We start from the raw sequence: 144,179 nt of genomic DNA, 5'->3' as shown, positions 1-144,179 counted from the left end.
TCACAGAAACGTGGTGGGATGACTCATATAACTGGAGTGCAGCTATGGTGGGGTAGAAACTCTTCAGGCGGGATAGGAAGGGTAGGAGAGGAGGCGGGGTAGCCCTCTTTGTAAGGGAGGACTTGGACACTGCTGAGATGGATTGTGGTGATGAGGAGATTGAGTGCCTGTGGGTTGAAATCAGAGGAACCCACAAGAAGGTAGATTTTGTGATGGGAGTCTGTTACAGACCACCCAGCCAAGGAGAAGCAGCTGATGAGCTCTTCTACAAACAGCTGGGGTTAATCTCTAGATCAACGCCTCTTGTTCTTGTGGGAGACTTCAATCTGCCTGATACCTGCTGGAAGTACAATAGAGCAGAAAGGAAGCAGTCTAGGAGGCTCCTGGAGTGCGTGGAAGACAACTTCCTTGCACAGCTGGTGAATGAACCAACAAGGGAGGGTGCCCTCCTGGACCTGCTGTTTGTGAACAGAGAAGGCCTTGTGGGGGATATGGCAGTAGGAGGATGCCTAGGACAAAGTGATCATGAGATGATAGGGTTTTCTGTTCTAGGTGAAGTGAAGAGGGTGGTTAGTAGGACAGTAGCATTAGATTTCCAGAGGGCAGACTTTGAACTCTTCAGAAGGCTGGTTGGCAAAGTCTCATGGGAGACAGTACTTAAGGGCAAGGGAGCCCATGAGGGCTGGGAGTTCTTCAAAAAGGAAATCCTAGCAGCTCAGGAGAAAGCCATCCCCATGTTCTGGAAAAAAAAAAACTGGCAGTGGAGAAAACCAGCTTGGTTGAACAGAGATATCTTGAGTAATATCAAGAAGAAGAGAAATGTTTATGGGCTCTGGAAGAGGGGACAGGCCTCTTGGGTGGAATTCAGGAGGGAAGTGAGATTGTGTAGAGAAAAAATCAGAAGGGCTAAAGCTCAGCTAGAAATCAGATTGGCAAAGTCTATGAAAGATAACAAAAAATCCTTCTATAAATATATAAATAATAAAAGGAGGACTAGGGAGACCATACAGTCCCTATTGGACGCAGAAGGAGCAACAGTGACAGGGTATGAGGAAAAGGCTGAGGTACTTAATGCCTTGAAGATTACTTTTATTCACAGACAAATTAGCATGAGAATTTTGTTGCCTAACTTTAAACATCTAAAACATTATTAGGTATAGACATTAATACTAAGCTGCCTTTAGAGTCTGGAAAATAAAATTATGACATAATTAATTCATTGACATATGTTAAACATCTGTATTAGCATGAGATGAAGTATTCTGGAAGTTCCTGTTTCTCTAATATTTGAACTCACTTTGTACAAGAAACAGCACAATTTCCACAACTTCAATTCCCTTCCTGCAAATCTGGAAATGTTTGCATTCCTGTTTGAACACATATATGCCCTGTTTTACGTACCCACCTTTCTATTTTTACGACATGTCACTGCATACTGCTATCAACGTTTGCAGATCACTACCTACGTTGAGTCCTGGCACGACAGCTAAGAGAAATTATGTGTTAATAGACTAGAAGAATGTCTTTCACTCTGAGGAACACAGAAACACATTATCTTAATTTTCTCACTGTATTCATTGCAACTAGGCTATAATATCTTCCAGAATCGAAGATCCCTGTTCCTTTCAGATGGTCTCTATTCTAACTTGTTCAGTCAATCTGTTCAGCACGGATGTCCCATAAAATCTGTATCATACCTCAAAGCACCATGTGGGTGCTTTGAATAACTTTGGGTATCTTAACACAAGAATACTACACATGCATCTTAAATGTAGGGATTCAAACTAGACCCAAGTTTCATCCTCAGTGTCCAGAACAGTAGTATCAATAAAAGTATATTACTTTGACATGTACTATGTAAAAGTAAATGCCCATCACACATAAAGATTATGCATTATGATTATTCAGGTAAAGTCCAGTTCACTAGGAAAGAGCTGATTAATTAAGAACAGGGGTTTGTACCACTTTTTTTTCTTTTATAATATCTCCAATGAAAACCTCTTCAAGTCTCTTTGTGTTACAACTATTTTATTTGTTGTGAAGTGGGAAGTTAAACTAAGTCTTTCATCCATATCTAATATCACTTCTGAACCCCTGAAATCAGCAGAAGTTTTTCTCTGCTGCATATATTTTCATATGAAAGTTTAAACATTAAAACATTACATTTTCTTCATAAGAAGAAAATAAAAGTGAGAAAAATTAATTCAAAATAAGATAGGAATTCAAATTTCTGAAGTGACAGCAAAGGAATTAAAACTAGAATTTTAAAAGTCTGTTTGAATAATATTCTAAACATGTTTATTTAAAAATAAAAAAAGAAACTAATTTCAGTTCAAGGAAAAGGACAAAACATCTTAAATGCTTCTGTCTTTCTGTTTGCTTGGTTTTTTTTCAGCAACAATGAAGCAGACTAAAATCAATACTGTTACCACGACAGTAGCTGAGAGACATAGAAAGCTGAAATTTACAGAATATAGTAGAAGTCAGCATCTAGGTATTATTTATGTTTCCAGGATGGATTTGCTATAATGTTAAGCAAATACATTATGGCCAGTCTGAACACTTATTGACCAAGCTGCTGTGCAGCTCTGAATATGCATCCAAACAGAGTTATACATGAAACCAAGAAAATGTCTCAGAGGCTCTGAAGGAATAATCATCAGCAGTATGTGTTCTTGCTGGAACAGAAAAGCTGAAGTGTATTTACTCCCTTCAGCATTTTTTCTTTTAAATATATTTTCATAACTCATACAATCGTGCTAAACATTCATTATTTTTTGTCTTCAGGTTTGAAAAGACCTGTAAGTGCCTAAAGTATATTTTAGGCAAGCCAAGAGATGGGATTTTATCAGGTCATTTTTATTGGCACAAACTATGTAAGCAGTCATACCTCGTTTGTATATTTTTACATTAAAATATATTTATGCAATTCTGTCCCAAAATACAATATAAGAAGGAGAGGGTTTTTCTTCCTTAGGTTTTCCACGATTTATCTCAAAAGAGAGTATATACAAAGAATTGGCCTTTGCTTCTACTAGTAAACATAATTGCTTTTTCTGCTTTCAAGTGTTTAATTTCATTTCACAATTCACTGTCTATCACAAATATATATTTCTTTATTCACAACTTTTTTCATGAAAACTGTTTTTGACCAAGTCTTTACTTGGTGATTATCCCAGGGTGTAATGCATTTGACAAATGTTTCCCATTTTCCTGTTTTACAATTCGTGAAAATATTTCTTCTATTCATCCCCAGAACTACCTGTTAACTGATCCATTACCTTGATCCACTTATGTGACTTATGGTAGCTATTAGCGCTTTCATTTAGGCATTTTCCACTGTAGTAGATCATAATGAAATGAAAAGGAAAATGTTCAGACAAAATATTTAGATGATATGTTTGGGGAAAATGGAACATGTCAGTGATTAGATCCATTACTTTTTTTTTTTCTTAAAAACAACTGATTTTGTTTTCTACCTCAACTTAAGCTCTCTTTCTTAGTAGCTAATGAGAAACACTGAAATAGATACCCTGTCTGTGGATTTCTCCATCAATGGTCAAAGTGCTTCTGCTGCCCATCCTGTCCCTACTCAATGCATATACAGAAGCAACTCCTTTGTTAGCTAACCTTACATAGATCTATAGGAAAAATCATGCTTGAATTTGTTGTCTTGTTGTTATTCCCTGGAGCACATTCTAAATGTTTTTACTATTTCACTCTGTACTCATAGCAGCTCTAGCGGAGATCTCCTCAGATCTACCAACTTTCACAACACCTGCATGTTTCAGCCATTGTGTAACAAAAACCTGGTGATCCATGAAGTAGTTTTGTTAATACAGCATTTGGCAATCTCTTCCAAATCAATATTCAAATATTTCTTAGTGTGATATTCCAGCTTTTTAACATTGTGATCATTTTAAGTGACATGTAAAAACAAGCTACAGACAAGTAACATCCATTTATGTTCCAATAACACATTTTTGTTATGAGGTAGCCCTTTTTATTTAGTAGATATAAATCAAAGAGTTTTGGTTGTTGTTTTGGTCTTTTTTTTTAATGCAGCATTTTGTAAAGTTTCAGTAGGAAGAAAAATTATTTACTTCAGTCCTAAAATGTTGGAAATTACTGTGTTGCAAAGAAGTTTAAGAATATCTTTAAGCAACTAGTCACTTAGTTTTGACTTGATTTGATATATGCCTTTATCGTGCTACAAAGCCACCATTACTACCATACTTACATGATGAATTATATTTAATTGTGAAATCACAGCATCTTAGCTTTTCCAACCACCTGGAAAGCTGTTCAAAAATTCTGGAGTCAAATACATATTTTGCCATTCTTTACCCAATTCAAACAGACTCAGTTCACGAGCATCACAACCTATGCATCTGTGCTCATGTCCCAGAATAATTTGTGACCATACAAATAAGTACTTCACCCTGGTGAAGTTCAGAATCCTTGTAGCTACCTTTTACATGTCTATCTATGGAACTGAAATTCATGTGTCTAAACTGGGAACTAAACTGAGCCTAGAGCAAGTGAGTTTACTCGGAACATGATTCACAACATCCAGTAGCTGTTGTGAGGAAATATCTAAAATCAAAATATTTTTTCCTTATTCCCTGGTTATTGGAAATAATCCATGATTACGTTCAGTGTTACATCTAAACAACAACAATAGAACTTCCCTTTGTCATAATCTCTCTTTCAATTCTAGTTCTCACAACCATATGAACTTAGTACAGCATAACATAGAAGTCATGTCAATGAGCAAAGCCATGCAGGTGTTTTATATGACCTATCACAATTATCCATTATCTATCCAAAAGATGGTTTTGCTTTAAACCAGATGGAGTCTTATATGAAATAAATAATCTGAATAGTCCTTCTATCATTTCCTAATAAAATATTTTAAGGTAGCTTTTAGTGGCTTTTGCTCCCTCATGCACTAACTTGAGAAATAAAAATAGTTTCTTCTTCTTTGATCAAAATAAAACTGCTTCTTGATTCCTAGCCAGAAAGTTTCTCTTCAGAACATAGCTTTCTTTTCAAAACACGTTTTCATGGATTACATGGATTTATTTCAGGGTGCACCTGATGTTTCTAGCACACAGATGAGTCTTCTTCCATTGAAGAAAAAGACATAAAAATAAAAAATAATGGATTTTTTAAAAAATACTTTAACGGGTTTTTGGTCCTCTATTGTTACGTTTATCCTTGAACACTTCTGTAACTGTAATACAGCTATGTATTTTAAGAATCACAGAATTGTTTAGGTTGGAAAAGACCTTTAAATTTATCAGGTTCAACCACAAATGTAACACTGCCAACTCCACCACTAAACCATGTCCCGAAGTGCCACATCTATATGTCATTTAAATTCTTCCAGGGATGGTAACTCCATAACTCTATTGGGTAGCATTTTCCAATGTTTCACAATATTTTCTGTGAAGAAATATCTCCTAATATCTAGTTCAAACTTCCACTGGCACAACTTTAGGCCATTTCCTCTCATCCTGTCCCTTGTGACTTCGGAAATGAGGCCAACACCTGTCTCATTACAACATCCTGGCACGTAGTTGTAAAGAGCAATATGATCTCCCCTCAGGCTCCTTTTCTCCAGACTGAACAACCCTAGTTCTCTAAGCAACCCTTGTAAGACTTGTGCTCCAGATGCTTCACCAGCTTAGTTGTCCTTTTCCGAGCACACTCCAGATACATAAAGTCTTTCTTCTAGTGAAGGGCCCAAAACTGAGCACAGTATTCAAGGTGTGGCCTCACCAATGCCGAGTACAGGGAGATATCACTTCTCTGCTCCTGTTGGTCACACTATTTTTGATGCAAGCCAGGATGCTACTGGCCTTCTTCGCCACCTGGGCACACTGCTGGTTCATATTCAGTTGGCTACTGATAAACAATCCCACGTTCTTTTCCTCTGGGCAGCATTCCAGCCATTCATCCCCAAGCCTTGAATGCTTCTATGCCTCTGGATTGTCAATGCAGCCTGTCCAAATCCCTCTGCAATTTATATGCATATTGAGAGAAGCTTCATGGAAGAAATAGGGAATGTTTCAGGGAAGTATAAAAAACTCTCCACAGAAGAAAAGCCATATTAAATTAGCTTGCTATCCATTAGATTACCATTAGATACCTTAACCAGGACAACATATTACACAGTGTTAAAAGCCTCATTTTGAAACTGCCCAAAGGCATGATTATGTCCATCTACAAAACTAAATGGTAGAAGAGACCAGATTTTTAATAGTGAAGTTTATTTTCCATGACTGGAATTACCTATCCTGGAATTGTTTCCACTGTTACATTCTCCTCCTTTCTCCCATTTATGATTCACTCAGAACATGCTTTGCATATATGAAAAACATTGATTCACAGTTTACTGTTTTCAAGGATGTTTGTAAACATATCACCCTCTAAAACTGTTGTTGAACACTATTTGAGGACACTATAAATCAAGGTGAGGAAATAATGAAAAAAGTCTGAGGTATTGATGTAGATCTGACAGCAATTTTCCCTCATCCTTTCATTTAATTTCTAGCTATCATATCAGATTTTGGTATGTTTCTTCTGCATTTTCTGTTTCAGTATTTTCCATTTTTTAGTCAAACATCAGTTTTTAGATTGTTATTGCAATGTCAAAAAAAAAATCTTTTCTCCAGAGATTTTAAGAACAAACTGATTTTTAATATTAAAATATGAAAAAAATCCATAATTATGAACAAATTCACTCTATCACCTCATCAGCCTTCTATTTCTGTATCACATTTTTAATTTCTTGGCAGTAATTCTCTCCGTCTTACCAACATAGTTTTAAAAATATAGAAACCTTCAATTGATACCGTAGTATTATTGTTTAATTTGGCATAGAGTAATTTCAAAGACATTTCCATTTTTTAAATGTCATACAGGAACAGAAAAGACCAGCAGATAGCCTTAGGAATCAACTTCAAAAGTAAATCAATCTTCTCTGAATCTTCCTTTTGTTTGTTTAAGCATTGGCAGCACAGTTGCATTTTTTGGCAAATTCGGGTATTTTTAATTGTCCTCTGTTTCTAAGAATGAGAAAACTGTAAAACTAGTTACAGATTTGATATTTTCCCCTTTCAGTATAAGCAATAAAGCTTAGAGATCTGTGAGATCTTGCTGCCTTCACTCCTTGTTTCTCATATTTTCTAAATGGTAAATTAGAGAATAGGAAGAAAAAGAAAATAAAATATTTTCAAGTAAAGAAAACCAGAAATAAGTACATCTAGCTGGTACAAACTATGGTTCTACATAGCTGAGCCAAGGAAAAATGAGAAAATAGAAAGAATTCAGCCTACATTTTTATCTACTGTCAAATGTAGTACATCTGCTGAAACCAATTGAACAACACCACCAGTGTAGGTCAGATCCCAAACCTGTAACTAGTAATTGTTTCCAGAATAAATTCTGGACTGGAATAGACTAAAAGTGGAATCTGAAACAGAAACTGAAGGTTCAAACAGCAATATCCTATAATTCCTGATTTTATATTCTGGGTGCTCACTTAACTTTTAATGGGACATCAGCATTCCTACATGCTGTGCAGCCCAATTCTACATCTGTCAAGTCCCTGCATGTATTCATGAACTATTTGAGGTTAGTGAGCTGAGGTATGAAAATGCAAATTTTTGAAGCAATATTTTCTGGAGGACAGAAGGATCTCTGGCAAAGCGTGTTTGTAAATGAGTTCATTATTACAAGCCCAATACCTCTTATTACCAGTCAGGCAAAAAAAAAAAATAATAGTAACACTGGAGCTAAAATAAATATGCATGATAAAAAATATCGTGTAATGAGCTAGGTCAAGTTCCCTTTGCAGTCAGGATTTAAAAAAGTAAACGGAACCAGGGTTTTAGGGGAAGACAGAAAACACCCTTCCAACATCTCTCTTGATACAATAATTAAATTTAATTCCAGATAATATCCAATAGAAGCAGCAGAACTTAGGGAAATACACACTTTTATGTATTGTGTTATTTTATTATGTTGGCTACCCAGGTCTGCTAATTTTATTTTGTTCATCTTTATAAATGAAATAAGAAATAACTTCCAAAAAAAACCCTCGGGTATTTCCTGTACAGACTCAGGAACATACTCCATCGTGCTTGGTTGTGACTCAACATGTTTTGAGGTACCTGTGAGGAGCAGTATGCATGGGGTGCTCCATGAGGACAAGGAATCTGGGAGCTGAGATCCGGCAGAACAGCCACAAACTTTGGTACCAGGGCAGGGATGGTAACGGTATTCAGTCAGCTGAATGCTCAGTGATCACGGGGTGAAGTCCATAGTAACCAGTCAGGTCTGAGGCCAAACTGGGGACTTGAGTCACCATAGTAAGGTTGAGGTCAGCAAGAAAAAAGACCCAGTATACCGTACATCCAATATAGCTCAGGCAATGCAATGCACAGGTTAACAGGCAGAAGATGCTGAGATATGGTCTCAGGGGAAGCATCTGACAGCTCTCCTGTACTATATTACTCTTTACTTCTCACTGCTATTTCCAAACCCTGAGGAAGAGATTATAGAGAATTGTGGATAAAGAAAGTTAGGCTGGTCAAGTAAGCTAGAGCCTCCTAGTGCACTCAAGACTCTGACAGATAACCTTCCTATTATCCAAAAAATAGAGGGTTATGTAGTTTTCCTTGACGTTGCCTCAAGTAGATCCTTAGACAAACATAAGGGAAAATCAACTGAAGTTTTGATTAATCATTTACTGCCGAAAATATTAGTCTCAATAAACTAATTCAAATCTGATTTTAAGATGTCTTGCATACCTAATTTCCCTACAGTTTTCATTATTTTAGTAGCAGAATGTTTCAGCACAAATATATTTCTCCAGGAATAGGATTTTTTTCTATCATTCACCTGGTTCTCAGGTTACCTCATTATTCTCATCTTGATCTGTATGTTGGATGTCTTCTTTATTACCAAGTCTCAGAGGTACATTCTGTGCTCATCTTGTCTGTCATCTCTGCAAAACCTATACATGATGTGCTTATCTAGAACATTTAACTCCTAGAGTACAGAGGAAATCTCACTGAATAGACAAGGAAAGTCATTATTTGTGTGGAGTAGGCAAAGATCAAAGGGTACAATGAGACTCATTTCCCTGAAGAAATCAAGCAAAACTGGCACTAGCAGTAAAATTGTATGTTGTATTATGTACCCCTAGGGGGTTACATAATTTTACTACATAACTATTAGTAATAATTCACTGAAAAATATTTCCAATAAAGCTGTTTACATGCTGTGTTCCACAGCTTCTCAAAGTCCTCGACCTATAAGCCTGCAACTAAGAATAACAAGAGTTATAAACCTTCTCTAACTTCGCTCCCTCTGACAGAAAATATAAGATTTGAAGCATTGCGGGATACATATACCATTACATCTACAAGGACAAGAGTTAATCTGTATGGAAGCTTTACATTCATCTCAATGTACATAACTTGATTTTCTGTTAAGAACAGATGAAAATTCTCAGATAAAACAAATTCTCCAAAGAAATAACTTTCCCAAGCTCAGATCTAATAAAACATTTGAAGTAATGATACACTTGAAGTACGTTTGAAGTAATGGTGGAAACAGGCTGCGAAGGAAGCTGGTTGCTGCTACCTTCATTGCTCAGCTTTCGATGTAAGGCAGAGGTCCATATTTATCAACTTCTCCATTTCTAAAAGGAAAAGAGATGCACCAAATATACTAAACTACCTTTTTTTCCTAAATTGCCTTTTCTATTTAACCATGACTGAAATGTTCTAGAAGTAATACATGTGAGTATTCTGTCTGAAAAGGATGTCCATTTACAGTACAGTGTAGTCATATCAAAGACTTCTCCAAGCACTGATGCTTCCAAAGGATGTGCATGTAGACAAATATTTTCCCTACATCTGTAATACTCTCTGTTTTATAATACAATTGCACTCACACAAAAACTGCAGGAGTGAAAAAAAAAAAGAAAAAATGTTCTGTTTAAAGAACAGTCCCAGAAATGTATGAATAAAATGTGACTGAAAAAATGAGGTCTGTGTGATTCAAATGACACTAGACAATAGATATTTAATATACTTAAAATAAGTGCTAATAATTCCAAGTAAATGAGCCTTACGTTACAAGAAGCTGTCTGTGTTGGTAAATATACCAACATAAGATGTTAATTATTAGAAATTTTTTCCCACAACTGTAATTAACAAAGGAAATTTGAGAAAGAAAAAGATGATATTTAGAAATTTAAAAGTCAAATATTGGAAATAGCGCTGGTAAGCCTTAATGAAGGAGCAAAAATAAGTTCTCCTTTGTGATCTACAGCTGTAGAATAATCAGAAGATTTGTTATGCAGAGGGGTTCAATATGCTGAGGCATACATATCCCTAAATTTTACTTTGAGATTCAGATGTGAACAGAAATGTGAAAATAAGATTGATTCAAGACCAGTGAGCTTGAACAAATGAATTTTTTTCATCAAAACCCAGGTAAAGCTGTTTAAAACTTAGAAATCACAAAGCACTCCTGAGTTGTTCAATAGTTCTTTGAAAGTAAATAAATGAAGACAAACCCTAGAGTTATGTAGGATCTTAATGTAACCCCAATACAAGAGAGATGTTGATACACATTGAGGTAAGTTCAGCAGAGGGCTGCTGGGATGATCTGAGCTATATCACTTGCTATGTTGGAAAAGCCTAAGGGACTAGAACTTCCATAGACTGGAGAAGAGACAAATTTGAGGGGACTTAACAACAGCTCCCCAGCGCCTCTGGGGAGCATATCAAGGAGACAGAGGCAGACCCGTCACAGCAGCATATAGTTGGAGGATGAGGCATAACGGGTATAAGTAGGCATAAGGCAGGCAGGGATTGAATTTAAAGAAAAGCTATTCCCCATAAGAGTAGTTAAGTAGTGGAAGACATTGCCTGGAGAGGTTGTACAGTCTTTGTCCTTGGAGTTTTTCCTGCCTTGACAGGACAGAGCCATAAACAACCTGGTCTGACTTCATAGCTACCCTGTCTTGAGAAGAATTAGAAAAGTTCTGACCTTCCCACCTGAATCATTCTACAGTCCTATTGCAAAGAACTACAGTTCCTTGGTAAATTTCTGTGAAAGCCGGAGGAAGATTTTATACCTCTATTGTCAGTTTTTGACTCGTGGAGGGTGATGTTATTTTTAGCTGTTAAACTAGTAGTCTGGATGGTAGAAGACTGTACATCTTATCATGATTCTTTTTCACTGGAGAGAATAAGAAGTTTTACAGCACAAATCTCTCACCTTTTCAGATTACTACATTAGGGTAAATTGAATTGCACAAAAGAAATTGTGCTTACTTATCTCCAACAGCTTTACAGAAATCAAGAAATAGCTTGGATATATATGCTTACACCTCAACATAATGTGTCAGTAAGTCCTCTCCCTAGAGAACATTAATATGCCAAGGAAAATTGATAGATGTACAGAGGCCTCAAAGATAAATTTGTTGATATATATTTTATGCAAGTAGATGGCCAAGTAGAGAACAGACATTATCACTGATTGCTGTATTCTGTCAAATGTGCAAGGTTTTCCTGTTGTCACGAAATTCTCAGTATGAGGAGATACGTTCTTCAAGCTGATAGCATTGCTTCTAATTTAATCAGTTCAAGAACACTAATCCAAAAGAAACTAGGCATCGTCAGTTGTGACATTCATGGAATGACTTCTCTGGCAGACCCTTTCTTTAATTTAGCTCTCAGAAGAGACTTTTCCCAAGAAAAGAAATTGCTGCTGAATTTCTAGGAGCTAAGTAAATTACCTTATTTCTTGAAAGTTACTTTTTTTAAAAAAATAAAAACTACAGAAAAATAAACTATTCAAAAATGAGATGACAGAAAATAAATGTCAGAAAATGCAGTATACTATTGGAGTTTAGGCAAGTGAATGCTGCAATAAAGAGCTGAATTTTAGCCATATTTCTACAATGGAGTCTTATGAAATTTGTTATGCTTGAAATCTTTCCATGGACAGAAGTGGAACACATTTGATGTAGAAAGTCAAGAATTTATTATTGACTTGATTAAAATTTTAACAGTCAAATTGTCCATGTTATTGTCCTGTCAGTAATATATACTCAAACCCATTTTATAAAAAAAGAAAATAAAACTTTATTAATAGTACGGTTAAAACTCTTATAAGGAAGAAAATCTTCATGCTATCTACCACTTTTCTGGTATTATGCTCAAATGTCCAGTGTTCCTCTGAATCATAAGGCTATTGATTTCAGTTAGAGAGAGACAAAGTCACTCATCTGTATCCTGTAATCTTCATCAGGTGTTGTTCATGTTGGAAGTTTCTTCCTCCTCTCCAGCAGGAAGAGGCTGCTGTTAATTTTTTCCTCCTCGGTCTAGAGACTGCATGGTTTTATTTTAACATTATCTAAAAACAGTATACACATGTGCTCTACCTTTTCATTGCTTCCCAATCTTCCATTTTTCTACTCTTTCTCATCTCTGAAACTCATTTTACCTGAACAATACAAGGGTGCACTTCTGTAGCCCGGGACCTCTGATAGCATTATATATTTCTGTTCTTCACATCACATTTTATTCTGGAGTCATACATCAGCCAACATAGAATAACTACTTGTTGTTTTTATAAGCTAAAATTAAAATAAAAGAAATTTAGAAAATACTTACCTGATTGCTAGAAAACTGTAATTACAGCTAAACAAGCTCAAACTATCACAGATCAGGGAAAGTCCAGACTAGAAAGTTAGTGCAAAACATCTGTCCTTTTCTTATGCCTTATTTTTTTACCAATTTTAAGCACACAATTAAGGGAAACCATAAGATGAGTAGATGTCATTTCCAAATGAGAAAATCTGATACACAATTTTCAGTAGAATGTGTAATCAAGTTTAAATATTGATCTCCTCTTCAACCAAGAAGTACAGCTATCGTGTCCATATGAAGTTGAACGCAGCATTAATAGCAGGGACTTTGTACTATGTTTGAATGAGATTGATTGAGTTTTCTCCATAGTAGGCCATTGGAGGGGGAGGGGGTGTATTTTGGATTTGTGACTTAAATAGTGTTGATACACCAGTGTTTTAACTGTTTCTTACCAGTGCTTGTACAGCATCATGGTCTTTTTTTTCCTACTCTGCCCCTCAGTTAGTTGTCTGGGAGGGTACACAGCTGGGACAGCTGACCCAAACTGACCAAAGGGTGATACTCCATATCACATGGCATTATGGTCAGCAATAAAATTGAGTGTATAGGTGGTGTTGCTGTTCAAGGCAATGGTTGCTTGGAGGCTGGCTAATCATCAATCTGCTTGTAGAAAGTTATGAATTACTATCTCAGCATCATTTGCTTAGTTTTGGGTTTTTGTTTTTTATTTTTCTTCTGATTTTGCCTTCCACTTATTAAACTGTCTTTATCTCAGCCTACAACTTGTTTTCACTTTTGCCCTTCTGACCCTGTCCCCCATTCTGCTGGAGTGGAGCAAGTGAGCAACTGGATGGGGGCTTATCTGCTGGCTAGGATCAACTCACCAGGTAAAGTTTTGGGATTTCTTTTAACACAGATTTGTGTGTGTGAACCAATGTATGTTTCTGCATTCATTTGAATAATTATGAATCAATAAAGTCACCAAACGTTATTGCTGCCAAATTACAGGACTTGATATTAACTTAGTATTAATTGATATGATCCAATTTAATAAGTAATTAAATTTGATAAGTCTCCAACATGTGTTGTCTGAAGGGAAAAGTTATTTAATTTCCTCATCATTGTTCATTTATTTTGACATTTTTTTTGTTTACTATGAAATTCCATTTTATTGACATGAAAGAGAGTTAACCTAAACAGTCCAGCTGAAAAACAGTCTTGTGAGTAACCCCACTGCAGTATCTTTTAACTGCAACTATATTTGCATGGTTTCATAATAATTTCTTATGTAATGTGTAATTAACATATATCAGTATAATTTAGTTAATCTAAAATACGACAAATGTTTTCATCTCATAAGATCCTCACTTGAAGAGAAATTTTCCATTTTGACATTTTTAATTTTTTTGCTTCATATTATAAAAAATAAAATTGTATGACATCTGTAACACTGTTATCCTAAAGAAAATGAAATCAGGAAAGGGTTTCCCATTCCAGAAAACAAAAAAGACAAATTGATATCACTCTTTCCTTGTTATGGGGTGCACTGATAGGTTTAAGCAACTTTATTATGGATGTAAATTCCACTTTCACTTTATAAAATTTTCAAGTATTAGAGATAGAACACAATGAATATTTAAGATGTCTGTAATAGATTTGAATTAAGTCTTCAGAACAGGCAATATCAACTGGGTTTGCAGAGAAGCTAGTCATGAAATTCTTCAGGTTAGACAGAGGAATTTATTTATTTATTTGTTTGATTGTTTGGGGCTTATTTTGTTTATTTGAGAGAAAGATAGATTACAAGTTAGGATATAAGGATCAGTACTTCAGTCTACAAGTCTCAGGAATAAAGACTTATTACATAAGAAAATGATAAGATACCATCTGAGGTTGATGTAAGGAGGGAAAAACTAAGATGTATAATATTAATTTTATAATTTTGTCTAATTGTTTTCTAAAACCAGTTACTATTACAAAATTTTTGCAACTCTTAAGGTCCAATGAAAACGGTAAGTATGTCGTAAGTGAGAAAAGAAAGAAGATCACTTTCTTAGATAGATTCTTTTGTAACTATGGCTGTTTCGTTTTGGCAGTTGTGATCACCTTTTTCATCTGTGACACTGAAATGCATCATTACCTACAATATAATGTAATTTTTTTTTCACTCCTGTACTGCAGGCTACTTTAGTAAAACTTGCATTAAACCTCCTTAAGGGTGGGATTTTTTGATTTATTTAGTTTTTCTTTTTTCTTTTTATTTTCTTCTTTATATCAGGAAGAGAACAAACTGTAGTTGCTGTTGTCTATTTTCTTTTTTTCTCACCCTGTTCTTTTCATCTGCTTTTTAAAAATCGGAGATTAACTTTTGAGTGGGCCGCTAGTATCGTATCTCACTGTCCAAGGTTTCTTTTAATTTTCCTTTTGTTTGTGAACAAGTTGATACCATACTGATATTGTGTTACCTATTAAATAGCTTTCTGTAAGCTTTTATACATGATGATGATGATTTTTAATATTATGCTTATCATGTCCCTCAAGGGTCTGTACAGGGACCAGTACTGTTTAATGTCTTCATCAATAATATAGGCAGTGGGATTGAGTATATTCACAGCAAGCTGAGTGATACAATTGATTCACTTGAGGGAAGGAATGCCATCTAGAGAGACCTTGACAAGCTTCAGAAATGAGCCTGTGTGAACCTCATGAGGTTTAACGAGGCCAAGTGCAAGGTCCTACTCCTGAGTCGGGGCAATTCCTCTTATCAGTACAGGCTAGGGGATGAATGGCTTGAGAACAGCCCTGTGTAGAAAGGCATGGGCACAGTGGTGGATGAAAAACTGAATATGAGCCAGCAATATGTTCTTGCAGCCAAGAAGGCCAACTGTATCCAGGACTGTATCAAAAGAAGCATAGCCAGCAGGTTGGAGGAAATGATTCTTCCCCTTTTCTGTCATAAGATCCCACATGAAGTATTGCATCCACTTCTGGACGCCACACAAGACAAGCAAGTCAAGAGGAGAGCCACAAAAAAATGTTAGAAAGGTAGAAGAAGAGAAGCTGAAAGAGTTGGGGTTGTTAAGACTGGAGAAGAGAAGGCTCCAGGGGGACCTGGTTGCAGCCTTTCAATACTTAAAAGGGGCTTATAAGAAAGGTGGAGAGAGATTTTTTACTGAGGAATGTAGTGGCAGGACAATGGGCTACAGTTTGAGACTGAAGGAAGGTAGATTAGACTGGACATAAGGAAAAACTTCTTCAGAGTGAAGGTGAGCTATTTTTTAAAGATGCGATCTTCAGAAAAGATGAAAATCATCAGAATAATTAAGAACTAATGAAGATCAGGTCAACATAGCTGTTGATAAAAGTAGGTAAGAAAATATTTGGAAAGTTTTAGCATACATAAATTAGCGGGTCAGTATGATATGAAACTCATTGTGTGAAGGGAGTTATTTAATAAGCCTGTCAAACCGTTTGCAATTATATAGCAGTCTTTACAGATCTATAAGAAAATACCAAAGGATTTTAGTAAAAAGGAGAAATAGCAGTGAAATCTCTAATTAGACTTTAGTTCATATCCTACACGGAATAGGGCTTTCTCTGCTTGTACAATTTAAATCTCAGTTAGAGAGAAATTGAAATTTTTAGTTAAAAGTGAATTACACTGAAGGTAGTGAGATGTGGGAAGCAGCTTATTTTGATTTCAGTAAGCTTGATATCAAGCCCATGTTGCAAAACTAGTGCTATATGTTAAGACAAGATGGAGAGAGAGATTGCTATGACCAGAGGTTCTTGCTCAGTTGTTCTCTAACTCTCAGAACAAAATGGAAGAGGGTGCAGAACTCCAGCAACTCTACTTTTCTCCAACAGATGCAGAACAAACACAGAAAAAATGCCCAGTTGTATGTTTACTAAGATTAATAGTCCAACTCTCAGTCAGAGGAAAGAACAGAATGAGCATTCCAAAACTGATTCATAGTGAAGATTGATACAGGGGCTTGAGATACCAGTTTCTTTTACATTATACTACTTTTAGAATAGTATTGATTCTCTTTCTCTCAGGAAATTTAACTGAAATGACTTCAAAATAGTTGGATTTCTAAAGGTCTTGGGTTCATTATGACTGCCAAGATTTATATCTGTCATTTGAGAACAGTAAAAGAGGAAAAAATGCAAGAAATCGGAATTAATGAGTTATGTGTTTATTAGTCATCTTAAAAGATACACAGAATCCCTCATACTGATGTTGAGGTGGATCTGATTGTCATACTTTGTCTCTGACAGTGAGGGCTTTTCTGCCAGAGTTCATTTTAAACCTCTTCCTGGAAAAGGATGCTTTTCTATTAACAGAAATATGAGGGAAAGAAAAAAATGTTTTGGACTAAATGGTCATTACCTGTTTATGTGAAGATATTAGTGCAGCAGGTGATAAAGAGACTTTTCAGTTGGAATAGACAAAAAATATTGAGGTAAAGGCATTTTAAAAAGCAGTAAAAATACAACAGGAAAAATTAAGCAGGGGTAGATAAAAACAACAAAAATGTAGAACTGGAAGACAGTTATTTAGCAGGAAATCTTAAGACAGCAAATTCATGGTTTGGGAATAATTACCTGAACTGCGTATGTTAGAGCAGGGTTAAAAAAAAGGAAAATTTTGGTAAATACCTTGAAAAAAAATAATCAAAAAGAATTTTATAAAAATCCCTACTTACTATAGATTATTAATTCTTCTAAGGAACAAAGGTGTTTTGTTTTGGTTTGTTTTCAGATTTCTTGAGAAATGCACATATGATTTTTAATAAGACCTTTTAAAGGGATATTTCTTTTTTTTTCTGTTTTCATTACAAGAAAATAGATTGAGAAATCCACTACTTCATTTTCAGAAGTATTAGTCCGAATCCCCAGAGTATTACTTCCCCTTCAGAACAGCATATAAATTTCCCTCAGTCTCTCAAATGTCAAGCTTGTTTCACCCTCTAGATCTCTCAGTAGACAAGCCAATTGAAAACCATGTTCCAGTTCTTCATCTGAAAAATGGCAATAAAGTTTTCCAACTCAAATTGTGCCTTTTTTCTTTTTTTTTTTTTTTGTAATTCTCTCATCCCAACCCTCAGCTTTGGAGGAGAAAGGATGATGTCTTATCTTTTACACAGACATGTTTAATCTCCTAAAAAGAAAGAAAAAAAATCAGTATGAAACACATCCACCTGTTTTGTCAGGAATATAAAAATTACACAATAAATTTAAATAATTTTTACTACACCGGTTTTGTAAATCATGCACCAAAAATACATCTAGACATCATAAATAATTTATTATTGTTAATATTTTTGTTGTTTAAGTATCTATGCTGAAAGTAATCTAGAAATCATAAGTCCCCATTGCTCTTAATTCAAATTATAGCAGAATATTTTTAAAGAAAACAGATGAAACTTTAACTTACATTTTTAGCGTCTATTTTTTAAACTTACATATACACGGATACATCTTCCTAGGTTCATGAACATATGCACTCTTAATCTGCAATGAGATTTCAACGCATACCTTAAAAATAGTCAAGAATACTGAAATTATATTTAGACAACACAAAAGCAGTTGTCTCTATCAGGTGAACGGGTTGTTCTCCCACACAGAAAAATTTCAAAGGTAGGATTTTATTTTCAATATGCGCTCCATGAGTGCTCAGGTTCACAATATAGAGGGTATCCATAGAGTAAAAAATAAATCCTCAGGCCCCAATAAATACTAGAGAAAGTTCTGTTAGAAATGAATGTCAATGCCTTTAAAATACTTTAAGAACAGTAGTTTTTCTATTTTAATAAATAATTTATTTTTTAAAAGTCTTTCATTACCTTTCTCTGGAAACGTGAGCTGGAACACAAATAGGAATATTTGAGATTTTGCTGTTTGCTTAGATACTGTTTCCTCATCCTGAAGTCAAAAGCCACAAGATACAAATCAGAAGGGTAGCAGGTAGACATAAGAGAGGCAGGTAGGTTTTCGGGCTGCAGGAGCAATAAAGCTGTTGAGAGTTAAGAGGTTCAGCTTTGACAATGTCTTCCTTTGCTTTTAAAAAAGTACATGCAGGTGATTTAGTTTTGTGCCCTAATTTAAAATTTGACCTAGAAGTCACAGTGTCTACTTTCTTGTGTGCTAAAAATATGTAAAAATATAGAGGCATATGTAATAATACATATCTGTGTCAATAGTACTGAGTAAATATGTAAATATGCATGATGTATTTGTGTTGGGGATTTTTTTTTACTAACACAGAAACAGCAATAGCAGATATTTTTTAAACGAAAAAGATCAGGAGCAAAATTATTCGAGTATGCTCAGAGCCCTCCAGAAGACTACTTTTCAAATTATTTAACTTCAAAAGAATAGAAGTAGTGTTTATTAAATTCACATGGATGAACCAATTACATTGAAATTAATTTATGTGTATGCTTTATAGCCCATGTTCACAAACATACATAAAACCAAAATAACACAGCTCAATTATCTAACATTAAATCATACTTTGGATTGATTGACATTAACTTTAAACAGGAAGATGTTGACTTGGGAGTTTGAGCCATACCTAGCATAGCTTTTACTAACTAGTCAGGGTTTTGTCAGTGATTACTTACTTGCAAAGAAAAGATCTATCTGCAATTAAATAATCGTAATTGGCTTATGTCTATAATGCTAAAACAATATGTTTCATACTACAAAGACATAGGTCTTTACAGCTGTGGACTAGTTGTAAATCCTACAGAAACTATTGTTTGGGATGTTAGGCTGGTTTAACAACTGTAGTTTATGAAGGAAGAATTCGCAGAGAAATCAAAACACAGAATGCAGCTATAGAAGAACCTGCACAACAAGACTCTCTGCAGCTTGCCAGCTTGTAACACAAGAGAGTGGTAGAAGTTCATGCCAATACAAGCTATGAAAATAAAGAAAAATGAGATAAACAATGCTATTTTCAAGAATACAGTATCTTAAGAACAAATTTCTAAGTTTCTCAAAAGTACTTTTTCCCATGACAATGTAAATTCTACATTGTAAAACAAAATATATTTTGTCTGGAAATTTTTAAAAGGAAAACCACTGTGAAATAATTATTATAACACTAAATATATTTTTATTCTGGTGATCCCCCTCGGGTGAAATTATTGCAGATTTTAAAGGTTAAGTAGGTAAAGACTGATTTTGGATTATGTATAAACTGATTTTAAAGGACTGCTTATAAGAACTTGAGCAGATGACTAATGTCAGGCAATAATTTTGTCCTTGAAAGAAAATTACTTTCAGGCAGCTCACCCTAATTTTCATAGATGTGACACACTAATACTTTCAGAATGACCATAATAGCTAAACAGCTTTAAAACCTTGATTATCTTGATTATTTAATTAAAAACTAACTACTCTTTGTTAATGAACTAAATAAAACCACATTTGGAATATAAAAAAGCTGTTGTTATATTCATTCATTGAGTAAAATCCAAGGATATGCGCTCCATCTACTGGAAAAGAAACAGCAGTTCTTTATTACATGAACTGACTGCTGAAGACAACTGGGACACACAAAATGTAATTAAACAGAATAATTTGTAGTACCTTGACTTTTGAACAAAGGGCAGGTGCACCAGAGTACACTCACAACACAGAAAAATCTTCACTAGTAAGAGAAGGAAGATGCTACTCTTAAGATGAGAATACAAAGTCTTTTCATAAAAACAGAGAATTACAAACCCCTTTCAGGTCACCTGGTGACCTAAAAACCTCTGCTCCTGGTATTCACAAATCCTTCACACATTTTGTGCAATGCTATTTTGTTCCTACACGTTAAATTTAAACATATATATGAGAGACAATTAGATAATTTTAGCACAATATTAGGAAAAATATTTATTAAAGACTGAAGAATATCTCTGAATACTGCTTTTACTCTACCAACAAGCATACACAAATGAGTGATGAATTCTCTGATGCTTTTGGGAAAGAGTGAAAAAGGGAAAAGAAGAAAAGTAGTACGGTCAGTCAAAAGGTGTATGATGCTACTGGCTCAGAACTCATTCAGTTCTACATCCTTTACTAAGTTTACAGTGAATAAAAGGCCCCTCAGAAATCAAATCAACTTAACCCTGATCATTGACAGGTCATATAGACAACAGAAGAGTAAGTGGAAGAAAAAAATAAACTAATTGTAGGGCATTTTGACTGTTGAGACATTTATCAGACAGAAAACCAGTACTCCATGAAAACTGCAAGTAATCCCAAATGTACTTCTTACTGACAATTTGGAATTGATTTCCTAATTTCTTTCATGAACATATTCATTAATCTGAAAGTAGTGCTAAAAGTGACTGATACAAAATAAAAACTTATGCCTGGATGTGAGAACAGCAATGAAACTGGGAAACCTAGAAAATAGTTGGTTTCCATGCTGCTGAGAACACACACACTCTCTCACACACACACAGAGACACACACAGATGCAAACAACCCAAACCAGTGATATTAGATACAGCTGTAGATCACTGACTATTCTCATGTTATATCCAAGTACAGCTGTCAGAAACAAGCCATTTATATATAAGACACCTTACTCTGAAATTGCATTTGCAATTAGGTTACAGATTCTGGAATTCCTTCTGTAGAATATCAGATGAGACAGTAACAATGATCTCTCTATATTTAAACCATAAATGTGTATCTTTATCTGACTCTGACAGGAAAGCACTATGGGCAAGGGATTCACAGATCTTTCTTCTGACATCACTATATCCTCAGGCTGGACTCCACTTTATATTTTGGTTTGAATTTCAAAAATTCTATTCAATAAAGCAAAGCTTTTTTACACAGCCCTTGTTACAAGACTCAGCCTTGATTTTCCCTAATGCTATCATTTCTCATTTTTTCTTCCGTAATAGTTTTAATAGGCTATTGAAACCTAAGAGAGGCTCATGGAATGCCATGCAAGGAAAATGTACAGACTTATAATTTTGTTTGTGTGATACAACTATTACCTCTGAATTACAGGTATCTCAGCATGCTTTGAAGATACTACGAATCTGTAAAATACATTTTAATTTGCTCTGTTTTCTTCACAGGTAGAAATTTGGGACAATATAGGTAACTTTCAGACACCACATGCTTGAAAATACACCTGTTCGAACAATATGGATAAATTTTCAGACACAACATGCTCAAAAATATACCTGCATCTAGGAATTACAGTAAAAAAATATACATTAGCATATATCTACAGACATACAACCTTATTATCCTATAAAGAAAGTTTTAAACATGGCAAACTCTAAATAAAACCATATCAGTCCGTAAATCTAAGAAGTGTCTCAACCAATGGCTTAAAAACCTTTTTGGCAATTGAAACTGAAACAGACAGCTTCTCTCTTTATTTCTGCTGTATTCTACTTCAACAAGGAACTTTCTCTTCTTTACAGGCATGGCTGGTGCTACATGAGGACGCGAAAAAAACATCAGCTCTTCCTCTCTGAAAGGCTGGATTTAACTTTTCAAAGGAGCCTGATGACAATTCACTATGAACACTATGGTCAACACAGGTGCTAGAAATAGCAATTGCCCTCTTACCACTGGCCTCTTTCAGTAATATGTAACCTGCAATAAAACATAACCTCTCAAAAGCTTTTCCTGGAACAGCCCCTATCAGCATCTAAAATCTAAAACAAATACTAATCACAATAACAACCATGAGCAGAGGTGCTTTTGATTCCTGTATTTGCAACTTTTCCCTACCATGTTCTCTGTTTAACTTGATTTTCAGAAATAATGAGAAAACGAGGTATGCTGATACAAAGCATGTAAGTTATGCACAGTTTCTCCTTGTATCCTATGGGATTTTACTGCTCTTGTCGGAAGGTAGGAGTTTCTGCTACAAGTACAGCAGCTTGAGGAAGGTTATTTGTTCACTTCTGTTCCTTTAAATTAATATTTATATTACTTTTCTAGTTACTTTATGTTCTCCAGTAAGGCTTTGTAGATGCATTTTGTTTCATTGAATTTTGTTCTTTCCTAAGTATGAAATCTCTACTTATCCTTTATTATCTTTAAAGCCAGCTCAAAACATTGCAATTCTATGCATAGATTTCCATTTAGTTTGTATGGAGATCTTATATAGACTATATCTATTAATATACAACAATGAAGTTTAACAATTTTTTTATATAAGTTTAGTTAAAATTCTATTTATAATGTGATAGCACAAAAGACTTGAGGCAGGAAGCTCAAGCAGATAAACTGGTCACCAGCTGGGCTAGTCTTTTTTGTTTAATCATTAATTAACATTAGCCTATTTATTTGATTTACTGGCATTTTAATAAACTCCACTGAGTAAAAAATGTGTGATCAGCCATAGATCCAATGCACCATGACTACAGCTCAATAACTTCTACAGATGTCATAATAGTTTATGTGTACACAGTTAATCTACTTCGTGATTTACTTCCAAAGATTTAGCATAAAAATGTGCAGAAGACATGGTTACCTTTAGATCATTAGGTTCATTATCTGACCTCTGATACTGTTTTTTTTTTATTTCACAGATTCACATCCTATCACATATTACTTGGGAGAAGAGAACACTCACCCCTGCAACTTCCTTTCAGGTAGTTGTAGAGAGCAATAAGGTCTCCCCTCATCCTCCTCTCCTCAAGACTAAACAACCCCAATTCCCTCAGCTTCTGCTCGTAAGACCTGTGCTCCAGACACTTCACCAGCTTTGTTGCCCTTCTTTGGACACACTCCAGCACCCAATGCCTTTCTTGTAGTGAGGGGCTCAAAACTGAACGCAGTATTCAAGTTGTGGCTTCACTAGCACTGAGTATAGGGGGCCAATCTCTACAATAGTCCTGCTGGCTACAACGTTTCTGATACAAGCCAGGACGCTGATGGCTTTCTTGGCCATCTGGGCACATTACTAACTCATAATGAACTGGCTGTTGAGAAATACCTCCAGGTCCTTTTCTGCTTGGCATTTTTCCAGTCACTCTTACCCAAGCCTGTAGTGTTGCATAAAGTTGTTGCATTCCAAGTGTAGGACCCAACACTTTGTAAGTACTGAAGTCCTTTCTCAGTTACCATAAGCATTTGTAACTCACTTTAACTTTCACTACTGTAATGCATTTATATATAATAATTAAGCAGAATACCAGCTTTGAAAAAAAGCTTGGGTTTGGAAGATTCTTAAAACAGTAAAGTTATTGTGACACGTTCCTGAACAGACATATTTATGTTTGTACAGCCATGCAGTGTTGTTATAATTTCTTTTATGGAAATAGCAATAAGCATAATAAGTTTCTAGAAGTCCAGTGAAGGTCTATGAAGATGATTAAGGTCCTGGGGCATTTCATGGGGAAAGGCTGAGAGAGTTGGGCTTCTTCAGTCTAAAGTAAAGTTGTCTCAGGCAGGATGTTATCAATGTCCATAAATATCTGAAAGGAGAGTGAAGAGTAGATGTATCCAGGCTGTTTTCAGTGGTGCTCAGTGATAAGGCACAAAATGAAACTGGAGTTTCCATCTGAACATAAAGAAAACTTTCTCTTACTGTGACAGTGACTGAGAATGCGGAGTTACCACCTTTTGAGAGTTTAAAAAATTGTCTGCATATGTTCCTGTGAAACCTGCTGTAGGTGAACTTATTGAGAATATTGAACCAAAACACCTCCAAATTGTCTTACAATTTTAACCATTCTGTAATTCTCTGAACAAAGCATACACTCTATCTTCAGTCTGAGCTTAACACTACTTACATCTATGAAAATCATTTTAACGGAACTTATAATTTATCCAGGAAAGACTCTGTAACCTTGAAGCTGTTTCTGCTTACTGTTTTGTACAAAAGTGAGACTGTGAAAATTGTTTTCTCCTGGCTTAACTTTTGGAGTTGTTCAAGCAGGGAATTAACTGGCCGAGAACAATTCTTTTGATAAGGACGTAGGGTACCTGGAAGACAAGAAGCTAGCCTTCAGTTAGCAACATACTTTGACAGCAAGGAAAGATAAAGCATACTTACCTGTATCAGTAAGAACATATCCTCTTGAGTAAGAGAATTGATCTACTCATAGCTTATTCCTTTTCATCAAAAATTCATTAGATAACATCTGGAATACATCCAGCTTGTGCCTCCCAAGTAAAAAAAAAGTATTGATAATCTTGAAGAAAGCCCCTCACAGGGCCAGAAGCATGCTCAGGGTCTGGAGTACTTCCCACATGAGGAGAGGTTGAGAAAACTGAGCTTGTTTAGCATGGGCAGTCTCTGGTGGGTATGGTAGAACACATAGTGGCCTCCAATACATAAGAGGAAATTACTGAAAATACAAAGGCAGTCTGTTTAAAGAGGTGCATGGAAAGAAGAAACAATGGTTATAAGGTGAAACAAGAGAGGTTCTGACCTGTTAATAGGAAAAAAATGCATCCACAATGAAAAGAGTTGAGCAATGGAATAGGTTGCTTGGAGGAGTTGTTGGTCTCTGTACAAGGTTTCCAAGACCCAAAAGCATAAAGCTTTGAACAACCTAGACTTAATTAATAGTCAGTGCTGCTTTGAGCAGGATGTTGGATTAGAGATCTCATGAGGTCTCTAACCTGAAGTACTCTATATAATCAGTGGTCTTTTGAATAAAGATAACTTGGATTAAAATTCATTAACTATGATGAATGAGACAAGAGCATGTACTGACAAATGAAGTTATTTTTAATTTACCACATGTTGATAGCAAAGTTGGATGAAGAGTACAACATATTCCTCGATGAGAATGTCATTAATCAATCCTTTATAGTTCTGGTAGTTAATTAAGAATTAATATCAGATTTCAGAATATAATGGTTCAACCACTTTCAACAGTGAATTAAAATAACTTCAGAAAAAGAAATTCACACCTCATAACCTGCAGACCATTGGTTTCTCTTTTCCTTTTCTTTAATTTTTCTTAAAGTATATCTAACCCTAGCTCAACTTTTCAGATCTTTCACACATAACTTTTTGAATGTCACCACAAAATATGTAGTTTTAGCTTATTTCAACAGACAATTCCATCTTTGGGAAGATTGGACTCTAAAGGCATGCATTTTCAAAATACAGATTACAGAAATATAAATAGTCATCAAGAGTTTCGAGGGTTTTTTTTTTTAGTTCTGAGGGCAAAAATAGGTCTCCTGGTTATGTACCAAAGCAAAGGTTTTTCAAATTGATATTACCATGTCTTTCTCTGTACTACTCTTCTATATACAAGTAGCTTGACTCTGGGTACCTACAGATATCCATTTTATGCATGTGTTTCTCTTGCTTTCCATTCTGTACAGAGAATAGCATAGGATTAATGACTCCTGAACAAATATAAACTTTGAATAATAGACTCAGAAATTTGGATTATTCTAGAAAGAAATTATGGTGGAGGAGTTCTCAGACCCAGTACCAGATCAATATGTTAGTTAAAATTTTCAGAGATCACTCTTTGGAAAGAAGGACAATCATTTGAGTAGATATTTGCTGATAAGTAAGTTTTTCAGCAGAATTTATAGAAAAATCTATAGATATCTATCATTCTGTAGTAAAAGGGGTTTGTTTTGTCTTGATTTCTCATACTGCATGACAAGAAAGTTGGAAAATCTATCCAAAATTAGGGAAAGAGTGGGAACGTGAGCATATATTAAAAGAAACGCAGCTCTCTCAGCCTATCCTTGTATGAGAGGTGCCCCAGCCCTCAGATCATCTTTGTGGTCCTCTTCTGGACCCATTCCAATGGTTCTATATCCTTCTTATGCTGGAGAATCCAGAACTGGACGCAATACTCCAGGTGGGATCTCATGAGGGAGGAGTAGAGGGGGAGAATCACCTCGCCCTGCTGGTCATGCTTCTTTTGATGCAGCCCAGGATATGCTTAGCTGGCTGAGCTGTAAGCACACATTGCTGGCTCATATCCAGCTTTTCATTCATCAGTACCCCTCAAGACCTTCTTGGCAGGGCTGCTCTCAGTCACATCACCCCCTTGTCCTGTATTGAAACCGTGGATTGCCCTGACCCAGGTGTAGGACTTTGCACTTGACCCTGTTGAACCTCATGAGGTTCTCACAGGCCCACTTCTCCAGCTTTTCCAGGTCCCTCTGGATGACATCCTGTCCTTCTGGTGTGACAACTGCACCATTCATCTTGTTGACATCTTCAAACTTGCTGAAGGTGCACTGAACCTCACTGTCTATATCATCAATAGCATTGGTCCCAGTATGGACCCCTGAGAGTCACCACTTGTCATGGATATCTGAATGGGACCATCCAACCATTTCCTGATCCACCAAATAGTCAAACCATCAAATTCATATCAAATTCATCTCTCTCCAATTTAGAGAGCAGGATGTTGTCGGGGAGCAGGTCAAAGACGTTAAAGAAGCCCAGACAGATTGCATCCACTGCTTTCCTTGTGTTCACTGATGTGGTTACCCCATCATAGAAAGACACTATGTTGGTTAGGCAGGATTTACCCTTGAGGAAGCCATGCTGGCTGTCTTGAATCACCTTTATGTGCACAGCTTCTAAGAGGATCTTTTCCATGATCTTCCCAGGCACCGAGGTAAGGCTGACAGCGTGGTAGTTCCCAGGGTCATCTTTTATACTCTTTTAAAACAGGGCACAAGTTTGTCTTTCTTCCAGTCACCAGGGACTTCACCCAACTGCCATGACTTTTCAGATATCATGGACAGTGGCTTGGCAACCGCATCAGCCAGTTCCCTCAGGACTCTGGGATGCATCTGATCAGGTCCCATAGATTTTTATATATGCAGTCATGTTCCTCAGGCAGTCACGAACCTGACCTTTCCCTACTGTGGGAGAGTCTGTACCCCCTTGGACCCCATCTTGTTGTCCATTGACCCAGGAAGGGTGAGCTAAGCTTAGCTAAGGGGTGAGCTAATTTCAGATAAGGTGTGAGCTAAGCTTAGCTAAGGGGTCTTGGCTAAGATAGTGTGGCAAAGGAATACTAAATAATCCTCTCTTAGGCAATGTATCTTCTGCTATTTTTCATATTTCTGCAGCTGCATTTACATACCAGATGTCCATGGACATCTTTCAGCAAATCACATAACAAAACAAAACAAGTTTCTCCCAAGAAACAATAAAGAGAGGCAGAAGAGAATCATCGTTACTTTATCTCATAGCATGCTATGGCTCTATAATGGATATGTAGAGACATTTTAATTTTCTGAAAAGCTGCTAACGTGGTTAACCTAAGGGATCTTAATCCTAGCTAAGACAGAAGTTTATGAATATTTGCAAGTATCATTCTGCTCATAATTTTTATACAAACAAAAGCTGTAGTACTCTCAGTACTGAATCAATTAAAGGGCTGCAGCTCTTGATCTGCAAGGAGAGACCGAGGGATTAGAGTGAGTTCATCCTTGAGAAGAGAAGTTTATTTTACAGAGTGAATTGAATGCTGTACCTCTATTACTAAAGCAAACTCTGCAAAGTACAAGCTTGAATACTGACTCACTGTTGTTCCTAATCTTCGCATATTCTTATTAACCTTATGGTTTCAGCCTGTACCAGCTAAGATTCTCCTGAGTAAACCTCAAAAGCTGTCCAGGAGCTATCACAGGACAGATCCTGGTGCACAGCATGGATTTGTCCACTTAATTGAGAACAGACAGGATAGATTTTTGCTGTAGAGACACGAGCCATCTAATGTCAGCAGTCCTCAGACAAAGAAACCCTATTTGTGTTTAAAGTTTATTTGCATGGACATAGAGACAGATCTATTTTCCTCCTTCATGAGCTCTTTCCTCTAATGTTTGCTAACTTACTTCATTAATAAGTCTTAAATAAAGCTGTCTTATAATTGTAATGTGTCTTTAATATACTTGTTTCATGTTTACTAGTACCTTATTTCTTATCATTACCTTATTTCTTATCATATTATAATAACAACAGAAGAAGTTCAGGGATTCCTGTACTAGAATTTCTTTTTTTCGGGGGGGGAGGGGGCAAGTGGAATTGTATTTTACTTATTTGCTTGTTTTTGCTTATAAAGAAGCATCTTGCCAAACTTATGACAGATCTATATTTTACATACACATTGAATTGATTTTACTTTTTAAGTTTTTTCCACATTGATGTATTTTTGGAGTAGTGTCTGAGAAAAATACAGTTTGAGGTGCTCTAATTCTATATAGAGTAAGCTCAAGAAAATAACAGAGTTCAGAATATGAGAAAATCACTGTAGAAAATGAAAAAAATAAAAAAAGTAGCAGTGGAATTACTCATTACTTCAGATACCTATTGATACTTGGTTATTGCTGTGAATATTTCCAACAAAATGTTTGGTAAGTTACTGCACTAGTGTTGGTTAGTTGGCAGACTCTCTCTCTCTCTCTCTCCTTCCCTAACAGGACACAGGGGAGAATATAAGATATAAAATCTCATGGGCTGAGGTAAAAGACAGGGACATCATTAAACAGTTGCTATCACAAGGAAAGCAGACTGAACTCAGGGAAAGTAAATTTTCTTTATTTTCAGTTAAAATGGAATAGGAAGGTGACAAGCAAAGACAAAATCTAAACCACTGCCTCTTTTCTCTCATCTCCTCCCAGGCTCAACATCACCCTTCCATTTGCAGCTTCTCTACCTTACCTCTGCCCAAACATCACAGGAGAATGGGGGGCTCTGGTTAATCCCATAACTTCTCCTCTCTGACTCTTCTTCCACTGCACCTTGTTACCCTGCTCCAGAGCTGGTTCTTCCACAGATCTTCTGTCTGCTCCAGATTGCATCCTCCATGTGCTGCAGCACTTGTCAGAAAAATCTACTTCAGCGTGCACTCTCCACAGGCCATGGTTCCTTCAGGAAATCTCCACCCACTTCAGTATGGTGAGGCTGCAATATTTATCTACTCTGGTGAGGTTTTCTCCATGGGCTGCCTGGGATGACATGCTTAACTATAGTCCTCTCCATAGGCTGCAGGGGAATCATACATAGTTCAACAGTGGTAGTGTTGTATTTTTTAAAAGATACAGCTATATTTGCATTGCTTTTTGTCAAATTCTTCAGACTTAGCTGCTGAGTTCAGATCCAGCTCTGTGAGTGTCTAAATACTTCTTAATAAAAACATCAGTTTCTTTTTTTTCATCAATATTTGCCTTAAATATTTCTTTTTTATCTATATATGCTTTTACTTTTTGTAATATTAAAAATTCAAATATAAATTTGTCAGGTTATTCTATAGAATTGTCAGTTAACTGTGTTTGGGAAGAAGAAACATACAGTTATGTATTCTGTTCTGCTCTACAAGAATTTGTGCACAAAAAAAAAATCATAGTATCATAGAATCATAGAATAACCAGGTTGGAAGTGACCCCCCAGATCATCGAGTCCAACCATTCCTATCAAACACTAAACCATGCCCCTTAGCACCTCATCCACCCGTGCCTTAAACACCTCCAGGGAAGGTGAATCAACCACCTCCCTGGGCAGCCTGTTCCAGTGCCCAATGATCATTTCTGTGAAAAATTTTTTCCTAATGTCCAGCCTAAATCTCGCCTGGCGGAGCTTGAGGCCATTCCCTCTTGTCCTGTCCGCTGTCACTTGGGAGAAGAGGCCAGCACTCTCTTCTCTACAACCTCCTTTCAGGTAGTTGTAGAGAGCAATGAGGTCTCCCCTCAGCCTCCCCTTCTCCAGGCTAAACAACCCCAGCTCTCTCAGTCGTTCCTCATGAGGCCTGTTCTCCAGCCCTTTCACCAGCTTTGTTGCTCTTCTCTGGACTCACTCCGGAGCCTCAAAAATAATGGCTCAAAAATAATGGCTAGGCATAGTAATTTCTATCTTACCCGCCTCTGACAAGAGAATTCTCTGTAGATCATTGCCAATGTCTGTGTGGGCAACAAAAGTACTTGTAAAAGACAGCTTGAGAAAAAACCCACAAACAATTCCTTTAGAAATAGTTTATTTGACTACATGTTATGACATGGTAACTTGCTTATAAAGAAATCGAAAGAGAAGTTTTTGAAAAATCCACTGGCCAAATTACCTCTGTAGTGTCTGATAATCGCACCTTTTTTTGTGAGAGATGATTATGTCCACAGTAGATAAAAATAGTACAGGTTTACTGCCATGCCCTAGCTTACAGTCATTGACCCATTCTGAAACACCTGAGTATGTTTAGTTTAGTCTCTAGACTTCCTGACAAGAAGGAAAAAAAGTTAGGTGAAATGACATCTACACATCATATATTGTCATTCTCGTTCCCTTGAACTTGAGATCAGCTACAGCTGTAGAGAATACAAGGTAACAAAAACCTGAATTATGCAACAAAATATTGCACTACTAGATGAGCAAAATAATACAACAGAAGAGATATTGAAATGCCTTCTACTATGTCATTTCTAGCATTTTATTCCACTGAATTACTTTAAATGGAAGTAAACGAGCAACTGAGGTGCTTGATAGCTGTTAACAGAATACAAAGCTTTCAATTTAGTTTTGTTACTATTTTATTATTGTTCCCTACATTTTTGTGGAAATTATCATATTTTATGAACTTATCATGCCAAAGGAAGAGCAATTATTACAAAAGATAGAATGTTAGTATAATTAATGGTATAATACTAAACAAATAAACTTCTTTGGCTCCTGCTCATTTAAAAGAGTTTTTCCTAAAAGGACATGTACATTGGTGCTAGCTGAACTCTGTATATGACCCCAGTACTGGAAACTGTAATCACTGTTGCCCATTTCTGGAAAGCATTTTTATCTGCTCCTAATGCTTGTGTCCATACTCTCACTGAATTAAAATGCTTAACAAGAATATATTTGGAGGAGTTCACCACACTGAAAAGGATCTCCTATTATAAATGTAAACTGAAACACCGTAATGTTTTTGACAACTTGCTTGGAGAACAGGAAAATCTATAATTTATAAAGAACTTAATTCAGCCTTCTTATTTTGGAAAGCAAAGGGCATCATTTGCACTACAAGTATTAGTTAGGTTTAACTAGGAGAAAGATCTGAGCAATTTACATTTTGAACTTTGCACAGTTTAAATACAATTGTCACTGATGGGTAATAAAAAGGATACATGTACTTATGTCCTGTGAAGAGTAAGCAAACTGTCACTTAAACAGAGAAACCTATGTTGAGATTTGAACAGAAATAAGGGCAAAATAAGCTGTGTGCTTTGCTTAGCCTAGAGCCCTAAAAAGCTCTTATCATCCTGGTGGATTATTAGATACTGTGGAGGTTCTGAACAATACATGGTGCTGTTTGAAGCGGTGGTTAGATGTCCTCTTCAAGCTACAGAGATAATTTGTGAAAATCTTCTTATGCTACATTGAATAATACTCTAACCAGTATATAAAAAATGTAAAGGGGAAGGAAGTTATCTGAGGAACTAGAGAAGAATCTAGTGGATTGTTTACATTTTTCATCCCCATTTAACAGACAGTGAATGAGGATGTTGCAGTATAGGAAAAGGAAGGCAAAAGGGTCTACCTGTATAGCTATGCACCAAGAATGAATCTTAATGATTGGAAGTAGAGAAAAAATATGATTGTGCTTGACTAAATATTTTGAATATATTACTACTGATTTTTTCTGGTTTATTCTCTGCACCAGTTTCTTTAAGAAAATGCACTTTTTGTTTTTTGCATTGAGGTGTGTATGGAAGGTATAGGGGTTGAAAACAGACACTGTGTTTTGAGAAGAAACTACATCCAGACCTTCTTACTGATAACTCACATCTCCATCCCTGCTCCAACCAGAAGTGGGAGTTGTGAAAAGGAGATTCAGTCAGCAAACTATTTCTGCAATTAAGGCCAAGTCCTGCAATATTTCTGAATTATTTTCATAATATTGTGGAACCTTGCTATTGATTTAATGACTGTGAAATAAGGTCTTAAGTTTCAGACTGAGCTGAAATTCAAAATCAGGGCACAAAGAAAATGAAAATCATATCTTCAATGAGCAGCTACCCGAAATGAAGAGAGAAGAGGAAAATCCAATGCTCTTGGTTCAGTTTTGTCTTATGGAAGAAAGAAACCAATTCAGTCTGTGGCCCCATCACAGAAGAGTACATCTGCAAGGTTAAATTATAAATTCTAAAAACCTTTTGTTAATGAGGTATAATACAGCATGTAAACATATACATCTTAATGTGATGTATATGTGTACATTGCCATAAACCTTTTGAAACTGTAGACCTTTTCAGGATACCATTAGTATAATTTAGGAGAATCAACACAATTATTTTGGATTATGTTATTGAAATTGACATGGTAAATAAACATTAGAAGGCTCTTGGGGATATGAAACTGTATTATTATTAAATTAGAACTTCAGCTGAAATGATAAGGTCTGGTGATTACATTTTCATTAGTTGTATATTTTGCAGTGTCAGTTAATAGCTTTGTTGATTGCACACAATCTACAATGCTTTCAAAATACAACACAATTCCATGTCTTTCTAAAATAATATTGTTACGCTGGAAAAAAAAAATGGATGGGTCTGGTTAAAGTGTTCTGAAGGTGGTAGGAATAACTGCAACTCTCATTTAGAATAAGCATATGAAACATATTCCACTTGAAACCTAATATTTCACCAAGAAAAATAGTTATCCAAAGTAAAAAATTCTTATAATGTTGAGGCAGATACCACTAGTATTTCTCTAGAAAAGAACTCAGTAAATTACTCCCAAAAAATGTCACAGTTTGGGTAAGTAGAGAAATGAGAAAGAAGAAGATAGAGAAGAACAGAAAATGAAACAAAAAGGCCTGGCACCATAATTATGAAAAACAAAGATAAGAGATGAATTTTTTATCTAACAAGTACAACATGAACTAAAAGACTATGTGTTTGGGTTGTTTAATTTTTTGAATCTCGTGTGTTTAGGGGACTACAGTTGTATTTTCTTATAGCACATCTTCAGGTTTCTTACGAATACTTTACTTCGTCACAAATATAACAAAAATAAAAATCTGGATGTCAAGTTAACTAAGCCAGACAAGAAAGTATCTGGTTTTTTTTAAACGAAGATAATTTTTTTTAAGAAAAGTGAAAAAAAAATATAGTACCCAGTTGATATTATGTATGAAACACTTCCATAACCTTCATTCATTAAAAAACATCAAAACATTGATTCTATTATTGTATTGATTTATAATTAAATGTATATTGTAAATTATACTTTATAACTTATAACTTTCTCTGACCAAAGTGGTGAATTTCTAAAATAATTTTAAACTTATTTTACTGAATATTATTTTAAATTCCCACTGTTAAGTATTGAGAAATATTTTCTCTTTCTAAGCACCTGATTCATCCCAGAATACATGATGATATCACTATAGTCAGCCTTAGGCCATTGTCTGCTCTGTTTTTTATTTTTCCTTGAATGTTTTTCTTCATCAGATTTTACTTATGTTTTTGTGTTAAACATCTGTACTTAGTGAAGAAAATAGGAAAAAAAAAACATACCAGGCATAACAGTTGTGGTTTAGACACTGTTATTATTTTATGCTTTCATTTGTTATTTGGTCCAGCAAAGTGATAGGTGTGAGCTCCAGAGTACTTCTTGCTTTCAATACTATAGAAAAATCCTGATCAGTATACAAGAGAAGACAATATCTAGAAAGTGTGATTTAGTGGCTCCATGGGAACCTTGAGGTCTTCCATTAGGGCTGTCAGGGCTTAGATGAGCACCTGGGCCCATCCCACTGTCCCAGCCAGGACCAGAGCAGTCAGAGGCAGCAGGGCACCCAGCCTGGGTATTGGTCACCTCCCTGAGGATGAGCATGAGTCAAGTTCAGGCCAGGATGTTGTCCTGTGGATAAGAGTCAGGACCATGCCTGGTGAGGGGAAGTAGGGTCAGACACAATCCTAGGATCTCCGGGTAGGACCAAGGGGACAGCACCTAATGAACCCAGATGCACTGTTTGGATAAGAGCTGCAGTCCACTGTGACCAGTGCACAACTTTGGCAGTGGGGAAAGTTCTTGGACCCAGGGGCTGGCATAGCACTTGTCCTGGTGTTGAATCCAAAGCGCAACCAGGCCTTAAGAACAGCCTGTCAGACTAAATACAAGTGGTGGAACATGTTCTCTTCTTTAATGATAATACGGTAATACTAATGTTTGTATCAATACAGAGAAATGAAGGGACTGATATTCATAGAATCATAAAATGGCAGCAGGGAAGAGAGTTCAAGGATCATCTGGTCCAACATTTTTAGGTGATATATAGCTTAAATGACATGACCCAGCACTTTGCCAAGCTAAGCCTTAAAAGTGTCCACTGTAGAGAAACATACCAGGTAACTGGGGAGATTATTTCAATATTTAACTGTTCTTATGGTGAAAAATTTTCTTCTGGAATTCTGTTAGAATCTCCCCAAGAGCCACTTACACCCATTACCCTTTGTTTTTCCTGTGTAACTTCTTGAAAAAAAGAGAGTCTCTCTCTTCTTGGTAGACACCTTTCTCGTGCTGGTACATGGCTATATTATTTCCCCTAAGCATTCTCCTCTCAAGGTCAAACAAACTCAGTTCTTTCAGACTTATCTCGTATGGTGGTCCTTTGATCATCTTAGTGGGCCTTCTCTGGACCGTCTCCAGCCTGCCTGCATCATTTTTGTATAGTGAGGACCAAAACTGAACACGGTACTCCAGGTGTGGCCTGATAAGCAGGGAGCAGTATTGCATATGTGATTCTGAAGAAAAGTGCTTAGGCAACTCAGCTTTGAGAATTACAGTTTTAAATGTATGATTTACAGGCAATGCACTTATGCAGTCTGTTATGACCTACCTTGGTGCATTCTCTCCTTGGTTAAATATTGTCACTCTTATTCAATGGTTAATTGTTTTTTTACACTGAAGATTGTTTTTCTTCCATTTGTTAGTGTATCCATTCTATCAAAGTGTGCTTTCTCAGTTAGCCTGGTAACATATAGTAGCATAGCTAATTATCTTTAAAGTAGCATTAAAAAAATTGATACAATAACATCAGAGCTCAGTTATTCTAAAAAGTCTTTGATTTGCTGTTCTTTTTAACACAAGACTCTTTTATCTGTTTTATAATTATTAAAATAATATATTCTGATACTGCAAGGAACTCCAGATAGATTACTCTCTGCTGGTAATGGCGATATGCGCCAGCCTCCTCATCAGGTTTGCTGTCTTTCTGGAGTTTACCAGTACTTATACTTCAAAGTAGAATTATTACATACTGTTTATCCTGGGACCCAAGAGTGATTCCCAGAGGTATTTAAAAGACTTGTAGATGTGGTACTTAGGGAAATGGTTTAGCGGTGAACTTGGCAGTGTTAGGTTTACTGTTGGACTCTGCAATCTTAAACATCTTTTCCAACCTAAATATTTCTATGATTCTGTGATTCTGTGAGATTTGGACTGGAGTCAATGTACAGTTCCCAAAAGGGCTGTAACAGAATGCAGAAAAACACTCTCATTTATCCTCTAAGTTTTCTTTTGTTTTGGTTTGTTTTCTGTGTAAACATGTATATGCAATGGGAAAAGTGAACGATGAGGCTTTTTAAGACCTTACTAAGTAGGATGAAAATTTTCCCATGATTTACAACAGGTTTTATTTTAGTACTGCATCGATTTGAAATACTTAAAATGGTCTGTTTAGATATATAGCATTCTGAATATGGTACGTATATTTTTTTTTCCAAGGGCTTTGATACAGTCTGGAGATAGATAGAAGTAGAGAGATAGAGACAGTGAAACATGCACCTTCATATTTGCACTTACTCACAGGAGTTTTGGACGGAAATAATGAAATAGTGGTATTCCTCAACCCCTACATATCTCCAGGTTGATTCAATATTTTCAGCTAGCATTCATACGGCACTCTACCAGATTACTGTATTTACATAACCAACATAGATGGCTGTGGTGAAGTACGATCAATCTTTTCTTACATCTATAGCACTCTATGGAACTTGAATAATCTTCCAGCCATTTTCTTTTTAAAGCAATGTTGCTCAGTTTCAAATAAAAGAGAGGTTAAAAGCATGTTATCTCATTTCACGAGTGAAAGTAGGAATGTCCTCCTGAGAGGTGATAAATCTTTCTGACTTTTGAAAATACAACCAGAAGCTGAGGGCAGCTTCATAATCAGGTCCCATAACTATCATGTGAAATATGCAAAAACTTTCAGTTTAACTTTGAAGGATGAAAGCAAAACCAGTTAACAGAACTAGTTGTTACTTGTTTTATTAAAAAAAACCACAGACACTCAATGTTTCTGATCTAGATCTATAGAAAATGAGTATAATGACTTCCTCAGCTCTTTCTGCATCCAGCTTCCTTCATGTGGCTTGAAACACACAGTGCATGTTGGTGTTAGAAATTGTTCATAGTAGGGCATATTATACTGTTGGTTTGGCTCCAGTTCTTCAGTTTTTGATTGGATTATTTACTTACCTAAATGCAGAGATTATGTAAGCAAAATTATTTTCATGTTTACTTTATCCTACTGCTAAATTTTGAAGCTTTGTTAAGCATACTGAACTTCTGATTAGCAAATAGGAATGAATTTACATCACTGCCCATAGCTCATGATAAGCCATGGAAGACAGAGTAATTTCTGTGTTAATCATATTATTATTGCTTCATTAACGTTCTTTTTATTCATATCAAATGTGGAGTGCTTTTGCAATAAATATAGTTATTAAAAAGGAAATTATCATCAAATAAGAACAGTTCAGGTTTGTTATATCCAATTGCTATTACTGTATTCTAAAGGACTGTGTTTTTAATCTATATTAAAAAGATATGTTATGTATTGTGTATAGAAAAAAATATATCTTGGGTCCTGGTTCACCAATATATCCCCTTCAGCAAAACATTTAAAAGCATTTGTTACCCATTGATTTTAATAGGTTTAAAACATGCTTGAAAGTAATGGACATAAACATGTAACTAATCAGTGAATTTAAAACAATTTTATCTGCTGCATCTATTCTTACCAAATTGACTCCTGAGCCATTCCCATAACAACAGTAAGTGACAAAAGCACTTAAAGAAAGATGTCAGCTTTGTGAGCATCCATCAGATCTTCTAAATCTGAGGTAGCACCTACACTTTTTGTTCTAGCTTCTTGCAAGGAAATGAAGTTCTTTGAAGTGACCAAAATGAATGAAGTTGTACCCAGTGTATCCATATTGTATGAGCCTGAATGGAATTTATGGTCTTGCTGAAGGAACTACACTTCTCTGTAATGCACGACTCTAAATAGTAATCTCTTTTGCCATAAAATTCTGAAACTACTGACATATCAGGTTGAAATTTGACATAAAAGGTAAGAATTTTAACTATTTTTTGCTTTGTTATCATAGAAATTGAAATATTTGCATGTAAAAAAGAATAGGCTTCAAAGAACTGTTGAAGCCTCTGGTCTTGATACCCGCTTACCTGAAGTTGACAAAAGCATTTTTCAAGTTTTAGAAGTGGTTTGTTTTGGTTCATTTTGGTTTCCTTTATTTTTGTTTTTTTTTAAAGATTATGACAATAAGAAAGAGAAGGAGGGATACCTAAATTTCCCTTTTATCAAGTAAATTTTCTGGAATAGAAAACAGATGCCCCTCTTTGCTAGACTCATCTTGAAACTCCAATCTCTTTCTAGCACTCTTTAGTATTACAGCCTGAGCAGAGATCAGTTGTAATTAGAGGAAAAGATAGACAAAATAAACAATGTGAAACTCAGAAATGAGAAACTGAAGTTGCAAAACAGAGGAGTAGAGTGGATAGAAGTGTGGGTAGAGAGAGACTGAAGGGAGGAAGATTCCAAGTTGTATTAGGAGGTATCATTACTTATAAGAAATCCTAGAAATGGTAGCAAGTACTTTATCAATTAAATTGTATTAAGAGAAAAGGTTATTTTTCGATTTTCTAGAATCTGGAGACAGAATTGTTCAAATACAGTTTCTGTTCAATACATTTTCTGTGTCCTTGCAATGTTCATAGGGTTTAAAGATCCAGTTTACCTAACATGTTTGCCTGTAGCAAATCATTTATCTTTCTGTCTTGAAGTTTTGTCCTCTACTCTCTTGGTTTGTTGATGGTGTCACCTGAAAGTGGAAAATAAGAGTGTTTTCACAGAGAAGAGCAATCCTTAAAGACATCTTTCTAAAGGTATGCTTAAATTTCCAAAATCTAAGGCAAGTATTGAGTTCATGAATTTGTACAATTTTTAATTTCTTTTAACTCATTCTCCCACACCTAAGCTTTTTTTCTGCAAATGACTGAATTTGACATCTGATTGTTTTCCAAATCCTTACTAATGAAAGCTATTTCCAGATTGATTTTTTTTTTATTTAGAACAAAATAAGCTGTATTAGTCATAGTTAATGTAGTTTAATTGAAAATTTAAGGAAAAAAACTCCGTATTTATAGTAATTGAAAACAATTTAATTAAAGCACTGCTGTGGTAATTACACAACACATCTTCAGGGATAGGTAAATTAACTGTTTAATCTGCTGATGAAATATTTGCTGTTTAAGAAATGGAAAAAGTGAATTCTGTTTATTTAATTTGATTTTTTTAATTATGTCTTGGTACAAAAACAAATAAGTGCAAAACACATGAAAATAGATCATTAAGCGAGATCATTATGGATAGTTGAAAATAAAGCATGAAGGTATTGTGGATATTTTATGTAAAGTCTTTAAGAAAATAAATGCAATGTGACTGAATAAAAGAAAATTAAAGACTGGAAAAGGGAGTATAATGTGAAGTAGATTCTTTAAATAGTCCTAATCTTTATAAATGGAGAATAACCCCCTCCCCCAAAAAATCTAATAAATTGCATTATGGAAAAGTATAGCACGATAAATTGCTACTATGGAATGAGGCAAGAAATATGAAATATATTGGGGGTTTCTTTCAAACCCAATTACTGAACACTAATTTCTATATTTTTCAATTTTTGTGATTAGTAGGAGGATGGCAACAATAGTTTAAGAGATGCCTTAGCTATAAATATGTTATCTAACTAAAGATCATGCTACCATTATAAGCAATCCAGGGCATAAGCAATCCTGGATGTTCCTGTAGTTCATTGATGATAACTTTTTCCTCCTAGTGACTGAGAAGCCACTGAAAAGAAATGCTTTGTTGTACCTCATACTCACCAACAAGGAGGAACTCATTGGAAGCTCGAAGACAATGTGAAGATCGAAGACAACTTTGGCTGCAGTGAGCATGAGATGGTGGAGTTCAGGATCCTGCAGACAGCAAGACAGTGAAAAGCAAGCTCACAGCCCTGCACTTCAGGAGAGCACTTCAGCCTCTTTGTGGATCTGCTGGTAAAGTTCCCCTGGAGTGAAGAGAAAGCAAGAAAGCTCATTAACATATAAGGATCATTACTCCAAGCTGAAGAGCAGTCCAACCTAATGAACAGGAAGTCAGGAAAAAATACCCAGAGCCCTGTGTAGATGAAGAAACTCAATCACACACACACACACACAAATAAAGAAAATTATCAGAAATAGTCAGCTTGGGGGATCATGTTTCATCAACTTGATACACTGCTAAAATGAAATGACTGGTCCAGTAGATGAGGGCAGAGCAGTAAATGCTCGTAGAATCATAGAGTGGTTTGGGTTGCTAGGGAATTTAGAGATCATCTAGTTCCAACCCTCATGACATGGGCAGAGATACCTATTTCTCTATCATGTTACTCAAAGTCCCATCCAGCCTGATATTGAAAACTTCCAGGAAACCTCTCTGAGCAACCTGTTCCAGTGCCTTACCACCCTCACAGTAAAAAAATTCTTCATAATATTGTCATGTTTTAACCAAAGCAAGGGAATGCAGGGAAATCTTACCAATCTGCCTGGATTGCATTGACAGTTAGTTACACAAGGGCAAAGTTCTGTGATTTGTCCAGACTTCCAGGCCCATATAGAAAGTGTGCTGATCAATCTTCCTGAACTATCCCAGCAGTATCACGAAGATAGGTTAATTTGTCCAGCCTGATAGGTCCATATAGGCAGCATCATTAGTAAACACCTTTAATCCCTTATAAACAATTAGTTAAGCTTCCAAAGGCTTATACATGTGTACACAAACTGATTTTATTACAGCAATTTGTGACAGGAAAAGAGTTCAGTTGTGGTTGGTGATAAGACACTGTAAAAACATGTTAAGCAACGTGTGATCAAGCATTCAATACAGAGAAAAGCAAAATGCAGGTAAAAAATATAGAGTTACAAACCAAGGTAGAGAGATAGTAACAGCTAACATGATGTGGGACAACAAGATGGTGACCGGAGGGTAAAACCTCTCCCATTGTAGAGGAGGATCAGGTTCATGACCACCTGTGGAATCTGAACATATATGTCTGTGGGACCTGATTAGATGCATCCCAGAGTCCTCAGGGAATTGGCAGATGTGGTTGCCAAGCCACTCTGCATGATATTTTAAAAGTCATGGCAATCAGGAGAAGTCCCTCATGACTGGAAGAAGGGTAATGTTATCTCCATTTTTAAAAAGGGTAGAAAAGATGACCCTGGGAACTGCCAACCTGTCAGCCTCACTCCTGTGCCTGGGAAGATCATGGAACTGATCCTCCTAGAAGCTGTGCTAAAGCACGTGGAGAACATGGAGGTGATTAATGGCAGCCAGCACAGCTTCACCAGGGGCAAATCCTGTATGATCATCCTAGTAGCTTTGTATGATGGGATCACCACAGCCATGGACAAGGGAAAATCAACTGTGTCTACTGACATATACCCTGTGTGTTTGCTATGTTCTGTCACACATTTTCCAGATTATGCTCTGCAGAAATCTAGACTTAGCTTTGCTAAGCTCCTCAAATGAGTCAGTCCAGAGCCCAATGCCATGCCACTCTGATTAGGGACGTTACAAGAAGACACAGATGCATAATACAAAGAAGCATCTCTGTTTTATTTTAAAAGCTTAACAGATATGTACATAATTTTTTGTAGCTGGGCATTGGTTGAATTGGTTTGGCATAGCTGAGAGTAAAGCAGGGTGAATGATTTCTTTTTTTCTTGTTAATCATAATAGATTTAATTGCTTGAAGTCTACTTAATTGTAGTTTGAATTTTTTTATCAGTAGCATCGTGAGGGTTTTTTTCAGTTTGTGTTGTCTGGAGAGCATGGAGTGATCCACTCCTCATTTGATATTTTTTTGGTCTTCAGGCATGCAAAAAATTGCAATTGAGTCATGACAATGCAAGGAAATTGCACCCTTAGCAAGTTTGCGGACGACACTAAGCTGGGTGGAAGTGTCGATCTGCTGGAGGGTAGGGAGGCTGCAAAGGGATCTGAACAGGCTGGACCGCTGGGCAGAGTCAAATGGCATGAGGTTTAACAAGGCCAAATGCCGGGTCCTGCACTTGGGGCACAACAACCCTAAGCAGTGCTACAGACTAGGAGAAGTCTCTCTAGAAAGCTGCCTGGAGGAGAGGGACCTGTGGGTGTTGGTTGACAGCTGACTGAACATGAGCCAGCAGTGTGCCCAGGTGGCCAAGAAGGCCAATGGCATCTTGGCTTGTATCAGAAACAGCATGACCAGCAGGTCCAGGGAGGTTATTCTCCCTCTGTACTCGGCACTGGTGAGACCGCTCCTCGAATCCTGTGTTCAGTTCTGGGCCCCTCACCACAAGAAGGATGTTGAGGCTCTGGAGCGAGTCCAGAGAAGAGCAACAAAGCTGGTGAAGGGGCTGGAGAACAGGCCTTATGAGGAACGGCTGAGAGAGCTGGGGTTGTTTAGCCTAGAGAAGAGGAGGCTGAGGGGAGACCTCATTGCTCTCTACAACTACCTGAAAGGAGGTTGTAGAGAGGAGGGTGCTGGCCTCTTCTCCCAAGTGACAGGGGACAGGACAAGAGGGAATGGCCTCAAGCTCCGCCAGGGGAGGTTTAGGCTGGACATTAGGAAAAAATTCTTCACAGAAAGGGTCATTGGGCACTGGAACAGGCTGCCCAGGGAGGTGGTTGAGTCACCTTCCCTGGAGGTGTTTAAGGCACAGGTGGACGAGGTGCTAAAGGGCATGGTTTAGTGTTTGATAGGAATGGTTGGACTCGATGATCTGGTGGGTCTCTTCCAACCTGGTTATTCTATGATTCTATGAAAACTTAACGGTGCATGTCTCACTTATTTAAACACGTATTTTTCTATACAATGCCAGAGGTAAAAGTTTATTGTACAAAAGCCATTATTTATATAGTTTATGTTTACAGAGATCTGATTATTTAAACTCTTTTTAGTATTGGATTTGTGTGGATTTAAATGATTCTTTGATTAATTGCCGTTGGACCTCTAGTTTACTGATATCTTGATTGCAGATTCAACATTTTTTAATGGAAAGAAGGCCTCAGGAAGTACAAACATCATTTACTGTTCCTTTTTAAACTTCTGGATCATTGTTTCCAAGTGATTGTACTAGAAACTCATATTTATAGTTTTACAGGATCTTGTTCTACATAGAGAAGACTACAAGTTCATTGACAGTATTCTGAATACTAACACAAAAATAGGAAACAGCTTGATCATTTTGATGTTTAGGCTAGCCACTGCATGGAACTAACTTATTCAAGTATTTCAAAGATACTAATAATGTATAGACTTAATGTGATTGTCAGAGGTTAGCACTCTAGTTTAATGCTTACTTATGTTCAATTTAATCACGACTTATTAAAAAAATCAGTATGAAGTTTTGGTTTTGTTTTTGTTTGGTTTTTTTACCTTGTTTTTATGGTAATAGTAATTCTTGGCTGGAAGTTATCAGTTTACTAAACTACCATTTACTAAACACTATTGCAAAAATGCATATGCAATGTTCATTTTATTTACATACACAATTCTCATAAGTAGATTTCAACAAATATAATTGATCACTAAAGAAACAAAAAATGAACTGAACTAAATATATTCTATGCCAATATAAATAAAATTCAGTCATGTCTTTGAATATATGCAGTTCATGGAGGAGATATATGTATGTGTATATACATGTGAGTACATATGTTTAGATCAATGAAATGAAGATTTGCAGAGTTTTCCTTGTAGGAATGTGATAGGTATTTCATTGGTTGGGATTTGTCTTTGACCAATTAATACTCCATTTTTTGTCTGATCTTGTTTGAGAAACTTTAAGTGTATGAAGCCTCTTAATATTTGTCTTAAAAAATAATCAGACTTTGCTCATACTTATACAGGCACAAATAATGATAACGAGTTTGTGACATTTTCTATTAATATTAACAACTGCATTTGTGGCTGTTCAAGCAATACAGCTTACAAAACATATGGTGTATAAATGGATTTTTATTAATCTTTATCTGTTTTCCACAGTAGGCTGATGTCTTCCTGTTGTTTAATCTCCTTCTTCAAAGGAAACATCCTTATCTGCTGAACTACATAGAAATTGAGTTTCTCTAGGTGTAAGAAAACTAATAGTTAATTTTCTGCCAAATTTAGGTTGTCAGAGTTCTTTTTAACATCTTTGTTTTTATATCTGTGTTTTAGTTTTTCTTTTAGCTCAGTTTTAATGCATCAATAATTTGTATTAATGAAGAATATAAAATAAATTTTACAACTCTGTTACATCTAGTATATTTTTGTCTTTGTTATTTTTATCCAACAGAACAAAACCTCTTAGAATAAAACCAGAAATTCTTATCAGCATTCGGTTACACCTGAGAAAGGAAAAAAAAGTATTCTCTATTCAGTGTACAAGTTGAATCACAGAATCATAGAATCACAGAATGGTTTGGGTTGGAAGGGACCTTCACAGGTCATCTAATCCAACTCCCCTGCAGAGACAGGGACATCTACCACTAGATCAGGTTGCTCAGAGCCCCATCCAACCTGACCTTGAACATTTCCAGGGATGGGGCCTCTATTATCTCCCCGGGCAACCTGTTCCAGTGTTTCACCATTCTCACTGTGAAGAATTTCTTTCTAGTCTAAATCTACCCTCCCTTAGTTTAAAACCATTACCTCTTGTCTCATCATCACATTCCCTAATAAAAAGCCTCTACCCAGCTTTCCTATAGGCCCCCTTTAAGTATTGGAATGTTGATATAAGGTCTACCCACAGCCTTCTCTAGTATGAACAACCACAACTCTCAGTCTGCCCTCACAGATGAGTTGCTCCAGCCCTAAGATCATTTCCATGGCCCTCCTCTGGGCCCACTCCAACAGCTCCATGCCCTTCCTGTGGTGAGGGTGCCAGAACTGGTTGCAGTACTCCAGGTGGGGTCTCACCAGAACTGAGTAGAGGGTGAGCATTACCTCGCTCGACCTGCTGTCCACACTTCCTTTGATGAAGCCCAAGGTATGGTTGGCCACCTGGGCTGTGACCACTCATTGCCAGCTCATATCAAGCTTTTCATTCATCAGCACCCCCAAGTCCTTCTTGGCAGGACTTCGCTCAATCACATCATCCCTCAGCCTGTATTGAAATCAAGGATTGCCCCAATCCAGGTGTAGAATCTTACACTTGGCCTTCTTGAACCTCGTGAGGTTGACACAGGCCCATTTCTCCAGCTTGTCCAAGTCCCTCTGGATGACGTCCTGGCCTTCTGTCATATCAACTGCACCACTTCACTTGATGTCATTTGCAAATTTGCTGAGGGTGCACACAATCTCACTGTATTGTTGATGAAAATATTAAACAGCACTGAGCCATTGGCCACTACTTTCTGAATATGACCGTCCCACTAATTCCTTATCCACTGAAGAGTCCAGACGTCAAATTCATATTTTTCCAATTTAGAGAAAAAGTCGTTTTGGGAAGCTGCGTCAAAGGCTTTACAGAAGTCCAGATAAATGACATCCATTGTTTTTCCCTTGTCTACTGACATGGCCGCTCATCATAGAAAGTCAGCAAGTTGGTAAGGTTGCACTGCCCTTGGTAAAGCCATGTTCGCTACCTTGAATTACTTCACTGTCCTCCATGTGAATACTCATAATTTTAGGGTGATTAACCTGTATGCTTTCATGATCTGAAGTCTTAAAAATATTTTAATTTCAATTATTCTATTCTCAACAGATATACTCTTTTTTAAAAATAATTTTTCAATGTCTTCGAGTTAAATTAAACTTTTTAAAATAATCTACTTGATCGCTACATAAGAACAGACATTATCATATATCCTTATTTGCTAGTACCAGCAAATCTTTCAGTAACTTCATTGGCTGTTGGTTCATGAAATAAAGCTCAATTAGTCTTCCACATACAATACATCTGATGGAGAATCACCCTACCTTATACTTTTTTAGTTCAGTTTCTGGTACACTTCATTCATTTTAAAGAGACATCAGAGAATAATTTTGTTATTTCTATACCAGTACATCTTTGCAAGAGTTGATAAAATACCCGAAGTTATTATATTGCTGACACTTATCTTTTCCAATATCATTTTCCAGCTGCATTTCCTTCAGTAATTTTATTAAGCAATTTTTTGAACAGCTTTCCAAGCAAACATGTCATGCTTAGCTTGCTAAAAGACGAATGAAAGTAAAATTAATATATTCCTCTAATACTGAAAAGCTATGGCTTTATCTTTATTTTTTTGCAACGAGAGGAAATGAAAGAAGGAAAGAAATCATTTATTACTTGTCATAATGTATCAAAGTTGTCTGCCTTTTAAAGCAATTTTTTGGCCCAGAAATCCATGTTTGTCAAAAATACTCCTGAAGGACTACCAGTGAATTTCAATTTTCATAAGTTCCCATAAATGATGAGGAAATTGCTAAAACTTTAGAAAGTACATAGATCATCCAAGACAAAAAAAAAGCCACCACAATCTGATAAAGGTAGGGCTTTTAAATAAAAATTCGAGGTTTCAAGAGAAAATGAAACAGAAAAAATGAAGCCACAATGCATATACAACATCAAAGCAGGATCAGAGATCATCTCACTTTCAAGGAGAAACAGAAACTGAATTATTATGACCTGAACAATTAATTCCTAGCTGACAGTTTCATTGGATGCCTAATCGGGAATGGTGAATCTGCTGACGCTTAGCATAGTAGATCATTATTAGCAGCTCTCTGTGGGAGTATCAACCAACAAATAATCTGTACTTTGAAGCTGTGTTTATCCTGCCTGCAGAGATTCTGTGAACGGTAAATGTTGCCCAGTGAAACACAAAGGAGAGTAATACGTTGAAAATTGGAGAAGGAAGATCTAGTTTTGAAAAAAGAAGAGGGCAAGTGATTTCTGGAGAGAGATTTTCTGAGTTTGGTGACTCTTGTAAGAAGAGAGAAGTGGAAGCCCTGATGGTATTAGTCTCCTGTATATTTTCATACACTCAAACTCTTCTTTTAGCAGTGGCAATCAGAGCAAGATCTATGACTCAAACACTAACAAAGATAGCAGTACGTGTTTTGTTGAATTCAATAAACTCTAGTAGAAAACTACATATTTTGCCTACAAGCAGAGTTACCTATACATAGAGATATATTTATAGTATTGGAGTGTGTTTGCGAGATCACAGTCTATATTAGCAGTTATGAATCAAATTTTGTGAAAATAATTGTTTAATAAACTCGCTACTAGTAATAAACATTTTTTGTCGCTGCTGTAAGAAATTGATGCATATCCCACACTAAGGACTCATTGTCTTGATGGAGTAGTTTAATTGCTAGATTCAGAATGAAATGTGGAAAGATAACAGGCAATGCTTTTTAACATTGCCTAGGGTTTATCGCTCTCAAGTGTTAAAGCATGGAAAAGATTGCTATCAGAAAAAGGAAGAGCTTGTGTAAAGGAATACCTACAAGGTGAAAAGTCAGGGAAACCGAAAAGAAATAGCTCTTTGAGGAATCTGTATACAGCCTGGCTTTAAAAAAAAAATAAAATGAGCGTCTGAAAATGGAAGTTGAAGTAATTTTTTTTTCTCTTTGTATTAGTGTAGTGGAATCTTGCTTCGATTTGAGAGCAAAATAAGTTTTTAACACTTCCATTACAAAATCAGGGAATTGTAGCTGCCAGCCATCTGAAAGAAGTGTTGATGGTGTTTCATATGGTATCAGAAGTCTCCTATCACCTTTGATAAAATGCATTTTTTTAGATTAATGTTTCTAATTATTGTTTTCTTCCATTGTTTTGTGATAAGTGTACTAGCCATATGACAAGGTGACCTGCTTACTGGATAAGGGAAAGGCTATGGATGTAGTATTCTTGGACTTCAGTAAAACATTTGAAACAGTTTTTCCCAACATTCTGCTTAGGAAACTGTGACCCTCTGGCCTGGACAGGAGAACGCTCTCCTGAGTGGAAAACTGGTTGGATGGCCGGGCCCAAAGGGTTGTGATAAATGGAGTTAAATCCAGCTGGAGGCCAGGTACAAGTGGTGTCCTCCAGGGCTCATTGCTGGGTCCAGCCCTGTTCAATGTCTTTATCAATGACCTGTATGAAAGCATTGAGTGCACCCTTAGCAAGTTTGCGGATGACACTAACCTGGGTGGAAGTGTCGATCTTCTTGTGGGTAGGGAGGCTCTGCAAAGGGATCTGAACAGGCTGGACAGGCACATGTAATCCTTACTGTGGCAGGTAATATTTTCTTTTACATAAATCTATACTGTTGCGTTTTATTGTCTAATGGATGCACTTTTGTATGATACTAATGATAAACCTTAACTTCTTTATGAAGGACCTTCACAGATTGCTGATCTTTGTTTTTCTGTCACATTCTCAGGTTGTTTGTATTTTAATATTTAGAAACAATTCTGAAAAAGCATGTTGAAATTCCAAACACCAGCAACAGAAGATATACCTGAACAATTATTCTTGTGCAGATATACTGAACTGCCACTCAATATACTAATGAAGACTTAAAGCAAATTCTATAAGCATGAGGATTTATTCCTACGAAATAACATAATTAATAGAAACAATAATAATTTTCAAAGAACTAATTGATGAGGTGATTAGCTCTCTAGCTACAGTTTTTATCCACTAGAGTTCAGTTCTGCTACTATCATCAACTCCATCAAAGTTCTGAACATTTCTCTTCTATTGACAGAAATCTTTACTGTAACAATTTTTTTTTTTATTCCGGTAGAAAGAATAGTGTACTCAAACACTTGCAACAGTGCATTACTTCCTTTCAAATATTACTAAACATCTAGATAAAAATAATAAATAGTTCAGAGCATATGGATGTACTGTACAATATTTGGTATGTCTTCAAGAAATTATGAATTCTTATTTTTACACTTTCCAAATATCACATTCTTCTGACTTTGAAAGATAGTAAAGACTATGAACTACAGAGGAGGAAGCATTTAGAAGTATTTTAATTAATTAATTAATTAATTAATTTCTGCTCTCAAAGACAGTTTTGAAGGCAATGATTTCTTAAAGACATAATCACCATATTTAACAACTCTGACAGCAGAAGAGTACACAAAACATTTGTCATGGAAATAACGAACACACAGTAGTGGTGTATGTATCAGAAAACAAAGAACATGGTCCACTGAATTGGTAAATGCAGAAGATCCAAACCATTTATATAGAAAATTATTGTAGAATAAAGGACATACCTAATTTGTAACTCAACAGTATTTCTAGATTCAACATGTACAATTAATGTTGATGTTAGGAACTCAGCACAGACTGAAGTTCTTGTCAATGACTATTTTATCATACACTAAAGTATGCAATCTTGCAAACATATAAGTAGTTTGGTTTTTTTTCCCCAACTCACCTTCCACCTCTTTTAAATGTCCTCTGAAAAAAAATCCTCTAAAGAATAAGAAAAAGAAAACCTATCCATATTATCATTGATCTGAAAAATCTAATTCAGGACAGAAACTGATGTGCAGGAAGATATTTTATTTGAATGTTTTTAGATTATAGAATCATAGAATATTTAGAATTGGAAGGGACCTTAAAGAAAGTCTAGTTCAAAACCCCTGCCATGGGCAGGGGTATCCAACTAGATCAGGGTTCTCAAGACCCCATCCAATCTGGCCTTAAAAACCTCCTGGGATGGGGCATCCACAGCCTCCCTTGGTAACCTATTCCAGTGTCTCACCAATGTTACAGAAAAAAAAGACCTTATTGGCTTAATTGTCATACTTCTCTATACTCTCAAGTTTTTAATTCTGTAATTTAAAACCAGAACTTTAAAAGAGATATGCAGCAAGATACTGATACAGTCAGAGGCAGTATGCCATATTCTTACTATATAATTAAGAGAGAAAACACATACCAAGTGAAACATGCTGCAGAGATATGTCAGCTGAGGTCTTGAAGCACGATCCCACATTAGCATAGTGTCAGACATGCTACAAACACAGGTCCAATGTTGTCTCAATAACATGAAAATATTTCTGCTTCTGTGTGTAAACATGGGTGATTCTCTGCACTATACTGATCAATTATGGATTCTCATAAAAGCAGCAACTGACTTCTGGAAGAAATCTGAATAATTTCTCTTAAAACTGGACATTAAATCAGAAAGATTTTTAACTTTTGGGTAACTTGTAAAATGCTAGGGAAAAGGGGCCAATGCACATTATAACAAAATGTTTAATCTTGATTTGAAGAATTTTTTAAAGGTTTCAATACATCTTTCCTCTGGTTAATTCTTATTGGTAGATCATTGTATATTTCAGTAGTTTAGGTCTGGTGAATTGAAATTTGTGTGCAAACTGTTTCATAAGTTGTATGGAAAGAGGTCTCACATTAAATTCCTGACTTAGATGCCTGTAATAGTATGTTATGAAGCTGAACCTAAAGAAGACATACGAACCTTGAATCACAAATATAGGCTTATTCAGGAATGTTCACATTAGTCGATTGCAGACTGAAAATTTAAGCATGACTCAAAGGATGTCTAAAGTTTCTTGCAGGTTCTTTACACTGGTAAAAATTAATCTACAGTTAATAAGGTAAGAAAATCTGTACAAGACAAAATCTTCAAGAAGGTGAGTAGATTTATTTATGTATATTTTAATAAATCAGAAATAATTCTGTAGTTTTGTTACAGTAGCACTTTATATTGTTTTATGTAAAGCTTTTTATTTTACAAATGGATGGTTTTGCTTCTTAACCTTATTTTTGCAATTAAAATGTTTTACAAGGGAAGTAGTTTTTCTTATAAATAACAATTTCATTATTTTTACGGGAGGTTTTATTTTTTCATGTGGTACTATTTCATTTCTGTAAGAATCATAAAATTAAATAACATTTTTTATTGACTTTTAACAATAGATCATGTGCATAATTAATTATCATTAGTTGATCAGTTTTGATTCTTGATATTTACAATGGTACTACTATGAATAGGTTCTGAATTTCAACATTACTTTCCCTAAATATTTTCTTGAAAAACACCTTGCAAGAAGGTTAAAAGCCCCACATATTTTTCCAATAATTCTGTCTTGCCATAACCACCAAAATGCTAATGCTTTTCATAATATGAATACATGTTATGTTTTTTAGATGTGAAAGTTGGCTCAATGATTGTTCATAGCTAGTCATTAGCGTAACAAGCAGTAATCTTTATGAAAAGCAGACAATGCTGTTGGCAGCAAATCAAAGGTTACCACTGCCACTGAAATGGTGAGGCATTGAGCCAACTTTATTCCCAGGTATAGGTGGTTCCTGGAAACTCCGTATCATTTTATAAAAGCAGTTTAAAATGATATTTCAGGACACAGCTGCAAATAATTTTATGTTTAGATCTAAAATGTAGCTAAAGAAGGTCCTGATAAATCAACATCAAAAGCGCAAAGAGATTCCAACATTTGAATTTTATTTTGATTGTTACTTTTTGTGCATTTGAATTCAGTATTCAGAATATAGTTAATCTCACCTAGTGTGAACTATCTAACATTTAATCAAAATTAGTCATTTAGGTTATTCCAGCAGTCAAGGGACAATTATTTCTGGGGATGATTCATTGTATTTCTCTTATGGTATATTTATATGTGTCTATTTTAATTATATAATAATTCAGAATGAAACATTACCTTGAAATGCCTGTTTTGTTTCACTGGCTATTAAGGAAGTCTACATAAATTCAGGTTACATGTCCAACTTTGAGGTGGTTAATTCCATTCATACTAGCTGATTCCATTTTCCACTATGTAAAATAAATACTATAAATTTGTTTTGATTTGGTTTTGTTTTAAAAATATTTTTAGTTTATCTCTTTTCGTTTAAGAGAAGTAAAACTGAGCACCTTGCATCCTTTATTCCCCCTAAGTAAATATGTAACTATTTCAAAACTGCAAAAGCATTTGCTATATCAAAATATTCATCTAAAAAATCATAAAAATGTTCAGCCTATTAATCTCTATTCTTCTTAGACTTGCTTACTGCCTTCCAATTAATAAGCTTTGTAATGAAACCCTTTACATAGTTGTGGATGTCATTATAATGAAGAAAACTTAAGGAGAAGCAGCTCAGTTGAGTTCTCCAGCTTTGACTGAAAGCAGATTTACACAAGCGTAGCACCACACTTGAGGTAGTTTCCACTCAGGTCATGACTTCAAAAGACTTATTCATGCTTGAAAGATTTGAACAATCTCCTAAAGCCATCCACACCAAATCTTCTTATTTTGAGAGAAATCCTTTTCATACTGTCATCACAATGATTTTCAATTCAGGAGGGTTTTCAAAACATGTAATCACTGCATAAACAGTGGTTGACTGCAGCAATGGCCAGTGGCTTATAACAGTGGATGTACTTAGAAAAGCAGACAACTGGTAGAATTACTGCAATGTTTCCAATTTCACCTTCTGCATGCCTAAAGAATATGAAAGATTGTGTCAGCCCATTTTTAGTAGTAGTAAATAGAATCATAGAATCATAGAATCACCAGGTTCACCCACCGGATCATCGAGTCCAACCATTCCTATCAAACACTAAACCATGCCCCTTAGCACCTCGTCCACCCGTGCCTTAAACACCTCCAGGGAAGGTGACTCAACCACTTCCCTGGGAAGCCTGTTCCAGTGCCCAATGACCCTTTCCGTGAAAAATTTTTACCTAATGTTCAGCTTAAACCTCCCCTGGTGGAGCTGGAGGCCATTCCCTCTTGTCCTGTCCCCTGTCACTTGGGAGAAGAGGCCAGCACCCTACTCTCCACAATACAAGCATAGTTACATTTGGTTGTATTTTCTGAAGAAAAGTGCCTGGTTTTGACAACTGTAGAAGCCCTCTCTGAAGAGCTCCTTACTACAAAAGTCTCTTAAAAACTCTAAAGTGTTTATTTTTTGAGTTCTCACTTGTTTCTTTTTTTTCACACAACGCTGTTATACACCTAGCAATTACAAGTAACTTCAAAACTCTTAAAATGCAAATGTCCCAATTTTGTAGCTGCACAAATAAACATGACTCATCCATGGTTTTGCCTGAAAATAAAGATCAGACATCGTTTTGCTTTATTGAGAATTCAGAAGTACATTGTTTCTAGCCTGCGACCACTACTCAGAAAGTAATATAGGTCTTGAAAAGTCATGTAACTGTGTAAATATATGTAGATGTACTGGATTTGTGTGGCAAGATTTTAGTTGTGGCAGGGGCTACAGGGCTGGCTTCTGTGAAGGGTTTATAGAAACATCTCCCATATCTGACAGAGCCAATGCCAGCTGGCTCCAAGACAAACCTGCTGCTGGACAAGGCTGAGACAATCAGCAACTATGATAGCACCTCTGTGATAATGTCCTTAAGAAGGAGAGGGAGGGAAGGGAATGGTGACAACAAGAGTCATAAAAGAAGAGTAATAATATGTAAGAGAAACAACTCTGAAGGCACCAAGGTCAGTAAAGAAGGAGGTGGGGGACTTGATACTGGTGCTGGAGCAGAGATGTTTCTGTAGCCCTTGATAAAGACCATTGTGAGACAGTCTGTCCCCCTGCAGCACTTGGAAGTCCACGGTGGAGCAAACATATGTGCAGCCCATGGAGAATGCCATGCCAGAGCTGCTGGATGTGCCTGAAGGAATCTGTGACCCTGTGGGAAGCCCACACAGGAGCAAGCTTCTGGCAGGACCTGTGGACCCATGAAGAGAAAAGCCCACAATGGAGCATGTTTATTGGCAGGACTTGTGACCCTGAGGGGGAACCTTGCTGGAGTAGTCTACTCCTGAAGGACTGCCCCCTGTGGAAGGGACCCATGCTGCAGCAGATCATGAACTGCAGTCCACAGGAAGGACTCATGTAGGAGAAGCTCATGGAGGATTGCCTCCTGTGAGAGGGGCCATGGACTGGAGCAGGGGAAGAGTGTGAGGAGGGCTTCCCCTGAGGAAGAAGGAGCAGTAGTGACAGCATGTGGTAGAATGACCACAACCCCCATTTTCTGTCCTTAGTCTGAGAGAAGGTAGAGAATTTGGGATTAAAATTGATCCTGAGAAGAAGGGAGGGATAGGGGGAATGTGCTTTAAGATTTTTCTTTTTCTCATTATTTCTTTGATGACTGCTTTTACCTCATTGCAGTTACTTATGTCACATATCTGTTCTAATAATTTGACTTTTGATAAAAGTTAGTTCTAACACCTCTGAGGGACCCCAACACTAAACAAAAACCGGATGAGTATAACAAAAATGTGTAGTAATAGCATAAGCTAGCAATCTGTGAGTGGCAAACTACTGTCATAATTTAAAGATTTTTTTTTCCTAAAAATTTGTGCTTCCTCTTGAAAGCGAAGGAGATACTACTTACTTCCTGCTGATGGTAGAAACTGTATTTTTATGACAATGTTTCTTTTGGAGAAAACCTTTAAGGTTCTGAAAGGTCTTGCAAAGTTCAAATGCATTAAATAAGGTCACATACAGAGGTTTTTACATATATCGTCCTAGGAAGATTTACATAGTACAGAAAAATTTATATAGGAAAAACTTGACCTGCTTCATATGATCTCACTATACTAGGTATAATCAGCACATCACTGTGTGTTCCATTTTACTGTGTATTGGAAATCAAGGATTTATTCTAAGAATCGATTTGCTTTTCACTGACTTAGTGTTGACAATGTACATATTCAAGGCAAAAAGAATAACTCGATGGTGTGCAGTTTTTAAAAATGCATGTACTCACATCTGCTGGCTAGGCTTAAGCCTCAGAAAACCCACTTGAAAGTATTATGGCTCAGGGTGGAGGGACAGATAAAACTTGTCTCCCACACTAATCCTAGAGCTGCATCTACACTTGGGGTTGTACAACAAAATAAAATAAAAAAAATAAAATAAAATAAAATAAAATAAAATAAAATAAAATAAAATAAAATTACTTTAATCTTTTTATTCACCACATTAATTACATTAATCTAGCTAATATCTGTTATTCAATATAAGTTTAAAATTTAGCTTCTAGAAGAATTTATTTCAGGTCCTCTTCTGATGACTTTCAAAGCCAGTCATTCAATTACCAGTAGATACAAACAGATTTCTGTTATTATGTCTGTTAAAAAAAACGTTAACTATATATATATTAATCCAAATAGATGCTTTCTGGACTAATGTCACCAAAACAGTAATAGAATGCATCAGCAGCAGTAGTTTGAAGTACAAAACCTTTCTATTTTGGGTTACAAGCTGAATCTAAGATAGGACTTCATATCTGTCTATGTGAACCACACAGACACCCACTTAACTATCCTAGTTCATAAAACAGTCTTAACTAACCCATCAATACTAAAGAACTAGCATTAACTTGACAACAAAAGCTATTAAGATGAAAAATCTAACTGAAGTATATCAGTATATGTTGTATCACAGGGTTCAAAATCTTGCTCCTGTAGTTCAGGAGATACTATAGCATGATGAGACGAAAAGTTATTATAAACTAAATAGAAAAAGTTTTCAAGTTCCTTACAAGAAATAAAAAAAAAAGGTGTTTGCTGCAATCTAAGACCAAGGTTTTTTACCACAATGCGCACTTCTTGGAAAGGATACAGAGTGTTCATTAAATGATGCATACTACAGTACTTCAGTAAGTCACACACTATAAAGAGTGTATTCCTGATGACTGCCCCTTGTCAACAAACTCTCAAATATACTCTTTCTAGTATGTGTGTCTCTAAGCACAGATGGAAATCAGTAATATAGAGAACTTGCTATGATTTAGGTGTGCAATCAGTTGTTTCTACATTTAGGTTATTTACCTCGGGTGTTTAAATGCATGCAATCTTATTTTCATCAGAGATAATCCAGACAATTAAGACAAAATTTAGTTTGTCTGTGAAGCTAAATTTCAGTCTTCTGCTTTTCTTCCTCATTCTCTTCCTTATTCCCTTCTCACCCTTTCTAAAATTCCTCTGTTGAGGGAAGACATGATTTCTCCCTAATTTTGCTGCTCACAGTCTGCTGTACTGATGAACATGTTTTATAAAGATATCACAGGGTGTCTAACTGATAGCTCAATTCAGTTCAATTGCTTGACCTTTCTTTACCAATTTATTTAACATCTTTCTACTTATTGCTCATAGGTCAGCTTTGTACATCTGAAAGTGTTCTTTTGTTCCTCTGTCTTTTATAGATAATGAATGTTCTTTGTGTCTTAAGTAGGCTTTGAATTTAAGTTCTGTAAAATTTAGATCATGGCTCTGTTTTATACTATCAACAAATGTGCTACATGAACCACAAAGCAGGACTTTTTGTGCATTGTAGTTACTAAGAATCAAGCATAACGATATAATCCCTTTCCTTTTCCTTCCTTCTGAGTTCACAAACAGAATTAGAGACATGCTTTTTAGAAATGACTTTCTAAATTGCTTAGAACTGATTTAGAAAAAAACATTGCTGATTCTTATTTTTTATATAGCACCATTAGCATTTAATTAAAGGCTTACACAAATTTCCTTTGTGTTATTTTTTTACAAATAGATATTTTTCTTTCCAATATGTTATTTTTGAATTTTCAGTTTCACTGTACTCCTTGATACCCACTAACAAAAGTTTCCAATCTTCTGTTAACTTTATTTTTATAATTTTGTTTATTTTGAGATATGCTTCACAAAGCTAGTACTGTGAATGATATTTTGAAATATAAACATTCAACATGTGGCTTGCAATAGGAAGTAGAACATAATGGAAATGACTTCTAAATACATAATTTTCTAGCCTGGTAAATTGTCTATATGCTACATAATGAAATTCCTATTGAACTGTTATGAATTGTTATCAAGAAAATTAAAATGCTTGCATAAAAAGGTAACAGATTTTCTTAAATACAAAAACCACAAAACATTCCCAAGCATTGCATTTAACACATAACCAATCGAAACATCATATCTGAAAGTTTACAGCAAAAGGTTGTTTCTGCTGAAATCTACAAGAATACGTAAATATTTAAAGACAAATATGTTCTTAAATGCTGGGCTGGATTTAGGTACATCAACAGTAACTTTTGCAGTATGAGGCAACGTTTCACTTATTCATTTAATATGCTGCTACAGATAAAGTCACAATGTGCCAAATGTTAGAACAACTCAATATATTTATTTTGCTCCTCTTTTCCCAGAAAATGTGGCTTGTTTTAGGAGGATTTTATTTGATTGTTTGTTTGTTTACTTTGTGGTTGAGGTGTTTTGTTTGGTTCTGCTTTGTTGTGTTTTGTGAGAGGCAGGCAATGATTAGTGCTTAACTAGCAGCACAGTTTAAGCAGGGAACATAGTCCATCTGTGAGGTTTAAATTCAGAACCTGGAGACTATAAAGTACTGCAACTGGAGATTTACTTTTTTTTGCCAATGTTCTGATTTTATCTTGGCTATTTTGGTAGATCAAACCAGCCTCAATAGATGTCTTCTATATTTTTGATGAAGTATATCGAAAATAGAATTCACAAAAGGATTTGCTACTCAAACATAGAAATAGGCCAAAAAGTCAGTTCCCACCCAATCCTTTGCTATTTTATCAACTAGTTTAGTTCAGAGAGTAAAATGTGAATGTCATAGAATAATATTTTGACAAATAGAAACAAAAAAGTTCAGCTCAGTAACTGCTGCAAAAATATATTTTGATTCCATGGCAATTATTAAAAAAATAAGTTAAAAAATCTATCATCTCTCATTAATTTCATGACTCATCACTTCCATTCAGTCCCATTTTAAAAGAAGCAATTCTGATTGACCTGATTGGTTCTTTTTTTATATATGGTTTTGTCATAAATATTTCTCCTTGCTCTATTTCCAAGCCACCACTGCAGAAAGTTTTTACTTTTGTCTCATTCTGTCCTTCCACAGTAAGAAAACACCGCAGTGGAAAAACATTATTACAGACCTCCTCTTCTAAGAAAGAAGAAAGTGTATTGGTGTGTTTTTGTTTAATACAAAGGCCATCGCCTCCCATCTGTCGCACAAGTATGATCTCTCTTCAGTTCCTGAATTATTCTTGTGGTAGTACATAGGACAGTGCCTGGGGTAGTTTGAAATTTTGCATAGATTGATGTACATTTTGGCTTAAACGTACACCAAGGAGAAATGTTTCAAAAGAGGCCCACAGTAGTTACTGTGACTGAACTACAATTTTTAGAATTGTATACTTAAAATCTGTTGATATTTTGAACTGAAACTTGAGAACTTTCTGTATGTAGAGCCAAAGCTATCACTTCATCACTCTTCTTTTCTGCATTTCATGGGTTTGCAGTTTGGGAAGTTGATTGTTTAGTTGGTTTGTTTTTTAAAAATACAATATAAAAAATATGGCATTTCAGGGACAAATTCGATAATAATACAGATAGACAATCATTCAATGGACTTTCAGTCTGCCCTAAATAATTTTGATAAAACATGTATTACAGATAGTTATGAGAAGAAATATAAAGGGAAACTACAATAAATGACTTGGGAAAATTGTGGATTGGGATGTATAATCTGAGGAGACTTTCTAATTCAATGAAACATGTTGTGTATGAGAAGATGGTCGGAAAGTTTTTATGACTACTCATTTCTTACCTGCTCTTTACACTGACATCAAACATTCTCAAGACATTGTGTCATTCCAGGCTATGTAGAGCATGCAGATTTGGAGAATTTATATTTCACAGGCATTTCTTCTTTTCATGAAATGAATGTGATGGATAGTCTCTGCAAGTCAGGTTCAGGTAGGGGTCAAAATCACGTGAGTGTGAATTGATTTTAGGGTATTATTGTCTAATTTGTATCGATTTCACACACAGAGACACACATACAATCATTCTATGGCCAACAAGTGTATTCTGTGTTTCATTGCTTCATAAATGTTCATGGATTATGCAGGTAAATTTTAAGGATTCTGTAATTTAAAAGTTTTTCCCTGAAAAGTAGTGAAGCAGTGAAGTAACCAAACAGAACTGATTTTCACTGCAGTGTAATTAAGTATGTTATAATGAAGTATATATAAAAACTCAACCAGGAAGTCAAACTGATTTTTTACATTTCATACAGAAGGTTCAGTGAAAAAAACCCAGAGAATTCTAGATACCTTCCACTAACTGAAAAAAAAAAAAAATTACAGTAAGATGATAAATATTTTTCTCATTCCTCCATGGTTCATTCAAACCTTTATTCTCTGTTACTTTATGTCCTTTCATATGAATTGTGTTTTCTTAGGTATACATAGCTTGGAATAAAGATACTGTAATCAACCAGGCTGAAAAACTCAAAATTGTTTAATCAGGAGAAGATAAAGGTGAACTCAATTATTTAATACTTATCTGTACCACATGTAAATTTACTCTTGAGATCAGTGAAAAAAACCTTCTTCACATGAGTATAAATGACAACAAATAGAGGCAATCTCACTTTTGCATTTTTAAGACATTCTAAAAACTTCACTCTCCTGATAGTTCTTCCATCTGTTAATTTGGGGGAATTTTTGTCACTTCTTGCAACCGTATGAGATGAAGAGCAGACAATAAGCTTCTAAAAGTGTATTTTCACACAGTAAAAATCAGTCTTAGACAAGACATTTGCGTTTTTTAGGAATATTTGTTCAAAAAAAAAAGACAAAATATATTCTCCATTTTACTCACTGCATTTTTCTGACCTCTATTTTAGTAAAAAAGATTTTTGTTGACATGTTTAGGTTGTAGCAAATTAATTTTCTATTTTACGTTTTTTTTTTAATTTGCTCTTGTCAGAGAAAACCTAGAATAGTAAAGATCAGAAAAGGAATAACAGGAAAAAAATCATCTGTACCTACATGTTGACACCCATACGTATCACTGAGATCTCGCATTCTTCCGGAAGCCTGAAGTCATGTGATGGAAAAAAATACTATACATCAATTAAACCTATTTATTTTGTGTAATAAAAAAAAAATCAACAACAGCAATCAAAAAAAATCAACATAAAATCAAAAACACCCAATGCATCAAATTACCTGCTATCAAAAAAGATCTGAAAAAAGGTAAAATTTTAGAAACACCTGTTAGGAAATTCTGATATCCTTAAAAAATAAATCATGAAGAGATAATCTGAATTTTTGATAGAAAAAGTTATAGCACTCAAGTCTCCTGCCAACAAAAAAAATATGCTATCAAGAGATAAAGAAAATATTGACATCCGCCATCTCAATTGGTTTCTTAACACAAGCCAATTATAACAGCAGAAAGCAAGACCAAGGGAATTTTTGCTGTCTAGGCTACAATTAACATACAACTTAAAGATTTCAAGATTTTTCATTTGATATGAAGGCACTAACTTTGTAAGCAAAGATGATCTATAGTTTCTGAATCTAACAACTATGTATCTGTAATTAGTTCTTTAATTCGTGTTACTTTTACTAAATACATAGGATTTCTTCTATCCTCATGTGCATTTTTTGTCAATATGAAAAAAGTTTACGCTATTTATACACAGATTATGTCACACCTTATTATAGGCAGCAAAAATTTGAATTAATATAATCATTATGTTAAAAAACATAGAAACTAAAATGGAATAAAACATACACACACACACACCCCCCTCCCAAACATTTAATCCTTATTGCTTACCATTGACCCATTTAGATTGGGGAGGACACAATAAATCAATGTTTGTTAACATATGCATAAGTAGAAGAAAAGCAATTTCACGGGTCAGACAACATAGTCATGAAATATCTGTGAAGCAGTGGTGCATTGACTGTTGAGAAGGACAAAGAACGACAAAAATTCTTTGACTTTCATGTGCATTTGGAATTCCTTTTTGTTATGAATCTGGTCAAACTCTCATTTTTGTCTCAGTAACAATTGCTGGCAAAATATTCATAAAAACTCACATTAAGTGTTTAAAACACTGAAAGTAGTATTGCTTTTTAAGTGCTCAGGGTGGTGAAGAAAGAAAACAATTGTGTAAAATGCAATATATTGTAATCGAATTTTGTTAAAGAAAGTTTCATTCCGGGGCTGGATCTGAACCTCCATGGGTCCAAAGAGATAGTTTGCTTTCAAAATCAGTGGAGGTCTGGCTAGGCAAGATAAACCAATTTTAAATCTCACATGGTGAAACAAATGGCAAAGAATAAAGTACTGGGTGTATAAACATTAGTACCATTAGATATGTCAACAAGATGCATATATTCCTAAAGGATAAAATTAAACATAAAATCTCAGTCCTTGTCTGTGAACCAGGACTTGCACAAGAAATACACCTGTGTCTTTAAAATAATCTCTTTCCTACTACCTTAACTTTATGCAGTTCCAAAATCTCTTTGAAAGTTTTATAGTGTTGCGTTCCTAATAAGGCTCAGCTGACTTCTTAATTCATAATAGAACGTTCGTCAGCTAAAAATACTAAGCCTTCTATCCACCTACCTTGACCTCCACATTAGCATGTAAGAAATATGGCAGTGAAAAACAGATGCTGAATTTTATTAGACATCATAGCATTTTCAGTTCTGCTACTTTAGAGCTGGACAAAATTGTCAAAAATTGTCTCTTTGTATAATTTGGAAAAAAATAATTTATGCATAATTTAAACATTGCATATCCTTAAAGATTTTTATTTTTCTGAAATAAAAACATTTTATGCATCTATTTTTTTAATATTTTATCATTAAAAAAAATGTCATAGAATTATAAAATGGTTTGGATTAAAAGGGGCCTTAAAGATCATCTAGTTCCAACTCCTCTGCCATGGGCAGGGACATCTTCCATTAGATCAGGTTGCTCAAAGCCACATCCAACGTGACCTTGAATACCTCCATGAAAGGGGCTTCCACAAATTCTCTGAGCAATCTGTTCCAACACCCCACCACTCATACAGTAAAAATTTTTTCCCTAATATGTAACCTCAATCTCCCCTCTTTCAGCTTAAAACCATTACCCTTCATACTATTCATGCACCCCTTGATAAAGAGCCCCTCCTTGCCTTTCTTGTAGTCTCCCTTCTAAGAACCTGAAAGCTGCTCTAAGGTCTCCCTTCTCTAGGGTTTCTCCTCTCTAGGCTGAACAAGCCCCACCCTCTCAGTCTGTCCTGGTATGGGAGGTCCTCCAGCCTTCTGATCACCCTCGTGGCCCTCATTTGGACTTACTCTAACAGATCCGTGTCCTTCTGTGCTGAGGACTCCAGAACTGAACTCAATACTCCAGGTGAGGTTGCAGAAGAGCAGAGGATGTCATTGCTGTGGAAGAGGCTTGTTCTGGTCAAACAGTATGTTCTGCTTTGCCAATATGAAGAACAGGGCTCCACTTTCAGGCCATTCTTTATGACCAAACTGTGAAGCAAAGATAGCAGAAAAGATGGACCGCTTGAGCAGTTAGGATGTAAACATGCTGAAATTTGCCCATTATAATGTATCTGTAATATGAAAACACACATCCATGCCAAAAGCTACCCACCTTCTCCCCACCCCTGAGGCAAACTACTCCTATAACCACTCCCACAGGGCACGCACAGTTATTTTGTACCTTTTTACACCAATCAGAAGTGAAAGAATGCATGACTAAAGTCACTCAAGCTCTACCCAAACACTGCATGAAGGTGAGAATTATTATGAAAATGGAATACAAAGGGGAAAACATAAGGAAGACTTCATAGACATTTTCTGGCATCTGATCAATGGGCTGGACCTCTTCTTCCCCCCAAGCTGGGATGCCATTGGATAAGACCTTTGTTTTAGTCATGCTATATTCCAACATCACTCTAGCTATTAGTATTGCTCTCTATTTAGTTTCTAACTGTACATTCTTTACCTGCACATCATTTCTCTCTATCCTAGGTGTTTGACTGCCTGTTGCTTTAAAAGTATTTTGCAAGGAGTATCTTGTCATTAGCCACCACTGAACCCTTATTCTGTCATGAATTGCCATAATAAAATCAGTTGGTGTGCACATACAAAAGTTTCCAGAAACACTAATTTCTCCATATGTTCCCAGGGGGAAGGACTATTGCAAAGGACCTGAGGCGGCCCTCCCTCTCTGTGACATTACTGTTGCCATATAAAGAATACAAGGGATGTGCCTCAGTGACACTGTTAGCATGATTCTGTCAGGCTGGACAAATTGTAAAGGACTGTAAATCATTAAGTACCCCAGCCTTCTCTATATCCTGGTTAACTGGGTCTCCCATTTCCTTCTGAAGAGTGCTCACATTCTTCCTAGTCTTCCTTTTATCAGTGACCTCCCTATAGAAGCTTTTCTTGCTTTCCTTGACATCATGTCCAGATTTAATTCTATCAGGGCTATAACTTTCCTAACCTGATCTCTGGATGCTCAGACAATTTCTCTGGGTTCCTCCTAGGCTCCCTGCCCTTGCTTCCACACGCTATAGGCTTGCTTTTTCTGTTTAAGCTTGTCCAGGAGTTCCTCGTTCATCCATGCGTGCCTCCTAGCATTTTTGCCTGACTTTCTCTTTGTTGGGATGCATTGCTGCTGATCTTGAAATAGGTGATTTGTAAATATTAATAAGCTTTCTTGGGCCCCAATATCCAATCAACTAACGAGAGCTGGGTAGGCATACTTAAGGACACTTTCTTTTGGGAGGTGCTTTTGGATTGATTTCATTCTCTGACAGTACATTCATTGTAGGGTAGACAATCATTATGTATTGGGGTATAAGGTAATACAGACTCCTTAAGGAGCAACATTAAATAATTGAATGAGGTGAACGCTATCAATCTTCTGCCTCGTAAGGCTCGCTCTTTCCCCCACACTCCCCAATTCCTTTATCACTATTAACCTGTGTTAAAATGAATCACAACAGAAAAAAATGCAAAAGCATAAATTCCAAAGACTCTGTTTTAGATGAGCCTTTATCAATTCATCTGCACATTTCGTAATTGGGGCTTTACATTTTGAGGTCCCTTGAGCTATGTAATCTATGCTGGTAGCATATGATCTAGCTTCTAAAATGGTACAGAAAGAGTCTCTTACTGGACACTTTTTATGTGTGCACTTATAAATCAACTCATGTCACCATTTTCTCACTATAGTGTCCTGCTTTATGAAGATGTTGCAGATGTGTGTTTAGGAACTGGTGGTAGGAGTTATTCACAGTAAAGATAAGCTGGAAATGGAGTGATAGAATATTAGACACCGAACTCAATACTCTGAAGAAAGGACAATAGCCTTCATTTAATTAAGGCAGCCCCAGTAGCTAATCTGTGTAGACAAGGATAATTTATAGTATCAGCACAGGCCAATTTCTAATGCATCAAGGCACACATATTGGAACATCTGTCGATTTTTAACTAGACTACAGTATTCTAATTTTGAAAAAAATTAATAGTATTATCAGAAGTAAGGAAACTTCAGCTATTTTATCCCTATTTTTTGTTTTCTAGTACCTGTTCTAAAATAGGTTCAATACATGCTAATTTAATGCCTCACTGTAGATGTAGATTGCAAAGAAATGGACTTAAACACTAGTCTGTAAACTCCAGATTTTTACAAAACAATTTCTTTTTGTCTGAAGACAAAAATGTGCATCTAGTAATTAAGTAGTTAAGAACAGAGCCTGAATTATTCTTAGATAACATCGTACCTTGAAGGCTTTGCAAGAGATGAAACAAAGCCTGCTGTTTTATTTCTGCGCTATTGTTGATTTCGTATTAACAGACTCTCTGGAGTTTCTAAGATAACGTTAAGTTAAAACAATTGCAAGAGTCAATGAAAAATACAAACATATATACACATATATAAATTGCAGTGTGTGAGAACTCAATAGTATTAATTTAAATAGTTCAAAATCTCTCTGACAACCCTAGTAAGCCTTACTGTCATTAATCAGAATTGAACAGATACCCTAAAAACCCACCCCCCCCAAAACATCAATCTCTTACAGTTTTGGTATATGTATGCTTTAAGCTTTAAGATTTCATACAAAATGGTTATATGCATTATAACAGTCTACTGTAGTTGCTTCAACTTACAAATGCTTGTGTGCATACCTATAGAGATAAATAAAGTGTGTGTGGAAGGGGGGATTGTATTAGATTGTCCATTATTCTCCAGTTAAGAGACAAAATGCATTTTGTTACAGGGAAAATCTGGCTGCTATTGAATAGACATTGAGAGAAATCCTTCCTTACTGATACAGTACTCCATAAAGAATCCTTATTTGTCATGCAAAGTATACATAAGCAAAGGGTTGTTCTGGTTTGGGTTAAAGCAGAACATGACTTTTCAGCTAAGATTGATAATTATCACCACGGTAATGGGCCATTGATGTGTAGAGAGGCCACTGCTCACAGGTATGCCTATGTAAACTGAGACCATCCCAGAGCAGGTGGTGAAGGCTGTAGCACCTGCTGGGTAGAGCAGAAAGGACAAGTAATCCAAGGAAATATTCCATGTCATACATGTCATACTCTGTATAAAAGCTTAGAGATCACGAGGGTCAGATCTCTTTTTCTGTGGTTGACTTTCAGGAAGGACCTTGCCCATCTGCTTTGCATGTTCACAAATCCAGTTCCTGGATCCTGTTCCTGAGTGTAGTTCCCAGCTGCCACTGAATCCAGTCAAAGATTTTTCCCATGCCTGCCCCATACTGTTAGTGGTGACATGTAGTCTTAAGCAAAGTTTAATTTTTTTTTTTGCTTACATGTATATATTTTATTATTTTCTTATAATTATTGTTATCTTCCTTTTGTTATTACTTTTGCATTAAAGATGTCTTAGTGCTAGTTTCCAATCCACAAGTCTGCCTCTCTCTCATTTCCATTTCCCTGTCCTGTGGCCAGGAATTGGGACTAAATGCTGTCTAGTACTAACTACTGAACTTGCTGGGGGATGTGTGCTAAACCTGGACAAGTGTCAAAATCGTCAGAATTTTTAAATACAACTTGAATTACTGTGAATTTACCAGAAAATTGTAATTGAACATGAGACAGCACATGAACTGTAAGGAATTCATGTTCGTTTGTGATGTTCTTTCTTCCTCCAGAATCTAGTGTTAAAAAGCACAGGAATACAAAGAACAGAGTACCTGAAAGAATGCAGTCTACGACTCACCTTCTAACCCAGAAAAAGAATATACAAAATTTCAACTTCTCCTTCCCCATCAATTCTTTGTCTTTGAGGGAACATGTAGAAAACAGTATATATGTTGCACGTCCCCTTAGGACTTGTATCTGCTTGGGTCTTTCTAGTTGATTAAAGCAAGCCGAGCTTTCTTTACGCTTTAGTAAGGCAAAGTGACAATTTCTTTTATTCCACTTTAATTGGTTAATTATAAAGTTTATATTAAAACTTAGTTTAGATGGTAGCATATACAGATTTTGAATAAAGGAAGTCAGCAATCTATGAAATCTCTTGTTCTAAGGAAAGATCTAACAGATAATATTTCTTAGTCATGACATTAAAAAAATTGATAAGCAACAAACAAGGTCATCATCCAGAGACACTGCTGCAAAAGCCTTGTCTCTGTTCTGAGACATAATTAAAGATGAAAGATGACCCCCAGTTTCTATCAGGAATGTGTCCTAAAAGAAGTAGTATTTCTGGATCTGATATTGGTATTAATTTTCATTTTCCTTATGCTTGTCCTTCATCATTTTATAGATAATAAAGTTTTAGTCCAAGGTTTAAATTCTCCATGGGTCTGTCTGTGCTGTTCACACTGGAATTGTGTTTGTGGTCAAAGCAGGCAGCAATATTTGCTCCTTGACAAGGCAGAAGAAACACTATTCTGAGTATAGATTACCAAATGTAAATTTTCAAATTTTTTCTGTTACAAAAAACGTTATTAGAGTTTTCTCAATCTGGCAAGGTATAAGGGTTGGTCAAAGGATTGATTTCTGCCTCAATATTTTCTCATCAGGCGCTAAGCCTCAGAACTTGACTGTATAAATTACAGATGTAGGGCTTACGAAAATGGTCAAGGCTGGTACAGAACGAGCATTTTGTACCTATCTACCCGTACCTACATTCCTATCTCAAAAATGTTTTGTACTTGTCTCCAAACCTCCCCACTCCCTACCATTGTGAAAGATCCATGAAGCAAGGAGGAAAAAGACAGGAAAATTATTGATGGGACTTACCACCTACCCATACCCCAACAGTGCATGCATGCAAGGTGATGATGACTACTGGCCTTCATCAGGAGACCCCAGGTTGATGACCTGGGCCAGGAGGAGTGCATGCACAAGGGGAGGAGACCTGCCTCCAAAGCCAACCATGCCTCTAATGGAATATGTGGCCTGCTAGGTGGAGATTGGCCAATCTCCACAGGCAAAGGCAGGTCACAAGTGTATTGACTAGCACAAAAGACAGCTCTGGAGCAGCTGAATTTTGGAAGATATTCCCCACCATGAGATCACCTTGATCAAAGAGAGAGGCAGTGGAATACCTCCTGGACCAGGACCCCCAGAGACACTGGACATCTGTGAATCCATAGTGGTAATAAACCCCTTCTTCTTTACTTTCCTCCCCATCTTTTTCGTTATTCTCTCTCTTTCTATTGCAAGCTGCTTTATGGGCACAATTAATAAAGTTCCAGTTTGGATTGAAATTTAACCCCTTTGATTTCTTGAATTATGGCTTTTTCCTCTGCACTCTGAGATCATAGCTGAAATGAGCTATCACGCATCTGCTTATGAGTGGACCGTGACATAAGGCCTTTTCCTTTTTCAACAAAGCTATGACCTAAATTAGAGAGCCAAAGACACTTCTCATCTACCCATACTCCAGATTTGGAGTGAGACAAGTCTTATAAGGAGCGGCTGAGGCAACTGGGGTTGTTTAGCCTAGAGAAGGGGAAGCTGAGGGGAGATCTCATTGCTCTCTACAACTACTTGAAAAGAGGTTGTGGAGAGCAGGGAGCTGACCTCTTCTCCCAAGTGACAGGGGCCAGGACAAGAGGGAATGGCCTCAAGCTCCACCAGGGGAGATTTAGGCTCGACATAAGGAAAAAATTCTTCACAGAAAGGGTCACTGGGCACTGGAACATTCTGCCCAGGGAGGTGGTTGACTCGCCTTCCCTGTAGGTGTTTAAAAGACAGGTGGATGAGGTACTTAAGGACATGGTTTAGTGGTTGATCAGAATGGTTGGATCCTGGAGGTCTTTTCCAACCTAATGATTCTGTGACTCTGTGTATGCACGTATGCAAGTTGGATCAGTATCAGGGTACTGCAGCCAGCCTGTTGGAAGACTAGGTGCGTATTGACAAGTCAGTTAACTCGTATTTTGAAAATATTTCACTAATTAAAAATAACAACACAAACCAAACCAGAAGTCCAACTTGTTTTTTAAGAAAGGTGTTTAGATTTGCTTCAACTATTGCATATCTCCAGTCAATTAAATAGCTATGGAGACAACCAGATGTCTTAAAATACATATAATACAATAAATTTTCATAGTATTTCCTCTTAAGGAAAACAAATAAATGGAAATTTTTAAGAGTGGAATATCCTAAACAATCAAATAAAAAGAACCCCCTATCAGGAAGCAGGTACAGGCCTGGTCATATTCTGTAGTGTATTGATGGAATTCCATACAACTTTACAAGGGAAGATATAAGTGTTAGCTTCAGCTCCCTTAGGCTTGTGAATTTGTACATGTCTCTTTATACGTCATTTTTATGAGAACTAGGATACATTTTCATTTTTACATAAAAAGTTTGTATTCCAGATACGGAGCTGAAGAAGGGAAACAACAGTAATTTCTTTCAATTTACAACTGTGAGTTAAATAAAGGGTAAAATATAATTAATATATAAATATATATTAATATAAATAATATTAAAGGGTTAAATATGTCATCCTTGCATTTTGGGCTCTCATAGTATTTAGATATCGTTATGCAGGGTATTGTTCTATCTTGTTCTGTGATCACTCTAGGACTTACCATGTGGCATTTCTACACCAAATACCAGGTTTCTAGGGCTTTTAAAAGTAGAAATACTCTGCATATGATTCCCAAAGACAGACAGGAATAAACATGACATAGCTATACAAACAATATCTTCTTCATAGGAAGCGATAAGTATTTCTAGGGTATTAAGTTACAGCAGCACATTTTTTCACTCCAGTGTAGCCATGTGTACACTGTGATCTTCACTGCAGTATCAGTAAAATAAAGATCATACTTTCCGAATAAGTGTTTAACATTAGGCACATTAACAACCCAAATCATGGTAATAGACATATTCATGTAAGTTTCATATTTGCAGAAGAGATAGAAATTCCTTAGACTAAATATTCTATGTTTATGGTGGTGAGTCAGTGGATCCTCATATAAATTAGGGTTTTAAGACTTGAACATATTTTGAGCTCTGAGGAAAAAAGAAAACAGAAAAGTTGTATGATTATGACAAACAAACAAACAAATAAACAAGTCAGGTAACTTAAAAAGGCAAAGGGAGAAGAGAGATTTAGGCCTCAGTGCTAGATATATATCTGAACTCTTCAGGGTCACGAATGCTATGCAAACATTGATGTGTTTTTTGGATGAAAGCACAACACATTTTTTTTTCTGCATGGTCCCTCAGTCTATTAAAAATCCAACTGTGAGAAAAAAGGTCAAATGTGGATTGACAAAATGACTTAGATGCTTCATTTGATGTTGCAGTTGTTTCTTTATTTTGACTATTATTTTTTTCACCTTGGTTTCATGGTCCAATTCTTTTGATAGTAGTGGTAGGAAATAATAAGTATATCATAATACTAGGCTTGTTTTGTAAACTCAGTGTAGTCTGAGTGTGCTGTTTATTACATATGTTTTAAAATACTTAAACTAAAAAAAGGACAAGATCTCAGTTCCCTGAATTTCAGGTACCTGAAGTTTGCTGAAATGGCTAAAAGCAGAGCTCAAGCATTATTAGGCTATTACTTTATTAAGAACCTAGACTTTATATCATTTCCCTCCTTCAATATCTAGAGTATTCATACGGTATCCAATTCCAGTGCTTATTCTCAAAGTTTCTGCAAGGTCATGAGGTGTGGATGTTGGAGCCTTCTTATTTGCTAGCGCCACAAAAGCTCACAAATACCTCTCCTATGTTCTCTGAAGGCTGTTTGTAGACATGAGGTAGCTTTCCTTCCATCACTGAGGCTGAAAGTCCACCTCAGATTCTGTCAAAGAATGTGCAGACAGTCAGTTTTAGAAAAGACAAGAGATTCTAGATGGTATAACTTTTTAGATTCCTTTCTGCAAAGAGACAAGCACAGAGAGATAGTTGCTGTCAAGTGCAATTATTGTTTTTAGTGTTTTGCTGTACTATCTTTGTCTGTAACAGAAATAGATAACCACGATAATCAGACTTTCTACAACATGAATTCTTGCATTGCCATTTAGTAATTACATTAATTATTGAGAGATATTTTTCCTATGCATTTTTTTTTTATTTTGTGCAAGTTTTCTTCGTTATCTCTAAGCTGAAGTAGCTTCACTTTGATAAACAAAATCATAGTTGAACATAACTGGAGGCAGGTAACATTATGACAGACACATTGCTTATTCTCTTGTGATTCATCTTAGAAGCTGTTATACTGTAAAGTAACTAGATTTGCCCCCTAGACTGTCCTGCAACCTTACAAGAGTATGCTGAGGCTCTGAACTTGTCCAGGTCTCACTCCGACCTCTGGTCAGCTTGTGGTTCAGGTCACTACAGATTTGAAAGCTATAAAGCTTTTCCAGCTCCAGGGCTCAAATGTAGACATGAACAGCAGCTGGATGTATTTTCTTTGGGTTTGAGCATTCTTTTTTCAGGTACAGTTTTATTTTAGTGTTTCAGATATTCCAACATAGCTTTTCTCACTATTGAAGACATCTTCACTTATCCAAGAAGAAAACTGGCATGGATTCTGTGATCCTGTCAGTGATAAGACTTATCTCAAATTTACAAAATCTACCAAAACCGGTACTATTATGACATTTCTCCTGAGAAGATATATTTTGTTCTCTGAGACACTAAGTTCTTTGACTATGGCAGGATTCTGAGGAGTACTTTGAAGAGGTGTTACTTGTTGAAGCCATTCATGCCAGGGTCATAAAAAATTTCAGTTGTTTACAGCTTAAACATCATATCTATTAATCAGCCAGGGCAAATCTCTAGGGTAAGTATTTATTGAGCTGAATCATCCTTTGGAGATACCCTTTTTTTTCTTTTTCTTAATTAACTAGTGAGTGGTGGATTCCAGTGAGTTATTAGGTCTATTGTTCCTCCTCCACTACTTCTTTCCCCCCTGCCCTGTGGCACCATGGCCCCAACAGTGACAAGGCAGGTCTCTCTCAGGGTACCAGGATGACTTTGACAGGTTGGAGTCAGTCCCCTCTACCTCCACTTTTCTGTGACAGTTACTATTGTGTGTTAATGTCTATATAAGTGAGAAACAAAAAGAAACTAGTGAAATCTGAATAGTAAGTATAAGGAAGCAGAAGGAACAAGAACACCAGTGAACCTAAGTGTAAAAGAAACCTCTTCCTCCTCTGGATTAAAGCTGTGAAAAAAGAGTATGAAAGCAAGAGCAATTTCTTGAACAGGGAGAGACAAAGCAATTCTTCCCTCTCTTCTAAAAACTGCTGGAAATAAACTGCAGTGGGAAATGTGTGCAGCCATTTCCTCCTGGAAATACAAGATGGCAAGAGGTCCAGCAGTTTATGCAGTTATAGAGACCCAGCTTCTTATGGTTTTAATCAATTTTACTTGAGCACTGGTCTGTTCTGGTTGTCCCCTTCTCACTCACTTCCTGGGGTGTAGGGGGTGAAAAAAAAAAGGTAAATAGAAAAATAGTAGACTTGAGTAATAAAAAAGATTGACTCCAGTGATCTAATGTACTGATTTTTATAGAAACTGGCTGTCTCTTAAGGTTTTCACAGAGGTATTCACTGAAAACACCAAAAATGTACTGCAGAGCATATAACCACATCATAAGAAACCATAGTCTTCTTGATATATTGTAGAATATTTTTTTTTTTGGCAGACGCTTCGATATGTCTTCTTACAAGAAAGATGGAGTAGGATAAAGGACTTTCATCTTTATGTAGCCATAGCAGACTGTGATTTCCATCTCATATAGAAAAAAGAACTTTATGCCTCACGGGTCTGTTTCAAGACATGATGCCACACAGTAAGAGGTTTTTAATTTTATTACTTTAAAGCTGACATTTCTTGTTTTCCTTCAGTTTAGGTTATCAACCTCCTAGCAAATTTCTGTATCAGTTTCAATATCAAAAGCAACAACTGCATTAATAGCCAGATGATAATATTGGCTACACAGTTCTTCATGTGCAATGTTATTAAACAAATAGAGGCAAACTTGATTTATATAAAGTCTAAACCACTTACGTGGTAGACAGGGCAGTCTACAAGAATGAGTTTGACCCTACTTAAAGACCTCTACTATAGTAGTTGCAAAGAATTAATGAGAGCGCAGTATTCATGGTTTGTCTGAATTATTTAGAGTTTCATTTCTTCTTCATGAAATGAAAATATTCATTTTGCTTAAGAATTAATTGTAGGAGATATTTTAGTATAAGTCAGTTAGGAGACAAAATGCAGGAAATACCACATTTTTATGATAAAAATATTTCAGACATGAAATTAAGAAATCAGGTTCATTTGCTTTTGATATGTATTAATTACTATAGCTTGAGATAGTTCCTCAATTTATCTGATATATTTGCCCAACCAAATCCTCTTCGAATTTTACTCCTCAATATACTTTCAACAGCATTCCAACCTTCTTTTCACAACTGAATTCTTAATTAGTTTTACTTTTCTATCTAAATGAAAAGCATCACAGCCTTTCAGTTATTTCTCTGCTTTACTTTTCTCTCTTTCACCCCTGGACATACACAGACACAATCACACGTACTATTTTTTCTTTTTTATTTTGAATACTTGAAAATATGCCACATAATCAAAAAACTTTATACCCAGTTTGAAGTGCTGTAACAAGTAAAGTCCTTCCCAGTTAAGAAACAAACACCATAGTCCTTTTCTTCTGTTTCTTTGTATTTTTCTCATAAATCTCATCCACATTGAAAGTCATTATGTATGATTTGGAAGAATGTTCTCATTTGGGAGCTCTTAGTGTTGTAAAGAGAGAAACTGGGATGACAGATGACCTTGGCAGTCAAGCAGAGGAACAGTTGTGCTTGGAAGGTATGCATTCAAATATACAGTTGAAAACATTAGATACTTTGTATATGCGATAGATTCCGAAGAGAAAATATGGTTCAGTAACTGCAAGAGTCCTTAAGCTATGACCCTTTGCAATATATTTTCCCCAAAATGATTCTATAGATGAGCAGTAAATGAAGCTGGATATTTTAATTCAAGTCTTTCATCAACTACATTTTTTTGCACTTTACAACATAATTATTTTTAAACATGTATTTAAAATTTCTCATTGAGCTCATTAAGGATGCTGAGTAATGGAGTGGGGGAATATTAATATGCCTTTCTTCAATACTTCAGTAAGTATGTTTTTGATAAATATCCCACAATCATAACTTAAAATTGAAAGGGTGCCTCCATCCCATTCACTCAGATTAATTTGCTGAAAATGTCTATTGCAAATTTTTTAAACTAGGATATTAAATTATACAGAGCCTGACAAATCTGTATGCTTTTTTCTTATGTAGTAAGTACTAAACTGGTTTCTGAAATTCAACTTATGACAAATGAAGAATACATATCACTCATTAATAACAACAATAAGTTAATCTAGTAAGCAAACAAGTCCTTGCATCTCTGTTTTCAATGTTTAGAATGTGGAATTAACTAGACAAGATAATATACTGTATCCTACTTGTGGCATTACACTTCTTTACCAATCTCAGTTTTCATAGTGTGCCATATATGACATGTTAGATATAGTGGTAGTGTAACCTCCTTTTCTTAAAAGGATATCACACCACCTTCTTGATACAGTATCTTAGTAACAAATCTTACTCTTCACCAGCCTACTATTTACCTTTTTCTTTTGACCGAGGCAAATAAAGATTGTACCATAGAATGGCATATGTCATTGTAAAATAGAATGGCATATGTCATACATAGTGCCTTTGCAGTAATTGTGATTAAATTATTTAGAATTTTTTCTTGCAGCACAATGATCTTACTGGGAAAATTCTAAGTACTGATGCAACTATGCTGCAAAACAATTTATACAGATTGCAGTAATAGTTTTGTCTGTTAAACCCTTTTTATGTAAGAATAACACTGCACTTGTTCCTTTCTTTTAAAAGGTTTGAAATTGTAATTCAGCCATAGAGGAAATAACAAACCACTAAAAATATTTTTAACAGATTCTATTCTTAATGAAAACTTAGTAGTTTTCTTTCATATTTGCATTGCCCTATTGGTATCTGTAGTGTTATTCAGAAATAGAAGAGAATTTTTAAATTTACTTCAAATCAATTGTACAGTAGAGACAGTTATTTAGAATTCTGTAAATATCTGGTGATTTGCTACTATGGCTGAGAAAAGAAAATAAGGGTGGAAAGTTTTTACACAAACTGATTTAAAGAACTTTTCCATTAAACTAAGTTAATGTCTTGGATTTTTTCTTTTCTGTTTTTCATTTTAAAACTAATTTGTAAATCTGTATCTTAGAAACAAAGTCATAGTGCTGTTCATGTGGCCTGATAATCTAAAATTGTTTGCTGAAGAGGAAGGAGTTATTTGCCTAAATATTTAGAAGTATCTAGAAAGCTGCCTGGAGGAGATGGACCCGGGGGTGTTGGTTGGCAGCCGACTGAACGTGAGCCAGCAGTGTGCCCAGGTGGCCAAGAAGGCCAATGGCATCTTGGCTTGTATCGGAAACAGCATGACCAGGGAGGTTGTTCTCCCTCTGTACTCGGCACTGGTGAGACTGCATCTCAAATCCTGTGTTCAGTTCTGGGCCCCTCACCACAAGAAGGATGTTGAAGCTCTGGAATGAGTCCAGAGAAGAGCAACGAAGCTGGTGAAGGGGCTGGAGAACAGGTCTTATGAAGAACGGCTGAGAGAGCTGGGGTTGTTTAGCCTGGAGAAGAGGAGGCTGAGGGGAGACCTTATTGTTCTCTACAACTACCTGAAAGGAGGTTGTAGAGAGGAGGGTGCTGGCCTCTTCTCCCAAGTGACAGGGGACATGACAAGAGGCAATGGCCTCAAGCTCCACCAGGGGAGGTTCAAGCTTGACATCAGGAAAATAGTTTCTACAGAAAAGGTCATTAGGCACTGGAACAGGCTGCCCAGGGACGTGGTCGAATAACCTTCTCTGGAGGTGTTGAAAGGACAGGTGGACAAGGTGCTGAGGGATATGGTTTAGTGTTTGATAGGAATGGTTGGACTCGATGATCCTGTGGGTCTTTTCCAACCTAGTGATTCTGTGATTCTGTGATCTATTCGTTTTATTTTATTACAACCATGAGGTTACAGTCTATGAGTGTTTCATTATGACAACAAGTCAGAATGTCATGCCTAGATATCAATCTGAGCATGATCTCAGTCCAACATTGAATCAGAGCAGATGCCTATAACCACTCTGATATGGACTTATGATATGGGCAAAGCATTATTTCAATCAGTGCTTTAGCTTTGTAGAGTCTTATTCTATTTTTTTTTTTTATTTTTATATAGTTGACCACAAAGCAGAGAAAGTTGAATCTAGCTGTCAGCGAAGTCAGTGGTAATCACATTATCCTTGTTTTCTCTACCTTGCACAGCCAGGAAGAGTGGGATATAAATAGGCAAGGTGGTGTCTGTTTTGTTTGGTACACACAGCCTGGCCTCATTGACCCCTTGCAGCCTCTTAACAGAGAGAGTATGGAAATGTGAGATGTCATCTGCAGCTGACTCCTTCGGTAGGTACTCACAACAACCTATAAATAATCACGTAAACAAGCATCAAAGTCTCTGGGACTCACCAAATGAGAACTACCGAAAAACAGATTTCTCTCTTGTTGTTCCCTTCACTACCAGTTCTCACATTCTCAAAAGGAGAAAAACAGTGGTAAGGAAACACTCTCACAGCCACAAGTATAAGTGAATCTACCAACAATTGTTTATAAAGCAAATATAAAGAAACTCAATAAAATGTGCATGAAAATGACATTATACCAGTATAGCTGCCAGTTCATGTAGGCAAGTACATGAATCAGATATTGGTATGGAAGCCAGTTTAAAATATCTTTGATTCTAAGAACTTCTATTTTGTTGTAATTTTTTTTTTTAAGACAGAACTTTCCTGTGGTGACATGTATTTATATCTTAATTTTTAATACATATAGAATGCCTTTCTTTGTTTTTCTATTTTTCAGGTTAAAAATTGAAAAATATACTTAATAGAAACCTCTTCCTGTGATAGATACTCTGAAGAAAATGAAAATGCAAGTAGCTACAAAGCAGGTGTCAGCAATACCATTAAATTGGTGTTCAGCAAACTGCATAGGAATGCAATGATATTTAGTTGGAATTCAGATTTTTTTTATTGGAGAAGTGATTCAGGAAACTCCTGTCTCAGCAGGTAACTGAAGTTTTAGGGGAAAACGCTGCTGGGTCTCAGCAGTACTGCTATGGAGCATGTTCAGTACTATGTAAGAGTTCTAATGAAAAATGGAAGACAGAAAAAGTAAAGACAGAGATCACATAGAAAAGAAAATCAAGTGTAAACTAAAGATTAATCATATTTGGTTTTGATGAAGACTTCCCAGAAAACGGAACTACAGCAGAACATATATCTCTTCATTTGAAAGTACTGCAGAGAGCTTTATACAATCATTTGTTCAACTGAAAATAAAAGTAGTTTTGTTTTGGGGTTATGGTTTTTTAGAGAAAAAGAAGGAATGATCGTTCTAATGTAAAGAAAAACATGACTTGTATTAAAATGAAAGTGTAGTAAGTGTTTGGAATAGGTTTAGCGGGATGGATTTTTCTTCCATGAGGTGGTCTTAAATTATCTTGGCTTATGTTTTCCACCTGTTATCTCCATGAAATATCATAGGACTTTTCTGATGAAGTTGAAATGCCAATAGCACAGACAAGAAGCAGAATATCATACCTGAACAAAAATAATATATATAAGACAAAATATAGAAACACTTATAGAATGATACCAACCATATATTCTTCAAGGCAGAATCTGACTATGAGTGTCTAAATAAAAGGCTATCATTTATCACAGAATGAGTATTGAACAGAAATGTCAGAGAGCTTTTGGTCATCAGCTGATGCCCAATATATATTTGTAAGGTGTTTCTGGTAAGGATCACTAAGTGGTAAGCAGAGCTGATACAGTCTCCAAGGCTGTGTTAAGAGTGTTGCAAGAAGCTCAAGGGGGATGAACCTTTATACTCAGCCCTGATGATACTGTGCCCAGTTCTGTGCTCTTCAGTACAAGGAAAATATACATACTGGACCAAGTCCAGTGAAGGGCCATACAAGGAGACAGCAGGGACTGTTCAGCCTGCAGACATATATGGGATGGAATATTCTGTTGATCTGTTTTGGGTCACCCATCCTATCTTCTTCTCCCTGCAGATGTGACCCTTTTATTCCTTTTTCACTTACAGCATCCCACCAGCTCAAGGATGACCTTCATCTCCATAGGGATAGATGTAAACAATGACCTGTCTGTGTACCAATACCCCATTATTTTATTTATAGACATAAATTTTAAATGTTATCACTTATAGAGACAGACACTATGAAAACATGGAGTTAAATTTCAGAAAATAAAGTTTCTTAGATGAGGCTTAGCTGGAAGTTAGAAAACCAATTCTGCTTTATCCTAAACCAGAACACTAGTTTAGTTTACAAACACAGATGTAGATATAGTATCCAGTCTTCTTTCTTAGCAGCAACATCCATTCTGAGTTTTTGGGTTTTTATGAATTTAGAGGCAGGGAGTGGCTTCTGTACTTGATAGTCCTGGAACAATGTTTGCATATGCTAAATTGCTCCAAATTTAAGTAGGAAATAGAGCAATGCTGGGTCATATAACTCTCTTAAAGTGCAGCTATACCTGCTAAATCTTCAATAATGGTTCTGTTGAGAAGGTGTAGGTAGTGAGAGAAAAGGAGCCAATAAGCAATATTCAGCTTACTAACTATACCAGAGTCAATATTCAGAAATTTTCCTTTAATATACTATGCTTGATATATAGAACATGGGCTTTTTAACCTCTAGTTTGATTGCACATTCATTTAGTGGGGACTGGAGGAGGCATGTTTTGGCAATTCTCTTTTGATTATACAATTTCTTTCTGCCAGAGGACATTTCTTCTTTTCCAGATCTTCTTTTCAGATAGTGGATTCTATTCCTTTTAAGTAAGATGTTATTTGTTTTTACTACATGTTTTTTTAAGTTTAGATGAAATTAATTTGATTGCAGTGTTTTATAAGGGTCATAATTCATGTATGTCATTATACTGGTAAAATTTGTTGCTGAAGCTCACAGACCTTAAAAGATATAAAATTTTCTGATTTTATATGTTTATGATTTATTTCTTATTTGTTCCCTTCATCTTGCTCTCTCAAGCTTTTTCTTTTCTCACCCTCATGTCTGTTATTAAATTTCTATTTGATAGGTTTTTTTCTGTAGTTATGAAAGTCTTAACATTCAATCCTATTGATATTTTAATATTTTTTCTCTTTTAACATTTTTTCCAATTACAAATTCTTTTATTAGTTATTATATTAATATTAATGCATTTTAATACAAGAGATAAGCCTTTTACATATTATAAAAAATCCATTTAAGGATTATACAGTTATAAACTGTATGTATATATGGAATATAACTGGTGATTTACATCTCGCATGTAATTCATTAGGATTTAATGATAAATCGGACCAATAAGTTCTCAGAAATCAATATGTCAAACTAATTTTTCCAAGATTTAGTCTTAACTTTCACCAGAGAAATCTATATTTTGTTTTCACTTTGATCTGATTTTAACTGGCTTGATGGCTAAGTCTTGTCTTAACTGCTCAGTTTTCCATTTCTGAAAGCAAAGTGATTTGCTATCTACTTATTGGTACTTTAAGATTTGAAGTGTTCTATTTCATGTCTTTCATCTGAATATTTATTGTGCACAATTAAGTGCCTTGGAAAACAGCAGTCAACTGTTCAAGAATAAGAGGTTTGTTGTTTTTTTTTTAAAAAAGAAAGCTTCTATTTAATAACATATTTAAGCCTGAATATCTAAAAAAGGTGATAAGTTTTACAGGCTTTTCCTCCAGAAGCCACCTTCTTCTTCAGAAAACTAATTTCTGTTTTCTTCCGTGGATTCTTCAGCACTTTGTCTTATCCAGTCAAAAAAACCCAAATTACATCTTTGTATCATTTTATGGAAAGATTCTAATTTATTCTCACATTGAACATGTGAGTTTGCATGAGTTCAAGGTTCATTTTGCAATATACTTATTACTGATATTTATTAATATCTTAATGTCTTTCAAGTCTACAGATTATGTTTTAAGATAGCCATTGAACTGTTATCACTACCAGTGATGTTAATGTCAACTGAAAGTCAACACAGACAGCTCAGCAATTAGATTAAATTCATTAACACATACCATCAGGAACATAGTTCAAGACTGCATTCTTCCCACTCACTAGCTCTGCAAATCCAGATATAAATTTAAAGAGTAAAATAATGGTTGTAAATAATTGTGCTGTTAGTTTATCTTTGTTTTCTTATGGCAAGAAGCATTGATCTCACCATATCTCTACTCATTGACTGAATATTACTATGATAGGATATTTTATTAAGATCTATGTAACCACTGCCATATCTTAATTCCATCTATTAAAATTATACAGCTTATTTTACTGATAGATACTGCCAAGATCAACCTCACTACCTTTATCATAGTATATCATATATACATTCATATTTATTAGGAACCTCAGATATAAGATAGAGTTTGTGAAGCATGCTAGTTAAATTGAGTCAGAAATAAAGTGGACAAGAGATAACAGTATATTATCTTTTGTGGCATTCAAACTGTTTCTGCACTATTAAGCATATTTCTAATTTCAATTGCTCATTATCATTTAGAAAAAAAGGGAGCTGGAGCTTATGTCCAAATGGTTTTCCCTTTCACTTAAACTCAGAATAATTTTACCTTTTGTTATCCATGATGTTCTGGCATCTCAAGCATGAAATTATGAAACTAAATGTACAGGAAACTTTCTTTATATTGAATATATTCCCCCTCCTAGCATGAATTACCCTTTCTGTACTTCTTTTTTGGGGGGGCTATCTAATATGAAATTTTGACACTTTTTATACTGTAGAATGAATATGTCAGTAACAGCACACCCTGACTTCACAAAAGTACCTGTAAAACCCTGCTGACTGGTGAAGGAAAAGTCTTTGGTTTGCTTGCCAAAATTTAACAGCACATGCCCATCAAGAATGTTTATGGGTGTGGTTTGCCTCAGAAGCAGGGAGGAGGCAAGTAGCTTTAGGTGTCTTTTAGTATTATAATAATATTTCATTGATGTTATAATGAGCACAGGTCAACTGGAGGGCTAGATTGCTAGAACTGCAGCTGCAACTGGTCTTCTTGGAAAAATAATTCAGCATTCATCCTTGCTGATCATACTTCTTGCTGGTAGCAGTTGACTACTCCTGGTCACAGATGTCTCATCCTTGCTTCAGACAGCAGGATGCCGTTTGTGCCTGTGCATACTGCAACTGCACTGACTTTGTTTTTGAAAGCCTTGTACTCAGCCCATGGCAGAGGGGCACCCAGTCGTATTTCTCCCCACATTCCTGCATTTAACCTTATTCCTGCAGTGATATAAAGGGCTACTTAAGTTATTTTTTTATGTTGCTTATCAGTGTTCACCTAGAGGTAAGTTTTGAAGATGATAAATAAAATATTTTGAAGAGATAATAATTCACACTACTTCTGTAATTATACAGAAAACTAATTTTTTATAGCCTGGGAGAAAATTAGAATAAAAATTTCTCTTCTTCCAATTCTCCCCTATGCTTTCTTTTTAGTTCTTTCTATTCTTCAGAATTATCTGAAGACCATGCTTTGGCATATATAGTTCTTTCTTGGTCATTTAATAACTGTGCATCCTGTTCTTTTAAAAATCTTGGATGTCATTATCTACAACTAAACTGGGGGACAGAAGAACATTTCTCCCTTCTTCCATACAGAGAGATTCACCCTACCTGCATTAATGCAAATGGGTCCTATTTAATTTATAATTATTAAATTTTCAGATAAGAGGTTTCCCAGGTCTGTACTTTACGGAAAACTACCTTATCAACTAGTTAAGATGCCAAAATCTCCTTCGTGTCTTCTCCATAAATGATTGAATTCTGAATTATTTTGTCTAGCATTACAACTTCTTTAAGAGGAATGGAAAATTTACACTTCTTATCTTTTAATGATGAGATGTAATTACAGAAAAAAAAAGAAAAGTGCTGTCTAACGACTGTCAAGACAAAACCCATGCAGAGTTAGGGGACTGGCCATGTTTTAACAATGTACCTAATGTTAAGGCCTGCTCCTAACACCAGTATTGTTTGGGCCCACCCCAACATGCACAATCAAAGGGAGAGTGTCTTTTGATATCTGAGCAGCATGTCGGAGACTGACAAGTCTCCCAGGGTATATTCAAATGTAAATTCAAATTTTCAAATTGTGAAAACAGATCACAGTGTGATTCCCTGAACACAGCCAAGGTCACTAAAGAAATGACAACACAACTTGGATTCAATCTGATACACCTTAGTACCAAGAAAAGAGAAAGTACAGTAAGATAACTAAGACCGAAAGAAGTAGCAAGGAAAAATGAAAAATAGTCACTACTTCAATGGGGCATGGTAGCTAATCTGGAAAATGTGGTCCACCTGACTGCAAATACTCCAGCAGCAACGATTCAGGAACACGTGATCCAGTTGTTCTTCAGAACAGTATTTTCTCAGGCTGATTCCAATGGGGTGGTGGGCATGTACACCACAACTTCTTGACAGGCTCTATTCAAAGGGCAAGTCCCTGCCTCCATTAGCACTAGCATTAGGGGTGGTCTTGCTGTGAAAGTTCTTGAATCAGAATGTATGTGCAGAAGCTCCTTCGGGAAGATTCTGGAACTGAGGCTGGGGGGTACAAGTTCACTGGCAGTTCAACAGACCCTTGCCAGAACAACTTCTATGTGAACTCTGTGGGTACGCATGTGCAGTCAGGTGTGGGTGCATGGGGGGCAGCACCTACTGCAGCATCTCCTTCCCCCCTCCGTGGCAACCCATCCACGACTGTTAGCCCATCCACGGGTTGGGGAAGAGGAGGGGGTAGAGTGGTGCCTGCTCCCGCACCTCTCCTTTGTTAACAAAGAAAAGCCTCTCAGGCACACACAGTCCTGCGCTCAGACAATGTTTAAGAACAGCAATGCAAGTAAAGAACTTGGTCTTTACACCTAGGCAGTGCTTTCCTGAACCAAATTGGAATTAATCCATCAATCTTTTTCCTCTATTCACAGCTGTTTGATGTGTGTCAACATACTATATAAGCAAGCAGTATTGGTTTAGGCTGGACATTAGGAAAAAATTTTTCACAGAAAGGGTCATTGGGCACTGGAACAGGCTGCCCAGGGAGGTGGTTGAGTCACCTTCCCTGGAGGTGTTTAAGGGACAGGTGGATGAGGTGCTGATGGGCATGGTTTAGTATTTGATAGGAATGGTTGGACTCGATGATCCAGTGGGTCTTTTCCAACCTAGTGATTCTATGATTCTATGATTCTATGATAAATAGCTAATTTGGTCATTACTCAATAGGCTAAGAGAGATCTGCCATGCACAGGTTAACGGTCAATAACTCATCTTTGGGGAGCAGTCCTTAGCAGCCAGTAAGATTAGAGGTAACTTTATATATTCTAATTGAAAAGTACCTCTTGTAGAGTTACAGTGGGCATTTTAGTAGTAAAGTTCATCATATGTGTCTTGAAGGTATTCTTTCACCCTGGAATGTTCATCAGGCAAATAAATAACTGTAAATATCAGTACATATTGGTATTTAGCAAGATGCCACATAAATGAAATTTTTTAGAGAAGGTAGAACTTTTCTAACTTTCTTCCACTTTTCCACATACATGACTTTTACATTCCTAAAGGACCGATGAGATATTTATTTATTTAGATGTTTAAGTTAAACTGACTCCACTAAGAAAATCACTATATTATCTGAATATTTTCAGGTATAAATATCATACTACAGATGAAAACAGTTTTATCCATATGTTGCAGGGAAATCTCTGTTTTTTTATAATAAATAGCTGTTCTGTCACTTCCTTTCTAGCATTATTGAAACATTATTATTTTAGTCAGTAGCCTACCACAGTTGACAAGGATAAAAAAGGAACAGTTCCTCTTGTCACATAAAACATCATTTCATTAGCTGACAGCAGCTCCACAAGATCACAACTGACACAACAGAGTGATTGTAAACTAATAACTTAAAGGACTTTTCCCCCTTCAAATACAGTATTAGTTACATACCATAGAGGTCTTGTGTTTGATGTTTTGGTTTTTTTAACAATGAACTTTCTTCAAATAGATATTTTTCTCTAGTATTTACTTTCATGTCTGAAAATATTACCCTATTTTACCCTGCCTTTGTTGTCATCGTTGGTAACATACTGTGGGAATTAATGTAACATTCTGATTCCTAACATTAGATTCTTTTGACTGCTTTAAGTCTCTAATGAAAATAATTGTTTATGACTGATAATGTGAAGCAACTGTTAGCATGATGGTGTTTTAAGACAAGGTAAAGAGAGGACTGAGGTATTAGTATATTTTAAACAAGCACTTTATATATTTTTCTGGCCAATAAGGTCAATAATGTTATAGGATAGTTTTGAATAAGGAACTGAGAGATGAAAGGCTTTCAACATTATTATTCTCCTCTGTCCTTTATCTGTTATTCAGAGTGGTCTTTACATCTTCAAAAGGGAGATGCTGCAGCTGCTCAGTTTTCAGAACCTTTGAAACTGCCTTCTTTTACTAAATTACTCACATTAAAATATTAATAAAATATTACTATTACTTCATATAATGTTTTCTACAATCTGTACAGCTAAGAGTCCACAGGTTTTTCATGTTCATTTTTCTGATCATAATGAGAACCACAAATGTCTGCTGAAACGTTGCTTTGAAGAGAAATTCCAACAAAGAGGAGAGAAAAGCATAGGTTCTTATTTAAAGAACTCAGTTTCTCCAAGACAGTGATGACAATAAAAGATGGAACAGTGTGGACTTGGAAAAATTGCTACAGGTAAAATAAGCATCAGAGTGGAAAAATGGAGCACAATATAGACAAAAAAGATATCTTTGAAGTGCATATCTATATTCCGTATTAAATTATATAAAAAAACTACTTTAGAAGGAGATATTAAGAACATTTTCTGCTCAAAACAGAGTATTCTGACTGTTCCTCAAGATTTTTCCTGGTTATAAAATAATCTTAAAGCAAGATTAAGGCATTATTTTCCTAAATTATTTTGGCTCTGCTGGGTTTTAATGTTATGGGAAAAAATAGATTCAGAATTTAAATCCCATAAAGGAACTATGCCCTCGGGCATTATGTATGAGAAAATCTCTCTCTGCCTTGGGAAGCTGTATTCACATTATGATGGTAAGTGCATTATAACTCCAGAGGAGTGATAGACAACTTCCTATGCTTATTTACAGAAAGCAAGAAGCTGGGAAGACTTACTTACGAAAGATTTCAATGACAATTCTATTTTGAAATCTCAGAAAGTTATTCAAAGCTGAAGCACCTGGTTCATACATAAGCACTCAAAGCTGTTATTCTCTCCAGAAGTCCTTATGGTTATTCATTGGAAAAACAGCATGAAGATTTTTAATTTAAGAGGCAAGGCTGATAGCTTTATGTGCTATCAGGGTTGTGCTTATAACCTTATCCTCTCCTCTTGGAAAAATAAAGCTTTAAATATTATTAGCTAAAATATTTAAGCAATCACATGAACAGGAATCTTGAATCTAGGAGTTCCTCTTTTTCTTCTGTATGGTGCTACTATTAAGTTAAATAGTCATGCTTTCCTTCACTTGCTGTGCCTCTGACCCCTTGAAATTTTGTGTTTGTTCTCTACATTACAGCTTAGCTTAACCAGACTACAGGAGAGGCTTGAAATTTCATGATCCATGAAGATAAGCTTTCTATGAAAGTGTCTCCAGTGGAAAGGAATCTGGGGTTGTTCTTTATATATAAGGACAAGATAGCAACAAACCTGAAGTTAGATTCTAGCACTCTCTTACCATATTCTTTTAGATGGTCCTCTTATGAAGGGTTTAATGCTTGAAGGTATTTGATGTTATATAGGATTTCGATTTAGCAGAGTGATACAACAATATAATTAAATCACCATGCAAGCACAAATCGCACTTGGCAGAGTATAGCAATTGCAATATGCATTCGAGTTACAATATAAAAGCAATTCTCATTATCATTCCCTTAATATACTCACCATCACAATGCTGGGTATCCCCAAAATCTGGAAAGGGAGGTATGTGTTTAAAGCAACTCAAGCCCATCGTTCTTTTCAAGTTCTTTTCAGTGATTGTTCATTTTCTATACTGCACATTGTACTAAGCTCTATATGTAATCTACTGCACCGTAATGGTCTGATAAACTCAGGAAGACATTTATAATCTTTTGGTTAACTCAGGGACAAACACTAACACAGATGGTTAATTCACTGATCTGATATAACTGTTTGATAAGGTCAGCTAATATAGCCAGTTGATCCATTCAACTGTTGCAGCCACTAATCTAAAATAAAAACTACTTCTGGTCCCACTTGTGTTGAAATGATTTCAGCTTTATTTGTAACAGCTGTGTTCAGTCATTCCCTACAATTTTTCCTAAGCTTTCTGAGCACATTGTCCTTGTCTATCTTCCTTCAAATGTAGGAATTTATTGATCAATCACACCAAGAAGGCACAGTATATTGGGAAATGGTAACTTGGCCGAAATTTCTGAAAAAGAAAACTACCCATTTGAGGCCAATTATTCTAATAGATAATTCTTCATATTTTTAAAACAAAGAACTTGTATTAAGAAATTTATTTTTTCACCTTTCACTTCCAACCACACTGTTATCTGGGAATTTACTTGGAATGTCCCTACATCGAACATTTTACCAGATAATAGCTGGACTATATAGCTCTAACATGAGTTCTACAATGGATTACCAGTGCAATTACATCATTTCTTTCTTTCATGACATTTTATTCTGGATATTTGTGTAGAAACCCAGATACTGCTTGAGTCTTTAATTGCCCAGTTACTCCTTCTATTTGCTTACAAGCATGCCGAGAGTTCTTAGCAGTTTCATAAATGAGAAATTTACCAAGTCATATTGCCTAAAGCTTGCATCAAGGAAAACAGTTTGTTGTGTAGCTTTTGATTCTTTCACTGTTGTTGAAACATTCAAGAGCTTCAAATAAAGGAAAAACTCATTTGACAGTGCAAAAGCTATTTTCAATAAAGTTCACTGTATCAGTAGAAAATATATTTCTGAATTCCTTGCTTTTAAACTGTAATTGAGCTCACTGTGATAAGATCTTATACTCTCAATACCAATGTATGAGTAAATTATATTGGACATAATTGATAGCTTAATATTAATATTTTTCACTGTTACAATGGGTAAATACAGGTTTCTCTGTCTCAAGTAAATGAAACAGTATTTCTAGTCAACAAGCATCAACATATCATACTCAACCCTGCAGATGAAAAGGAACATGGGAATAAAAACTTCAGATAATAAATCACTGAGAATCTGACATCCTAAAAAAAAGATGCCCTTTAATAAAATGTCACACTGCTGTGCCTAAAGGCAACATTTGTTCTGTGTTATAGAAAGGATCTATTTCCGCTTTTTCTGTGACAGGAGACTTAAGGGAAGCAATCAGCCAAGTACAACATGTATAATATGAAAGGATCTGAAGGACAGGTTGTTTTACATGTGTGACATAGTTTAGATCTTGTAACTTCTAACGTCACGTTATTTGAAAAAATCTTCTACACAAAAGTCTCATCCCCACACTTGTATACATGCAGGAGCATGCACACAGGCAAAAATATTTTTTTTTAGACTTTATTTACACCAAGAAAGTCCGTATCAAGGAGAAGGAGAATTAGACAAAGACAACTAAATCATCTGTTTCCCACAAGATACTAACAGCGTAACTGGCTAAGAAAGGTAACCCACTCAACAAAGAGGATCCTTCTTTTAGGAACCAATATTTCGGTATATTTTCTCATTTTTTAAAAAAATCTCAGTTTAAGTATGTGTCATGGTTTAACCCCAACTTGTAACTAAGCACCAAAGAGCTGCTTGCTCACTCACTCACCCCTAGCAGGATGGGGGCAGAGAACTGGAATGATAGGAGGGAGAAAACTCATGGGCAGAGATAAAAATAGTTTATTAACTGAAATATAGTAACAGTAATAATAATGGTGACATAATGAAAAAAAGAAAATAAAGGGGAAAGAGAGAGAAAAAAAAAAAAGACAAAAGGTGCAAATGAAAGCAATTGCCTAACCCCAACCAGCCAATGCCCACCCAAGCAGTGTGCCCCCCACCAGCTTCCTAGTTTTATTGCTGTGCATGACATAATATTGTATGGAATACCCCTTTGGCCAGCCAGGGTCAGCTGTCCCCGCTGTGCTCCATTACAGCTTCTTGTACAGTTGTAGCCTACTCATTCATGTTGTGGTTTGAGAAGCAGAAAAGACCTTGACTCTGTGTAAGCACTGCTCAGTAATAACACAAACCATCCCTGTGCTATCTACATTATTTTCAGAACAAATCCAAAACATAGCCCCATACTAGATACCGTGAAAAAAACCCCAAAACTCTATGCCAGAGCTAATTAACTCTATTGCAGAGATAAACTGGACCACCCAGGAATTAATGGTTTCAATGCACTTGGTATTAGTCTAGTCTTAACCAGATATGTCTTTAAAGTAATACCACTTATGATTCTGATTATGTTCAACATGATATATCTCAAAGCTAGTTTAATTATCAATATAATGTTTTAAAATAGGAATTGTATAAGAGCAGAACCTAACACAAATAAAAAACAAAAAGAAATTAAATTTCTCTGACAGAATGTTTAATTGTAAATTAATGTTGTTGAATTTTGCCAGAGGAGTAGCTTGGACAACAATTCAACAGGTGAAAACGTATTTTAAGTCTCAGCTAGCAGATGACTTCATCTCAGGTGAGTCCGTCATCTGGAATCCATCCATTTCGTCATCAATGCAGAGACAAACTGCGGAACTCCTGGACCACTCAGGAATTAATGGCTTCAATGCACTTAGTGGTAGTAGTCTTAAACCAACAGCACCACAATTTTAGCTGTAGGACAAAGTGGGTTTTCATCCTCAAAATCTCATGCATAACTTAGATTCCACAGGTCTTGCCAGAATACAATTCTCTTTACTGGCAGTAAGACTCATCATGATTCTCTGTGGTTGGAAGACAGTGTTCCTCTCAGGTAAGGCAGTACAGCCAGTTGGGCACATGCAACCAGCCCCACAGCAAATCCCTCTGGCAGGGTCTGGGTGCCATTGCCACCCTTCAGTAATTTAACAAACACTCTGCCCTTGACTGTCTGTGTAGTGGTATCCAATCCATGGGTTTGTTTTATCTGGTTGTCTGGTTTCCTGTCCTTGAAAACAATCTGGTTGTTATCCATATTCAACAGTTGTTTAGTTTTAGTATCTCTTTGGTAGTACCAGGCATTCAAAAAATCTTACAGCAAATAGTAATTTAGAATCATAAAATCATAGAATCACTAGGTTGGAAAGGACCCACAAGAACTTCGAGACCAACCATTCCTTATGAATCACTAAACCATGCCCTCAGCACCTCATCTACCCGTCTTTTAAATACCCCCAGGGATGGTGACTAAACCACCTCCCTGGGTAGCCTGTTCCAGTGCCCAATGACCCTTTCCATGAAAAAATTTCCTGATGTCCATCCTGAACCTCCCCTGGTGGAGGTTGAGGCCATTCCCTCTTGTCCTGGCCCCTGTCACTTGGGAGAAGAGGCCAGCACCCTCCTCTCTACAACCTCCTTTCAGGGAGTTGTAGAGAACAGCCTCCTCTTCTGCAGGCTGAACAACCCCAGCTCTCTCAGCTGGTCTTCATAAGACTTGTTCTCCAGCCCCTTCACCAGCTTTGTTGCTCTTCTCTGGACTCACTCCAGAGCCTCAACATCCTTCTTGAGGTGAGGGGCCCAGAATTGAACACAGGATTCAAGAAGCAGTCTCACCAGTGCCGAGTACAGAGGGAGGATAACCTCCCTGGACCTGCTGGTCACGCTGTTTCTGATACAAGCCAAGATGCCACTGGCCTTCTTGGCCACCTGGGCACACTGCTGGCTCATGTTCAGTTGGCTGTCAACCAACACCCCCAGGTCCTTCTCCTCTGGGAGAAAAAGGATCCGTGGAAATGTCCTAATATGCTCTACTCATGACATGCATTACATTTCTTGTGTGATTGACCAGCTGACTACTGTCATAAACCAACTGTATTTTATTTTACAAACCTAATGGCGTATCTCCATAATCCAAAATTAACATGATCCATAAAATGTCTGACCTTCTCTGTGAGAATAAAGACCACATAATTGTGCATTTAAAATTAATGAAATTATAAACTTGTACATAAATATATTGGGTACACATGGGGTTAGAAATTTATTAGTATTAAACATGTTTAACATCGAGACTTAACCATCTGTTCTTTACAAAATCTTAGCAAAGAGTTCAGTCTATGCAAAGAAGTCACTATGTTTGTCAAAATATAATGGGTTCTTGTTATGACTGCCAGGACTGCATCCTCTGGCTTCATAAATATTGTTGGTCTCTTTAATTGGGGTTCCATCTTCCTTCTCCCATATGCAGGTGTCAAACCAGCGAGTGCAGGTGGCTGAAAGCTTTTCATCTTTACCCTGACAACAAAATACATACTTGGCTGTTGGAAAGGGTCCAGAGGAGGGCTAAAAAGATGATCTGATGGCTGGAACACCTTCCATATGAGGACAGGCTGAGAGAGTTGGGCTTGTTCAGCCTGGAGAAGAGAAGGCTCCGAGGAGATCTTATAGCGACCTTACAGTACCTGAAAGGGGAAAGCTGGAGAGGGACTGTTTATAAAGATTTGTGGTGATAGGACAAGGGGGAACAGGTATAAACTGGAGAGGGGCAGGCTTAGACTAGACATTAGGAAGAATTTCTTCATCATAAGAGTGGTGAGACACTGGAACATGTTGCCCAGAGAAGTTGTGGATGCCTCATCCCTAGAGGTGTTCAAGACCGGGTTGGATAGGTCTTGGGCAGCCTGATCTAGTGGGATAACCCTGCCTATGGCAGACGTGTTGGAACTAGATGATCTTTAAGGTCCCTTCCAACCCTAACTATTCTATGATTCTATGATTCTATGAATGCAGCAATCATATTGGCAATGCCAAGGATTTTAAAAATCCTTCTTCAAAACTGGGACTTTGTTTTATTTTATTACAGGGATCCTGAAATCTAATACTGAGTTGAATCATTGTTATCTTGTAGGAGTAGAAATTAAATGAATTAATAATGTCAGAAAGTTAATATTTTGATGTTAAGGTATTAACAATTACCCACTCATACCCTCTCTTAGAAAAAGAAGAGCGTGGGATTGGAATTTAATCATCAAATCAAGCATTAATTGCAATTAGTGGAAATGTCAGAGCAATAGATGTGTAAGTACTCAACATAAGCTTGGTGACGTAAAAGTTGTCTTCACATTTCTACAGTGATAAAGATATATTTAATTTTAAAGATATTTCATTTGTCCCTAGTGTAAGTCAGTCTAAAATACAGCAATAAAAGAGAGGTACACACATAAGACTGTTCAACCTATCTTCAACTAATTGACTATTTCTATGAGTAGGATTATTTGCCCTTTAGAGTGATTTTTGGGTCTCCGTTAACCGTGGAAGAGACTAGATTTCTAAGAAGAGATGATACACTTTTAGATGGTGACTGTTGAGAACTATTCTTTTAGCAAGGATTCCTTCTAATATCCTGTGAAGGAGCCTTCTGACCTACTGTCAGAAATGTCTCGTGGACACAATTCATTAAATTCAGGAGAGTAAGAAGAGTTTTGCATCATGTTTCAGTAGCAGTGTAGCAGTTCACTGAAACATGAGGTGCGACTAGCGGGGTCAGTATTCACCATTTGGGCCTGTTTGCAGCCAAGAGAAAATTCTTACCTGTAGTGTGGTTGTAAATCTTCTGTGTTCAAATGTGAATGACAGTAAAGGTAGAGATTGGTTTTGTCCCCTTCACATAGTGATGCCCTCTGAGGTTTCCTCAAGTACTTTCACCCATATTAGTGTAATGATTTCCTCTAGTAAACTATAATGTGTGGCTGCTGCAGTATAAGTCATACCTACTTTCTATGAACAAAATTGGGTTTTAGTTTTCATATTATTATCTATTGTGTACATCAAGAACACAGAAAATTAAATGAATCTGGTAATGCATATCTTATGTGCAAAAGGTAAAAGGAACATTTTGTGACAGATAAAACCTCTGACCTTCTAAATTCTTACGTTTTGATTAAGATGTTTTTCTTCTGATACTTGAATTTTATTGCAGACTTGGAGTTCTTTTATATGAAGTTACAACATGGTACTTTGTCCTAATTCTTATGATTTTCCTTGTTCCTGTACGTCATCATAATAAATAAATAAATATTGATAATAGTAATAGTAGTAGTAGTAATAGTAACAGTAATAATAATAGTTTTCTTCTAATCCTTTTAGTTAGTTTATTTATTTGTGTTCTACATTTCAAAGTTTGGTGATTTAAGTGCTGATGAGACTTAAACTCATAAACATGCCAACTGAAGATTATTAAGGGTATTAAAGACTTTTGTAACTTCAATCTTTTGAATTCATATCTTCTGCTAGTATTTTAAGTATTTAACAACAACATATAAGTTTTGCAAAGGAAAGCAGCTATTTAATTTTTATTGTCATTGAGCAAGTTATTAACTAAAAGTGGATATGACTACAATTTTCAAGTTTGAAGTGTACTAAATTCATAATGAGTTATGTTAACTTGAAATAAATTTTGCCTTTTTCCTTTTTTTTTTTTAAATACATTTTCAGAACCAAAATGTGTTTTCTAAGTAAGTAAAAATAATTGGCCTTTCTCTAAACCACATTATCCTTAAGGTTAATACATGATTTGCATTTAATGCTTCAGAACATGACGGTGTATTTCAGGGCTATCTGCTTAAAATGTGTTTTTCATAAATTCCATCCACACTTATTAAAATCTGTCAGGAAGCTGTTAGATCCCAAGCTTTTTAACACTTAAGTACTGTACTATCTTTTATTGTATGTTTGTTTTCAAAACATCTCCATTTTGAAAACTCTCTGTTTTGAATGTTCTTCAAGAATGATTAACTGACTGGTTATGATGTAGATACATATTTGTACAGTGACCAGTATGTTGAAACTGATAACCGATGGTACTCAGAAATTAAGGACTTCAAGAATTAAGCGCTTCAAGAATTATTTCTTCTCTAATTATGCAAATAAAAGCCATCAGGGCTGATATTAGGAAGATGATGGAGGTCAGTCCACCTTTCTATCTCACCAATGAAGGAAGAAAAAAAAAAGAAAGAGAGAAAAAAATTGTATTTGAGTAATCTGACAGAAAATATTATCAGGATATAACCTAATATTTGTGCAGTGTGGGCAATCTGTGATCTAGTGTTCAACTCCATTCTCTGGCCTACTTTTTATATAGCCTAGTAGACATATTCTAATGGCCTTTCTACTGTTATTCACTGCAACAGTAGCAATTTCCATGTTGAGGCCAAGAATAATTCCAGTTGTGAGCTATACCACATTTACGACAATACTGCATGATTCAAAGCAAGTGAAGAAGCTAAAAGCCCAACATGATAAAGCCTCCAACGGCAACAGTCTGTGAGACATAAAAGTGGTGTTTTACAGAAAGACAGTGTTGCTTGTGACATTCTGTGATTCTATGAATATAGAGGCACTGTACAAAGGTAGATGCATGTGATAATTCTTAAGACTTCAAGGTGTTCAGCTCCCATGCAAAATGTAAGTCTTTGTGTTAGGTACTACGTGTGAGTACAGATTGTCTGGAAGACAGGCTTAAACTTCTTACTTTGGTAACTAGAGGTATGTGTATAGATATGAGGTAAGAGCATGATTCACTTGCCTAATTGCAGCTCTCAGATGAAGCAGCTTAGAGTATTTTAACCAAAACTCTGGACAAAAAAATGTTGCCAAATACCAGAAGCAGACTGTCTAGGAGAATAGCAATAATTAGTACTCAAGTAATTTTACATCCAGAAATTTGTTCATACTTACGACTAATGAAAGAGGGGAAAGTATCTGAGACAAAAATAAAAAGAAAAACAACTATTTTGTGGGCTTTAGTACATATTAACTCGGGGGGAATAATCAGATACCATAATAGTTTAAAAATATTTTAATTTTGTTTTTAAAATAGAAGCTATTTAAACTGATACGACTCAAAATCTCATGCATTTCCTTAATTGAACTTCATTATCAGACTGTGGAGCGTGATAATCAGGATCTTGAAAATGGAGCATACTAGATTCTCTAAATGGCAGGTGGTTCCTAGAATTTGCCCTTAAAAATGAATATTCCTCTCAAAGGAGTAAACAGCCCAGAGTGAAAACTTAACAGTTTTCTAGAGTATTTGTAATATTCTACATTTTCTAAATAAGAGTTATTTGGCTGTGTCTAGGAAAACACAACAAAATCACAGAAAAAAATAATTGATTCCAGCAGAGCATAGGTCTGTAAAATGAAGCTTACATGAGATAAATCATGGTAAACTCAGTTTCTATTGTGTCCTGAAAGTGATACACTTCTATATCCTTATCAGAAAGATGGGTGACTGGGTGATAGACAAAACTACTTTTCCCCTCTCTCTCTCTCTCGGTTCAAGGAGACCTGTAGCATAACACTTTTTAAATTATGCTTATATCACTTAAATTATGCATCCTGAAATAAAATATATCTTAAACTTCTTATAATGAGTCCTTACCATGACTGGTCTGAAATACATTGTCTCTGTGCTTTCTCCTTCTTTTTTTTTTTTTTAACAAAGATGCTGCTCCAAAAATATTCTCTCTTGAGGCTTTGCTGAGTATAACTTCCATCATCTACCTCAACTTTCTGGTGTAGAACTGCTATCTGGATCACTTTTAAAATTCTTGTGCTCAGTATTTTAGTTCTCAGCAACCTTTTGGTACCAACAAATTTTTAAGCACACCCCTTCAAAGCTACACATGTATCCTCTCCTCCATCTTCCTTCTATTCTTCTCATTCTGTCCCACATAGCTGTTTGTTCTCAGACACAGTCTGACAGGTAAATACAGTTAATTCTTAATTCTGACTATGGAAAATCAGTGATCCACCACTTAAGTGCACTGTGGGTTCCATTTTCATTTAAATAATAACGTAGTATCTAGGAGTATGTTAAATATTAGCTAAAAAAAAAAAGTCTTTAATAGAAAAAATAACCCCATCCTTAACTTCTACAGGTTAGCAGTAGAAAACAAATTCATTGCAAGTAATGGCAAGCCATATTTTTCTGAGATACTCAGAAGTCTATTTAGGGAAGAATGTAACCAATAAACCTCACAAAATTTCTGAAAATACTAAGTTTTTAACTTATGAAATCAGAAAAGATTAAAGAAAAGTAGGACCCTGGAGGTTATATTTTGCTCTACAGCTATATATATGGCAGGAAGAATAGAGCTCATTCCACTTACAGAGAATCATAATGGAGAACAGGAAAAATCAGAATACTTAAACCATAATTTAAGCAGACAGTTCTACTTAATACCTCTCATCTTATGAAAATGAGCAGAAAATTCATTTTAATTAAGTTTTATTAGATAAAGCTGAATTTGTCTTTAGTTTTGTCCCTATACTCTTAATAGATTAAGTTTCCTTAACTGAAGGTTATAATTTGCTTAGTGTCCTTTGGCTTTCCTCATTTTTAACCTATTTGATGGAATTGTTTACAGATACAGCAGTATAAAATATCAGAAATAAGATGGAGTAAGTTTTCCCAATGTGACTTTCTAAAACAAAGTATTTAAAATTTGTAAAGGCCTTCTCAGAGACAAGGGATTAGAAAAAGAAGTTCTGAATGAAAATATTTCAATTAATTTGAATTTTTAATAGCTTAAAATGATCGTTCTGTTTGTTCACTAAACTGTTTGACAGCAATTGGGAGTTATGTTTAAGTAATCCTCAAAATATAGTTCTTTATAGTATGAAAATTGTATTAAACTGAAGGCATCAAATCCCATTATTCACAATACTTGAGAAATGACTCCTGCTTTAAGCTTGATTTTATGCATAAAACACATACTGGTTCCAGTTCCTGATGCCAAGGACAAGAAAATTTAAAGAAAATAACTTTGCAATTTAGCCATACTTCTAAGTATGATGTATCAATCAGGAACTCTAAGAAGTTTAGCATCTTTTCTGAATTTGATGAAAACTACCTGACCTACAGAGGTCATAATATCAGTCATAAGTCATCATAGCCCTCTTTTTGCTCACATAATCAGAAGGCAAGCATTCATGATGCTTTTTTCTTAATAAGAGCCAGGATTTCAGCAATCAGTTCTTTGAGATGTTACTTCCTCTAAAGGGAACTGGAGGCAGGAGGAGATGAACATCATGTATCTTGAAGCATTACCCACTTTGATAAAAAATCTCACACCATAAATGCAAAAGGATGTTCAAAGAAACAATATGTCCATTCAGAGTGTTTCGATCTAACCACATTGAAATAAAGTTCATTTCTGGCATTTGGCTATGTTGATACCTTAAGGTATTTTACACATAATACATTCACCCAATCAAATTTTTGCTTGCTTTAATTGACCATTTAGGCCCTGGGGTGTTGTTCTGAATTGTTTGGGCAGATTGTTCCTTTCCTTTTCAAAAACGGGACTTCTAGACTTTATGGTTTTGGAACCTATCCATGGGAATATAACGGAAGATTGGTGAGGAGGGATTGTAAAACATGCTCTAGTGACCTTGCAGCTGGGATGTAAAAAACCACATTAATCATGTTAATCAATGCCTAATCTTGCGTGCTGAACAAGTAGAATCTTTTGTGTTTAGGTAACATAGACCTGTGACAAACTCAGGGCCATCCCAGAAAACATGCTTGAAACGTCTGCTCTGCTGTGAGAAAGACCAAATCACAGTGGAAACGTGCTCCACTTTGCCCTGATAAATATAGGCTAAGTGGCAGGTTTGGCATGCACACACTGTCTAGCAAGGATTGAGCTCTGCAGTGGCTATATTCATGTTTGTGTTTCCTCTGCCAGAGTGCTCTTTCAGAGTTACCCTGTATTGTAATGTAGCGGAAATAAATTTATTCATTTCATTTTATCTGTCGCTTTGTGGTTGTTCCTGTATTCTGCCCGTGTTTGGCTCACACACCATCTAAGATTAGGCTTAAAATATATTTTAAATGACACTCACTGAGATCAGTGAATTACTGTCCGCAACGGAATGATTTCCTCAGAAAAAGATTCTGAAGTGTCTTGTTCACACCGTTTTAATTTCAGAGATTCAAATTTAATCTGAAGAAAGAGTAGCTCTAGATAGCATGAGGAAGGTACTAATTGCTGTTTCATTTTTTAACAAGTGATGAGCTATTGGTACCCTGTACACTTCTAAATGTGTATGGGTAGTAGTATGGGCAAGAGTGGTGACTGCTATTTTCCCACATGTATTGTTCTCAACAGGAAGATAGGAAGATTCAGTGCATTTCCCTTTCCAATGTGCTGTTGTGCAGGGTTTGGTGATGGTCTGCACGGTTTGAACGTGCATTCTATGCTTAGTATAAGAAGGAAATATTACTTAAGAATATTTCACTAGTGTTACGATGTTATGATGGGCATGAGCTCCTCTAACCCCAAGGGAAGAGCTGCCTGTAATGTGACTTGACGCTTGCAGATTATTGGCAGATCAGCCAAGCTACAATTTTAGCTGAAGAAAGGAAGAACACTACTGGCCTGAAAGTTTTGCATGAACCTGTCCAAATCTTTTCTTTAACAGAGTCCATTGCAGCACTGTTCCTTGCAGAAACTGTTTTTCTTGAGCAGATAATGGAGTGACAACTGGGAAAGAAACCAGGGAAGAAGGTTCTTGTATTAGAGTGAATAGGGAATTTTATGAGGCAAGTATAACTGTAGGTGCACTGAGAAAAAAAGTTTAAGTATTGATGATATTTTTTTTTTGGAAGCAATGTTTAATATAATGTTTGTCATTATACCATAACTGAAAAGAAAGCCTTCAGTCTTGAGGGGCTACCAGAAAATTCTCTTTTGTCCTATGCACTTTTTTGTTTATAATTAACTGCAGAAGAACTTTACCAATCATTACCTGTCCTATGTAGAAGAACACAAGTCACAGTTCCCAAGGTAAGGCAAAATGGGTTGATTTTGGATTGTGTACATTGGCATGGGAGTAGAGGCAAAAAGACTGATCATCTTCTAAAGCGACTACTACTATGAGACTTTACCAAGGTTATGCTGCAGATGTCAGCTTGTTTTAGAATAGCTGCAGGGTCTTTTAACATACTGCTGCATTCTGACTTTAAGAAATGGTCTTATACACCTAAATCCATCTGACTTTCAGATGTAATAGAGATATTTTACCAAAATTCCTCTCTAAATCATCTATGTTGTTATTCAGTTCTGATCTTTGCAATATAAATCCAGAAAATATGTATGATTTATTTACCATTACAGACTACACACATGTCCAGCAGAATTCAGGGCTTTGAACATGGGGCAATTATACACCATGATTTATAAGTCTGAGTCCAATTACAATAGAAATAATATTTTCTATTAACAAATAGTTGATGATTAAATATATATCTTAAGAACAGATATAAAAGGGGATGAGAGGCTTTCAACCACCCTTTGTTCTTTTAATGTCAAGTATCTCTCCACTCTGCTTTTCCATCCTTAGAAATTACTGCGGGTATATATGACTAGCTGGCTTTCTGGAAATTCTGCCTAAGTACATATGACATTTTAAGGCTTGCTTAGAGCTACAGGAGCTACTAAACATCTTCCTAAAATTTATCACCAGAAAATAAGCAGCTTCTCTAGAAATTTGCAATAATCTATCCCCAGCACCCCAGGCACATTTTTCTTCAGACTATGTGCATGTCCTTCTTTACTGAGATTTAATAACTCTTCTACGGTAACAATTTCTAGATTCATTGTTCAACATTTTTGGTTTCATTTAGCCCTTGTAGTACCAAACTGTCTCGATTGTGTAGAAAAGAATTCTTATTCAGTGGTTAAAGGCAGACATCTCACTACGAAGTTGTAACAACAGGTCAGTCTTGTTACTGTGTAAGTGAAAACAACATAAACAAAGCAAATAAAAGTCAGAACCCTAGTCTAGTTTCCCCACTACTTATATTTCTAGTGCTACTTATCTTTTGTCCATGTATTTCTTCATGAAGTTTACATCTGATGAATGCTCCCCCTCAGCACTCACTGAGTACTACTGATTTCTAAAACAGTCTCAGCCTGACACATACTATGAGATCTGGATCTCTTCCCTTCCTCTTCTGTCTGAGGCATACAAGAGCCTTGAGGTCTGATGGCCACATTTTCAGGACTATAATCCTATAGGAACATTTCTAGTTCCAGTGCGGTTTCCTCTCTCATTTCTTCCTAATTGGTTTTCCTTCTTGTTAGCTAGAAAAATACAGGTAACTTTGTCAAAGCCTGAGTTTCTTAGAGAAACATCTCTCTTGTTGTTTTTATTCCTAATTACTAGCACAACACAGCAGGGAATCTGCTCTGAAGTCTACTAGCAATGTTATGGTAAAGGAGTAAGCTTAGCAAAATGCTGCTCACAACACTTTTTTAGATGTGTTTGATCTTTCTGCTTTATGATGGTGGGAACGGTAGTATCTGCAGGAAGGACATTTTTTCTGTATACAGAAAGACATAGATATATACATAGATATATACAGATAGACATAGACCCTTAGGGAAACTGGAGAACGGATTACTTAATTTTCCTTAGAATTCAGCTATCTAGTTTGCTTGGGCACCAGATTTTTCTGCTCTTGGTGGTAAACCATTTTTATTAAAATAAGTGTTGAAGATGGTATTGATAATACTGGTATGTCTTTGTAGAAGTAACTGTTAACTGTGACCACTGCAGTTACAAGATACTTTTTTTAATTGTTTATATCTACAGCCCCAGCTTAACAAGTATAATTTTAAACTTCAATTTATAGTAACAGCTAACTCTAAAAACCTCTAAAAACCACATCTCCAATAAAGCTGAAAAATAATTGTCTTTCATTTTATCATTGTTAAACTTCCAAGTGATTATCTGTGAACTGGTCCAAACTTATACAAAAGTTTTAATATTAATTTTCATAACTTTGCATATTCATTAATTTTCTTTAATTTTCTATTTTAAGCAGCAGCTTTTTGAACTTTAAAATGTCAGGACTGCTCATTAAAATTAATTCTCTAATAGCATTTACCACAAGGTCAAAGTTATAAGCTGTGTTTGTGTCATTTATCCTGAACATCTAAAGAACATTTTTTTTCTAAAAAACAAAAGGTATCACAGTATTGCTTATAAGAAATTTATAACAAACACTCTCAAAAGTAGTCTAAATTGCTGTTCAAAAATAGCTTAAAAAATACAGAAAGAATGAATAGGAAGCAAGCAAAAACAAATGAGGGAAAGTGCACTATTTCACTCCAAATCCACAATTTACCTGCAAGTCAGATATCACATTCAGTATTATTCCCCTGTTCTCAAGGATTTAACAGACAGAGAAGGCAGTAAAAGTCACTGACAAGGGCAAGAATGATATAGATTTCCATTAATGGACCAATTAATAGATTAAGTCTCTTCAGCCCAGAAAGGAGATAGTTGACTGGAAAGATGATAAAAGTTTTTAAATTGCGAGTGGTCAGGAGAGGCTGGTTAAAGAAGGTTTGTTTATTGTTTGTAGTACAGGAATTCCAGTGAGGCTTAGGGTGCTGAGCTATAAAAAAAAGGAACTCTTTCCTTACACAGTGGTGCACAAATACCTGTTTTCCATAGAGAACAAAACAGCTTTACATAAGATGTTTTTTATTTAAAAATTTTGCATGAGTTCAAAAGTTTATTGAATGAAATCACATAGAAAAATACAATGTTTGGCTTCTGCTGTTTCTGAGCCACAAAAAGCTGTCCTAAGGCTGGCTGAGTGTACAGGTATGTAAATCATTGGAAGCCTACCTTGATTTTATACTTCTCCTCAGGTGTCACTCCTAATATGTGTCAGAAATGGGACATGGATGTAGGTCTTTTAAGTCTGGTTTGGCCAGAAAAATAATATTTTTATACAATGTGTAAGCAGAGCACATAGCAGATCTTTCTAATATTTGTTTGCTAAAACTACAGTTAAAAGATGAGGTCATCTAATATGCTTTCCTCAAATGGCTAAGAACTATATAGAAATATTAAACTTATTTACTTTAAAATACTGGGTCTTACTTCCTAAGATGTCATTTTTTAAACATATATTGTGAGACATACTTTTTTCCCCATTTCTTTTGTCTACATAATTTCCTTTTATTTGTGAATGACACATAAACTGCATAGTAGTACCATATTAAAAAGTTAAACATTCCTCTCTTTGACATTTCTGTAATGAAATTGTATTATCTTATTCCCTGGAGATGAGTATAGATAACTGAACATTTATTTTCCTAGGCAAATCTGTATTGTTCCATTTTCTTCATTTATTGTTTTGTCAGTAGTTCTGTACCCAGATGGTTAGAAGAAAAATCTGAAAATAAACTCTTGCTGAACACACTTCGACTGCCATGGGTCAATACAGTTATAAGTCCTGATCTAGAGAATAAAATAAGAGCAAAACCCAAAAAGAGAACTCCACATACATTCATGTTTATCTTTGCTTATGTGTATGCTCTGAAGTACTTACACAACAGAGAGAAACAGGTATTTAGGTCTTTACAGAGTGAGAATTTTTGTGCATCCAACTCCATAAGTATTTTAAAAATGGCTAAGAAAAAATAAAATAAAAATAAAATAAAAAATACAGAAAGGAAATACAATCCATGTATACATATGAATGTCTACATGCATATAAGAAATGAATGGGACAAAAAATGAAGGAAAATAAATACAGTGCAGTTTAAAACATCGCTATACAAAATCATTCCATTTCCATTTCGTACTCCTGCTTGCCTGAATGCATGCATGCAAATTCTAAAAAGAAGCAAAATATTTGGTAAAAAGGTCAGACAGAAATGAAAATAACTGAGAGTATCCCTTCAGGCTGTTGTGTAACAAACTGTGCTGTTGAATCTATGTGATCCTGCCAGAGCATATTTGAATCTTTTCAGTGAATGTATAGTTACATGGTTGAGTTGCAAACAGTCACTGTGAATTAGTAAAACTGTGAGACTGTGACTAGATGCTGGATGAAGCATTGGCATGACCCCTCAGCCTAGTATCCTAGCCAGCGCTCTACCCTCCCATAAATAGCAGACTATCCTTCTTGTTGCTATGCACCTTTTCTGTTCCCAGGGTAAGCACTATACTTGTCAGAAAGCTTTTACTGGACATAGACTCTTATATCTTTTGTCAGGGCAACATGTCTTTTGATTCCCATGCGGTCAGTTAGAATTAGCACTTCACATGGTCATGGGCATCTGAAGAGGTCTACCCATAAATCCTTACAAAGAGAATAGGGGAAGAAACTTTTTAATGTGGCAAAGCCCCTTGATATTGCAGGGGTGAGAGGATGCACTTCCACACGGAATGAGATTTGCCAGCTAGTTATTAAAACATGCAGCACTAATGGTTCATCCAGAAATTAACACTGGAAAAAAAACACAAATAAATAAACAAATGAAGAATCCCATCAGAAGGACTTCTTACCTGGGCCGGCAGTTTTCTGCTTTTCATCTTGGTACTGGGAAAACTTGATCCTCCTTAATCAGCAAATATATGTGATATACATTACTTAACACAAATACACATATATTTAAAATGTTAACATTATTAATTAAATTTACATAGAAAATAGTTGCATTTACGTACTGAATCTAAGCATTTTTCAAAAAGCTGTAATTGTAATGACAATCTTCTTCAGTTCTGTGGCATGAAAATATCTTAAAAAGCCTAGTTGCTGATAATAGTGTCCTTCAGATTGTCTGTAATTAATGAAGTCACATCACTTCAATGATTTTTTTTCTGTCTTTATTAGAGGAAAATTGATCATGTATTCAATGCAAAACAAATAAATAATAAAATTTATGGATGAAATATGCTTAGGTGTCTGAAATGGCACTAATTGCCCCTGCTTAGGCAGCTGACTTTTTTCAATAGTCTGTAGCATCAGGACTTTTCACTGCACAGATAACAGCTCTGAACATGTGTTTAGCTGTTTCTGGTTTTAGTACAAATTTTCTAAGCACAGGAAATTGAGTTATTTGTACTCTATAAGGCAACCACTGGTCAAAGCCACCTCTAAGAATAAAAAGACATCTCAGTGAGTACTGTTTTCTGTTATGATTTCTACCTTTCCTATTCCATTCTCTTGCAACTGAAATCCCCAGTTAAATTTTTAGGGAAATTCTACCTCCATTCTATTGATTTGGGAATCATATTAACAGAACAGAGTAGAAATAAAAAAAAATAAAAAAAAAATTAAAGGAATGGAAAATAAGGCCTGGAATTTGAAAACCCACTGGAGATACAAATTCATTCAGCTTTGCCCCTCACTCCAACTACAACATTTTATTTATATTTTCTTTTTTTTCTTGAAACTTTGAGCCCTTTGTGACTAAATAATATGCAGTCTTATGGAAGGCACTCAATAGTACGGTATCTAAATCTATCAGACAATATTCAGTAGGATACTAGCGACTGAATCTTTTTTGATTAATTTTGGTTTGGTTTTATTGAAGTGTTTTCTTGATTTCACTAGGAGTTATCCACTTATATCTAGAGAGAGTATATAACAAAACAAAATACCTCAACTCAGACTTATAAGACCTCTCTATATGATTATTATATCCATAATAGATATCATGTTCTCATTAGGAAATTCTAGATTTAAAATATTCTAATATTTTGGCAGGTATAAATATCACAGTAGAACAGTTTTCATACTCATCAGTACCCTAAAATTTGTTCCTAGCTTCTGCATGAGAGGACTCATTCCATTACAATTTTTTCTTGTGGACATTCCTATCTTTTTTTCAATATTTAATTTTAACCAAGAACAAAATCAACCCATCAATGGATTTTCTAGTGGAGTTGAAACAATGTGGTGAAGGAAATGTACTAAAACAAGAATACTTGAGAGGGGCAGAGCAGGAAAGTTGTGGGCCTTTATAAAAACATCCTTATAAAGCTGTTTATTTCATTGATATATTCTAATCACTCCTTGACTGATTCTCATGTTTTAAATTCAACATCCTTGTCTGCTAGACAGTTCTGTGTATTTACTATTCTACAAGTGAAAAGGTACTTTTAACGTCTACTCTGCATTGTTTTTCTTTCATTTCCAGTTATTCTTACTGAGCTTGTCATCTGAAATCACCTGGAAATAGTTTCTTTTGCTGTTATTAACCACTCCATTTAACAAAGTGAGCACTTTAATATGGACTTTTTGAGTAATCTTTCCCTTTTTTGATGTGAACAGGAAATGACTTTTAAAATCTGTGCAATCACCATTTTCAACAGGTCAATGTTACTGTGGAATTTTCATCGCATCTACAGAAACACTACGCTATATCTTATGAATACAAAGAAGTATAAAAATGTTGTAGTGACAAATCACTCTGATTAATCAGAGATATAATTAACATGCTTTTAGATATTAAAGTACTCATTAACAGGAAATCAATGAAACAGAGTTTTTTTCTGGTTAGTTGGAGTTGTTTTCCTCCTGTTATTATTTTAATTATTAATTCAACTAATAATAGATTTAAATCATTAACATAAATATCTATGAATATAAAAGCCTTTCTTTGAAGACTGAGAAGGATTTAAAACATTTAAAACTTTTTTTTTTCTGTTCAAAGTTAGAAATCACTCAATAGTATTTGGATCTCAAGGACAAAATGATTGCATGAACAGACTTTTGCTTATAAATGTTGGGTGAAAGGAAGGCAAAGCCACAGCAAATTTGAAGTCAGAAAAGGAACGGTAAGTGAAGCTCAGTTGCTCCAATTGTTGTTCTTTTCCTTAAGAATAACTATGAAATAAAAAGATGAACTGAGGAATATCTGCAGCAGGAATGAAATTACTTGTGATATAAACGAAGTGAGGTTAAAAGTGTACATAGTAATTCACATGAATTGGGACACTTCATGATTAAATAGGAAAGTTTCTAATTCTAATAGAAAAGATAAGAAAATAACCCCAGTTATTCTTCTGGAAATTATTCGATTCTATTTTAAGTTTTTCTCCTATATGCAGACCAGCATGTTGGAAGGATATAGCATGACGTGTTAAAAATAAAAGCAAGCCACATTTACGTCAGATTTTTCAAAACTACTGAGAAAAATTTCAAATTAAATATTAATTTTCCATTCTGGACACACTATACTGTATGAAGCATCAGTTTACTCTGCACGTTTTGCAAGATTACCATAATGAATGTTCGATGTGCAATAATGTTAAAAGGCACTAGAACTAGGAACACAGGTGCAGTTCCTGTATGCTGGTTTTAATCATGACGACTGTCAAATGAAAATGCAAATTAGGACTAATTTATAAAAAATTATCTAAGTACTTTCAAAATATGAAATCTGTTAGTGTTGCCTCTTAAAAATTTATTGAAAAGGAAGAAGGGGGGAAGAGGAAGGGGCATTTAGTAAAACTTGCTAACCATGTTATTTCTATTTTGTGTAATTCATCTGATAGCTAAGGAATAGGGTTTCTAGAGGTTTGTATTTTGAGGCATTTTACAAGGAGTCTTCAAAGGATTTTCTTTAGAAAGGAGGGAAAATCTAGTTTTAGTGGTTCAAACTCTCTCACGTTATAATTTATCCTAGCTTCTGGGTTTCATATTTAATGTTTATTGACTCAAAAGCATGATTTGACAAGCAGCACTGAAATGTTCAATGGGAAAATTTTGCAACTGATTACTCAAATGATTAGAAATTTTTACCTTTACCAGCAATAAAAAAAAAATGGATATGTAGTTTTACTTTGCATCATCTAATTGGATTTTTATTGAGGTTGTTATTAATGCTGGTTATAAAGACAAGCCAGATCCAGTATATAATCAATAATTTAAGAAATCTTTTTTTTTTAAATCTAGAACATCCTTATCTTATTCTATATCTGTTTATTGACTACTTTCTGCTTGTTTATTTTGTCAATCCTTAGAAAAAATTTGGGACTGTGTATAAACAAAAGCTTTTCTTTGTTTGTTTAGATTTGCTTAGGCTTGCCACATTCCTCTGAAGCAAATGAATAGCTATGATATTTTTAAGTTAGCATATGTAAAAGCACACAAAGAAAACAGAGAAAAAAGATGGAAATACCTTAAATCAGTTTTACCAACAGAAAAAGAATTGCTTCTGGTATCATAGCCTGGCTTTGTGGAAATACGTCATTACCCTGTGAGCTCAGTTATACCTTGGAACCTTCCAAATGGATTGCAATTACACTACATCTGGAGTAATTCCTACTCAGCATGAACAAAAATGAAGGCAACAAGCAACAGCTGTTCTACATTGTAGATTTTTTCTAATACTATTGTATTTTTAAGACATTATAAATGAACAGGTTTTACACAGTTGTACCATGTATATTAGTAGTACTTCTACCCTAAGCAACATTTAATAAGTAGAAGTAGGTTAAAGTAAATAATATTCATGTAATTGAGCACTAATAATATTCCAGTATTTTTCTTTTTAAGCTTTTTGCGTGATTGTTTCCCTGGAAACCTCAGGTTCTTTTATGCTGAAGGCAGTTCTCTACATGTCTACAGCATTCACTGAGCCATTGACTTAAACATTTAGGAAATTTAATCTTTAATTATCACTGAAGAGAAGAACTCTTAAGCCATTTAGGCATAAAGTGAGACTGATCTAATGCAAAGGCAATAGAATAAGAATATGATATTTAATTTCATATGATTGAAAGTATGTTTTCTTTAAAGTGCCTAAATCCGCAGAATGGTTTAACTTTAGTATTTATGCAAAATACAGAATGTGAGAATTTCTTTTTCTAAAGTACTTACACAGTAATCAACAGGTCATTTTAACATCTCCTGTAACTGAAATATCATAGCAACAGTTTGGTAAAAGAGGGATTATATATTGTACTGTGAAGTTGAGGAGGATTTCAGAAGCGGAAAGAGTTAAAAGTCTGGGAAGGAATATGTAAGCCTGCTCAACTGAAAAGTGATGTTGTCTTTAGTGTACATCTGTGCACATCAGTTATAACCTGAGTTCTAGCCAAATACTCTTTCCCATTTCCAGATTTTGCCAGTTGTCTTTCAGGGCATATATGACCAATTACCTGTTTATCACACAAGCTGAACCTGTCTTCTCTAGGCAGTTTTACTGGAATCACTTGTTCGATTGGATAAGTATAACAACAAATTAATTTCTTTGGCCAACTACAGGATGCTGAACTACTCGCAATATATTGTTTGAAAATTGCTGATCTTTATGACTTAAAATATGACTGATTTATATTGGCATATTTTAAGGAAGAGTGGAAAACTCTTAGACACAAGCCTCTGAAGTTTCCTCAGCATTTGTAATAGAATATTAGTTGCACACTTATCGTATTCTATACCAAAGAAAAAGTGGGTAACGGAAGTGGAAAATTGTATTTTAACACGCTTTGGCATAAACAAATTGTAAACAGTTGTGCCGTGTAGAAGCTCAAGTTGCACTATCCAAATCAGTTTGGATTCAGGCACTGAGGAAGGTTACATATCACTTAATCTCAGATTTTGTAGTATAGATGTCCATGTATGAGCTAGTCAATCCTTTTTGTAGTTGATAGTGGATATACACATTTTTTAGTTTCGATGTGTCTTATGTTGTCTTGTTGTCATCTGCAGTCTTGGTAAGGGTGCACTCAATCCCACTGTCAATGTCATTGATGAGGACATTAAACAGTACAATACAGTCCCCTGAGGGACACTTCTTGTCACTGATCTCCATTGAGACACTGGATTGTTATATGACAAATCTGCTGGAGGCTGCCATATCCAAGTGTCTTCAGGACGTAGGTGAGTTATCCTACCCCAGTCTGGTAGAAGAGAGGCTGATGTCAGCTCCCCATCCCCTTCACGCAGGCAGTAGAAAGACAGGGTTTTTTTTCCCATGCACAAGCCACTGTCTTTGTATCCCTCAAGGAGCTGCCAACTCAGTGTCCTCCATTCACTGGGCAGGTCACAGTGGTCCTTCCACTTGTTACTGTCTCTCTGATCCCTGCCAGGTCTTTGTTTAATATAATCAAGCTTTGATCAGGTAACGTGACAAAGGCTATAGAACATTTATTCAACATGCTAGACACAATTGTGCAAACCAAAGTGGAACAAAATCAGTGAGGTTGATAATAAACTGCTAATAAGAGATACATAAGAGGACTGGAGCACCGATAGCCATGTCTCTTGTTATTGCAGAGGTGGAGAGGAGAAAGAAGAAGACTGGCAGGGGGAAAAGGTTGAGGAGATAAAAAGTACATAAACAAACTGGAAATATACTAAAAGTTGAACACCTGTAATAATGTCTGAGTTACAGAACATAATAATCCACTTATATTCTAAAAGATACTAAAAGATCTAAAGTTTGAAACAAAAATTTGTCGAATTTGAAGATTTTGGTGTACATTGCAAGGTTGAAATATCCTAATGACCACAAGGTTTATGCTTTTAGGAGAGTTTCCTTCTCCTTATCGTAGAAGGTAAAAGGATGTTAAATAATTTAATGTTTGAGTGAAGCATTGAATAAGTAGGCACATTCTCTGAATAATAAGGAGGAAAGGAAAGAGGAACACCTTTTTTTTCTTATGTAACTATGTAATATTTCATAACCCTTACATATGACAGATTTTACAGAGATTCATCTTAAAGCCAAAAGACATAAATTGGGTTTTTGCTTTACTTGTGTATTGTATGATATTAAAATCCATTCTACAGTACTGGATTTGTTTTCTTTATTTCCTCCCCTCCATATGATAGACTTCTCCCCTCAGAGACACTTCGATTACTATGGTGATGAAAACAGTAACAATGAAGTGAAATAAGTGGTTTTAGACTCTTAGAATACACTGAAATAGGACCAGCGTCTGGAGATATAAGAGTTTGCATTACTATGTTTGATTGATTTTTTTTTTATAATTATCTTGCTTTCTTTCAGTTCCATCATGCAAACAGCACACTTATAAATGACGTATAAAGAATTACGATAGCATTTTAAGAATCCATGTATCTATGCTGAGTTATTACCTTTACTGAGAGAATTCCAGGAGAATTAATGTACAGTCTCTATAAGAGAGTAATGGTGGATATACAAAATGTCGACAATATTTTAACACAGAAACAATTTGCAGTTAAGAGAGTGTTAATGCTGCCCTAAAATCACAATTTATGTATTTTCCCCATTTTGTAAAAATTAATATGATATTATAATTCTGTCTTTATCTTGGAAATATTCATCTAATGAAAATATTTTTGCAAAAAAATAGTACTGTCTATTTGATGTGTAGAACATTCAAGCAAGAAATCAATAATCTGCTTAGAAAAGGAATTTTTTTATGAGCCATAAAAGATGATTTAAAATAAGAAGAAAAATCTCTGTAGCAGCAAATTTCTTCTAATAAACATTACATGAAACAAAATAAAATGAAAGGAGAAAGCATTTTCTTTTAGTAGTTCCACCACTTAGAATAAAATTTCAGAGGTCATCTAAATTCAGAACCATGGCACAGTAAAGAACGTAGGCAAGATGAATTCTCCCTTTGTACTTGGCACTGGTGAGACCGCTCCTCAAATACTGTGTTCAGTTCTGGGTCCCTCACCACAAGAAGGATGTTGAGGTTCTGGAGCGTGTTCAGAGAAAAGTGACAAAGCTGGTGCAGGGGCTGGAGAACAAGTCTTACGAGGAGCGACTGAGAGAGCTGGGGTTGTTTAGCCTGGAGAAGAGGAGGCTGAGGGGAGACCTTATTGCTCTTTACAACTACCTGAAGGGAGGTTGTGGAGAGGAGGGAGCTGGCCTCTTCTCCCAGGTGACGGGGGACAGGACAAGAGGGAATGGCCTCAAGCTCCACCAGGGGAGGTTCAGGCTTGACATAAGGAAAAAATTCTTCACAGAAAGGGTCATTGTGCACTGGAACATTCTGCCCAGGGAGGTGGTTGATTCACCTTCCCTGGAGGTGTTTAAGGTGTGGGAGGATGAGGTACTGAGGGGCATGGTTTAGAGATTGGTGGGAACGGTTGGACTCAATGATCCGGTGGGTCTCTTCCAACCTGGTGATTCTTTGATTCTATAAGTGCCATATTTGCTTACTCGTGCCATGGAAGCCTGAATTTTCAGGTGCTGGCAGGTAAAAATATTGCTGTGTCAGAAAATGCAATCTAATCTATCACCAAAATCACAATAATTGAACTCTAAAACCTTGATTTTTATGTGGCTAGCTAGAGAAGTTAGAAGGCTACTGAATCATAATGTAACATTGGAAAGATACATTAAAACCATACTGTAAAAAAAAAAAAAACTATTACCCCCTTGAAGGCTCGAGATGCTCCTCAGACCGGGAAGGGAAGGGAAGGGGAAGGGAAGGGAAGGGAAGGGAAGGGAAGGGAAGGGAAGGGAAGGGAAGGGAAGGGAAGGGAAGGGAAGGGAAGGGAAGGGAAGGGAAGGGAAGGGAAGGGAAGGGAAGGGAAGGGAAGGGAAGGGAAGGGAAGGGAAGGGAAGGGAAGGGAAGGGAAGGGAAGGGAAGGGAAGGGAAGGGAAGGGAAGGGAAGGGAAGGGAAGGGAAGGGAAGGGAAGGGAAGGGAAGGGAAGGGAAGGGAAGGGAAGGGAAGGGAAGGGAAGGGAAGGGAAGGGAAGGGAAGGGAAGGGAAGGGAAGGGAAGGGAAGGGAAGGGAAGGGAAGGGAAGGGAAAAAGTGTAAGCTGATGAGTCTCTTGGCTGTCATGGCTTACCCTTTTCAGAATTGTCACTAATCAAGTTCTTCAACACATCATCATCTCTCCTTTTATTTTCCTCCTGGCACGCTAATTATCATCTATTACAAATGTAAATCAAGATTATAGCACTGAAGTATACTTACCATGTTGCATATACATGAATTGCAATATTTTATTAAGGATTCTCTCTTCTAAAAATAATCTGTATGTAGCATTTCAAACATGGTTTTGGCATTTTAAGGTCTCTTGTTCAATAAGTTCTACAGAACCCGGTGGGAAAACGTAACAACTGGGGAAAAAAGTAAGCCCATCTTACTGTTTTAATAAGGATATGCAGAATATCCTAGGAAGGTGCCTTGCTGGAAGAGAGTGTTGTTGTGTAACACTGTTATAGTTTTTCACATGAAGCTTAAAAAAACTGTTAGCTTTTTCAGGCGCTTAATAAAAGAGAAATTAAATCGAATCTTTATAGACATAAGTGCAAAGCTTTCCATACCATGGATTAAACAAAATTGTCTCAGCTCAATGTCTTTCAAAAGCTGTGAAATACATTCTTTGCCATCACTGCAGAGGTTCTACCATCATGAGTACTGATTTCACAGTTCACAGAATCAGATTTCAAAAGCAGTCGGACATATTTAGTTAGGGACCAGCCACTTATTTCACTGTTCAAAATGTTGTTTAATTGTATCTTGAAATGAAACTTTCACTGTCCTTGATAATACTAATTAATGAACTCCTTTGAGAAACATTAAACAGTATGCTAAATTACCTTGTAAAACAGTTTTTGTATGTTTTGATATTAGTTTTGATTCTTCAGGGGGTTTTTTGTTGTTGTTAAACAAAGGCATTTATTATGATTTACTGAGAGACCTTTCTTTCACAATTCAACATCTTTGAAATATCTGTGCTGAAATGATGACAGGATGACACTATTTTGACACACAGAGGATAATGTACTTATGGAGATTCTTTTCTGTCAGAAAACAAAGACGGCTCTAAGATCTGGTGTTATTAGCATGATCTGCTCCAGATTTCATGTTTGGCATTGAGCAAATCTTGGTGAACCTCATGGCAGTGCCAGTTAAGGTGATAAATCTACATCATAATCTCAGCACAGCTCAGATTCACTGTCTCAGCCATTGAAGCAGAAAAGCCTGGTCTTCACTGAGACTTTTTAAATAACTGCTATTTTAAAGAATGTTTTTGTTTCTCAGGAGAGTCCTTTCATGATTGTACAAGCCAAACTTTGGGTTTTTTCACACTATCTAGCCAGTCACTCACACTGACTTAGGTGAAGTCTCCGCTAGGCTGTCCACAACCATGGGACAGACATGATTGTGTTGTTTCTGATCAAATTTCAGAGGAATATAAAGCCTTTCATACTGTTAAATGAATGGTCAGCAAACTCACTGCTTAGTGAATCCACTTCTTGACTAGGAATTTAGGAAACGGGGCTGACCGTAAGTAGTCTTCTCCTTGCCTTTCATCTGAGCTCCCAACTACCCGAAATTTCAGGATGCCATGCACCTCTCTCCTCACTTTTGTGAACTACCACTGTGAAGTGAAGGCTCACTTCCAAATCAGGGAAGCTGGGAGTTTGGCCTTTCTTATCACAGGACTGACATTGACAGAACATAGTAACCATCTGGCTGCAGGGGAATTCAAACCAGAGGGGTGCCCTGTTTCATCTATTGAGGTGCCTGTGTACAAGACTCAGGTGGCCAGACACAGGAAGACTTTTTTCTGCATAGCTTGGAAAGGAATATGTGTGGAGGTTTTCAGGTGGTGCCTTCTCCTAGGAGTGCTTTTGCATTTCACCCATACACTTTGTACAGTGAAATGCAAAAAAAGCCTACAGAGCAGAATAAGAGAAGCGTTGCACTCTTTGAGGAGATATTTTATCCTTCAAAGGGGAAATAAAGAAAAACAGGAAAAAAACTGTCTGTTGTATTATTCATCACTGGCAAACTTTAATTTCATTAAGGCTCAGTTTTTTTTTTGAGGACAGGGTCATTGTTGCTGGCAGACTGTTCCTCAGGTATTCACTGCATATAATATGGGTGTGATTCTTGAAGAGAATAGTCAGCTCTATTAATTAAAATTCAGTAGAGCAGTTATGCTTAATTTAAAATCCCTTAGGAAATTATGCACAGTTGGTTCATGTCCACAGATTTCTAAAAACTTCTGTTACACAGCTGCTATAATCTTTATTTCAATTCAGTGATTTTTTTTCATAATAAACTCCATCTTTAAAGGCAGCTCGGTAAAACAGTAAAATGTAAAAGGAGTGTAGACCTCATAAAAAGTGAGCAATAATAAAGAAAATTGCTGGGAATGATGTTCTGTCATGCAGGTGATAAAAAGGAATTGAAACCAAGCGCTTAATTGTTTGCTAATATTACCCCAGAATCACCACTATGCACTCTGGAATGTAAGCAGTTGAGGTTCTGATTAAACATGTACCATGATACAATTAGTATCAATTAGTATTTTTACACTTCTAAATGTTAAGTAAATTAGTAAACATGACTAATTTAAAGTATCAAGAAGTAAAAGCCAAAGGATGCAGAAGGTTTCCAGCACAAAACTTGTGATCCTTTCTCACAAATGAATGTTTGGTCTTGCAGAGATTTTCCTTCTGACACACCAACCAGCCATGTCTGTAGTCAACATCTGTGAGTCTTGGAGTGCCTTGTGAGAGGAATCTGCCATGTCTTGTATTGACAGTCCTGGAAGAGCTTCACGTTCCTAAGTCCTGATGGGTGCCCAGTCTCAAATTTTTATTGCTGTTACAGCCAGGCATAGAATCATAGAATCATAGAATAACCAGGTTGGAAGAGACCCACCGGATCATTGAGTCCAACCATTCATGCTGCATACAGCAGCCCTGACTCCCAGGTGTCAGAGGAAGGGAATTTCAATGGGCAGGCCACGTCAACATCATGGTGTCCCTTATCAGGGTCCAGATTAGGCAAAGTGTCCCAACAAGTTCAGAAATGCACCTGAAATGGATTTCCTTGTTGTTCGACAGTTTCCTCACTGCCTGGATTCTTTTCTTGTTAGAACAGTATAAGCTTCCAGGGAAGTCGAAACATCTTACTGAAAGCAAAACAAACTTTTTGATATGACTTAAAGCTGGTCTAGCAAAATTACTGGAATATATATACATAATGCAAGATAAAAATTCTACATTTACAAAAGGTTGTTCTAGACATTATAACAGGACTTTCCTATCTCTTACCTCTAGGATACTGAGAAATGGGATTAAAATTGACTGCATTTTCCTTTCTTATCTGTAAAAATATACGAATTTACCATGTTCTCTACTAAAGATGTACCTCAGCAATGGTAAGCAACATCACCTAGAGGGCATATTTTAAATTACGTTAACATTTAACTTCTTTTTTTTTTTTTTCCTTATTCATGAGGGAATATACTCAATTTTCTGTGCACAGTAAGAATTTTGAAAACCTTCGTTCTGGAATATCCATGTTAATCTCAATATCATTACTGAGTGTACTGTCACTTAGAGAGACATTGCTTTCAGGTTTAAAGTACCTGTAAATATAATGAGATATTTCAAAAATACAGATGAGCTTGAGTTTTCTTAATACATTGTATTTTACAGGTGATAATTTACATAATCATTCAGTTTTTACTGGCATTTGTCACATAATATAAATTACGATCACCAAAATAATTTCACTACTCTAAAATGAAACCACATGTACTGCATTTATAGCTACTGAGGTATGTATCTTACTCCCAAGGCATATGGAATGTAGATCAAAATCTCTAGCTGTGTGCTAAACAGTATTACTGCTTTGTATGCTCCTTCTTTTATAAAAAGAGGGATTTTTTTCTTACTATGATTCATTTTCCCTGTTGTTCAAGTAAGATTACATTAAGAAGAATTCTAATTCTCTCTCCCTCTTAATTTGCCTTTCAAATTACTTAACAAAGCATGGAAACTTACACCAGGTGAAGTTAATGGTCATTAATGATATTAGTTTAAGCAATAAAAGAAGCATTGTACTGTTTCTTAATTAGGTGATGTGCCTCTTGAGTGGCCATATCAGAAGACAGCAAGCCTAAAAGTTAACCTTTTTAAAGGAAATGGGTTATTAATACCTCGTCAAACCTCTGACATTTCTGTCTTTGCTACAATACTGCAAGCCTGAAAAGATTATTGCTGAAAAAATGTGTGAAACTTTATTTCAAATCTTGTACACTGAATGTGACTGTTTGACAAGAAAGTGAGAATATAATGAAGATTCATAATCTTAGCAATAACACTGTTTTGATTTAAAAAGTGAAACAAATTTTCAACATAGGTAAAATATCTTCACAGTGCATACCTTGTAACTGTAATGTGTTGTGTAGCAGCTGAAAAGGATTATTTATGACGTGCCACTTCCTACCTTACAATCACCGCTAAAAACCTATGATCACTGGAAAATCAGTGACAAATTTGAATTTACATTAAAAAGATGAAAGGGTGCTTTCAATAAAATTCTCTTCCTTTTTGTACAAATGGCATGAAAACAATATGAGACATTCCTGATTGTAATAATTTGAAACAGAATCTGGAATTTTAATGAAATCTTGGCTCTAAAAAATAAACTAAAACTAGCACTAAAAGTAAAGTTTGCTATGTCCTTTCATTACAAAAAACAGCTTAGTAGGAAACAGTAAAAAACCCAAACTTCAGTCCTTCTCCTTCATGGTTTCCAGGTTTTGTTGAAAAATCCTGTTTATGATATGGAAAATATTGCATTTCTGCTTGAATATATGACTGCACCCACTTTGCCTTTGAGAAGAGAAAGTGAGCTCCTTTTTTAGTTCTGTGCATTCTGTTTAGAAATAGACATGGTATTGACCCCAAAAGTAGAAGTTTATTCTCAAATCAAGTTGGTGAGTATACTTTAATAACAGCAGGTTAAGTCATTCTTCATGCTCAGTGCAGAATTTTTATTATGATTGTAAGGCACGGGTGGATGAGGTGCTAAGGGGCATGGTTTAGTGTTTGATAGGAAGGGTTGGACTCGATGATCCGGTGGGTCTCTTCCAACCTGGTTATTCTATGATTCTAATTTGTTTCAAATCCAGTGTAGGACTGATGAAAACTTAGTAACTCTTCATGATTTCTTAAGGTCTCTGTGACAATAACTACTAGTAAAGGCCCATTTTTAATAGAAAGATATTCACATCCTACGAAACACTAACTGAACACTTGTTGACAGTCTGAACAAACACAATGGCGACATTTCCTTCCTACTATAAACGCCTTTATCCTAGACCAAAAGACCAGACATCAGTAATGTTAATTGTGAAATCCACTGGTATAGCGCCCATTTTTTTTTACTGTTTTGCTTCAAGCAAATGATATAGGGTAGTGGAAAATGTGGAAGGTATCTTTCAGAGATTCTAAAATTTACTTTACAAAGACAATAATTGAAGAATATCTTCACTTTTTCCTGGCATAGCATGGTTGGTTTTGTGGCAGATTTATGATAGCATAAGTGCTCTTTCTGTATTAATCTTCTTTAAGGTTTTCCCTATCATTTCCTCAGATAAGAAATCAAGCATTTACTAGGGCAACAGATATTGTCAGAGGAGAAATTTAGTTCTCACGCCAAGTCCAAAACTAAAATACTTAGAGTGTAGCCTAGTGAACGGGGGTAATTTTTACATTTGAAGGCATGGTGGTGTTTGTTTGGGGTTTGCATTTTTTTTGAGGGATGGTGGGGTGGTGGTGTCATGTTTCTTTTTGACTATGAGAGTACTCAGTACACCAAAGGTATTTTCCTATGTGAATAAATGAGTCCTCGCTTTCCTCACTTTGTTAAACATTTATATTATGCTTTAAATCTGCAAATTAAATTAAGAATCCTTTTCATAGGTCTACTGCAAATTCTTTAGTATTAAAATATTTAATTTTCATTAAAATTATAATACAATCACCTACAAGGCAAGGCAAGGGAAGGCACCCTCCTGGACCTGCTGTTTGTGAACAGAGAAGGCCTTATGGGGGATGGAATGGTTGGATGATGCCTGGGGCAAAGTGATCATGAGATGGTAGAATTTTCAGTTCTAGGTGAGGTGAGGAGGGGGATTAGCAGAACAGTAACATTTAACTTCCAGAGGGCAGACTTTGGACTGTTGACTGGTTGGAAAAGTCCCATTGGAGACAGTCCTTAAGGGCAAGTGAGCCCACAAGGGCTGGGCGCTCTTCAAAAAGGAAATCCTAGCAGCTCAGGAGCAAGTCTTCCCTATGTTCTGGAAAAGGATCCGGACATGAAAAATAAGAGAAATGTCTATGAGTTTTGGAAGAAGGGATAGGCATCTTGGGTGGAGTACAGGGAGGAAGTGAGATTGTGCAGAGAAAAAGTCAGGAGGGTTAAAGCCCAACTTGAACTCAGAATGGCCAAGTCAGTGAAAGATAATAAAAAATCTTTCTATAAATACATTAACAATAAAAGGAGGTCTAGGGAGAATATTCAGTCCCTATTGAATGCAAATGGAACAGGCAGGTTTTGCTGGACATCAGAAAAAATTATTCATGGAAAGGGTCATTGGGCACTGGAACAGGCTGCCTGGGGAGGTGGTTGAGTCAGCATCCCTGGAGGTATTTAAAAGATGGGTGCATGAAGTGCTGAGGGGCATGGTTTAGTGACTGATAAGGAATGGTTGGACTCGATGATCCTGGGGGTCTTTTCCAACCCAGTGATTCTGTGATTCTGTGAATTAAGGTAAGAAAGTCAGATGTGTCCCTTATAATCGCTAATCTAGAAGACAGCACATTGTCGATAAGTCAATCTTAGTCACATTTATTTCTGTTGATCAAAAAATGTGTTATGGAAGATTCCATTGTATCAAAGATTTTGTTGTTTTGAGCAATATATGTATAATTCTCTTTATACCTAGAACACTCATGAACAGGAATATTATCAATTTCAGCTGCCTAAAGGCAGAACATAAGGAATGCATTTGCAAAGCAATCTGGTGCATAAAATGTGCAGAATTTTCTATGCTGTATTAAATCATATTTATTCAGTTTAATTTTAAATTCATTTACCAATCACTATTGATAATGGAAAGCCCGAGAGTATGATCTTATGCAGAGTTCAAAGAAATGAATAATATTTGTAGTAGAAATTCATTAGTTATTTTTAGTATTTTAGCTTTCTATTTTTTTTTTCCTTAAACATTTCCGTCCTGTAATCAAGAATGTTACATAAAAGGACTATTTCATTCAGGAAAGATTCTGTTCATTTTCATGAAGAGGACACTAAATTTGTGGATGAAAGTGCTCAATACATTGGAGGCCTTTCAAAGACTTCAATCCAGAGGGACCTAGACAGGCTGAAGAAATAGACCAAGAGAAACCTCTTGAAGTTCAACAAGGAGAAATACAAAGTCCTGTCTCACAGAAGGAAGACCCATGGCAGTAATACAGATTGAACATTGATAAGGCTGAGGAGCAACTTCGGCAAAAAGACCCTGAGGGCCCTAGAGTAGAGTGCCAAACCAGCAACGTGCCCTGGCACCAAAGACAGACAGTAGCATTAATGGGAGCACTAATAGAAAGCCCAGGGAATTAATAATTCATGCCTTTACTCAGAGCTGATTATACCACAACTAATTACTTCATCTAGTACAGGAAAGACATTGATTAACCGCCAGGATGGTCAGGACTGGAGCACAGTGACAAGTGGGGTTCCCCAGGGCTCAGGGCTGGGTCCAGCCCTGTTCAGTGTCTTTATCAATGACCTGGATGAAGGCATCGAGTGCACCCTTAGCAAGTTTGCGGATGACACTAAGCTGGGTGGAAGTGTTGATCTTCTTGTGGGTAGGGAGGCTCTGCAAAGGGATCTGAACAGGCTGGACTGCTGGGCAGAGTCCAATGGCACGAGGTTTAACAAGGCCAAATGCCGGGTCCTGCACTTGGGGCACAACAACCGTATGCAGTGCTACAGACTAGGAGAAGTCTGTCTAGAAAGCTGCCTGGAGAAGAGGGACCTGGGGGTGTTTATATTATTCTGATTATATGATTGTATGATTATATGATTCTGCTTGCCTTATGAGATGACGCTGAAGGACTAGGGCTTGTTCAGCCTAGAGAAGAGATGCGTCCAGTGCTCCTAACTAAAGCACCTCAGTGCATATAGGGAAATCAGCAAGGAGACAGAGCCATACCCTTCAACATGCATCATGGATAGAAGATGAGAGGCAGCTAGTATAATTTGGAACAAGTCAGTTTCAGATTGATGATAAGGAGAAACTTTTTCTCCATGAGAACAGTTGGTCAGCAGAGAAGGTTGTTCAGACAATTTGCACTGTCTTTGTCTTTCCAGGCTTTCAAGACCCACCTAGACACAGACCTAAGCAAAGTGGTCGAAGCTCAGAGCTCCCTCCGCTTTGAGAAGAAGGTTGAACTAGAGGCCTCCTGAGGTACACTCCTATCTGAATTGCCCTTTGATCCTGTGAAATACGATTTGATTTGGAGGTGAAGGGGAGACATCAGTACTACATTTTCCAAGACAGTTTTGCTAATAAATCTATCTGAAAAGCATTTGTAAGACAGTCTTAGACAGTATCATTTGGCTGTTATATTAGCCTACTTCTGTGAAGCATTCATAGCAAGTTTGACTTTTGACTTTATTTTTAACAATTTTGATTAATCATGAAAGGATTAAACCCAAAATGAATCTAAAGGATTTATATGTTAAAGTTTAGTATTAACAGTTTGAAACAATTACTCCTAAACTGCCGTATTAATTGAGACGGTGATGGACACAATTCGTGTAATCAGTAATCTAGATATGCCAATTCAACTAGATGACATATCTGATCAATGTGACATAAGTAATAAGATAAGACATCTTCTATATTGCATTGCAATAGAGCAGTATAGAATAAACTGCTTTCCTCTCCTTCAAATGAGAAAAGCTGTGTGTGTTCAAGAAATAGAAAAGAAACCCAGCAAGCCTTGATGCAAAACGAAGTCTGAAACAACTGGCACATATCCCTTTCAAGTTTATCTAAGGAATGTTATGTATTCATAACATCTCTCTTGCATACCTTGCCTCTTTAATAGTTTCACAGCCGAAATACATGGCTTAGATAAGGTATACATACTGAATTAGTTGTCATCTACACACTAAGAATTGAATTTCATACCACACCAAACAACTTCAGTAACCTTCTTACTGGTATTGTATGCTTTTTGAACACGAAGAATGATAGAATTACACTTTGTGAAATCCCATGAGAGCTTGTGCTGCATGTGAGCCCAGTATAATCCTTTGCAGTCCCTCAGAGTGAAGGAAGAGTAAAAATGGGAAAAAAAGAGTGAAATGACTCAAGGCTTTCCCCTATCCAAGCTCTGGGCATCAGCAAAATTATCAAGCACTTCATTGTTAAATTAATGACTTCATATGACAAACAAAACCAATTTCTTAATTATTTTAAATAAAAAATAAAATTAAAAAGAAAAATTAAAAAAACTAAATAATTAGCACATTCTTTGGTAATAATAAAGGTCTTAGGTGGTCATGGTCCCTAGTACTCTTCCAAGCAAATGCCCGCAAGAAAAGAACTCATGGCAAAAGATGAGACACATGTCCATACTCATGAAATAATTTCTATTAAATCTATAAACTTAGCAGTCCCTAACCATCTTCTATTCCCATGGGAAAAATAATAAGAAAAAAATCAGAGGTGAAAAATTATAGAGATAACCTATTTAATTAAGAAGTATAGCAGAAGAGCATGCAGAAAACATTAGGGAGAAAGCGATCCTACTAAAATATCCCTTTGGTCATCTGTTAGAAAATATCTAGAATAAAAATAACTGAAAGAATTTTTGGCCCAAGAATGGGCTGAAAAGAACAGTTAAAATCTGTTTCACTGTTTAACTTAAATCAAAAAAAAAGCTTAATGAAGGAACAAGATCAATTTCTTCTAATAACTCACAAGTAATCAATGAAGTATTATTTGACAGAGAGTGTTTTCAAGTGTCAAACAAAAAAATGCAGGAAAAATAATTCATGACAAGATAAAGTTTTCTATTTAAAGCAGAAGTCTTACAAAAAAAAAAAAAATCAGTTTTCCCTATAAAATACTTCCGCTAAGGTGGCAAAGAAAAAAGTGTTGTATAGAGAAAGAACTTTTAGGAGCAGAACTAAACAGCTTAAGAAATGCTGAAACCCAAAATTTATCTAAAATTCATGGTGTTTAAGGATATGGATTGCAATTCTTTAGTTTTGGTCTTTTTCTGAGGTAGTCAGATGGTAAGACAGAAAAACAGTGCCATTGTAATTCTTGTATTAGGAAAAAAAGAAAAGTATATTCACAGGTTCATATTTAATTCCTGTGAAATTTGAGCTTATTTGTTGCTACAGAAAGGACTTTTTATTTGGCATGATCTAAATACCATTTATCTTTCTCAATAATTGTGATGCAGTACTGTTTTTGTATGGGATACTATTAATTTTCTTCATAGTAGGTAACATGGGGCTATGTTTTCGATTTGTGCTGAAAACGTGTAAAAACATGGACATGTTTTTACTATTGCTGAGCAGTGCTTACATAGCATCAAGGACTTTTCTGCTTCTTACACCACCACACCAGTGAGCAGGCTAGGGATGCATAACAAGCTGGGAGGGGGCACAGCTGTGACAGTTGACCTAGACTGACCAAAAGGATAGTCCATACCATATGACATCATTCTCAGCAGGAAAAGCTGGGGTGACAGAGAAAAGGAGGACATTTGCTATTGTGGTCTAAGAACTATTTTAGAAGCTTTGATAAAGGTAGACAAAAAGAAAAGAATGTCAAGATACACAAATTGGAAAGCAGAATTAGATGGAGACACTAGCAAGCCAGAATGGTATTTTCAGAATCATATTTTGCAAATCCAAAACTGCAGTCAAGGAAAAAAATGGCTTTATTGTTGTTTGTTTTTTCTTTTTTTTTGGCTTGTTTGTTTAATACAGCATATAGCTGTTTACCATGATTCATTCTTTGGAAGTTGAGGGGCAATGAAGATTTTCAGGTCCCCATCTCTTTACATTCTACCATCACAGACCTAGTCCCACACTGCTGGTGACTCGGAGAGTTCTGATGTTGATTCAGTTTGGAGAAAAAACTACTTAGATTTTAACTTCATGAAGGTAAAACACATTTTAGTCTCAGAGTGCAAGTTTGCACAAAGAATACTGATTCACAGTAAATGATATAAAAATGGCTCCAATGAGTACGATTCTGTATTCCATTTAATATGATATCCCATATCTGACTATGGTCATTACCCTATACAGGAGATGAAGACAGAACAAAAATATCCCTTAAAGAACAGTTACATATTAAAAAAATGGTCCTAATTAGCTAATGTTTAACATTCAGTCTTGTCCTCAAGATCTTAATTTTTGTTTGTTTTATTTTAACGCATTAAAAAATCTAAAATATGTTTGCCTAAAATTCTTGACAGCTTCACTTAATATTTTATATTGAAGAGAACAAATAATGAAAACATAAACCAGATACTGCATATTCACTTGATGGCAGAATCTGGGCTCTTTAGTTTTTATTTTATTTTGGCAGATTTCATTATGCATTTGAGGATTAGTAAAACTGTAATTTGATAATTTCACTTATGTAGAATAATTGTCTACTAATGTTTAAGAACAGGAAATGTAGAGAAGTATCCTGGTGCCGTGAAAAGAGTTGTGTACTGTATCTCTTAAGAAAGGTAGAGATGATTGAAATGAAGGATAGATAGTGTTACATTATTTAGTGTTCATGTGTTTATGTGTACTTCATTAACTGATGGAGTACATAATCTCTATTAAATAAATACATACATGAAGTACATAAATCTCTATTGCCCCCATGTGAATTATTTTGTATATACTAAAAATAATTATTCTGTACACTACATGTACAGGCTGTTGCTGGTTAGACAGATAGCAACTGTACAATCCCAAATAAATAATAAAAATATTTACTTAGTTAGTTATATACATAGGCATTTGTTATGTATACAATTATTTTCACACTGAAGAGTGCAAAGCATCTGGGAGAGAATAAGGTACAATAGTTGGAAACTATGGGTTCTGTTTTATATTTTTATTAAAAATTTTTACTATCTTTTGAGTACCTTGTGCATAAGAAAATGTGATTTGAATTATTTTTCAAATACGTTTTATTTAAAACCTTTTTAGTTTTCACCAAATAAGGAGGTGAACCTACATCATGTAAGATAATTAGTGTTTCTTCTATTTTTTTAATAAATTTCAAGTGCAAATTACTTTTCCAACAACAAAGTGTATTAAATCCTTTAAAATGTATTTGATGAGTGAACACAACACCTGAAAAATAATTAAATTGCATGTAACATCTGATATAATAAACTATGAATGTTGATTCCAGTTGCTAAGATTTCTTGGGGGCCAAAGGGTGATAGATTGATGTGAACGGTTGGACTCGATGATCCGGTGGGTCTCTTCCAACCTGGTTATTCTGTGATTCTGTGATTCTGTGATTCTGTGATAGTTTTCAAGATCACTTGTTAACCGAGATTTTGAGAAATGTAGAAAGGGAAAAGAAAATGTGCTGCAGGAATGACTTTTAAAAGTTTATGAATCCTGAAGGGGATGGAAAATTAAAATGACATTAAGAATGTTCTGAGTTGGCATACAGAAGGGAGTCTTATTATTAGTTTATCAATAATTATCCCTTCATTAATGGAACAGCAAATGATTTTACTTGTATAGTAGAAGTTCTAATAGGAACAAACTCTATTTTCTTCAACAATAATTCAGATGCCTTATTAGGACAAGGTATTCAGCCCTTGGCTTCACAGTTTATTCACCTGGGAACCAATTATTGACTTCTAAAATGGAGCACCCTTCCAACAAATTTTAAATAATTCATATCCTAATTTCATGTACATGTATCAAACTGAATCAAGTATGATCATAAATTTTAATGAAAACTGCAAAATTCTCTCCATAATGGTTCATCTCATAGAAATTACCAGGTTTCATTCTGCTTACATTTGTTATGCAGTAAAGAAATTTCTTCAACACTGTTATTCACAGGTCAGTGATTTTTAAGCCTTTAATTCTTGCCTACTGTTTTTATACACAGTAGAGGATAAGAATGTTTATAAAATCCTGTATAAACACATTCATAAAGAGAACAAAGAAGAAGAAAAGTTGAGTTAGAATTTTGATAGGTGTTAATAAATCTTCATGTATATTACAGTGCTCAGAAATGTTGACAGTTATTCAGTGGTTGTGCATGAATGCTTATGTATAAGACTGAAAGACTGTAATTATCAGTAAAATTTTCCATCTACTTTATCTTATTCCAGTATGAATCACAACTGTCATAAATATTGTGTACACTAAAAAAATGGCCATATGATTAAAAATATCTTATATTCCTTCTATGAGAAAAAAAAAATCTTTCCATTGGCTCCCTTCTGGATATTTAAATATTTCTTTCCTTCCCCTACATCATTTAAAGAAAATCTGAAAACAACTTTTGTGCTGTTCATTATAACTACACACTCACTGCTGATCATTCAGATACACTTAGTTTTAAATTATTTGTGATATTGATGTAGAAAATGGAAAGACAATATTTTCTGTGGCTAGGATAATGTGCAGTTTTGTACTTCAAGACTCCTATTGCTACTCACAAGGAAGAATGGTTTTCTGTTCACAGCAAGGAATGTGTAATGTTTTGCTTCAAAATGTGATGGATTGATTAGACTCTTCTGTAAATCCTAGCATGCTGTAGAGAAGCCTTTAATGAAGTGGGTATGGGTCTCTTCTCCTACGTAACAGCCAATAAGAAAAGAGGAAATGGCCTTAACTAGCTCCAGGAGAAATTTAAATTACATATTAGGAAATACTGCTTCACCAAAAGTTTATCAGGAATTGAGATAGGCTGCCCAGGGAAGTGGTGGTGTCACCATCCCTGGAAGTATTTAAAAAATATATAGACATAGTGCTTAGTGTTAGTGCTGAACTTGGTCAAGTTAGGTTTACAGTTAGACTTGATCCTAAAAGTCTTCTCCAACCTAAATGTTTCTATGAATTTCATCTCTCCTAAGAGCAGATATCCCAAATGCAGAAGACCTAGGCAACACAGGCTCTTTTTTCAGGCAACAGCATTAAAGAGGCAACTTTAGAGCCACATCCTTCTGACCTATTTCTATACAGTAAATCACAGATAATAATCCAATAGGAGGAAAAGTTTCATGTATGTATCGTTTTCTGTTCTCAGATTTGTATATAGGATGCATGACAACTGTTTTAGTCCAGAAACTCTAATGCTAGATGTATATTTTTTTTTAGAAGACTGGATAGTGTAATAGAGCTTCTGATGGATCCATGCAGAAGCATGAAATTTGCTTGTTATGATCAGGAAGTGATCCCAAGTCTGAAGGCATATGTCAATCTATATGTTCAACAGATTCGGTAAAGAATGCATCAAGTTTCAAAGGCAGGGAAGATATGCAGTGAGGAAGATAACGGAACAATAAAGACATTCAGATAAACAAATGGATTGTAGGCAATGTAAGCAAATAGATGTAAGTAATAAGAAAAAATGGTGTAAAAACCCAGAAGTTTCATCATTAATCTGAAATTGAAGTACAAAGCAAGACAATTTTAAGATACCCAATGCCAAAAGTGTCAGGTGGAAAAGCATTAATTGTAAACAAGGAAAATCCTCCGTGCTTTAAGTTCTGTTGTAACTGTCACTGGACATGCAGAGCTGGAGGCATGTGCTCCCAAGGAGACAATAGAAGATTTTAAAGAGTTTGAAATTACTTTAAAAACTAAGATTGAAAACAGAGGTCACATAGGGACCTAAAGAAACAGCTGGAACAGATACAAAGATACAAACAAGTAAAAGCCAATCACAAGAGACATATGGTAAGAACTGCAAATTAAGAAAAAAGTTTTATATACTTATGCTTCAAGACCAGTGTGTGAAAAATATATTGGAAGAAATTAGAATTATGCAACATAAAGAAGATTATTTGTTGAAAACCTGTGTACTGGATGGGTTAAAAATTGTGTGAGATAACTTCCACATATCTAGAATATGTTCCTAGGTGTGTGATAGGAAAGACCAGAAATAACGTGTCTTGAGGTTACTCTAACTGAATAGCATGTGGAAGACTAGAGGACACGATAGTTAACAAAGTGAAATCCTGATGAAACCATGGACATTGTCATACTTGTGATTTAACTGCAGAGAGAGTTGAGATCAATTACATTAAAAAGAGACAAATGTCAGAGACAGCTGAAGAGGATAGTTGAGAGACATTTGCAGAGCAGAGGCCAGTAGTGCCTTGAAAATTTCATTGGTAATACCATGAAAAGTAGATATGAACTAGATAAAAGTAGCAGAAATACTAACCTTGGTATTGGTGGAGAGAAAGTAGTTAGAAGTAGGCTATTTATATGGAAGGTGACTATGGAAGAGGAAAAGAGGCAGTAAGGTAGCACAAAAAGAGTCAAGATATGTCAAAAAGGATAATGAAGTACGCACACTAGCTGACTGGGGCTATTGAGGGGTGCCTGAAGGCCAGCCTTGCCTTTTATTCAACCATGAGCAAATGATATGTGCAAATGTTATGAATAAATGATAGTGAGGATGAGATTGCACTCACTTAACTCAGGCTATCATATTCACAACTGATGACAAGCTTAATAACTCTCTGCTTGTGACTGCCTCTTCCCTCTGCCAGCCTATAGGCAGACAAAGCTACTTCAGGTAACAGTTTTTTAGATCAATAATTTTTGGTGTGATTAAGGGAAATCAAAATATTAAGCAAATTGTTAGGAGGGAAAAAGCTGTGATATGAATTCATCTTATTTAAACCCATATAGGACATGAAAAAATGTAGTTTTTAAAAAAAAACACACCAATCCCTTCAGCAGCTGGCACTAAGTCCCTGCAGCACTCACATAGAGACAGGATAGGGAATGGAAGAAACAGAGTTAATAAAAGGTTTAGTAAGTATAAATGAGATGATAGGACAGAATGTGTTGCTCAGGTACAGGGCTCAGCCAGACAAGTGTACTGACAATCTGCAGTTAACATGTAATCAGCCCCTTTAAAGTCTTTTTCTGTCTATTTTTCCTTTATTCTTCTGTGTTTGCCCTTCTCTTGCACATTACCTTATCAGTTGGCACACTCCCACCAATCACTTCCAATATCCTGGACCCCTGTGTGTGCACGCTTATCAGTTAAAAAGTCTGGGATTTCCTACAGTTGATAGCCCAACAACTAATGTAATTGGAAAGGTTTATTTCTTGTTACTATCTTTATTTATGCTAATTGGCTAAGATTTATGTTTGTGTTTGTCTGTCCCCCTTTCTTTATCTTCCCAAATGAAAAAATAAACATTTTCACATTCCTCAGAATTAGTGCAGCTGATGAGGTTTGATCTCTCTTACCATTTGCTTGTTAGGTTTTTCTCTCAGGTTCCAATCTGTGGCTCCTTTGAACAGACACCCTTAAGGAAGCAGACACTCCCCTTCTATGTATCCTTACAGTCTTTATTAAATTACACGGAAAACAATGGAAACCATTATTCTGTTGTAGTTTGTGCTGTTTCACTGGCTTCTTGAACAAAATCTCTCTATAAGGTTTTCTCAAAAATACTTAGATCCCCAAAGCTTTTCAGTTATTTCCCTGGTGTTCTGTGTTTATTGTTCTGAACATACTTGTCTCATCAAATATCTTCCTTAACATGTATACTATCTACATCATGATTTATCAATAAAATATATGTATTTAAATTTCACATTTTACAATTAATTGAGAAAAATAGATAAACTGGAGTTTGTTAGAAGTAATAAAACTATGACCTTGTTGCAAGCTTTGGGGCAGGCTATCTATAAAGACAAGTAGTCATTGCTCCATTGACTTTATTGGTCTGGGCCATAAAATTCAAGTTCTACCCCCTGCTTATATAGCCTTGTTTTGCTTTATTGTCTTTGAACTTTGGTGAGGTGCATTAATACCATATAGTTATGCCCAAGAGGTGTTCAGTTTTCTGTGCTTTTATTAGAAAGGAGCAGTTCTTTCTGGAATGGATTGATTGCACCAAATGAAGGGATGATTGTATCAGTGGTTCATTACCATGGTGATTTCTTTTTTTATCAAAATATAAGGATCTATGCTTTCACATTCATTTCAGAAAAGAAAGTTCAATCAATATACAGATCTTCTGGGCACTGGATTGTGTTGCAACCATTTAGAGACTTTATCACTGTAAGGAAGCAAGATACATAGAAATTTAGCTATGTGCTATTGTTAAGTAATTAGAAAAGAAAGCAACATTGAGAAAAAAGCAAGGAAATAGTAATGTGTGGCTATCGACGGCTACAGGCTGCTCAGAAGGGACACACTGGGTTGGAGAGGTGGAGGTGTTGCCCTCTATCTCAGCAAAGGGATAGAATGTGAAGAGCTGTCACTGAAGAGTAGCCACAAGCAGGTTGAGAGCTTGTGGGTCAGAATTAAAGACAGAAGAATCATTGGGAACCTTGTGGTTGGTGTATACTACAGGCCACCTGATCAAGGAAGAACCAGCCAATGAAGTTATCTTCCTGTAGCTACAGGAGGCTTCACGCTTTCAAGGTCTCATCCTACTTGGGGACTTCAACCACCCCGACATATGCTGGAAAAGTAGCATGGCAAGCTGTAGGCAATCCAGGAGAGTCCTGGGACGCATTGAAGACAATTTCTTAGTCCAGATGATAGAGACGCTGAAGCGAGAGGATGCAATATTGGACCTGATGTTCACCAATACAGGTGAACTCACCAGTGACATTAGGATCGGAGGGAGCCTGGGCTGCAGTGATAATGCACTGGTAGAGTTCAAGGTCCAGAGGGATATGGGACAGGTGTGGAGTGCACTGGTACAGGTTGTCCTGGGAAGCTGTGGGTGCTCCCTCTCTGGAAGTGTTCAAGGCCAGGTTGGATGGGGCCTTGGGCAGCCTGATCTAGTGGGATGTCCCTGCCAATGGCAGGGGTGTTGGAATTAGATTATCTTTAAGGCCCCTTCCAACCCTAACTATTCTATGATTCTGTGATTTACCAAGGACTTTACAGGGAAAAAAAAAAAGTAGTCCAGCAACTTTCTATTTTCAAATAATAAAGTGCAATGTCCTTCCATTCCATTGTCTTCTGTTAGAAATTGATACAAGAGACAAAAAGGAAAAAAGTAATTGTTTCTTTATAATGGTAGAACTCCACAGATTCAAATGGATGGAGATATTTTTTTCCCTTGAGAAGAGAATCAGGAGCATATGTTTTCTGTCAAATATGTAATGCAAATTGTTTCAATATAATTGAATACATGGTGTCATTGTATGTGAATAATTCAAGAAGTTTCTAAAGTGAAGAATGTGATAGACTATGGAATCGAGAAGTGTGCCGCAATATGCCCTTTAAAAATCCACTAGCTAATGTGGCAGATAGAAAGACGCAATTATGATAGAGCACAGGTGTTGAAACAAAATATAAACAGACATGTAAGTTATCTACCTTATGTTATGCGCCTCTTCCTAGCTGTGGATATTCTCAAAACAGCAGTAAATGAAGTAGATTTTTGAAGAATATTTAGCCATATCAGGAACTGCAGAAGGTGTTTCAATATCTCTAAAACTCTTTTTTTGCCTGCCCACATGAGAGACATATTTATATTGCTCACTGACCCGTTATAATAGAAACCTGAAGTTCCAAGTACTGCATGGAGCAGGAAATCTCTCATTTTGACTTTTAAACAATGTCCGTGTTCCTGTCCCTGATTACTTGCAAGTTACTGCTCTGAACACTGATAATGTTGCTATGTTATTTTGCCTACACTTTCACCTCTTCACTGACAGGAGTGGAGTGACATGATCTAAGCTCAAATGCCCATGAGCTTTGCAATCTAAGAGTGACTCTTCTTACCCTCAGGATCTCTCCTGGCAATTTCATTGGTGCCTACATGGATGAGTAACATGTGAAAACAGTCTGAGGGTTGGACAAATCTCATCAGTTTCCTTCACACTGTCCCTGGTCAGAGTCCCTAGAAAGGAATAAGTCTCCCTAGATAGTAAGTCAGGGAGGTAGATGTGGGTCTCCACCACTGTAGTTGAGAGTATCCTACAACCATCACCCACCACTTCATGCTGGTGTAGACACCAGGTATGACCCACTGTGGTGTCTCCCCAGACAGAACATTCTCCTCTGCATGTGGTACCAGGGCACTGAAGTATTCTGCAGTTACAGGACTGTGGGTGGAGAAGGCACCATTATCCTTCTTCTAAAATTCATGCTTCTCCAAAGCATCAGATAGACATTCCTCTTGGTATTACTAACACAACGCTACTTTACACAAACAACTCTAACGTGCTTAACTTTCAGCTCAGTAGGTTTTTCCTTTAGCTTCCTAATAAGTTAGTAATACTCAAGTTCTTGTGTTTGCAATTCTACATAGGACTGCAACATAAGACACACTGTGAAAAGACTATATTCCTCTGAATGCCATACACAGGAACAAAACTTCACATTGAAGCACATATGGATGATTTTGTATCCTCCATTCAGCAGCCACCAGATTTCCTTCTTTCTCTCCATAGAATACCAATGTGGTTAACACAAAAAAAGAAATGTTTCTACAGTTCTGGTTATCTGGAACACTTTCTCTGTGCCTTGCTACCTCAGTGAATTTTCAGTTCATTTCAGATGTTAGTGGACTGTGTATTTCTACTAAGGTATCTTAAAAAACTTCTCTGTCTCTGCTATTGTTTATCTCCATAACTGTCTTGTTTCTGTGTGAAACAGAGAGAAACTCAGTGTGAGATATTTGATGATATACTTGTGCTGCATTAACACGGACTGCCCAGGGAAAAAGCTATAAAGAGGGGGAAAAAAAAAAAGCTTTCTTTCAGAAGTGACATTTTCAGAGGTATATTCCTGAAGTCAGAAATTTAAAACAAACAAACAAACAAAAAAATCCAAATTCAAAATTATGTTAGTAAGAATTCCAAAGCAGTATTAATTGGGTAACACTGTGCTCATCAGCTAAGTATAGTCAAATTTCCTCTAATTTCATCGGTGCTCCACTGATTTGCAATTGGTCATTGTACCTGTGAGATTTTCAAAATCCGTTCTCAAAGTAGTATCCAACATGTTCGAAATCTTACATACTTTGTTCTCAGAAGATTATAGTTACATGGGTTATACAAATATATGCTCCAATGTACAAAAATATCTTTTGTATTGGTGAGATATTTTCCATATAAATCACCCATGCAATATTTGTATAATCCAAAATCCCAATGTTTTCTTAAAAATATAAATTAAAACTATATTTTAGATAGATCTTTAAAAGTAAATGTAAAGAAAAACATACACTGAGTCTTTATTTTCTAGCAGAGTTCTTCAGGATCTGATCTATTCTGTTTTAATGTACATAGAGTGTACAGTATTGATTTAATGTTCTTCCATTTTTTTAAAGTCATAATATTGTTTGAAAAAGTTTCCAGCATTTTACAGAAGTTTATTATACTAGTATCATTATTTTTAGTAATGGTATTGCTAATCCAATGAAAAATGACATTAGATTAGTGTAACAAGGCCTATTTCTGATAAATCTTATTGATTGTCACCAGATATGTATCCAATGTTTAATTTTTATTTTTTTTTCAATTAACAAATTCAGTGTCAGAACTTTTTTTTTCCCAGGAATCAATACTAATTTGATAAACCTAATTATTTAAACCATATTATTAATGCTTTAAAATACCAGTTTTCTACTGTCTGTCTAATATGCTTTCATTTTTCCTATTTTTCTTCCCTTCTTTCCTTAAATCAGGAACTTCCAGAAACTTTTATGAAAAATTAAACAATCAGCTTTCAGAACATAGAGAAGAAAATGGTACATTAAGAATCCCTAAATTCCTATTTGAGCTGATAATTTCAAAATAAAATCTAACTTTACAGTCTGCTGTTTAACACACTGCTCAGCCATTAATATAATGGATGAACTTCTGATACATAATCTGGCATTTATCAGAGATGCAGAACGTGAGTATTACTGGGACTTTTCCTTTACATACCTTCTTATATCATGTATACTCTTTACAACCACAGGAAAAAATTAAGTAAGGTATAAAAATATATCTCCATAGGACTAAGAATTGGTATATCATTTTCAGTCTTCTTTGTTCTTCAGTATTCAGTGAACGCACTTGGCTTACTTAATGTAGCAAGATGAAATTATTTGAAGATATTAGTTGAGTGTTTCTATATCAGTGTTTTCTAATTATAAAACTACATTTTCCATAAGTAAAAAATGAAATTATTACTACAGAATTTTGTCTCATAGTACTATAAAATCATTATGTCATTTATCAGTTCTAATATTCAACTTTGGTATTAGGCCACAGACCAAAAAAATTGCATAACATTTTTTTTCAGTTTTTACGACTGAACTTCCACCTGATCTTAAATGACAGTGAGTGGCAAGGTTTGGCAGAGAGCAGAGAGCTGAGGGTGAGGGAGCCCAGTGGAGCAGAAGCTTGCTGAGGAACATATTCCCATAGTATTTGACCAGGGGAAAAGGGCTGGGACAGGGATAGCAACCAGGGTGCCTTATGGCCAGGCAAGTTCTCAGTGACCAGGCAGCCCTGAGGCCACGTGGGAAGTCTGTCTCCATGGGCCTGGGCTAGGAAGGCAGAGCTATAACTTAACTCCAACCACAATCCAGACTGAATGACTGTTTGGAAATCTTCCTCCCATGTGAAGCAGAGGAGGTGCTGGACAGGCTTTCTGCAGCTCCTTCTCATCCAGCTGGTCTCAATCACCTGATTGTAGTTTCACAGCTGCAGTGTATCAAGCATCCTTGAGAACAAACTGACAAGCACTTGGGCATATAGCGCGCTCAAGGCCCAGCACTGGGATTTGGTTCTTAGCATTGCCTAGTTTAAGAAGGAAAGTAAGGTTTCATGTGAATGTGTTTTTCTAGAACATTACATTGTACAGTATAATATGATGTGACACAATTACTTGACAAGATACTAGTTCTCTGAGAAAGGTTATTTAATGAACATCTGTTTGCATCTCAGGAAATTTTCTATCAATTCATACACACAAACTGAAGATATCAAGGGCATCTTATTGATATACAAATATATTGTACCTGTTCTTTTAACAGATACCAATTACAATAGTGGGATGCTGACCCTAATACAGAGCAGAAGGCATTTGCCCTACAGGAGACAAATAAAATTGTAGGACTGGTCTTAAGATTTAATGTAAAATTTAAGTGAAAAAAACAAAGAAACAAAATCTTTACTGTATTATAAAATGTTTCATTTAAGCAAAACATTTGTTTCCAGCTGCTGAACATTCTTTTATTTCTCCATGTTTCTAAAAGCATACCAAACCACTTGTTACAACATGATATTAAGGAGTGATATACTAAATCATACCTCTAAGCAAAAGGAACACAGCAAACAGTAACATACATAATGAGACAAAAGAAACCACATGTACAAGAGCAGCAAAATGTATGACAGCAGTAAAGAAGGGCACAGATTACTTTTCTGCTGGATTTATTATTTTGTGTAATTTATATTGCCTACAGAAAAGATGGGGAGGGGCTCTTTGCAGTGACAGGACAAGGGGTAATGGTTTTAAGATGGAGGAGGATAGATTTAGATGAAATATTGGGAAGAATTTTTTATTGTGAAACTGGTTAGGGACTGGAAATGGTTGCCCAGAGAAGTTATTAATGTGCCAACGCTGGAGGTGTTGAGCAAACTAGTCTTGTGGAAGGTGTCCCTGCCTATGGCAGGGGGCTTGGAACTAGATTGTCTTTAAGGTCCTATCCAACCCAAACTACTCTATGATTATATTTTATTTTTTACCATCTCAGATAGGGGTCATTAGAATGACATCTTTGGTTTAGAAATTATGTCATTCTAATGACCTTTCCATTTCCCTTTCTAGAGTTTTAAAGGAGAAGATATTGATGTGTTTAACCTCTGCTTGGAAAAAAAAGACAGACACGTTTTTATTTGAGATGAAATATATTTGGGACACTATTCAACTATAACTCTTAGGAGAATTATATAGTAAGAAAAATGGATAGATACTTTGAGAAATTTCTTCAGCTTTTGAAGCTCTATCTTTCCTAGGCCTTTGGTTGTTAATTGAAGCAGAAGTGTTACACAAAGCCCTGAGCAACTGGTCTGAACTTGGTTTCAATCATGTCTTGAGTGGGAAGTTCAACTCTAGACAGCTCCCATGTTCCTCTCAAACTTCATTGAGTCTATGACTTATGAACTCCAAAAACATTTTTCATCACCATTATCATTAATTTGGAGTCAAATTAATTAATCTCTTCTGCGAGAGTTTTGAGGTTACCAAAATAATAAAGAATTCTTTAGGGTTATTTTTCAAAAGGAGAAAAGGATAAATAGGGAGGTAATTACTAAGTTGTTTGATTTTTTTTTTATTACCATGTTTTTCATACTGTCTTGAAACTTCTGGAATCTCACTTGCAGATATAAGTTTACATCTGTGATGTTTTTGGTCTACTAAAATTATTTTAAAATTGGCATAGACACATACTAGAAATAAACAGACAAATTTTCCGTACAAGGCAAAGTGGCATCTTTAATATTATTTTTATTTTTACTTATGATTGGGATCTCTGTTTACTATTCTTAAAATCGGTATCATTATAGATTAGGTACAGTTGAAAAAAAAACTTCTCACATACAATTTGATTATTTAATTTGTTACTGTTTCCATTGACAGAATTTGATATAAAGCTCTTCTTCTCAAATATATTTGCCTTTACCTGACAAGTATTTTCTTGGAAAAAACAAAACAAAACAAAACAAACCACAAAACAGACTTCCTATGGCTCACTAGGTAACTATCCCTCTTAGGTGTTCTGTGTTCAAGATGTGATGTTTCAGCTGTGTAATTTAACACATTGTCCCACATGAAATGCATGTATGCAATTAAACAAATCCCAGCTATACGTTTGGCATTTGTCTGAACACTCAAGTGAATAAATATCCTCTTTCAAAAATATTTGCAAATAAAAACCTGAAAAGGTTGGGAAGCCAGTCAAAGGGAAAAGTAAATAAATCTAACCATACTGAGGACTAGAAAAGTCACAGTATATTGGAAAATAAATTCCTGTGTGGGCATGTCCAAACCTAAAGATGGGAGGATTTTAGAACATGAACAGACTTCAGCTCTAGACGATGTATACACATTTTTTCCCTTTGTCTAGATATAAGCTAATAGGTTATGATCTGTGAAAAAATTGGGAAATTTAGAGAGATCTGTGAGGCAGAATAAACAAAGAATGTGGTACTTAGTTACCATGAGATGATGCACATCTGAAAGTACTACTGCTTCAAACTGCCTAATTTGTACCGACCAGATTAATCCAGCATCTGCTTGCAAACAGAGAAACATGAGTGAAGATTGTTATGTGTTTTTTGTCAGCTTCACAGACTTCTTGCAGATTTGGAGATGAAGGCCAAATAGTGATACGAGTGCCAGTAAGAACTATTAGCTGTCCTTAGATAAAGAAGTTGTCCAGGAACTTGTTAACTTCCAAGACTTGCACCAACAGTCTAATTTTGAAACCAATAAACAGTGAAGACATCCACTCCTTGTGGTGGAAACCCCATACTTGGACTTTCAAATCCACCCCGAAGAAGAAATCCAAGGGTGAAAAGCTGTCTATTGAGAATGGGACTGAATTACAGTCAGTGGTCAGAGTGTTTGGTTCCTCTGTATTCATGGTGCAGGTCCAATTTCAACCAAATGGACTGGGAAGACAATTAGAATGTGTGTGTAGGAAGGGTGTATGTATCTGTTAGAATGGAAAACTTAACCTTAATTCTCCACTCTATACCCACCCTGTTCAGTTAAAAAATGTTAGATTAAATACCACAGTTCTTGCAGCCACTCCACTTAAAATTCTCCCATGACATTAGGATTGCATCTGAGGGACCATTAACTTCTGGAGTTTTCAGGTGACATGCAGTACAGTACATAAGAGAATTGGGTGCCGTCTGCTAGCCACAGAGAAACATGACAGGAGGAAAATAACCCATTAAGCCTTGTCCTTTTATCATTTACCATAAATATTACAGAGATCTGACTTCATAATGAAGCAGTTCATTTCAACCATCTACAGAATTAAGGAAAATAAACGTTTGGGGAGGGGGAAGCAAACCCAAACAAAAAAAACTAGGTATTTACAGGAATAGACACATACTGAAGGAGAGAACAAATGAAAGAAGGTAAGAAAATAGTCTGATTAAATCAAAAAACCTTGTACGGTATTGGGAACTGTAATGTCAACCATATCAAAACAATTTTGAAGGAAGGAAGATAAGAACAACAAAAATATTTCTAATTTAGGAAGAGAAATTTAGTTTTGTCAAAAAAAAGGGAAAGGAATAAATAACAAATTTTCTCAGTAAAGTGAAAGAAAATAAAAGATAGTGTTACAACTTTCATTTTATACAGCCTGAACAGAAGAAAAACTGGTGAGAAATTAATTACATTAGTCAAACCACAAATGTGGGGACACCTGGAAATAGGAATAATATGTAGCAAAACCATTTCTAAATAGGAAATAGAAATTTTAAAGATTCACATCTTTAAGTAATTACAAATTGGAATTTTTTTTGCGAAAAATAACATTGTTTATGTTTTCCGTGACTGTTATGAGATTTTTGTCTTTTGATGTTTTAATAAAAATTTTCTATTGACATAAACTGATTTTATGTATACAAATAGGTAGTCTGTCCCTTTCAGAATCTGCGTTGAAGTTTCTCCTTAACGTAGTTATGTAACATACACAAGAGAGGAAGTATTTCAAGAAACAGAGAATTTTGTTTTGAAGCTCCCTGTGTAAACTAATTAGATTCCTATTTGATTTTAAATGATTATGCATACCATTCTTCACTAAAGATGGAAGCTGCTAAATAACTAATTCTCATCACAATCCTGTTACAGAATAAAATGCTGATTCATCATGGTGATGGACAAGACACACTGAGAATTTTGACAGGGGTCCATTCTAGCAGAATGCTTCTCAGCAGGGAAATACAGGCATACTGGCAGAGGAAAGTCTATTCCAGCTGGTCAGGATCCAGACTCATATCATTCCAGTGTAACAAGAATCATCCATGGCTCCTCTGAGGTAGGGATCAATTATAGCTGGTCGTTTCTTTAGCTGCATACATGATATCTTGGTAAACATGGCTAATTAAATAGGGTGACTCAGTATATGTCTGCTTATTGACATTATAGACAAATGAAACATCTTCCCTTTACTTAATAAAAGTTAAATCATGTATTTCTATTTTAAGCATTTTGTTTTGATTACCATTTTTAAAGTAGCCCTTGTCAGAGAAGCCATTTAATTGCTAATACAAAGATGTTCTAATCTTTTTAATCAGACTGCTTTAAGTTAACTAGATACCAAAAATCCAAATTTTTTAGGGTCATTGTGTTACTTAACTCACATTTTTGTCAGTTCGCATCTGTTATCACTTAAACAAAACATATTTATGCTGTCACTATGTTTATCTATGTTCAGCTGTTTGCATACATTGGCACTCTCTGCCCTGTCTTCTCAATGACCTTTTATCTGTCCTCAAACTGTCCCCAAGGGAAGTTCTAGAATGGTTAATTATATGACAAGAGGCACTTAATTTACAATAATTTAATTAAGTATTTATTGGATAGTAGATATAAGCCTCTTCAGGGTTATGAGTTAATGCAGTTGAATCTTTCTGTTTAACTCTGTCTTGTGCCTAATTTTTGTTTACTTTTTGGTCCTAGTCTATATTTGGTGTGATTTCTTATCAATTTATTTTAACAGGGCCAATGCTATAATTCAAACAAAAATGTAAAACCAATATTGAAATATTAGTAAAGAATTAAGAAAATGCATGGCCAGAGTACTATATTTAAAAGTACCAATATATTCCAAATTATTAATGAAACAATAATTATGCAAAACTATATAAAGAGTAACTGTTTTGACATTAATGCTGACAAATTATGAAAACACTGTTTAAGGCTCAATGTATGTAAATTTAAATCTACAGCTGGAAACACCCTTTCAATGGTTGTGCTTAGAAGAGGTGTAATGGTCTTAGGAAAACTAATATTTTTTTAATTAAAAAATTGTCTATCAACTTACTTTATCTATATGGGAATATTTCAAGCCTTCCAGGATTAAAAAGATCTATTTTACTTATCTGACTCAAGACATAGTAATTGAAAACTAGATTCATAAAAGTATCATTGGGTATTTCACATTTGGTCTACAGCATACCAAAGCCCAACAATTTGATTTTCTAAAGTTGCACTTTTGATTCATGTGTAGCCCTATTGAAATTTTATGCCTAAACTTCTGTCAGTAGCGACATTTCTCAAATGACTGAATACCTGTTTCTGAACATGCTTAACCAAATATCATAAAAACTGAGCAGTTAGAGGCTTAGCTGACATCTAAATAAAATTTGGATCAAAAACACTTGATTTTCTTTCACTTGTGAAAGTTATTCCTTTTCCCAAGCCCTCTGTCCTCTCAAAGCAATGATTGTGGCGAATTTTGGTGTAAAATTATTGTGCTTATTTTGAGGATGAGAAGGCAGGCAGATAGAGTAAGAAAGAAACGTGTCAGTATTTCAGGGAGTAGGGAGTTAAGGTGTGGGATTATATTGCTCCTTTCTTAGAGTTACTTGAAATGATTCAGATCAGTTCGTGATTAAATACACTTATAAACACACACACACACAAAAAGAAGTGTTAAAAGATAAAAAGGACTATTTACTTGTAAGTGTAATCTCTACCTACTAAACAGTCTATGTAACTGTGGTACAGGTGATACAAATATGCTGTCAGTCTAACCAGAAATAACATATTGTTACAGTAAAAAATGTTGAAGTGTCTCTAAGGATTCAGTACTAACTTGTATATGACCTGAAAAATCATATTGATTCCACCAGTGCAAATTCCTGCCTTGTTCCAAAGAAGACATTACTATTGTTTTGGTGAAGTGATCAGTTTATTTAACTAACAAGCACTGATATAATTTCCTGTTATACTGTAGATTTTGTGCACAGTACTTGTACTAGTTCCCAGACAAGACTTAGTCTTGCTCAGTGTATGTGACAAATGAAGAACAACTTGAAGCAGTATCACAGTATATAGACAAGTAGGAAACTTATTACTACTTAGGATAACGCTGAAAAAAAATCACTTCTTTAATTAAAACAATTAGTACTTGTTACTAAATTTCAATTATTCCACCCCTAAATCTCTGGTCAGTGGCATATAAGGACAAATATGAAAAAATGCCCTGGAAATATTTTTTTATGGACTTCTAATCTAAAAAATAAAAAGAAAACAACTTGAAAAGGAGGCAGTATACATAACTGAATTAAGAACAAGTCATTTAAATTTCAGCTCTTTTCCAAGATCATGACTGTCTGGCTTGAAAGCAATACCACAGAAGTATAAGTTTAATTTTTTTTAGCATAATTAAACTCATCATATAAGAAAAAAATACGCAGAGGTACAGAGCAAATTCCCTTGACAAATGCCACTGGTGACCCAAAACCCTCTTTGCATTCAATGACCATTATACTATCCTAACCTGGTTATGTGAAAAGAAATGCATATATAAGAAAAACAATTAACCTGATAGTAAATCTTCTCTGTAGAAAATTAAAGTTGTGTAGGCACTGGACTTCAGAAAAGACTGAAGTAATTTAATTGAGGCAAAAGCTAAGCCAGGCTCACGACTCTGAATCTCACCTTTGTTGAGATCAAACTCTTCCTGAAGTGAGCTTTGTGTGTATACCAAAAATTGCCATGGAAGACTAGAGGTACTGTTTATTTCACTCAGGGTGAGCATGGCTATGCCTTCTTTCAACATCCCAGGAATCTATCAACTAGTCAAAAGCGGGGAAGAGATTTAAAGGCCAGGATGTAGCCTTTCAACTTCCCTTCCATCCCACCACATTGACATATTCTATGATTATCATTAAATCCAAAACTTGTCAAAACTTGTCATATTTTTTTTTTCTTTTCCCCAAGCCAGAAAGGAATTTCCTTTATAATTCCACTCATATTTGTCATAATACAAATTTTTACATTGGCCTCCAGACTTTCCCTGATGTTTTTTTAGTTTATTTCTAATTCATTACTGAAGTATACTTTTCTCTGCCTTCCCATGAGTGTGACAATTGCCCATGCACCTGCCACATACTACACACTGTTTGTCTTTCTTTCATCCATTCACTGCTTCAGCTTCATTTTCTTCTGCTTGTCAACTTCCTGGACTCTTCCCAGGCCTTTTTCAGTCCTGCTCCTGATCTTGCTCTCCTTTCCACTTCGCCTGCTTAGTCAACAAATGCTTGCTAAAATTTGGTGTTACAAACTTAAACACAAACTTACAAGGGCTGTATTCTTATGTACTAAAAAATAAATGGTTATTACCATGATTCCTGACTTGGTTACTAAAATGCCTTTCCAAAAACCAGAAGGGGTGTTTAATTCAAGACAAATAAAAATGTTGGCTAAATCAAATTGATTAAATAGTTTTTATAATTCCATGTTAACTTAAGTTATTTAGATGTCCCTAGTAGAAGACACCTAGAGCTGCTAAAATCTGAGGTCAGCCAGTCTTATTACAGTCTATAACCCCACTGTTTCAAGCATTTTTCACTCTTGGATCTGACAATTTTGTAGTGGATTTTTTTCCCCCTGGAAGAAAAATATGAGTTTGACTGCCAGGGCAACACAAGAAACAAATTCTTTGCAGGATTAAGTAAAACATCTAAATGATTGATGTCAACCATTAAACTGAAATTCTTGCTGCAAGACTGGTTTTATCATTATTCAAATTTCCTTCCAAGAGTATTACCATAGGGAATACTCTACTAGATAAAGAAAAGTGATTTTATTATGTTGCTATTACTTTCTGGTCTCCTACTTTTCAAGACTACCTTACCATATATATATATCAAATATTTATCTATTCTTCCTACTAATACAGAAGAATAATGGACCTAGTAATTAGTACGCATAGGTTTAATCATCTCACCTAAGAATATCACTTCAGCAAAGCCTGGCTTTAATTTTAAAAGGAGTTTTCCTTTTGCATATTTCCGTGTACTCATGAATAATTCTGAAATCATGCGCACCAAAGAAGATTGCTTGACATATGAAGTATCTGCAATCAGTTCTTCCCTCACTCACAGTAGCTAGTGTCAGGAGGAATAATTTTGAAGTTAGTAAAACAGTGGTTGTGTAACATAAGTCTAAAAAGGCGTTTACATTCTTTATCTCTTTATTAGAAATGTTAAAATTTACTTTTTTAACAGAAATATGTTATGTTTACTGGCTTTTTTCAAGGTATTTCTGATCTATTTTGTTCTGATTTTAATTGTTTTTTAATGTCATTGGAAGAATAATATGCTTCTGAATTTTAATACTTTATTTGTTACCACTTCAAGTTATCTTTTCAGTAATCAGAATAAAAGAGTTGATAGGTGAAGAGAACAGAAAGAAGTGATGAAGAAATTTTACAGAAATTGTACCATGTAACCGTTGTGTGATGTATCAAACCTAAAAAAATTATGTCTGCTTTCTAATGGAATATTCCAGATTATCTGAAAATGCTTCTGATCCAAACCTATTGAGTAAGTTATTTTATAGTTTTCTAAATGTTAAAGATGATATATTTTTTCCATCTTTCATAAATTCTCTCTATAGAGAAGCATTTTATATAAAAATGCAGATGTCATAATCCAAAAGTTTTAGTCACAATCAATACTATTTCAACCCCAAAATGAAGGGCTTTACACTATTTTGAGGAACATTTTTGAAGAAGCTATTTTGATTATGCTTGCTATACTGGGAAATGCTCCTGATATTGTTGCTTATGTTGTCTGTTCATGAAAAAAGATATTGTTAATGTATTAAGGCCCATAATTCAAAGCCACTCTTTCTCATAAATGCATGGCTCACTGCAAGACTCTCAATTTACAAGTAGTAGTACTCTAAAGGTTGGAATATCAGACACTACAGATTTGCAGTACTGGATTTCCATTAATTTGTCGCTAGTTTGATTGACAAAATTTATTCTGTTCAACATACTTAAACAGACTTTTCCAACTGGTCTATTTCTTTTTTTTGTTTGTTTGTTTTCCTTATTTATTAACTTCCTGAGGTCTTCTGGATTCTTTTCTTGCCTTCTAGTATAATTCATTTAATAGGATCTTCAAATTTAAGGTACAAGCTAACTTGTATGCATGAAGTCCCTACAGAGGCACTAAGGTACTGAACAGTAATAAGTGTCATTGAATGCATCTTACACCTAAATTTATTTTAACTTTTTTTCTGATATGCTGCAATCCCTAACTCCTTCTTTTTTTAATATATTCATATGTTCTGATACTGAAACATCCATGTTGTATGACATAACTTATTGTAAATAGAATTTACTTTTTGAAAATTATTTTTAATTTACAGAAATTAGAAAATCTGGAGTTATAGTTCGCACTACTTTTGTTACTGACAAAAGTACACTTTTATGAAATTATCACACAAAAATATAGCTCAAAATATTAGGACGTTTTGGGATGCATCTGAATACTGTATACAGTAATTATAACACTTAATTCTGCTGCATTTTCTTTTCTCCTAGCTTAAATTATAATGACCTCTGTGATAGAAAGGTATGTGTGTGCTGGTTATTTAGCTATTTAGCTGGTTACCGCTGCTTGGAATAAAAACCACCCATATTCTGATTCAAAAACATGTTTTTCTTTCGGGTATCTTCTGCTGTACAGATGTGTAATCTGAATGCTAGAACAGCACAAATGCCAAGAAGAAATTCTTCAGTTCACAGGGGACAAAGCAGATCTGCCAGGTGTGTCCCACCTACAGGTGATAAACAAGGTTCTTGAAATTAGTTCAGTGACTCAGTCAAAAAGAAAGATGATTTTCTCTTAGATCTTTTAGTCTGTTTTTTTTTTATTATCATTATGCTTGCTATGATACTGTGAATAACGAAACATAGCAAGAGCTCTTATTTTGTGACAATGATTACGCTAAGGGTTCATTGTCATCTTAATTATACACAAATATACAGCTTTATTTTAATATGAGTGATTATGCTATTTTTCTTTGGATATTAATATGAACAGAGTTTATTGTAGAGCTCTCTTGATAATGAAGGGCTTACATGATAAAGTGTTGAAACAACTTTTTTCTTTTAGGCTATTTTTGGTAAGAGTTAAAGCAGATTAAAACTTGTTTTTAGGTATTTGTTTATTTGTAGACAATTTCTGGATATAGTTCTATCCTCCCCACCTCAATATAAATACCCTGATATTTCATTAAAAATTTGTACTCTGTCTGTAAACTTTTATTGTATGAATGTAAAACAGTCTGTGGATTTAAAAAAAAAATCAGTATGTAATATAATTATTTATTTCATAATTTTAAATATTAATGCAATGCAATTTAAAAAATATAAAACTATGTTTAATATTTAATTTTGTTTAGGCAGAATTATATCTCTTTTTCTTTGGATAAATCCTTATCTAGAAATATATATATTACAGAATGTTTTTAGTCCAGTTAAGACTTTAAGAAAAAAATTGTGTTTTACTAGGACATGTAAGGCATGAATACAGATAAACAGAAGATCTGAGAATTCAATCCATTCTTTTCATTTCTTCTAGAAACTCACTGTGATTTCTAGTTGATATTTATTCTAAGTTTCATTAAGTGGATTGTGTATTCCATTAAGATGTACGAACAAAAAAATTAAATCACGGATAAGCTTCTTAAGTCGTTTGGCTTACTCAAGCATACTAAATTAACACAAAATAAATGTGAAGCTTTAATTGACTTAAAACTCATCTTCTATATGCACACGTAATTGTAATTTGCCAGATGACCACCTCTCAATTACACAGAGCTTATTTTATCCAGCTTCACAGGTGAGTTTTACCAGTCATCTCTGCTGCTGTGCCCATACAAGTTATGAACGATGGAAGAATTTTTTGAAGTGCTCTTTTATGATTGTTCAGAATGACTTATAAGACTTTCATCCTTATTAAAAAATGATAGTAGGAAGTCACTTTAACACAATATTTTTCTAGTTTGTCTGTTACATTCAACATCTTTGGCATATGCTGAAGATTATATGAGAGAGAGAGAAAGAGTGTATTTTGGAAGATTATATATAAAAATAAAGTGCTTCAGATAAAGCTTTTTTGTGGTAAAAAGTCAGAAAGAAAATAAATAAGGGAGTTACACACTCAGACTTTTTAGAATAATTTCTCCACTTACTGTAGAAGTATGACAGGAATTATTTTGGTTTCATTTTTTTGTATTTTTAAAACGTGTATATGTCAGAATGCAAATGCTGAAGAATAAATTCACAACAATTTAATGTTGATGCCAAACTTAATAGTGGATATTAAAAAGCATTCTTGAACTTTTTGAGGGACTAGTAAACCTGTGCAACATAGAAAATTTTTATTTGATAAATGCAAGAAGTAATTTATCCTTCTGATGTCAGAAGGATGCTAAATAAGAGAGCATCACAAGATAAACAAAAAGGTGAGTAAAAATTTTAATGTAGTTTAGTATAATGGTTCTCATACAGTGCTTCATGGTCACTGGAGATTTTGCTGATCAGATTTGCTAACTTTAATATAAGTGAATCGTAGAGAACCATCTAGTACAAAGTTAGATAGCTTCAGGGATA

This window comes from Phaenicophaeus curvirostris, chromosome 1, assembly GCF_032191515.1.
Source record: "Phaenicophaeus curvirostris isolate KB17595 chromosome 1, BPBGC_Pcur_1.0, whole genome shotgun sequence".
NCBI classification, from domain to species: Eukaryota; Metazoa; Chordata; class Aves; order Cuculiformes; family Cuculidae; genus Phaenicophaeus; species Phaenicophaeus curvirostris.
Note: the sequence above shows the minus strand (reverse complement) of the source record.